At 43.7% G+C, this 144179-nt stretch overlaps 1 protein-coding gene across 2 annotated transcripts; it reads left to right on the top strand.

Moving 5' to 3' along the window:
* Nucleotides 1–82321: 82321 nt before the first annotated feature.
* LOC139540427 (LHFPL tetraspan subfamily member 3 protein-like) lies at nucleotides 82322–142885 on the top strand. 2 transcript variants are annotated; one of them, XM_071344233.1, is made up of 4 exons: nucleotides 82322–82886; nucleotides 131603–131839; nucleotides 142442–142466; nucleotides 142754–142885. In XM_071344233.1, the coding sequence occupies exons 1-3, from the start codon at nucleotides 82454–82456 to the stop codon at nucleotides 142453–142455; spliced, it is 684 nt and encodes a 227-aa protein (XP_071200334.1). In that variant the 5' UTR covers nucleotides 82322–82453; the 3' UTR covers nucleotides 142456–142466; nucleotides 142754–142885. The 2 variants fall into 2 exon arrangements, with proteins under 2 accessions (XP_071200334.1, XP_071200333.1); XM_071344232.1 differs by having other exon boundaries at nucleotides 142439–142466.
* Nucleotides 142886–144179: the final 1294 nt, after the last annotated feature.

Raw genomic sequence — 144179 nt, 5'->3', positions numbered from 1 at the left:
GTGTGTGTGTGTGTGTGTGTGTGTGTGTGTGTGTGTGTGTGTGTGTGTGTGTGTGTGTCAGGAAGGTTAAGATTGTCAAGGTCAGCAGGGAGACATTGGATCATACATGTACCCCTCATTACCCAGTCCAAGTTGAGCTGGTTGGATAGAGGGCAGCAGGGTTAAAATAAAAGTACCACCAAAGCATTAACCTTATGAACAGTACATGAAAGACAGCCAGAGCTAAATCCATGTTGGCCTGTTTTCGGTAAAGAAGCAGAGATAGGATAACTGGTTGGGGTGGCTGTCCACTTGCATTCTGATGTGTGTGTGTGTGTGTGTGTGTGTGTGTGTGTGTGTGTGTGTGTGTGTGTGTGTGTGTGTGTGTGTGTGTGTGTGTGTGTGTGTGTGTGTGTGTGTGTGTGTGTGTGTGTGTGTGTGTGTGTGTGTGTGTGTTTGTGTGAGTGGATCATGGCAGTAGTTTTGGCATGTAAACCCCTCACAGATGGGTGAGCATCCTGTCTGGTCTGTCTGGTCTGAGCTGAGTTGAACAGTAAACCAACAGGATTTAGCTTGTGTCCCAAATGGCACCATATTCCCTATATAGTACATTACTTTTGACCACAGTCCCACTGGCCCTGGTCAAAAGAAATGCACAATATAGGGAATAGGGTGCCATTTGGGACACAATATTCATTTGGGACACAACGATCCATCACACTGAACAAAATGCTGCTGACCAACATCCAAATCGCAATGCATCACATATATTATACTGCTGAGAGAGAGACAGAGGGAGAGGAGAAAGAGAGAGAGAAATAAAGAGACAATGGGAGGGAGGGAGAGCAGGAACTTGTCATCCTACAAGAAACATGGTATAGAGGAGCGAGACCCTGATAGCCCTCTAGGTTACAGAGAGCTGGTAGTCCTATCCACCAAACTACCAGGTGTGAAACAGGGAAGAGACTCAGGCGAAAACCTGAGCCTCCACAATGGCGAAAAAGTCTAACAAATACAGAAATACACAAATGAAAAAGAAGGAACAGCACGTCAGAAATCAGCTCAACGTATTTGAAGAATCCATAGACTCTAACCACTTCAGGGAAAATTGGAACACACAACAACAAAAAACAGTAATCTTTCAAAAACAGAGATGTATGGATAAACCACTTCTCCAATATTTTTGTCTCTATAACAAAGAACAAACCGCAAAAACATATACAGTACCAGTCAAAAGTTTGGACACACCTACTCAAAGGGTTTTTATTTTCTACTATTATCTACATTGCAGAATAATAGTGAAGACATTAAAACTAAGAAAAAACACCTATGGAATCATGTAGTAACCAAAAAAGTAATAAACAAATCAAAATATACAGTATTTACTATTTTAGATTCTTCAAAGTAGCCACCCTTTGCCTTGATGACAGCTTTGCACACTCTTGGCATTCTCTCAGCCAGATTCATGAGGTAGTCACTGGAATGCATTTCAATTAACATGTGTGCCTTGTTAAAAGTTCATTTATTAATGCGTTTGAGCCAATCAGTTGTGTTGTGACAAGGTAGGGGTGTTATACAGAAGATACTGTAACCCAAGTCCATATTATAGCAAGAACAGCTCAAATAAGCAAAGAGAAATGACCATCATTACTTAAAGACATGAAGGTCAGTCAATCCGGAAAATATCAAGAACTTTGAAAGTTTCTTCAAGTGCAGATGCAAAAACCATCAAGCACTATGATGAAACTGGCACGCATGAGGACCACCACAGAAAAGACCCAGAGTTACCTCTGCTCCAGAGGATAAGTTAATTAGAGTTACCAGCACCTTAGATTGCAGCTCAAATAAATGCTTCACAGAGTTCAAGTAACAGACACATCTCTACATCAACTGTTCGGAGGAGACTGTGTAAATCAGGCCTTCATGGTTGAATTGCTGCAACGAAACCACTACTAAAGGACACCAATAATAAGAAGAGACTTGCTTGTGCCAAGAAGCATGAGCAATGGACATTAGACTGGTGGAAATTTGTCCTTTGGTTTGAGATTTTGAGATTTTTGTTTCAAACCACATGTCTTTGTGAGATGCAGAGTACGTGAACCGATGATCTCTGCATGTGTGGTTCCCACCGTGAAGCAGGGAGGATGAGGTGTTATGTTGTGGGGGTGATTTTCTGGTGAAACTGTCAGAGATTTATTTAGAATTCAAGGCACACTTAACCAGCATGGCTACCACAGCATTCTGCAGTGATATGCCATCCCATCTGGTTTGCACTTAGTGGGACTATCATTTGTTTTTCAACAGGACAAAACACACCTCGAGGCTGTGTAAGGGCTATTTGACCAATAAGGAGAGTGATGGTGCTGCATCAGATGACCTGGCCTCCACAATCACCCGACCTCTTGAGATGGTTTGGAATGAGTTGGACCGCAGAGTGAAGAAAAAGGTGGTGGGTTGACAGCTCACACCCTGTTGTAAATCAAGGACAGAAAATGCAGCTCTCTCCCTCTCCTAATTCACTAGAAGAATGTGCCTTTGTTTCACAGACTTTTTCTGCACGAAATGCTAACATGTGCTAAAGCGAATACTGGAACAATATTTTGAACACAGAACATGGGGAATGGTCAAAAGTGACCTAAAAGAACGCTAATGTCATGTTTTGTGATGTCAACAAAAATGATATATAGGAAATACAGTAACTTGAAAAGCATACACACTATATGTGTGAAGTTTCCAAGTTTCCAATTTAAGAGCCATAAGAGATAATAGTTTTACATAACCTTGAACAAGTGACAAGCCACGCCCCTGAGTGAGGTCAGAGAGTGTGTCAGCATGAAGGAACCACCCTTTGGAACAAACGAACGAACATATCAGACCAGAGAGACGTTGAATTGCAGCTCACGTTTAAAACTTGTTTGGGATAGGGGGCAGTATTTTGACGTCCGGTAGAAAAGTGTGCCCAAAGTAAACTGCCTGTTACTGAGGCCCAGAAGCTAGGATATGCATATAATTGGTAGACTTGGATAGGAAACACTCTAAAGTTTCCAAAACTGTTAAAATAATGTCTGTGAGTATATCAGAACTGATTTGGCATGCAAAACCCCGAGGACACACCATCCAGGGGATTATTATTTTTAGGTCATAGTATTTCCCAAATGGTTTCTATTGAAAGCCCTATTTAATAGGAACCTGGTTGCAGTTGCTATGGCTTCCACTAGATGTCAACAGTCTTTAGAAATTGGCTGATGTTTTTCTTTTGAGAAATGAAGAAGTACGGCTGTTCTTTGTTTGTCACTCCAGATGGATTCTACTGGATTCTACTCCAGATGGATTCTACTGTTTGGTGCTTCAAGTTGTTTTTGAACACAGTATATTCCGTGTTAAAGTTTTATCGATTATTTAGGTTTTAGGATACCTTGGGTTGGATTAGGAACATTGTTTGAAATGTTTGGACCAAGTTTACAGGTAACTTATTAGATACTTTGTATCTGTTGGGCGAGTTGGGCGAGTTGTTGGGCGAGTTGGAACCGGTGTATTTCTGAATCAAACGTGCCAAATAAATTGACATTTTGGGGATATAAAGAAGGACATTATCGTACAAAAGGACAAGTTGTGATGTTTCTGGGACATTTTGGAGTGCCAACAGAAGAAGATCTTCAAAGGTAAGGCATTTATTATATTGTTATTTCTGACTTTTGTGTCGCCACCTGCCTGGTTGAAAATGATTTTCATGTGTTTGTATGTGGGGTGCTGTCCTCAGATAATCGCATGGCCTGCTTTCGCGGTAAAACCTTTTTGAAATCTGACACTGCAGCTGGATTAACAAGAAGTGAAGCTATATTTTGATGTATTACACTTATATTTTCGGTTATCTTGAATATTGATATTTCTGTAGTTTGAATTTGGCGCTCTGCAATTTCACTGGATGTTGTCAAATCGATCCCGCTAACGGGATTGGCGCGGGACGGGATCACTAACAGGTTTTAAGACACTAACAGCTTACAGACAGTAGGCAATTAAGGTCACTGTTATAAAAACTTAGGAAACTAAAGAGGCCTTTCTACTGACTCTGAAAAACACCAAAAGAAAGATGCCCAGGGTCCCTGCTCATCTGCGTGAACGTGCCTTAGGCATGCTGCAAGGAGGCATGAGGAATGCAGATGTGGCCAGGGCAATAAATTGCAATGTCCGTACTGTGAGACACCTAAGACAGTGCGTACAGGGAGACAGGACGGACAGCTGATCATCCTTGTAGTGGTAGACCACGTGTAACAACACCTGCACAGGATTGGTACATCCGAACATCACACCGGTGGGACAGGTACAGGATGGCAACAACAACTGCCCGAGTTACACCAGGAACGCACAATCCCTCCATCAGTGCTCAGACTGTCTGCAATAGGCTGAGAGAGGTTGGACTGAGGGCTTGTACGCCTGTTGTAACGCAGGTCCTCACCAGACATCACCGGCAACAACGTTGCCTAGGGGCACAAACCCATGTCTGGTTGCTGGACCAGAGGACTGTCAGTGCTCTTCACTGACGAGTCTCGGTTTTGTCTCACGAGTGGTGATGGTCGGATTCGCGTTTATTGTCGAAGGAATGAGCGTTACACCGAGGCCTGTGCTTGGGATCAATTTGGAGGTAGAGGGTCCGTCATGTTCTGGGGCGGTGTGTCACAGCATCATCGGACTGAGTTTGTTGTCATTGCAGGCAATCTCCATGCTGTGTGTTACAGGGAAGACATCCTCCTCCCTCATGTTCATCCTGACATGACCCTCCAGCATGACAATGCCACCAGCCATACTGCTCGTTCTGTGAGTGATTTCCTGCAAGACAGGAATGTCAGTGTTCTGCCATGGCCAGCGAAGAGCCCGGATCTCAATCCCATTGAGCACGTCAGGGACCTGTTGGATCGGAGGGTGAGGGCTAGGGCCATTCCCCATAGAAATGTCTGGGAACTTGCAGGTGACTTGGTGGCAGAGTGGGGTAACATCTCACAGCAAGAACTTGCAAATCTGGTGCAGTCCATGAGCAGGAGATGCACAGCAGTACCTAATGCAGCTGGTGGCAACACCAGATACTGACTGTTACTTTTGATTTTGACCCCCCGTTTGTGCAGGGACACATTATTCCAATTCTGTTAGTCACATGTCTGTGGAACTTGTTCAGTTTATGTCTCAGTTGATGAATTTTGTTATGTTCATACAAATATTTACACATGTTAAGTTTGCTGAAAATAAACGCAGTTGAGAGTGAGAGGACGTTTCTTTTTTTGCTGAGTTTATGATAAATTTTATTATTATACCTTTATTTCAACAAGGAGCACAGACTGAGACCAAGGTCTCTTTTACAGCTGGGCCCTGCGTATACATGTTTACACATACAGTTTAGGTACAATGATTAAAAAACGAGACATGGCAAACAAAACGATCACAGATAACACAAAAAAAATACTGCAACTGTCAAGGTTTTCAGGGTTAAAGACCAGACTGGCGCGATACAACAAACAGAAAACCAAACAATTCCACACAAATTGGTGTACTGGATGATGGAAAACTAAGAAATATGCAGCTTAAAGTTGATGCACTGAAAGCACCTGCAGACATAAGCCAACTACCCGCTAAAATCACATCATGGTTTTCTCATTTCAATGCACAAGAATTAGAAAAAAAAATACGTGTTTACTCCTTGTTGGTCCAGCACATGAAACCACGTGCATTCATGATGTCATGGCTCGTGTAAATTGGTTCCAGAAACATCCAAATCAATATCATTTCAAGCCACCTGTTGAGGTTTGGGGCAAGGCATTGGAATCAGTATCAGAGGCACAGTTTATTCCAGTTCAAAAAATTATGAAGTGCTGCGCATATTGCCAGTATAAAATGCAGTTTGCCAGGACTAAAGAGACAGTAACAGTGGTACTTTCAAGCAGGGCTGCATTTTAGATATTAGCCTACTAGGTGGTGAAATCAAGGGGCCTAGCATTGTGAAACTGAGAGCAAAGCTGTGTTTATTTGATTTAGTGTATCATACTTTTTATACGTTTTATTATATGTTTTTATGTGGAACTTAAAAAAGGTACATATTGCAGCGTCAAGTTAAGGGTTTAAAGTTTGGGAAAGGCTTAAAACAGAAAGACAAAACAAGATTTCCTAGCACTGGATTAAACACACAACCCTCGGCGCCGGAGCATGGCCTTTACGCCCATCCACCATCCTCGTCCACAGCGTCCTAGCATGCCGGCAGCCTAATTGAAGGTAATAGAGCTCACCGTTGCCCGTAGTGGCCAGTTTTGAAGCCAATTTTAGACTTTCATGGGACCTGGACTTGACTTGACTTCAAACTAGAGGGACCTCCCTGGTCTGTTCCATAGAGACCCAGCCAGGGATAGGGGGATGGAGGTGGTAGGAGACCTTTGACCTTAATCATATGGGTCAGGAGGCCCACACACACAAACACACACACAAAATCCTGCACAACATTCTCCCAGTACTCGGTAGAGACAAAAGCACGATCCCACTGCTATCAGAGGAAAGAGACAGGTGGTAGCATCTTTTTAGTATTCAGTGATTCACCAGCCACCACTGAGCTCAGTGATTAAGAGCTACAGTAGGACAATAGGCCACTCTGTTAGTGTTGACCATGTGACAATAGAGTGGGCCTCACAAACGCACACATCTGTTTTAGCATCATTATGATGGCTATAATGGCTTGTGTTCATAGGGACCTGTCATTACACACACAAACACAAACACACTGAATCCCTCCTCTCACACATTGAACCCTTTACGGGCGCCGACAACACACACACTGCCAGGTGATCCAATAACAGGTCAGGGGTCAGCAGAAAGCCCCATCCCACCACAATGTTGGCTGCAGCGACCACTCTTCCCCATGTGACGCCTCTCCCCCATTTGACCTACTTGTTGTGTGTATGTACTGACATGTATTTGTCACTGATAGATGCACACACGCACTCACACACACTTCATTTGAATATTTTTAAATGTATGTAAATTGTAAAGTCTTTTATCTGTAATGTATTTTTCGGTATGTGTCGAACTCCAGTAAGACTAGCTATCGCCATTGACATCAGCTAATGGGGATCCTAATAAATCACCTTCCCCCCATTCTCCCTCTCACCCCCTCATTCATTCATCCTCCACTTCTTCTCTCAGCTGTCATTCCTCTCTCCATCTCTCTCTAAATGCAAATTTACTGTGTTCACTTTTTGTATGTTCCTCTCACAAATGTATCTGTCAGTAATTCTCCAATAGTCTATATCCACGATCCTACCCAGCTCTATATGTAAAACAATCACCACATCTAATGCACTTACATCAGTGGACCTAAACACTGAGTGTACAGAACATTAGGAACACCTGCTATTTCCATGACATAGACTGACCAGGTGAATCCAGGTGAAAGCTATGATCCCTTATTGATGTCCCTTTTTAAATCCACTTCAAATCAGTGTAGATGAAGGGGAGGAGGCAGGTTAACCTTTCTAGGCCATGCGTTCCGCTAACGGAACCCCTGACAACATTCCGCTGAAAAGGCAGCGCGGGAAATTCAAAAATATATTTTTTAAATATGTAACTTTCACACATTAACAAGTCCAATACATAAAATGAAAGATAAACATCTTGTTAATCTACCTATTGTGTCCAATTTAAAAAATGTTTTACAGCGAAAACACAACATATGATTATGTAAGATCACCGCCAAGTCCAAAAAAACACACAGCCATTTTCCCAGACAAAGATAGCAGTCACAAAAAGCAGAAATAGAGATAGAATTAATCACTAACCTTTGATGATCTTCATCAGATGACACTCATAGGACATCATGTTACACAATACATGTATGTTTTGTTCGATAATGTGCATATTTATATCCAAACATTTTAGTTTACATTGGCGCCATGTTCAGAAATGCCTCCAAAATATCCAGAGAAATTGCAGAGAGCCACATCTAATAACAGAAATACTCATCATACACTTTGATGAAAGATACATGTTTTACATAGAATTAAAGATACACTTGTTCTTAATGCAACCGCTGTGTCAGATTTCAAAAAAACTTTACAGAAAAAGCACACCATGTAATAATCTGAGACGGCGCTCAGATATAAACAACATTTCTCCGCCATGTTGGAGTCAACAGAAATACGAAATTACATCATACATATTCCCTTACCTTTGATGATCTTCATCAGAATGAACTCCCAGGAATCCTAGTTCCACAATAACTTGTTGTTTTGTTCGATAATGTCAATTATTTATGTCCAAGTAGCTACTTTTGCTAGCACGTTTAGTACACATGTCCAAACGCTCGTGCAGATCCAGGCGAACTCGGACGAAAACTTCAAAAAGTTATATTACAGGTCGAATAAACTGGTCAAACTAAGTAGAGAATCAATCTTCAGGATGTTGTTATCATAAATATCCAATAACGTTCCAACTGGAGAATTCCTTTGTGTCTCTAGAAGTAATGGAAAGCAAGACGATATCATTTGGAATGCGCATGACCAGGAACTGGTAATCTGCCAGACCACTGACTGAAACACCTCCCATCCGGTCCCACATCACAGTAGAGGCTTCATTCAACATTCTACAGACTGTTGACATCTACTGGAAGGCGTAGGATGTGCAAACAGATCCATATCTTACTGGGATTTGAATCGGCGATGAGTTGAAAATCGACCAGCCTCAGAATGTCCACTTCCTGTTTGGAGTTTGCCTGCCATATGAGTTCTGTTATACTCACAGATATAATTCAAACAGTTTTAGAAACTTCAGAGTGTTTTCTATCCAATAGTAATAATAATATGCATATTTTAGCATCTGGGACAGAGTAGGAGGCAGTTCACTCTGAGCACACTATTCATCCAAAGTGAAAATGCTGCCCCCTATCCCTAAAAAGTTTTAAAGACGTATTTTTAAGCCTTGAGACAATTGAGACATGGATTGTGTTATGTGTGCCATTCAGAGGGTGAATGGGCACGACAAAAATATTGAAGTGCCTTTGAACAGGGTATGGTAGTAGGTGCCAGGCATACTGTATTGAATGTATCAAGAACTGCAACACTGCTGGAGTTTTCACACTCAACAGTTTCCTTTGTGTATCAAGAATGGTCCACCAACTTGACACAACTGTGGGAAGCATTGGAGTTAGTTTTATTTAACCAGGTAACACACGCCAAGATGGCGTAGCAGTCAGACGTCTTTTCTTTGTCCTGTCATGTCCCTTGTATATATCTTTTTACATCTTTTTCTTCGCATATCTTTTTTTAATATTTTCCAAATCTCAACTTCTAAATACTCTCCTGCAACCCGCCTCACCTAATGTGGCGTGGATCTGCTTTTTTCTAAAGTATTTCTATTTACTTTGGATCTGGAATCCCTCAACTGAAGTTGGCCAGCTAACTACCTACCAGCTATCAGTCAGCAAACCATTGCTAGCGGTCATCAGCTAACCTTTAGCTCGGAAAGCTCTCACCAGTTCGAACAACGTGACTCAAACCAGAGCATAACGGACCAATTTATTTATTTTTTCCCCATATCCCCGGATTCCTACTGCAAACTCTTGAACATTTTCATCTGGATCTTCGCAACTAACTAACCGCAATCCCGGGTGACTACTCCTGGCTAGCGTTTCCATCCCGGAGCAAGCACCAATTAGCCTGAAGCTAGCCCGGCCAGGGCTCCTGTGCTACCACCGAAGCCCACTCCCGGGCTACAATATCCGGACCCCTTCTATTGCAGGTACGGAACCCCGCCGACCCTCTACGACTGGAATACCGACATAATTTACCCGAAGATTCCAACAGGCCCCTCAGGCGCAACGTCCGCTGAAGGCCCATTCTGCTAACCACGGCCTAGTAGCTACCTAGAGCTAATACCTAGAGCTACTGGTCTATCGACGTCACCGCAAGAAGAGGCAAAAACAGACTTACCCCCACCGTGATGTCCCCCAAAGGCTAACTTGCTAGCCCTGGTCTGTTAACTGCTAGCTTGCTTGCCCCAGTCTGCTAACTGCTAGCTTACCTTCCCCGGTCTGCTAACTGCTAGCCTGTCTGCCCCGGTCTGCTAACTGCTAGCCCCGGTCTGCCAACTGCTTGCTTGCTAACCTGGTCTGCTAACTGCTAGCTTGCCAGCCCCGGTCTGCTAACTGCTAGCTTGTTTTAGCCCCGGTCTACTAACTGTTAGCGTGTTAGCATCTGCCTGCTAACTGTCTGAATCGCCGTGTCCCCAGTCAGCCCAACCACTCACTGGACCCATATGTTCACTTGGCTACGCATGCCTCTCTCTAATATCAATATGCCTCATCCATTACTGTCCTGGTTAGTGATTACTGTCTTATTTCACTGTAGAGCCTCTAGCCCTGCTCATTATGCCTTAACCAACTATGTTGTTCCACCTCCTACATATGCGATGACATCACCTGGTTTAAACGTCTCTAGAGACTATATCTCTCTCATCATTACTCAATGCCTAGGTTTACCTCCAATGTACTCACATCCTACCTTACCTTTGTGTATACGCTATGCCTTGAACCTATGCTATCGTACCCAGAAACCTGCTCCTTTTACTCTCTGTTCCGAACGTGCTAGACGGCCAGTTCGTATAGCATTTAGCCGTACCCTTATCCTACTTCTCCTCTGTTCCTCTGGTGATGTGGAGGTTAATCCAGGTCCTTCAGTGACTAGCTCCACTCCCACTCCCAAGGTGCTCTCATTTGTTGACTTCTGTAACCGTAAAAGCCTTGTCTTCATGCATGTTAACATTAGAAGCCTACTCCCTAAGTTTTTTTACTCACTGCTTTAACACACTCTGCCAACCCAGATGTCTTAGCCGTGTCTGAATCCTGGCTTAGGAAAACCACCAAAAACCCTGAAATCGCCATCGCTAACTATAACATTTTCCGCCAAGATAGAACTGCCAAAGGGGGCGGTGTTGCAATCTACTGCAAAGATAGCCTGCAGAGTTCTGTATTACTTTCCAAGTCTGTACCCAAACAATTCGAGCTTCTACTTCTAAAAATTCACCTTTCCAGAAAGAAGTCTGTCACTGTTGCCGCTTGCTATAGACCTCCCTCTGCCCCCAGCTGTGCCCTTGATACCATATGTGAATTGATTGCCCCCCATCTATCTTCTGAGCTCGTGCTAACTAGGGGACCTAAACTGGGACATGCTTAACACCCCGGCCATCCTACAATCTAAGCTTGATGCCCTCAATCTCACACAAATTATCAATGAATTTACCAGGTACAACCCCAAATCCGTAAACACAGGCACCCTCATAGATGTCATCCTAACTAACTCGCCCTCCAAATACACCTCTGCTGTTTTCAATCAAGATCTCAGCAATCACTGCCTCATTGCCTGCATCCGTAATGGGTCTGCGACCAAACCACCACCCCTCATCACTGTCTAACGCTCCCTTAAACACTGCGAGCAGGCCTTTCTAATCGACCTGGCCGGGGTATCCTGGAATGACATTGACCTCATCCCGTCAGTAGATGATGCCTGGCTATTCTTTAAAAGTGCCTTACTCACCATCTTAAATAAGCATGCCCCACTCAAAAAATGTAGAACTAGGAATAGATATAGTCCTTGGTTCACTCCAGACCTGTCTGCCCTTGACCAGCACAAAAACATCCTGTGGCGTTTTAATTAGCATCGAATAGCCCCCGTGATATGCAACTTTTCAGGGAAGTTAGGAACAAATATACACAGGCAGTTAGAAAAGCTAAGGCTAGCTTTTTCAAACAGAAATGTGCATCCTGTAGCACTAATTCCAAAAAGTTATGGGACACTATAAAGTCCATGTAGAATAAGACCACCTCCTCCCAGCTGCCCACTGCTCTGAGGCTAGGAAACACTGTTCCCACCGATAAATCCACTATAATTGAGAATTTCAATAACCATTTCTCTACGGCTGGCCATGCTTTCCACCTGGCTACCCCTACCCCGGTCAACTGCCCGGCACCCTCCACAGCAACACGCCAAAGCCCCCACCATTTCTCCTTCACCCAAATCCAGATAGCCGATGTTCTGAAAGAGCTGCAAAATCTGGACCCATACAAATCAGCCGGGCTAGACAATATGGACCCTCTTTCTAAAATGATCTGCCGAAATTGTTGCAAACCCCTATTACTAGCCTGTTTAACCTCTCTATCGTATCGTCTGAGATTCCCAGATTGGAAAGCTGCCGCGGCCATCCCCTTCTTCAAAGGGGGTGACACTCTAGACGCAAACTGCTACAGAACTATATCTATCCTACCCTGTCTTTCTAAGGTCTTCGAAAGCCAAGTTAACAAACAGATTACCGACCATTTTGAATCCCACCGTACCTTCTCCGCTATGCAATCTGGTTTCAGAGCTGGTCATGGGTGCACCTCAGCCACGCTCAAGGTCCTAAACGACATCATAACCGCCATCGATAAGAGACATTACTGTGCAGCCGTATTCATCGACCTGGCCAAGGCTTTCGACTCTGTCAATCACCACATTCTTATTGGCAGACTCGACAGCCTTGGTTTCTCAAATGATTGCCTCGCCTGGTTTACCAACTACTTCTCTGATAGAGTTCAGTGTGTCATATCGGAGGGCGTGTTTTCCGGACCTCTGGCAGTCTCTATGGGTGTGCCACAGGGTTCAATTCTCGCGCCGACTCTCTTCTCTGTATACATCAATGATGTTGCTCTTGCTGCTGGTGATTCTCTGATCCACCTCTACGCAGACGACACCATTCTGTATACTTCTGGCCCCTCTTTGGACACGGTGTTAACTAACCTCCAGATGAGCTTCAATGCCATACAACTCTTCTTCCGTGGCCTCCAACTGCTCTTAAACGCAAGAAAAACCAAATGCATGCTATTCAATCATGCTGATCCATCCCGGATCCGGGAGCATCCTCATCAAAAAAGCTGACTAGCATAGCCTAGCCTAACGGGACAGGGATATCATATAATATAATTTTCATGAAATCACAAGTCCAATACAGCAAATGAAAGATAAACATCTTGTGAATCCAGCCATCATTTCCGATTTTTAAAATGTTTTACAGCGAAAACACAATATGTATTTCTATTAGCTAACCACAATGGCCAAAGACTCAACCGCATATTTTCACCATGTTTCTACCGCATAGGTAGCTATCACAAAACCGACCAAATAGAGATATAATTAGTCACTAACCAAGAAACAACTTCATCAGATGACAGTCTTATAACATGTTATACAATAAATTTATGTTTTGTTCGAAAATGTGCATATTTGAGGTATAAATCATAGTTTTACATTGCAGCTACCATAAAAAATATCACCAAAGCAGCCAGAATAATTACAGAGAGCAACGTGAAATACCTAAATACTCATCATAAAACCTTTATGAAAAATACATGGTGTACAGCAAATGAAAGATTAACATCTTGTGAATCCAGCCAATATTTCCGATTTTTTAAGTGTTTTACAGCAAAAACACAATATAGCATTATATTAGCTTACCACAATAGCCAAACACACAAACGCATTTATTCACCGATAGATAGCATTCGCGAAAACGAGCAAAAGATATAAAATGTATCACTAACCTTGAACAACTTCATCAGATGACAGTCCTATAACATCAGGTTATACAATACACTTATGTTTTGTTCGAAAATGTGCATATTTAGAGATGCAAACCGTGGTTATACATTGTGAAAATGTAGCAACATTTCCCCAGAATGTCAGGAGCTATTTTGGACACTCACCTAATCTGACCAAAGAACTCATCATAAACTTTACTAAAAAATACATGTTCAATCAATCAATCAATTTTATTTTATATAGCCCTTCGTACATCAGCTAATATCTCGAAGTGCTGTACAGACACCCAGCCTAAAACCCCAAACAGCTAGTAATGCAGGTGTAGAAGCACGGTGGCTAGGAAAAACTCCCTAGAAAGGCCAAAACCTAGGAAGAAACCTAGAGAGGAACCAGGCTATGAGGGGTGGCCAGTCCTCTTCTGGCTGTGCCGGGTGGAGATTATAACAGAACTATGCCAAGATGTTCAAAAATGTTCATAAGTGACAAGCATGGTCAAATAATAATCATGAATAATTTTCAGTTGGCTTTTCATAGCCGATCATCAAGAGTTGAAAAACAACAATGTTGTACAGCAAATGAAAGATACACTGGTTCTTAATGCAACCGCCGTGTTAGATTTAAAAAAATAACTTTACCATAACAAACAGCTTGCGTTATTGCGAGACAGCGCCCGCCAAAACGGCGGAGAATAGAAATAACATTTTCCATAGAAATACGAAATAACATCATAAATTGTTCTTACTTTTGCTGAGCTTCCATCAGAATCTTGTACAAGGAGTCCTTGGTCCAGAATAAATCGTTGTTTGGTTTTAGAATGTCCTTTTCTCCTGTCGAATTAGCAACCTTAGCTAGCCATGTGGCGCGAACATGCCCATCTTCTCTTGACGCAAAGAACGGAACATTCCAAAAGTCCCAATAAACGTTGAATAAACTGATACAACTCGGTTGAAAAAAACTACTTTATGATGTTATTATCACATGTATCAAATAAAATCAGAGCCGGAGATATCCGCCGTGTATACCGAACGCTTATCAGAAGACAATGTCGACGTACTTCGCGCGCCAGAAAAGACAAAGAAATTTCCAGACCTGTCACTCCAAAAGCTCTTGTTCGGCCTCAGATCAAGCTAGACACCCCATTCCACCTTCCACTGCCTGTTGACATCTAGTGGAAGGCGTATGAAGTGCATGCATATCGATAAATATAAGGCAATTGAATAGGCAGGCCATTGAATAGGCAGGCCCTGGAACAGAGCATCGTTTTCAGATTTTTCACTTCCTGTATGGAAGTTTGCTGCAAAATGAGTTCTGTTTTACTCACAGATATAATTCAAACAGTTTTAGAAACTTGAGAGTGTTTTCTATCCAATAGTAATAATAATATGCATATTGTATGATCTAGAATAGAGTACGAGGCAGTTTAATTTGGGCAGGATTTTTTCCAAAGTGAAAACAGCGCCCCCCTATTGACAAGAAGTTAATAGTCTGATAGCCTTGAGATAGAAGCTGTTTTTCAGTCTCTCGGTCCCTGTTTTGATGCACCTGTACTGACCTCGCCTTCTGGATGATAGCGGGGTGAACAGGCAGTGGCTCGGGTGGTTGTTGTCCTTGATGATCTTTATGGCCTTCCTGTGACATCGGGTGGTGTAGGTGTCCTGGAGGGCAGGTAGTTTGCCCCCGGTGATGCATTGTGCAGACCTCACTACCCTCTGGAGAGCCTTACGGTTGTGGGTGGAGCAGTTGCCGTACCAGGCGATGAAACAGCTCGACAGGATGCTCTCGATTGTGCATCTGTAAAAGTTTGTGAGTGTTTTGGTGACAAGTCAAATTTCTTCAGCCTCCTGAGGTTGAAGAGGCGCTGCTGCGCCTTCTTCACCACGCTGTCTGTGTGGGTGGACCAATTCAGTTTGTCCGTGATGTGTACGCCGAGGAACTTAAAACGTACTACCCTCTCCACTACTGTTCCGTCAAAGTGGATAAGGGGGTGCTCCCTCTGCTGCTTCCTGAAGTCCACGATCATCTCCTTTGTTTTGTTGACGTTGAGTGTGAGGTTATTTTCCTGACACCACACTCCGAGGGCCCTCACCTCCTCTCTGTAGGCCGTCTCGTCATTGTTGGTAATCAAGCCTACCACTGTAGTGTCGTCTGCAATCTTGATGATTGAGTTGGAGGCGTGCATGGCCACGCAGTCATGGGTGAACAGGGAGTACATGAGAGGGCTCAGAACGCACCCTTGTGGGGCCCCAGTGTTGAGGATCAGCGGGGTGGAGATGTTGTTACCTACCCTCACCACCTGGGGGTGGCCCGTCAGGAAGTCCAGTACCCAGTTGCACAGGGCGGGGTCGAGACCCAGGGTCTCGAGCTTGATGACGAGTTTGGAGGGTACTATGGTGGTAAATGCTGAGCTGTAGTCAGTGAACAGCATTCTCACATAGGTATTCCTCTTGTCCAGATGGGTTAGGGCAGTGTGCAGTGTGGTTGCGATTAGGTCGTCTGTTGACCGATTGGGGCAGTAAGCAAATTGGAGTGGGTTTAGGGTGTCAGGTAGGATGGAGGTGATATGGTCCTCGACTAGTCTCTCAAAGCACTTCATGATGACGGAAGTGAGTGCTACGGGGCAGTAGTCATTTAGCTCAGTTACCTTAGCTTTCTTGGGAACAGGAACAATGGTGGCCCTCTTGAAGCATGTGGGAACAGCAGACTGGGATAAGGATTGATTGAATATGTCCGTAAACACACCAGCCAGCTGGTCTGCGCATGCTCTGAGGACGCGGCTGGGGATGCCGTCTGGGCCTGCAGCCTTGCGAGGGTTAACACGTTTAAATGTTTTACTCATGTTGGCTGCAGTGAAGGAGAGTCCGCAGGTTTTGGTAGCGAGCCGTGTCAGTGGCACTGTATTGTCCTCAAAGCGAGCAAAGAAGTTATTTAGTCTGTCTGGGAACAAGACATCCTGGTTCGCGACGGGGCTGGTTTCCTTTTTGTAATCCGTGATTGACTGTAGACCCTGCCACATACCTCTTGTGTCTGAGCCGTTGAATTGCAACTCTACTTTGTCTCTATACTGACGCTTAGCTTGTTTGATTGCCTTGCGGAGGGAATAGCTACACTGTTTGTATCCGGTCATGTTCCTGGTCACCTTGCCCTGGTTAAAAGCAGTGGTTCGCGCTTTCAGTTTTCCACGAATGCTGCCATCAATCCACGGTTTCTGGTTTCAGAATGTTTTAATAGTTGCTGTGGGTACGACATCGCCGATGCACTTGCTAATAATCTCGCTCACCGAATCAGTGTATTCGTCAATGTTGTTGTTTGACGCAATGCGGAACATATCCCAATCCACGTGATCGAAGCAATCTTGAAGCGTGGAATCAGATTGGTCGGACCAGCGTTGAACAGACCTGAGCGCGTGAGCTTGCTGTTTTAGTCTTTGTCTATAGTGTCATGACGTTGGCCTGGGGGTAGGTTTATGACAGTCATAAATACCTCTCCCCCCCTTTTTCCTCTCTCTACCCTACTGATGTGACATTTGAAAATCCTTTAGTTAACATAGAGATTCTGGGAACCTCAGAAGGTGGGGGGAAATGAACTATATTCTGGTAATCCGACCAATTGAACGTATGCGGTGGTACTTAAAAAATATGATGTCAGTTTGGTTGTCATCTGAGACATTCTGATCAATGATAGAATGACAAACTCTACAGTGGAAAGTCTGCACATTGTAGTTATCGGAGTCACATGGAATTGTTGTTCAATTTAAATGTTTGAATACAAAATTATTGGTGAAGAGATGAAATGTACTTTTAGCTTCCAAATGAGAGATTTGGGCTTTCATAAGGTTAGGGCTCTGCTCAATCAGTGACCCGCCCCTCTGAAGAAACATGGGTTATAAAACTTTTCAAACACACCCCTCTCCCTCCACTATATAAAGCCTTGACGACAATATAATCTCCGGTTCCAAGTACGTGAGGTCTGCAGCCTTTTGCGTTAAAAGGACTAACATGTCAACTACAGAACTAAGCCATCCTCAGCATGAGCTTTGGTTGCGAATGGTATGAACTTTGAACTCTTATTCACTACAGAAGTGATACCTCCTAGCCGTTGAGTTAGCAACAGCAGCTGCAAACGTGGGCTAGGAAAGAAGAGACAGAGTATCCCGTCTACCACACAACGACGTTACTACAACGTATTCAATTTACCACCAGAGACATTCTTCAAAGGACAAAGGACTCGGTTGGGCAACACGGCCTTCCATCTACCACCAACCTACCGAAGCGCAGCTCAGAGTAAATATTTATTGCATTTTCCTTTTCCAAATGGGCGGTAATTTAGAATGCATAAGATACTGTATTTACGATAGAGACATCACTTCTCCCTTTGTCTTCAGTCTTCCCGCTCTTTCACTCAAACCCAGCCCCCTTTTCTTTTGTGTAACCAGCTTTCATATCTGTCCGTCCGCCAGGGACGTTTTCCTTGATGACGTAATTTGTAATCAAGGTATGATTCATTCTGTGTATTTGTAATTCTGTGTGATTAGTTAGGTATTTAGTAAATAAATAATTAAACCCAATTTTGTATTGCTGATTCAACTTGTTAGCCAGGGTTCGTGAAGATAACCAAGAATTTACAACTTTCAGAGGAGACTGTATTAAGGTGACGATTAATATTGACTGCTATTGATGTAAAATATTACTAGGTCTTTAAGAGTTTATTCGGAAGATAACAGCTCTATAAATATTATTTCGTGGTGCCCCGACTCTAGTTAATTACATTTACATGATTAGCTCAATCAGGTAATATTAATTACGGATAAACTATTTTATAGAATAGCATGTCATATCACTTAATCCGGCATAGCCAAAGACGCAACAATAGGCAGGGAGCAACAAAATGGAGTCGTGGTCAGCTTTTCCGAAAGGAGGGCGGGGGAGGGCCTTATATGCGTCGCGGAAGTTAGAATAACAATGATCCAGGGTTTTACCAGCCCTGGTAGTACAATCAATATGCTGATAGAATTTAGGGAGTCTTGTTTTCAGATTAACCTTGTTAAACTCCCCAGCTACAATGAATGCAGCCTCAGGATATGTGGTTTCCAGTTTACATTACCCACCATTGTGACCTGTACGCTCTCGTTGGTTGGCCCTCGCTACATACTCGTCGCCAAACCCACTGGCTACAGGTTATCTACAAGTCTCTGCTTGGTAAAGCCCCGCCTTATGTCAGCTCACTTGTCACCATAGCAGCACCCACTCATAGCACGCGCTCCAGCAGGTATATCTCACTGGTCACCCCAAAGCCAATTCCTCCTTTGGTCATCTTTCCTTCCAGTTCTCTGCTGCCAATGACTGAAACGAACTGCAAAAATCTCTGAAGCTGGAGACTCATATCTCCCTCACTAGCTTTAAGCACCAGCTGTCAGAGCAGCTCACAGATCACTGCACCTGTACATAGCCCATCTGTAAACAGCCCATATATCTACTTACCTCATCCCCATACTGTATTTATTTATTTACCTTGCTCCTTTGCACCCCAGTATCTCTACTTGTACATTCATCTTCTGCACATCTACCATTCCAGTGATTTAATTGCTATATTGTAATTACTTCGCCACCATGGCCTATTTATTGCCTTAACTTACCTCATTTGCACTCACTGTAAATATACTTTTTGTTTTCTTTTGTTCCACTGTATAATTGACTGTATGTTTTGTTTATTCCATGTGTAACTGTGTTGTTGTATGTGTCGAATTGCTATACTTTATCTTGGCCAGCTCGTAGTTACAAATGAGAACTTGTTCTCAACTAGCCTACCTGGTTAAATAAAGGTGAAATATATATATATATATATATAGCCCCCACACCAGGGTTAACACCCCTACTCTTACAATAAGTGCCATGGGATCTTTAATGACCACAGAGAGTCAGGACACCCGTTTAACGTCCCATCCAAAAGACAGCACCCTACACAGGGCAATGTCCCCAATCACTGCCCTGGGGTGTTGGGATATTTTTAACTCCAGAGGAAACAGTGCCTCATACTGGCCCTCCAACACCACTTCCAGCAGCATCTGGTCTCCCATCCAGGGACTACCCAGGTCCAACCCTGCTTAGCTTCAGAGGCAAGCCAGCAGTGGGATGCACGGTGGAATGCTGCTAACTAGTGTTGTATGCTGCTGGAGTCAACATGGGCCGGCATCCCTGTGGAATTCTTTCGACACCTTGTACAGTCCATGCCCGACGAATTGAAGCTGTTCTGAGGGCAAAAAGAGGTGCAACTCAATACTAAGGTGTTCCTAATGTTTGGTACACTCAGTGTGTATCTCCTTAGACATCTGTCCAACTTTTCACCATCTTATTGTATCCACGCCTTTTCTTGTCTCGTTGTTGCTGTTCTAGTCTTGCTTTTTCAAACTCATGGGTTTACCCAACCATGTGGTAAGAAACTATTGCAGATGCGTTGCAAGAGACTGCTGGTGTTCTGTAAAATCCATGTTTTTTCTTGTCCCATTGCTGCTGGTGTTCCAACTGATTTTATTCTCTGTTTATACAATGATTATACTCAATCACTGTCATTTCTCTGAGCTTTCTCTGCTATGCTCTCCCTGTCTTACATTCTCAATTTCTCCAACTCTCTTTTACATGCTTTCTCTTACTTACTCACACTGTCTCTCTATCCGTCTTTATTTATCTCTCTCTCTCTCACACACAGCTCTCCCCCTGAGGGAAGCAGCTTCAGCCTCTCAGCTCAGTAGACCTGAGTAGAGAAAATCTATATCTCCCGCTGTGACATGGCTTTGTGTGTTTTTACACCACTGTGAAAGTCGATTCTTGTGTACCAGTGTGCAACTGTGTCACTAAGCTAACATATTTGTGTCTGTGTACCACCATGCACATTCTGCTATATTACACTTACATCTTCTACGGTACTATGTTTATGGATATTAGGATTTATTCATGGTTTATTTCCTTGTTGATTTGTGTCGTAATTACTGTAATTACTGTAATTACTGTCGTAATTACTGTTGAGTACTTCCGGGTTGGAGCGAGCGGTCGCACTTCGCACTTTGGTCCGCAGTCTACACTGCTATCTGCCATCTGCCCAGCAGCTAGCCAGCTAGCAAACGTCCACCGTCTACCGAATAGCAGCACTTTGGTCCGCAGGTAGTATAACTTTTCATTACATTTCATTACATTTCATTATAGTACAACGGTTTAATTTGTCTAATCTTAGCAATTTCTTCTTAGCTAGCTACATAGCCGTCTTTGTATCAAAGATAATTGCGTAATTATCGTATTTCGTCGTCCTAACGCAGTCTACACTGCTATCTGCCATCTGCCCAGCAGCTAGCCAGCTAGCAAACATCCACCGTCTACCGAATAGCAGCACTGTAGCAACTATTACACCCAACTGAACGACTTGATTAGTGTAGTGTTAGCTAGCTACATAGTTGTCTTTGCTGTCTTCGTATCCAAGATAATTGTGTAGTTTAGAGTGTGTAGTTTTAGAGTGATTATCTTAATTTACCGAGGCTAGCTAGCCAGCTATCTGTCGTCCTTAACGTAGGAGACACTGCTAGCTAGCCAACAGCTAGCCAACGTCTACCGAATAGAACTTCTGCACTCAACAACCCGGTCGCATTCCGCTTCGCTCCACAGGTAGTATCACATTTTCATTTCATTTCATTACAGTACAACGGTTTGATTTGTTTGATCGTAGCTAGCTACATAGCTAGCTACATAGCCGTCTTTGTATCAAAGATAATTGTGTAGTCTAGAGCGATTTTCTAGGTTAGCTAGCCAGCTATTGTCGTTCTCTTAACGCAACGTAACGTAATCAACACTGCTAGCTAGCCAGCTAGCCCCCGAATAGCAGCACTGTAGATACTATTACACTCAACGGAACGACTTGATTAGTGTAGTGTCAACAACGCAGCCACTGCCAGCTAGCCTACAAAGTCAACAACTGCCAGCTAGCCTACAAAGTCAACAACGCAGCCACTGCCAGCTAGCCTACTTCAGCAGTACTGTATCATCTTAATCATTTTAGTCAATAAGATTCTTGCTACGTAAGCTTAACTTTCTGAACATTCGAGACGCGTAGTCCACTTGCCACTCCAATCTCCTTTGCATTAGCGTAGTCTCTTCTGTAGCCTGTCAACTATGTGTCTGTCTATCCCTGTTCTCTCCTCTCTGCACAGACCATACAAACGCTCCACACCGCGTGGCATCGGCCACCCTAATCTGGTGGTCCCAGCGCGCACGACCCACGTGGAGTTCCAGGTCTCCGGTAGCCTCTGGAACTGCCGATCTGCGGCCAACAAGGCAGAGTTCATCTCAGCCTATGCCTCCCTCCAGTCCCTCGACTTCCTGGCACTGACGGAAACATGGATCACCACAGATAACACTGCTACTCCTACTGCTCTCTCTTCGTCCGCCCACGTGTTCTCGCACACCCCGAGAGCTTCTGGTCAGCGGGGTGGTGGCACCGGGATCCTCATCTCTCCCAAGTGGTCATTCTCTCTTTCTCCCCTTACCCATCTGTCTATCGCCTCCTTTGAATTCCATGCTGTCACAGTTACCAGCCCTTTCAAGCTTAACATCCTTACCATTTATCGCCCTCCAGGTTCCCTCGGAGAGTTCATCAATGAGCTCGATGCCTTGATTAGCTCCTTTCCTGAGGACGGCTCACCTCTCACAGTTCTGGGCGACTTTAACCTCCCCACGTCTACCTTTGACTCATTCCTCTCTGCCTCCTTCTTTCCACTCCTCTCCTCTTTTGACCTCACCCTCTCACCTTCCCCCCCTACTCACAAGGCAGGCAATACGCTCGACCTCATCTTTACTAGATGCTGTTCTTCCACTAACCTCACTGCAACTCCCCTCCAAGTCTCCGACCACTACCTTGTATCCTTTTCCCTCTCGCTCTCATCCAACACTTCCCACACTGCCCCTACTCGGATGGTATCGCGCCGTCCCAACCTTCGCTCTCTCTCCCCCGCTACCCTCTCCTCTTCCATCCTATCATCTCTTCCCTCTGCTCAAACCTTCTCCAACCTATCTCCTGATTCTGCCTCCTCAACCCTCCTCTCCTCCCTTTCTGCATCCTTTGACTCTCTATGTCCCCTATCCTCCAGGCCGGCTCGGTCCTCCCCTCCCGCTCCGTGGCTCGACGACTCATTGCGAGCTCACAGAACAGGGCTCCGGGCAGCCGAGCGGAAATGGAGGAAAACTCGCCTCCCTGCGGACCTGGCATCCTTTCACTCCCTCCTCTCTACATTTTCCTCTTCTGTCTCTGCTGCTAAAGCCACTTTCTACCACTCTAAATTCCAAGCATCTGCCTCTAACCCCAGAAAGCTCTTTGCCACCTTCTCCTCCCTCCTGAATCCTCCTCCCCCTCCCCCCCCTCCTCCCCCTCCCCCCCCCTCCTCCCTCTCTGCAGATGACTTCGTCAACCATTTTGAAAAGAAGGTCGACGACATCCGATCCTCGTTTGCTAAGTCAAACGACACCGCCTGTTTCTGCTCACACTGCCCCACCCTGTGCTCTGACCTCTTTCTCCCCTCTCTCTCCAGATGAAATCTCGCGTCTTGTGACGGCCGGCCGCCCAACAACCTGCCCGCTTGACCCTATCCCCTCCTCTCTTCTCCAGACCATTTCCGGAGACCTTCTCCCTTACCTCACCTCGCTCATCAACTCATCCCTGACCGCTGGCTACGTCCCTTCCGTCTTCAAGAGAGCGAGAGTTGCACCCATTCTGAAAAAACCTACACTCGATCCCTCCGATGTCAACAACTACAGACCAGTATCCCTTCTTTCTTTTCTCTCCAAAACTCTTGAACGTGCCGTCCTTGGCCAGCTCTCCCGCTATCTCTCTCAGAATGACCTTCTTGATCCAAATCAGTCAGGTTTCAAGACTAGTCATTCAACTGAGACTGCTCTTCTCTGTATCACGGAGGCGCTCCGCACTGCTAAAGCTAACTCTCTCTCCTCTGCTCTCATCCTTCTAGACCTATCGGCTGCCTTCGATACTGTGAACCATCAGATCCTCCTCTCCACCCTCTCCGAGTTGGGCATCTCCGGCGCGGCCCACGCTTGGATTGCGTCCTACCTGACAGGTCGCTCCTACCAGGTGGCGTGGCGAGAATCTGTCTCCTCACCACGTGCTCTCACCACTGGTGTCCCCCAGGGCTCTGTTCTAGGCCCTCTCCTATTCTCGCTATACACCAAGTCACTTGGCTCTGTCATAACCTCACATGGTCTCTCCTATCATTGCTATGCAGACGACACACAACTAATCTTCTCCTTTCCCCCTTCTGATGACCAGGTGGCGAATCGCATCTCTGCATGTCTGGCAGACATATCAGTGTGGATGACGGATCACCACCTCAAGCTGAACCTCGGCAAGACGGAGCTGCTCTTCCTCCCGGGGAAGGACTGCCCGTTCCATGATCTCGCCATCACGGTTGACAACTCCATTGTGTCCTCCTCCCAGAGCGCTAAGAACCTTGGCGTGATCCTGGACAACACCCTGTCGTTCTCAACCAACATCAAGGCGGTGGCCCGTTCCTGTAGGTTCATGCTCTACAACATCCGCAGAGTACGACCCTGCCTCACACAGGAAGCGGCGCAGGTCCTAATCCAGGCACTTGTCATCTCCCGTCTGGATTACTGCAACTCGCTGTTGGCTGGGCTCCCTGCCTGTGCCATTAAACCCCTACAACTCATCCAGAACGCCGCAGCCCGTCTGGTGTTCAACCTTCCCAAGTTCTCTCACGTCACCCCGCTCCTCCGCTCTCTCCACTGGCTTCCAGTTGAAGCTCGCATCCGCTACAAGACCATGGTGCTTGCCTACGGAGCTGTGAGGGGAACGGCACCTCAGTACCTCCAGGCTCTGATCAGGCCCTACACCCAAACAAGGGCACTGCGTTCATCCACCTCTGGCCTGCTCGCCTCCCTACCACTGAGGAAGTACAGTTCCCGCTCAGCCCAGTCAAAACTGTTCGCTGCTCTGGCCCCCCAATGGTGGAACAAACTCCCTCACGACGCCAGGACAGCGGAGTCAATCACCACCTTCCGGAGACACCTGAAACCCCACCTCTTTAAGGAATACCTAGGATAGGATAAAGTAATCCTTCTCACTCCCCCCCCCCCTTAAAAGATTTAGATGCACTATTGTAAAGTGGCCGTTCCACTGGATGTCATAAGGTGAATGCACCAATTTGTAAGTCGCTCTGGATAAGAGCGTCTGCTAAATGACTTAAATGTAAATGTAATCTCTCCCTGACCTGCTGAATACACCAGGCCAAAAACACCTCTGTGACGTCAATATGAGATGGCTAATAGCTTGTTAAATTGCCTGGTGGAAATGCTGGTGAGATGGAGGGATGAGAGGGTCGTAGAGGAAGGGTCTGACTGCTCTCTCTCTCTCTCGACCATGAACCCGCTGTTAGATCAGATGGTCTTCTCTTCCAGCCTCCTCTAATTGGAATTTCTGTCTAATTGCATGAAAAGTTTCCCCACTGCCCCAACAATATTAAGTTCTCTCTCCCTCTCTCCCTCTCTCCCAGATCAGTGTGTGTATCAGGTTAATTACTGACGAGCTCGTTACTCATGTCTAATTACAATGCTCGATGATTGGCTGATCAGCTGGAGCTGTGAGCTGTGTGCTCTGTCTGTGTATAGGCTCCAACTGGAATGTCTATTTATGGTGATTGGAATTCTACTCATGCTCCTCTGTCTCTGTTCCTGCTTATGTTGTTGTATTTCATTTCAGTTTACTTGACTTTTCTGCTCATCCCCTACATCTTTTCTACCGTTAGCCTTCATAGATGATATGTAGATTTCATGAAGGAAAATCATTCAAGTCATACAAATCTTTTACCTTGGGAAAGGGAATATCAAAGTACTAATGCACACATGCATATAGCTGAATCGACGCACTAGCTACGGTTCCTCTGGCAGGCGGGTACAACACAGAGAGCTATCCTAACTCACACTATAGGGAGAAGCAGCAGTATGTGTGTGGGATTTGGTGATTAGCAGACATTCGTTATTAACGACTTGCCTAATTAAACTCATTTACTGGCTGTTCTGATCCACAGTGACCTTGGTTCTACATGTGCGCGTGTATGTGTATTTTTCTGGCGACCAGAAGTCCTCACACGGAAAATTCGGACAAGTGGGGACATTTCACGGATCCCCAAAAGGAAAAAGTACATTTTTGGCTTAGGAGTTAGGGTTAGGAGTTAGGGTTAGGGGTTAGGGTTAGGGAAAATATATATATATATATTTTTTAATCAGTTATTTGGTCTCCGCAAGGATAGTAAAACATACATGTGTTTGTAATGTTTGTGCCTGGTCAGCGGAGAGTGTGTCTAGGGGTGCTTTTACAGGAGCAGAATGGAGTATCAGTTCATGTTTGGCCAAACCAGTTTGCTGTTGCACACTGATGGGATAAGACATACACACACACACACACTGCAAGCACGATGCAATTACAGTAAAACTCCAACAGCCAATGGAGGTAGCTACTAAAATATATGCACACTGGAATCTCAACCCCTCATCTCTTCATCTTTTTCATCTTTCTCTTCATCTCTCTCTCTCTCTCTTCGTCTCTCTCTCTCTCTCTGTATCTCACTCGCTCGACTCTTTTCCCCCCCCACTTCTCTCTCTCCTCGTACAGCAGCGGTGAGAGAAGTACTAAATCTGGTGCACTCGTGCAGGACAAGTAGTAAATGCGGGCGGAGAGGTGGATGAGCGAAGGAGGAGGGTGGGAGCGAGGTGTTGCTTGTTGATGTGATGGATCAATGAGGCATGAGCTTGTGTGTGTGTGTGTCTCTGTGTGGGTGGTATACTATATCCTTCCTATGCAGCCCACTTCCCACCTCCTTCAACTGGGATCTCATGGCTGTCATCCCAGCTCGCTGGAGCCCTCTTAAACCCGTTCTCGCTTTGCTTCTGTATTTTGTCTTTCTTGACTGTTTCCCCAATCATAGGTTATCTTATTATCAGGCAGGGCTGTCTAGTCTGCCATGCCTCCGAAAGAGTCTGTTCCACTGGCTACTAGATGGGTGGAAGGCCTAACTAACCCACATACTGGCTTCCCAGACAAAGATTAAGCACAGTCAGGGAATAAAAAGCATGCTGTATATTTTCTCCTGTGCTTGGGGTCTATTGACTTGTTAGTTGTGCTGGTTAGCAAAGAGCAGGGAGATAACTTAATCTGTCTGGGAAACCAACCCTTAGTATCTGTGCTAGGACACATCCCCAGGATATAGTCTAATAACATAGACTCCTGTATAGACTACTAAGACAGTCTAGGAATGCATTCCAAATGACACCCTATTCCCTACATAGCCCTATGGGCCTTGGTCAAACATAGTGCACTATATAGGGAATAGGGTGCCATTTGCGACGTAGTTGACCCTGTAACATGCCAGGTTTCATAGGCACAGCCTCAGCCTGAGAGAACACTGATAAACAGGAGTCTATGAACCCCCCCCCACCCCCCCAGGGCCTCCCTCTGTCTACAGCTCTGAGCTTATGCCAACCAGCTATCACCATGCCCTCCATGCCCCTTTTCATGTTCACTCCGGAGCACTGGGCTGGGTTCAGGAGGGCTTAGCCTAACTCCATTACCCTGGTCCCAGATCTGTTTGTGGCATTTTGTCAACTCCTATGGTTTAGCATTGACCAAAAGAGTTGGAAAGACAGTACAAACAGATCTGAGACCAGGCTAAATAAATCTGAGCATTTTAAGCAGCGAGAGAGACGAGCAGAACTGTCAAGTTTGCTTCCTATTCAGGCCAAGACAGAGCAGAGCGGTACACAGGTTCAGTGAAGGGCCATGTACTGTATACAGAGACCACTACAGTGTCACTGTTACAACAACCCAATTTGCACAGTGATGCAAATCCACAGCCATATTCTGAGGATGAATCCTGACAAGGACAAAAATGCTTCCCAACCCCTTCAACCGGGGCTGAGGGAATGGCCCCTTAACAACCAGAATAAATTATACAGAGAGAGAGAGAGAGAGAGAGAGAGAGTGGTGCTGGTGTTGAGCTACGTTACACCCCCCTTCCTCCACCTCTCCCTTTTCCTCCCCTTCTCTCCATTCAGTTAAGTGATAATGCAGAGACGAAATATTGGCACGGTGTAGTTAGGCTCAAGACAAAGTCGAGCAAACTATGCTAATATATCCTTCAAACACAGGCTTCGAGGCCAACCAACATGTTCAAATAATGATTCACATAAAATGTTTTTTAAATTAATTTATTCATACTATTTCATCCTTCCACAAGATATAGTCCCGACACAAATCTAAGGTTGCTTCCCAAGCCGGCTGGTTGTTCAGTCTTTTTGTTCTGTATCTATGTGTCACGATCGTCTTCTTGAGAGAGATTGGACCAAGGCGCAGCGTGTGCAAAATACATCTTCTTTTATTAAAGAAGAGAGAAAAAACCAAGAAACGAACAACTATACACAAACTAACAAAATAACAAACTGACGACCGTGAAGCTATACATATAAATAGTGCTGACACAAACACTACAAGACATAGACAATTACCCACAAATGCATGATGCCCATGGCTGCCTTAAATATGGCTCCCAATCAGAGACAAATGAAAGACATCTGTCTCTGATTGAGAACCACTCAGGCAACCATAGACATACCTAGAAACATTCATTCAACCATAGACATACCTAGAAACATTCACTCAATACAAACCCATACACTAAACCCAACACCCCCTTTACCATATAACCACCCAAAACACAAACATTCCCCATGTCACACCCTGACCTAACTAAAATAATAAAGAAAACAAAGAATACTAAGGCCAGGGCGTGACACTATGGACTCGAACCAGTCATTTGTTCGAAATGTTCCATTGCCATACTGGCTGGCAATGTTCTTATCCCTTGCTTGCTAGGCAGCTGAGTAAGAGGACAAGTACATTAGAGTGTCTAGTTTGAGAAACAGACACCTCACAAGTCCTCAACTGGCAGCTTCATTAAATAGTTCCCGCAAAACACCAGTCTCAACGTCAACAGTGAAGAGGCGACTCTGGGATGCTGGCCTTCTATGCAGAGTTGCAAAGAAAAAGCCATATCTCAGACTGGCCAATAAATAAAAAAATGTAAGATGGGAAAAAGAACACAGACACTGGACAGAGAAGGCCAGCATCCCGGAGTCCTCTTCACTGTTGATATTGAGACTGGTGTTTTGTGGGTACTATTTAATGAAGCTGCCAGTTGAGGACTTGTGTGTCTGTTTCTGTTTCTCAAACTAGACACTCTAATGTACATGTCCTTTTGTTCAGTTGTGCACCGGGGCCTCCCACTCCTCTTTCTATTCTGGTTAGAGACAGTTTGCGCTGTTCTGTGAATGGATTAGTACACAGCGTTGTACGAGATCTTCAGTTTCTTGGCAATTTCTCTCATGGAATAGCCTTCATTTCTCAGAACAAGAATAGACTGATGAGTTTCAGAAGAAAGAGCTTTGTTTCTGGCCATTTTGAGCCTGTAATCGAACCCACATATGCTGATGCTCCAGATATTCAACTAGTCTAAAGAAGGCCAGTTTTATTGCTTCTTTAATCAGGATGACAGTTTTCAGCTGGGCTAACATAATTAGAAAATGATTTTCTAATGATCAATTAGCCTTTTAAAATGATAAACTTGGATTAGCTAACACAACGTGCCATTTGAACACAGGAGAGATGGTTGCTGATAATGGGCCTCTTTACGCCTATGTAGATATTCCATAAAAAATCTACTGTTTCCAGCTACAATAGTCATTTACAACATTAACAATGTCTACACTGTATTTCTGAAAATGATATGATAATTATAGCGACTGCCGTGAGAATAGCTATTGCATGGAATCTGTCTCCTGCTCTCCTATTGCCTTCACGGTTCACTGATAGATCTAGGACTGAAACTTTCAGATTCTCCCTACCTGTCTCCCAACTCATTCCCGGTTTTCTAGCCACCAACATCTCCAATGACATCCTATGTTCTGCTACAGTCGGTACCTGTGGATAATACTTCCCTGTGCTCAGGGTAGGTACACATCGCTCATCCCAAGGCCGATCTACACCCCACTCATTTGTGAACACCCTCATTACAGTGTAAACGTTGGGTCCCAACGGTTGATAAGCAGCCACCTGCTTATCTGACACTTTCCGTTTACTGTCACTCGGTCCCAATCTTCTGGGAGATATGTCAAGTGTTCGCTGGCTGTTAGGAATGGGTGAGAGATTAATGCCGTTGGAAGAGTATCCAACCTAACCAAACTCTGAGTCGCATGTTTCTTAATCACACTCTGCAGGAGATGTGACACTATTAGTACAGCAAACTTCCTTTATGGTGATGTGGCCTGTATACAGGGATCTGTGGCTATTCTTTCAAGCGTTGTACCTTCTTTGACGAACCCCTCATTGAAAGTTGACAATAGTGCCTGAAATGACAACACTATTTCTGCTACTCCCACCATGATCTGGGTATGTGTGATGTTCAATTTTACTTCATATTAGTCGCTATATTATGTACAGCTAGCTGTTATTCCTCTCCTACGAGCTATCCTTTGTATATACACTCCACTATACATAGAGGAGTGGTATCGTTCCCCAGACACTCTAATACCCACTTCCTTAATTTATGAGCCACACACATCTCCGACCCAGTCGCATTTTATTCTGCTCTCCCAATTCCCTGTAACATTAACGCCTTCGTTTTTGGTACTCCATAGAATACACTGATATCGACCCTGCTAGATTGATCAACTAACACCCTTATGCAAACATTTCTGTCTCTATGTACTTTGCCTCCGGCCACAAATACATTTTCACATAAATCGTTCCATCTAACCCATAACACGTTAGTCACTACAGCTAGTCCACCTACAGTATATAGTTATAAAATAATACTAATACATGCTCAAGTCAATTAGTCAATTTCCAACAATCCCTTCTCTGGAACAATGATTACGGTCATGTTCCACGACACCTAGAAAACAGACTTGAACAAGGAAGAGAGAAAATACATGTTTAATAATTTCACACCACCCTTGATGAGAATGAGATTGGGGCAAGAACCGTCAATCCGTTCTGTTCTATGCCAATGGGATGCTAGTTTCCATCCTCGGCTGTCAAAGCAAGACACAGACGTTGAGCCTTGTACGTAATGAATTGTACTGTGCCATCCAGAAAGCCACATGCGCTTTAACATTAGGATTCTGATGACATGGTAAAACTAAACCCCTTCTATCAATGTCCCCATCATGTTCAGCCCAAGCTGTCGTCTACTGGGTTCTCTAATAACCTCCCTCTCGGAGGACACTAAAATATAAGGTGTCCCGGGAGGCAACCCTCCATAGACTCAATAGCTTCGAGCAGTCCACCCTCCCCTCACGTTATCAGCTGTCATTGATTGTCTCTGATTGGGAGCCATATTTAAGGCAGCCATAGGCATTGGGCTGTTGTGGGTAATTGTCTATGTTTAACGTTTGTAGCGTGTGTATGCACTTACGTTTGTAGCTTCACGGTCGTTTGTTGTTTTGTAAAAGTGTTCGTTTTTTTCGTGTTTCGTCTTCTCTAAATAAAAGGAGATGTATTTCTCTCACGCTGCGCCTTGGTCCACTCTTCCTCATCAAGACGATCGTGACACTATCTCTATTTGGGGGTTTTGTGCAAGCTACCTGTGCTGTGAAAGAAATGTCTGTGCTTTTTTGTATTTGGTGGTGAGCTAACATAAATATACGTGGTGTTTTCGCTGTAAAACATTAAAAACATTGGACATGTTGGCTGGATTCACAAGATGTTTATCTTTCATTTGCTGTATTGGACTTGTTAATGTGTGAAAGTTAAATATTTCTAAAAAATATTTTTTGAATTTCGCGCGCTGCCTTTTCAGTGGAATGTGGGGGGGGTTCCGCTTGCGGAACCCGGGGGCTGGACAGGTTAATGACAGATTGGTATCTCAATTCAACCCATTCTGTCTGATCCATTTTCCCACCAGTGCACCAGCAACACGAAAGAAGTTTGTATGTGATCTCTCTCCGTGCTCACCCCACATGCATCGCCTCAGGACTCATGCCGCATCCCTGCTGCTCGTACACAGGTTGCTGGCTCGGACTCAGGTCTCAGTAGAAGTGGTGCAGGACAGGGCCTTGGTGAATACTATTTTCGCCATTTCTTCAGCCGGTTGGGGGGTGAAGCTCACACTGCTCTTGTCGTATTATTCCTTCCATGCATATAGATACCATTGGTAGTCACCGTAACTTCGAGAGAGGACCGACCAAAACTAGAGTTTAGGGCATTTCTGAATCAGAAAATCCAAAGAACTATTCACCCTATGACAAATTATTACCTTCCCAATTTTCATAATACAAAATTCCGAAGACAAATGTCAAAAAGCATACCAGCACACTGTTGAAACCATTTTCCAAATTGACTTTTACTCCCTTATCATACTAGCAACCTCACAGCAGAGTTACAGGGCAAGGGAGTTTGAGAGCTAACACTTAGGGAGGAATCCCAACCATACATCAGACCCAATCTTGTGAGATTTGTATCGAAACAAAGACAAAAATAAGAAAAACCAACCAACAACAAAACACCCTCCACACTATTATACTTAAATCTCACCCAATGTCGCTATCCTTTATATTGAGGTCGATGAGGCTTGACCAGCAAGTCAGGACAAAGGTCATTCAACACCATTAAACATGTTCTTTCCCTGTAATTCAGAAACAATTTAAAAACATTTCAAACATTTCCATCATTCGGCGTACCCGGTCTACAACCAAATGAAAACACCCCACACAATTAATCAAACACGATATTAACACCATTAACAAATATTCATAACCGGTGGGTTTGTATGCATGTGTGGTAAAACATAGGGCAAAAACACACACATGGCCAAGCCTTACTTATCTTGGAGCTCCCTTTACTGCCGGATCCGGAAACCTTTCTACTTTATAGAACTGCAGAATTTCATTAACTGCTCTCCCAAGACATCAGTCTCGGGAAACATTTCAAAGAGAGAGATAAGGACACCCCATCCTCTTCTGGAAGAGAAAGTGTACATTTCATTAGTATTCACTATGCTACATCTTAATCAGCAACAAAAAAGTTTTAATTACAAACAAAACATGATAATGATAAAGTCCACTGTCCTCCCTCCAATGATCAATTGTTTGTTTTAATCCATCCCAATCTTTTATGTATCCTTTATGTAGCCTGTACTGCCCTTAGACATGGCGGCATTTACTCCCGGATTTACTCCCGTATATGACTGGTCTCTCTTTTCCACGTCATTTTACGTAACCACCGTACTACCATGTTCATGTCCATGTTCATGAACAACATTTTTAAGGTCATTTTAGGTTTGGTAATCCCAATGCTGTCGCTTGACATAAAAGCTTTTTCAAAACTCTACTAACAATATTCACTCCACTCAATTTTCTCGTGACCCCTCCTCCCTTTCGTCAATTCTCAAAATGTATTTCAGATTAATTTATTAATTTATTTCAGAATTGTTATACATTTTGTTACGTTACAGCCTTCTAAAATGTATTAAATCGTTTTTTTCTCCTCATCAATCTACACACAATACCTCATAGTGACAAAGCAAAAAACAGGTTTTTAGAAACGCTTGGAAATGTATTAAAAAGATAAACTGAAATATCACATTTACAGAAGTATTCAAACCTTTTACTCAGTACTTTGTTGAAACACCTTTGGCAGCGATTACAGCCTTGAGTGTTCTTGGGTATGACGTTACAAGCTTGGCACACCTGTATTTGGGCAGTGTCTCCCATTCTTCTCTGCATATCCTCTCAAGCTCTGTCAGGTTGGATGGGGAGCGTCACCGCACAGCTATTTTCAGGTCTCTCCAGAGATGTTTGATCAGGTTCAAGTCCAGGCTCTGGCTGAGCCACTCAAGGACATTTAGAAACTTGTCCCAAAGCCAGTCCAGCATTGTCTTGGCTGTGTACTTAGGGTCGTTGTCCTGTTGGAAGGTGAACCTTCACCCCAGTCTGAGTGCTCTGGAGCAAGTTTTCATCAAGGATCTCTGTACTTTGCTCCATTCAATTTATCCTCAATCCTGACAAGTCTCCCAGTAACTGCCGCTGAAAAACATCCCCACAGCATGATGCTGCAACCACCATACTTCCCCGTAGGGATGGTGCCAGGTTTCCTACCAGATGTAACGCTTAGCATTCAGGCCAAAGATTTCAATCTTGGTTTCATCAGATCAGAAAATCTTATTTCTCATGGTCTGACAGTCTTTAGGTGCCTTTTGGCAAACTCAATGTGGGCTGTCATGTGCCTATTACTGAGGAGAGGCTTCCGTCTGGCCACACCATTTAAGGCCTGATTGGTGAAGTGCTGCAAAGATGGTTGTCCTTCTGGAAGGTTCTCCAATCTCCACACCGCTCTGCCATGTTTTTGGTCACCTCCCTGAGCAAGGCCCTTGTCCTACAATTCTCAGTTATGCCGGGCGGCCAGCTCTAAGAAGAGTCTTGGTGTTTCCAAACTTCTTCCATTTAAAAATGATGTAGGTCACTCTGCTCTTGGGGACCTTAAATGCTGCACAAGTTATTTGGTACTCTTCCCAAGATCTGTGCCTCGACACAATACTGTCTCGGAGCTCTACGGACAATTCCTTTGACCTCATGGCTTGGTTTTTGCACTGACATACTATGTCAACTGTGTGACCTTATATAGACCGGTGTGTGCCTTTCCAAATCATGTCCAATCAATTGAATTTACCACAGGTGGAATCCAATCAAGTTGTATAAACATCAAGGATGATCAATGGAAACAGGATGCACCTAAGCTCAATTTCGAGTCTCATACCAAAGGGTCTGAATACTTATGTAAATGTCTTTTTTTAACATATATTAGCAAAAAAATCCAAACCTGTTTTTGCTTTATCATTGGATATTGTGTGTAGATTGATAAGGAAAATGTTTTATTTAATCAATTTTTGAATAAGGCTGTAACATAAAAAAAAAAAAGCTATTCGGAAAAAGTCAAGAGGTCTGAATACTTTCCAAATGCACTGCATATCCATAAAAACTATGCAAGCTGATTCATGATTTCGACTGGCTGAAAAACGCTGCCTGTCTGTCTCGTCCCAAATCCTGACAGGTTCATTACTATGGGACAGCTGGAGATTGAACAATGTTGCAAATGTCGGAGACACAGACAGCAAGGTTTATACAAATCTCCGCAGTTGAAAACTAAATGTTAGTCTAAAAGAAATGCAAGATAATGTCTAGATGCTTTTTATAGTGGTGATCAAGTTCAAAATTTGCCTGGTTGGGCTGATGAGACAGTAGATTGCTCAGTCAGATGTGTTACGCTGAGTAGAACAGGAGAACCCAAAAGCAGACTCTGACGAGGAGACTGGGAGGAAATAGCCAATGTATTTATTGAAAGACAGGGGGAGATGGAGTGCAGGTTAGGGGAAGCTCGGGTGGGTTCCTGGAAACCAGGTGCGGAGGCTGAGGCCAGAGCGAGAGAGGTTGAGACAGAGTAAGCAGGTCCGGAGGGGAATCCAAGGGAGTAGTAGAGTGGGGAATCCAGAACTGTAGCGGAGAGGAAAACAGCATCAGGCAAGGAAAATAGGCACAACAGGATCTGAATAGTAACAAAAGGCTAGAAACGTAGACTGACTGAGCAGAGATTACAATCTGGCAGCGTGGAAGTGGCAGGGCTGAGCATTTGTAGAGGTATTGATTATGGAACATGTTGCAGCTGGTGGGGGCTGCTCTGACTCGAGCACACCTGTCTCCGCCCACAAACAGAGAGACAGAGAGAGAGAGATAGACAGAGACAGAGAGAGAGAACTGGGGGAGTGGTGGCAGATCAAGGAGACACAAGATGAGCAATAGAGGGCGTTCCAGGAGCCGATGTGACAAGATGGAACAGAGTAAATAGGCATTTTAACGTCATAGACTTAGCTGGTGGTAACTTGTGGCATAGACACTGTTGTATAATGACCAATAGATGAGGGGCACAGAAATAAAGTTTCACAGGAGGTCACTTCCACACATGGACACACACGCCATTAGGGTTGATAGACACTGTGGGACGTGCCTCTCTCTCATCCCTGTTTTCCACACCATTTCCCCCACACCCATCCGGTAGGAGGGTGTGGGGGAGGGGGCTTGTGGGTGTGCAAAAAGGTGGGAGGGCATCGGACGAGTGTGGGGGAGGGAGCAAAGGGGGTTAAGTCATGTCACTCTCGGGACAAGGTGTGCGATCATTAACACATTAATGACTTTCATGACACATTTGGGACGGTTTAATCGTTTAGTGGTGGTGTGAGTAGAGGCCCACTCTGCTCTGTCTCAAATGGCACACTATTCTCTACATAGGGACCCTGGTCAAAAGTACTGCACTACATAGGGAATAGGTTGCCATTTGGGACTCAGACATACACCATATGCTCGATGCTCAGGGATGAGAACCATCTCCAGCCTCAATGAGCGACGAGGTCATCGGGTCACGCTCTTAAAGAAAAATTCCACCCAAAACCAATCATTCCTTTAATTTACAGTGTTAAAAAACACGAATATATGAGAATATGTTTTGTGAAGAAATTTTACATTTTGGTGTCATAATAATGTTGGTGGTGGTAACAAAAAAAAAAAAAATTGTGGAAATCTGTTGCAGCTCAAGTCAACTACAAAATCCACAATGCAATGCTCCCTCTTTGGTTTGGCTAGCAAACATAGTTACACACAATAATACCAAAGACAATATCAGCATGTAACATAGATAGCTGTAAAACTGCCTAAACAAACTGCACTAACTATCAATTTATTAGTCTACAATCGCACCATTTTCAACCTGCAGATGGATGTGCCTCACAGAGCGGTGTCTAACATTCGCAACTGCAGATATACTTTTGTGCTCTCCTTCAAGGAGTGAATTGGAGTCTATTGGGCGCAAGCTCAAAAACCCAACATTAGGAATTGGTCGACAGTCTGCTGGGTGGGACATCATACGTTCCTTCATTATTGGATTCCTATCTCCTTTCTATAATATCTCTGGCAACGGCACCATGCAATGCACCCTGGACTAAAGAGGCAGACAAATTGGAAAAATGTGTTAGACCCTCCATTAAATTACACATTTCTCAAGGTAGGAATATCGCAAAAATATGATCAATGGCTCATTCGAGAGAATGTGTCCTCCTGAGTTAAAACATTGGCCAGTATTAAAATCGGACATTATAGACGTTTTTGCAATTTAAAAGTCATATTCCTATTCATTTCCAGGTTAGTGAGAGCGACTTTGTCAGAGTGCTACGTCATGCCTGCTTGATTGCCAATAACTCAGATACACAATGAAATGACCCAGGGAATAGACAGATGCACAAAAACAATATAACATTCAAAATGGGTGAACCTTTCCTTTAACGACCTCATCTAAACCCCAGTGGGGAAGAAAAAAAAACTATTCCTTATAAGGAATTCATTCCGGTAGAAATTGAGGCCAAATGGTGTTTGAATGAAAACAGAGGAGGGTAACCTTTGTTGGATATGGTTATGAATTGTTAGGATAGCTTCCTGTTGTAATGTAGAGGTATTTCACTATCACTATATCTCTCTCTGATTCATTAGCTTGGACAAATTATGTTTCTCCTTCTCTTCCTCCTCATTTGAACCTCCTGCTAACTTATGACTACGGATGTTACCATCTTGTTGTTGTAATATAGAGTTATTTCACTACTATCATCTCTCCTCTCTCTCTCTCTGTTTCATTAGCTCTGGCTCTAGCTAGATCTGTTTCCTCCTCCTTATATCATTATGAATGTATACCCTCCTGTTGTTGTAGTAGCCTACTGTATTTTACTTTCTCTCTTTCTCTCGGTTTCATTAGCTCAAGCTCTGGCTAGCTGGTACTGTTTCCTCCTCCTCGTAACCTTGTGTTCCTCGCCGTCTCTCGAAAGCTCTCTAGCAGGCTGTTAGTACTATATCTGTCCAGCGCTGCAGGCCATACGTTCTGCATATTGCAGCTGCAACACATCATATGAAGCAGACATATGAAACACCTGCTTGATACTGTTACTATTGCAGCCGTTTTAGAGTTCATTCTCAACCAGCAATGGTCTTATTTAAGACTGATGAACAGCCACCAGACATTTGACTCGTTTCATGAAACTAGGCATATGTCGCAGGTCACTACTTCACAGGAGAGCCATTTGAACGTAAACTTTAAAAAAACAGAAATAACTTCTGGAACATGTGAACTTTCATGTGCCTTAATAACAAATTTGTATGCCATCTGTAAACACAAATAAAATTGTAAATTACGAGCCTAGTTTAGCCACAGAAAAAGTCTGGCAACCTTCCCGCTAGCCATGATTGGCTGAGATAATGAGTGGGCTGGACATGCCGAGAGAGGAGTTGGAATTGGTCTGCCATATAGCACGCTTCTGTCTTTTTGAGCTGGTCAGTATGTCGCGTCCATCCATGATGTATACGGGTAAGATAGTGGTGGAAAAAGTAGCCAATTGTCATACTTCAGTAAAAGTAAATAAACCTTAATAGAAAATGACTCAAGTAAAAGTCAACCAGTGAAAACCTTCTTGAGTAAAAGTCTAAAAGTATTTGGTTTTAAATATACTTAACGTAAATGTAATTGCTAAAAAAATACTTACATTTAAGTATCAAAAGTAAAAGTAAATGTAGAAATCCTTTCAAATGTCTTATATTATTAGGCAAACCAAACGGCACCATTTTCCTGTTTTTTATTTATTTACCGATAGCCAGGGGGCATGCCCCAACACTCACACTGTTTACTGAGTGTAACAGATCAGAGGCAGTAAGGATGACCAGGGATGTTCTCTTGTTAAGTGTGTGAAATAGACAATTTTCCTGTCCTGCTAAACATTCAAAATGTAACGAGTACTTTGTGTGTCAGGGAAATTGTGTGGAGTAAAAAGTACAATATTTTCTTTAGGAATGTAGTGAAGTAAAAGTACAAGTTGCCAAAAATATTAATAGTAAAGTACAGATACCCCCCCCCCAAAAACTACATAAGTAGTAGTTTCAAGTATTTTTACTTAAGTACTTTACACCACTGCAGAAAGTCATTTTCATTTCAAGTGTACTGTTAGCTAGCTTGCCAATGCTGGCTGGCTTGCTAACGTTACATGTATAATATTATTAATTTATCTCAGATCCATTTGCTTTACTGATTATAGCCTAATACTAGCTAGCTAACATTGAACCGGGCTGGGTAGCTATCTGTAGAATCATGTTGTAACATCATGAGTGGGGATTATGGTTAATTGTTTACCTAGCAAAAGACTCCACTATGCAAGTAACCATTTCAATAGACTGTCACAGCGACAACTGTCGATAGACGTAGCTGGTCAATTCGCTCTGGCTATCTACTCGGAGTGAACTGACAAATTTACGAATGCTCAACACCCATTGAATATGGCCAGTGTCAGTAAACGTTGGCAAGAAAACAGTAAATTGTTGCCATCAGCACAGTTGCAATCACCAACGCTGTGGATAACATAAAAACAGCCTAACCAGCTCTGCTAGGGCGAGTTATTGGGTCAGTGATCCGTTCTTTCATTTGTGTCTGGAAGTAACTAGCAAGCTAGCCAACGTTAGTCAGTTAGCTTTGGTGCTTGGTGTTCTGTTAGGACAGAAAGCTTGGATCAATCCTTAAATAGATGGGTGGGGCTAAAGCTTAAGAGGGTGTGAACGATGTTGAATGGTGTGGACAAAGTAAGGGCTCTCCAGTAGTAGTACCAAAAGATTCAACGACAATTTTCTCAAAGTGAGTTTACAAGTTTATCAACTTCCAAAGCAGAATTACTTTCCCACTGTTCCTCAAATGCAGTGTATGATATACAATTTTGTAGCTCTGTGTCTCTGCTTTTATCCTATGTAAAAAACACTATTTCAAATTTTGCTACATAAGGCCAAATCAAGGCGGTCGGTGAAAGTTTGGAACCATTTCAACTATGTTCCTGTGCTGGAAAGTCAATGCTGATTGATTGAATTTTGGGACAGAGGCATGTAAATGTTTTTAGTACCGAAAATTGAGCTGATAAGCCAGCACTAACTTTTTGAAGGCCCTGACAGGTTTCATATTTTGACTAGTTTGTGTCCCAGTGACAGTTTTTACAAACTATGTCAATGCAACAGGTCAAAATTACAATTATTACCAGAGAGGGTGTAAAGGTTTTCTTCCTGGGGTGAAGGAGAGGACCAAAATGCAGCGTAGCCAGTGCTCAACATGTTTAATTATAAGAACAAGTGAACACTACAAACAACTTACAAAATAACAAACGTGCAAAACCGATACAGACCTATCTGGTGCAGAACACAAACACAGAGACAGGTAACAACCACCCACAACGAACACAGTGAAACAACCTACCTAAATATGACTCTTAATTAGAGGAACGCAAAACACCTGCCTCTAATTAAGAGCCATACCAGGCAACCCTAAACCAACATAGAAACACACAACATAGAATGCCCACCCAAAACTCACGCCCTGACCATCACACACATACAAAACAACAGAAAACAGGTCAGGAACGTGACAGAACCCCCCCCTCAAGGTGCGAACGCCAGGCGCACCAGCACAAAGTCCAGGGGAGGGTCTGGGTGGGCATCTGACCACGGTGGTGGCTCAGGCTCCGGACGCTGTCCCCACACCACCATAGTCACTCCCCGCTTCTGTATCCCCCTCCCAATGACCACCCTCCAACTAAAACCACCTAAATGAAGGGGCAGCACCGGGATAAGGGGCAGCACCGGGATAAGGGGCAGCACCGGGATAAGGGGCGGCAGGTCCTGGCTGAGGAACTCTGGCAGGTCCTGGCTGAGGGACTCTGGCAGGTCCTGGCTGAGGGACTCTGGCAGGTCCTGGCTGAGGGACTCTGGCAGGTCCTGGCTGAGGGACTCTGGCAGGTCCTGGCTGAGGGACTCTGGCAGGTCCTGGCTGAGGGACTCTGGCAGGTCCGGGCTGAGGGACTCTGGCAGGTCCGGGCTGAGGGACTCTGGCAGGTCCGGGCTGAGGGACTCTGGCAGGTCCGGGCTGAGGGACTCTGGCAGGTCCGGGCTGAGGGACTCTGGCAGGTCCGGTCTGGCGGAAGGCTCTGGCTGATCCGGTCTGGCGGAAGGCTCTGGCTGATCCGGTCTGGCGGAAGGCTCTGGCTGATCCGGTCTGGCGGAAGGCTCTGGCTGATCCGGTCTGGCGGAAGGCTCTGGCTGATCCGGTCTGGCGGAAGGCTCTGGCTGATCCGGTCTGGCGGAAGGCTCTAGCGGCTCCTGTCTGGCGGACGGCTCTAGCGGCTCCTGTCTGGCGGACGGCTCTGTAGGCTCATGGCAGACGGGCGGCTTTGCAGGCTCATGGCAGACGGGCGGCTTTGCAGGCTCATGGCAGACGGACAGTTCAGACGGCGTAGGGCAGACGGGCAGTTCAGACGCCGCTGGGCAGACGGGCAGTTCAGGCGCCGCTGGGCATACGGGCAGTTCAGGCGCCGCTGGGCAGACGGGCAGTTCAGGCGCCGCTGGGCAGACGGCAGACTCTGGCCGGCTGAGACGCACTGTAGGCCTGGTGCGTGGTACCGGAACTGGAGGTACCGGGCTAAGGACACGCACCTTCAGGCTAGTGCGGGGAACAACAACAGGGCACACTGGACTCTCGTGGCGCACTCTAGGCCTGGTGCGTGGTACCGGAACTGGAGGTACCGGGCTGAGGGCACGCACCTCAGGGCGAGTGCGGGGAGAAGGAACAGTGCGTACAGGGCTCTGGAGACGCACAGGAGGCTTGGTGCGTGGTGCCGGAACTGGAGGCACTGGGCTGGAGACACGCACCATAGGGAGAGTGCGTGGAGGAGGAACAGGGCTCTGGAGATGCACTGGAAGCCTGGTGCGTGGTGTAGGCACTGGTGGTACTGAGCTGGGGTGGGAAGGTGGCGCCGGATATACCGGACCGTGAAGGAGGACACGTGCTCTTGAGCACCGAGCCTCCCCAACCTTACCAGGTTGAATGGTCCCCGTAGCCCTGCCAGTGCGGCGAGGTGGAATAGCCCGCACTGGGCTATGCAGGCGAACCGGGGACACCACCTGTAAGGCTGGTGCCATGTACGCCGGCCCGAGGAGACGTACTGGAGACCAGATACGTTGGGCCGGCTTCATGGCACTCGGCTCGATGCCCAACCTAGCCCTCCCAGTGCGGCACGGTGGAATAGCCCGCACTGGGCTAAGCACGCGTACTGGGGACACCGTGCGCTTTACCGCATAACACGGTGTCTGACCAGTACGACGCTCTCTCACTCCACGGCAAGCCCGGGGAGTTGGCTCAGGTATCCAACCCGGCTTCGCCACACTCCCCTTTAGCCCCCCCCCAAGAAATTTTTGGGTGAGCCTCTCGGGCTTCCAGCCTCTCTTACGTGCTGCCTCCTCAATCCACCGCTCCTGGGCTGTGGCTGCCTCCTTCACCTCCCGAGAGCGGCGATTCTCTCCAACCCTTCCCCAGGGTCCTTTTCCGTCCATGATCTCCCAAGACCATTCCTCCTGTGTCCAGTAGTCCTGTGTACTGGGCCGCTGCTGCTCCCCGTTGCTACGCTGCTTGGTCCTGGTTTGGTGGGTGGTTCTGTAAAGGTTTTCTTCCTGGGGTGAAGGAGAGGACCAAAATGCAGCGTAGCCAGTGCTCAACATGTTTAATTATAAGAACAAGTGAACACTACAAACAACTTACAAAATAACAAACGTGCAAAACCGATACAGACCTATCTGGTGCAGAACACAAACACAGAGACAGGTAACAACCACCCACAACGAACACAGTGAAACAACCTACCTAAATATGACTCTTAATTAGAGGAACGCAAAACACCTGCCTCTAATTAAGAGCCATACCAGGCAACCCTAAACCAACATAGAAACACACAACATAGAATGCCCACCCAAAACTCACGCCCTGACCATCACACACATACAAAACAACAGAAAACAGGTCAGGAACGTGACAGAGGGGCTCTGGTATTGTTTACTTTAGAAGGTGCCTATTCAGCTTGACGGGACACTATCATGTGATGTGTCTGAAGTATAATTCTGTATATGCATGGCTTTATCAAGACTTCCTGCTCAAGATACCGTAAACTCGATTAAGATTAAAGATTTTAAAATAATGTAGAACTGATTAAGATGTTTGCTTTCTTTCTTCCAGGACTCATGCAATGTTACCCCATCAAGTTTTGTTTTATGTTAGCCAATGGTTCTGTGTCACTCCCTTTGAGGGGCTCCCTGAGCCAGGTGCCTTGGGACAGCAGTTATTGAGACTGTACTGTGCAGTGTAAAGGTGCCTGGATCCAACTGTTGAGGGAGCTCCAAAATGAAGTGAGGCATGGCCATTTTATTTGTTTTTACCTGTTGTAAATATTTGTTAGCTGATTTATTGTGTGGGGTTTTATTTTTGTTTTAGTGGGTTATTCACAGGTTAGAAAGGATGTATTAAAGGGCACAAAAATGACATTTTCTGAAGTATCTATTGTCAGAGTTTTGGTTGCACTCATGTCAATTCTCTTGATAAGAAATGTACTGAAAACCCAATGTAAACCTGATACACAAAATGTTTGAAATATCTTTAAATAATGTCTGATGTACAGGGAAATAAATAACTCACGTTAAATGACCTCAGACCTCTGTTCTGACTTTGTGGTGAGGCCTGATCCCCCACACTAGAAAGACTAGAGACATTGGGTGAGATTTAAATGGGCTATTTAGACACTAATCATTTCGAAGAAGTTTAAAATTTAGCAATAGTCCTATGTGTGCTTCGGACCATGAGAAGGAAAGAGAGAGTGCTGCCCCTGAATGAGTGGCACCTGTCTCTAGTCTATTTTACCATTACCTTATGGGAGACAATTAAGTTAAGATGGAGTCATCAAGGGTTGTAATTCTAATTGTATTTGTTATTTAGATTTAAAAGGCAGTGTTTTTTTGGGGGGGGGGGGTGGATAACCAGTCCCCTGGGGCCCTTAGGTAAATATGCATATATATTTTTTGTTGACATACATGCCTATATAAGAAAGAAATATATGTTGGTAATGGATGACAGTTTTCCCCACATCGAGTGATATGTGCATTGCTGTTGTTTTGATTTATTGTCTTAGTTTTTGTCTTGATTCAATAACAAATCTCACCAGATTGGGTCTGCTGGATGGACGGGATTTCTCCCTAAGGATAAGCCCGCTGACTCCCTGACCTGTTACACCGCAGTGAGATCGCTAAGATGATAAGAGAGTATAAGCCATTTTTGGGGGAATTTTTTTTTCAAATGTGTGTTGTTATTCTCTTTGACATTTGTCTTAGACATCTGTAATAAGAATATTGGTAGTAGTAATATTTTGTTATACAGTAAATTGTTTGAATTTCCTGAATCAGAAAGGCTCTAAACTAAACTGTTGTTCTGATCTGTCCTCTCTCGAGGTTATGGCGAAGGTCACCACAGATGGTATTTAGATGCATGGAAGGGATAATCTGGCTGAGAACATTGTGAACCTCACCCCCTCTAACCAGCTGAAGTAATGGTGACAATGGTGTTTAGTATGGTCTCTTACCACTTCTACCGTGAGACCTGAGCCCGAGCCAGCAACCTGTACACAACATCCAGTTAAAGCTATAAACTACCTTCTCTCATGCCTTTTCTCTCAGGAGTGCAACATGAGTCCACGTGGAGTGAGCATGGAGAGACATCCCGTCTAAACTTCTCTCATGCTGCTGGTGTACTGGTAGGAAAATGGACAAGACATAAATGGACAGTGGCGGCTCAGGGGAGAGAAATCGGTACATTATTTAATGCCATCCACTTTGAACATGTGCCATTGGGAGGACGAACTGAAACGCCAGAAGAATGAGTTCCAGGAGGGAGGGGGGTGGTCAACCGTGCCCATAATTCATTTAGGCTTATCCAAAATTGTTTATTTGGGGTAACATGTTGATTGTGGAGGTCGCAACACTGCGAAACGTATAGAACTTTAGACTAGAAATGCATTGAGATACCGAACTGTCATTAACATGCCACTCACACCAAAAGCTCCAGCTGAAATGTCATTGCCAGAATCCACCAATGAAATTGTGTAATGAAGCATATGTGTAACTTTATGAAGTGAAGATCTTAAGCACAACATTCTGATGGAAGATCATCAAAAGTAGGACCCATTTTATGATGCTATTTCATATATCTGTCGAACATGTTGTACTAGTAGTTTGCGCCCAGATTTTGGGCACTCTCTCGCTATAACTAAGCTGGATGTCGTAATGAAGTTATTTTTAGAATTCTAACACGGCGATTGCATTAAGAACTAGTGTATCTATCATTTCCTATACAACATGTATTTTTTAGTAACGTTTATGAATAGTTATTTGGTCAGAATAGTTGAGTGTCATAAAAATATCTGCACGATCGCTAACTTTTGCTGCTGGTAAATGGCTTGTGTTTCTGGCTATTGTGGTAAGCTAATATAATGCTATATTGTGTTTTCGCTGTAAAACACTTAATGAAATTGGAAATATTGGCTGGAATTACAAGATGCCTGTCTTTCATTTGCTGTACACCATGTATTTTTCAGAAATGTTTTATGATGAGTATTTAGGTATTTCACGTTGGTGTCTGTAATTACTCTGGCTGCTTCGGTGCTATTTCTGACGGTAGCTGTGATGGTAGCTGCAATGTAAAACTATGATTTATACCTCAAATATGCAAATTTTTCGAACAAAACATAGATTTATTGTATAACATGTTATAAGACTGTCATCTGATGAAGTTGTTTCTTGGTTAGTTTGGTTGGTTCTTGGTTAGTTAGGTTGGCTTTGTGCATGCTACCTGTGCTGTGAAAAATGTCTGTCCTTTTTTGTATTTGGTGGTGAGCTAACATAAATATACGTGGTGTTTTCGCTGTAAAACATTTAAAAAATCGGACATGTTGGCTGGATTCACAAGATGTTTATCTTTCATTTGCTGTATTGGACTTGTTAATGTGTGAAAGTAAAATATTTCTAAAAAATATATTTTGAATTTCGCGCCCTGCACTTGAATGGGCTGTTGTCATATTGTGCCCGGCTTCGGGCTTGCAGCCCAAAGAAGTTAAGCCAAGGTTTTACTAGAAGGATTGTACAACACAGAATAAAGGGTTTGAAATTATGAAGTGTCTGGTTTTATGTGTTGATTTCCCTTACTTTAATAGGAGTATAGAACATTTTGATAGTAGGTATAATCTAATGCTTATCTTAAAATGTAATGATTATTATTACACAAGTTATAAGAGGATGGAATGTACTGGAAAATGCCATCCTGTGAAGAAACAACCTTGACATTTTTTATCTTGTCTTAGTGTCATAAATAATCTGTGGTTCCTACCTGTGCTTGGTAAAGATTTTGAGGGAGGAGCGACATTACCTCCTCCTTAGGACCATCTGGCAGAATGCCCAGAATGTGTTCTATAAGTTAAGATAGGAGACGGTGCCATACACATGCCGGAACCAACCCTATGAACTACGAGTATGTTTGGAACCAGTATATAAGAGAACTAATGGGACTGCCCCGAGGAAGCGTGTACTTGGTGCATTGAGTTGGTTGGAGCCTCTCCAGTGTGCTGATAATAAAGAACGATCCATGACATTCCAAATACCAGCTATCGCCTAGAAGTATGGTGCATTGTTCTGTTATTTTCTGGGGCTTGCGGGTGCGTTTGCTTTGTTGCCTGGTGTCCGATGTCCCAATCGATTTTATTTTGTGTCCTCCAAGGGTTCGTGACATAAATCTGTCTTTAAAACTACATAGTGTCCCTCTTGTTTTATTATCACACTGCCCACTGGGCACAGATGTCAGTTCAACACCTAGTTTTGATTTACGTTTCGCTGAGTTGTCCATTAAAGTGAATTCGACATGAAATCAACCAAACATTTCACCATGTCATTGGATTTAGGCTACAAGTTGAGAGAAAAAAAGACAAAGATTCAACGTCAAAATGGAACAGACTATTGCAGAACTGTAATCTGTCAACTGAAAGCAAACCTTGATGAATCCCTCTGACTGTCAGTCCCAACCAAGGTCTTCTACATGATTCTTGGAGCATAGAGCAGTAGGCTCCTCAATATCCTGTCCCTGTCATTATCCCTGTCCTCCACCCCAACACAACACACTCTTGCTGATAGATGGCTGAACGAGGTATTTAGGCCAAGGCTAACAGGACTGGCTGAGCAGAGATGACTTTAGCGCAAAACAAGGCTAACCTAACCATGGATACGTACTTCAAGTTCAGGTTCCTAGTTTATTTTGCATATGCACATTGAAAATCTTCCTTACCCATAGCCCTTCCCTGTCCCGTTCCCACCTTACTGACGACTCCTACCTGTCTCCCGCACTGATTGATGGATAGCTAGTAGTGGTATACAGGCAATGGGCTGGCTAAGCAGACATGCTATAAAACAGCTGCAACCTTACACCATAAAATAGACAGGATAATAATTACTATATAAAACCACAACAGGAACATACCTTTCTGGTCCTGGTCCTACACATTATATAGTAGCTCAACACTAAGAATGTATGCCCTTGGGTTTAACACGCATACCACAATGTACTTAATCATACACGGCAATACAATGCACTATCACATACACATATATAAACATACTACCATATTATGCAAGCGATTTAATATAATATTCAAGTTCTTTAACAACCACATACAGTAGGGGAGATGTAATATAGCAACATGCCTATAGACTACCTGTATAAGTGGAAGTCCACCTGCTACTGTATAAATACGCAAACTGAATATGATTGAAAATACAAATACATTTATTCATACTTCATACCTACTGACACAGATTCTTAGACAAACATACACAACATAATCCCTAACACTTCCAGTAGGAATTATGCTATAGGCACATGCCATTAAATCATATATACTTTATATTAATCAATGTGTAATGTGAGAATTTATGAGATAATAGCAGGTAGGGCCAATCTGCAGAACCAAACAGCTAAATGAGAGCTATAAATATAGATGCCTTGCCACAGGCTGTATGGAGAGCTATATACAACCCCCTGAGGGCTGAGAGAGAGACGCTCTCCACTCATTCCCCTGAGAAAGACACACACATGTATGGAGTAGAGAATAAATGCATGCACGTGCAAGCAAGACATACACAGAAGCAGTCACGCATGCATGCACGCACAGTGCCACGCATGCACACGCACGGAGAAGAGAACACAAGCACATATATGGAGAAGAGCACAATAACACATATATGTAGAAGAGCACAATAACACATATATGGAGAAGAGCACACTAATACATATATGGAGAAGAGAACACTAATACATATATGGAGAAGAGCACACTAACACATATATGGAGAATAGCACATTTTTATTACCGCTAGCAAAACCAAATGCATGCTTTTCAATTGTTCGCTGCCCGCACCCGCCCGCCCGACTAGCATCACTACTCTGGACGGTTCTGACGTAGAATACGTGGACATCTACAAATACCTAGGTGTCTGGCTAGACTGTAAAATCTCCTTCCAGACTCATATCAAACATCTCCAATCAAAAATCAAATCTATAATCGGCTTTCTATTTCGCAACAAAGCCTCCTTCACTCACGCCGCCAAACTTACCCTAGTAAAACTGACTATCCTACCGATCCTCGACTTCGGCGATGTCATCTACAAAATAGCTTCCAATACTCTACTCAGCTAATTGGATGTAGTCTATCACAGTGCCATTCGTTTTGTTACCAATGCGCCTTATACCACCCACCACTGCGACCTGTATGCTCTAGTTGGCTGGCCCTCGCTACATATTCGTCGCCAGACCCACTGGCTCCAGGTCATTGATAAGTCTATGCTAGGTAAAGCTCCGCATTATCTCAGCTCACTGGTCACGATAACAACACCCACCCGTAGCACGCGCTCCAGCAGGTATATCTCACTGGTTATCCCCAAAGCCTACACCTCCTTTGGCCGCCTTTCCTTCCAGTTCTCTGCTGCCAATGACTGGAACGAATTGCAACAATCGCTGAAGCTGGAGACTTATATTTGCCTTACTAACTTTAAACATCAGTTATCTGAGCAGCTAACCAATCGATGCAGCTGTACATAGTCCATCTGTAAATAGCCCACCCAATCTACCTACCTCATCCCCATATTGTTTTTATTTACTTTGCTGCTCTTTTGCACACCAGTATCACTACTTACACACCATCATCTGCTCATCATAATCTGCTCATCTATCACTCCAGTGTTAATCTGCTAAATTGTAATTACTTTGCTACTATGGACTATTTATTGTCTTACCTCCTGTGCTATTTGCACACACTGTATATAGACTTTCTTTTTTTTCTATTGTATTATTGACTGTACGCTTGTTGATTCCATGTGTAACTGTGTTGTTGTTTCTGTCGCACTGCTTTGCTTTATCTTGGCCAGGTCACAGTTGTAAATGAGAACTTGTTCTCAACTAGCTTACCTGGTTAAATAAAGGTGATTTCTTTTTTAAGCACACTAACACATATATGGAGAAGAGCACACTAACACATATATCGAGAAGAGGACACTAACACATATATCGAGAAGAGCACACTAACACATATATGGAGAAGAGCACACTAACACATATATGGAGAAGAACATACTAATACATATATGGAGAAGAGCACACTAACACATATATGGAGAAGAACACACTAATACATATATGGAGAAGAGCACACTAACACATATATGGTGAAGAGCACACTAATACATATATGGAGAAGAGAACACTAACACATATATGGAGAAGAGCACACTAACACATATATCGAGAAGAGCACACTAACACATATATGGAGAAGAACACACTAATACATATATGGAGAAGAGCACACTAATACATATATGGAGAAGAACACACTAATACATATATGGAGAAGAACACACTAACACATATATGGAGAAGAACACACTAACACATATATGGAGAAGAGCACACAAACACATATATGGAGAAGAACACACTAACACATATACGGAGAAGAGCACACTAATACATATATGGAGAAGAGCACACTAACACATATATGGAGAAGTACACACTAATACATATATGGAGAAGAGCACACAAACACATATATGGAGAAGAACATACTAATACATATATGGAGAAGAGCACACTAACACATACTGTATATGGAGAAGAACACACTAATACATATATGGAGAAGAGAACACTAACACATATATGGAGAAGAGCACACTAACACATATATCGAGAAGAGCACACTAACACATATATGGAGAAGAACACACTAATACATATATGGAGAAGAGCACACTAATACATATATGGAGAAGAACACACTAATACATATATGGAGAAGAACACACTAACACATATATGGAGAAGAACACACTAACACATATATGGAGAAGAGCACACAAACACATATATGGAGAAGAACACACTAACACATATACGGAGAAGAGCACACTAATACATATATGGAGAAGAGCACACTAACACATATATGGAGAAGTACACACTAATACATATATGGAGAAGAGCACACAAACACATATATGGAGAAGTACACACTAATACATATATGGAGAAGAGCACACAAACACATATATGGAGAAGTACACACTAATACATATATGGAGAAGAGCACACAAACACATATATGGAGAAGAACAGACTAATACATATATGGAGAAGAGCACACTAATACATATATGGAGAAGAGCACACTAACACATATATGGAGAAGAGAACACTAATACATATATGGAGAAGAGCACACTAATACATATATGGAGAAGAGCACACAAACACATATATGGAGAAGAACACACTAATACATATATGGAGAAGAGCACACTAATACATATAAGGAGAAGAACACACTAATACATATATGGAGAAGTACACACTAATACATATATGGTGAAGAGCACACTAATACATACATGGAGAAGAGAACACTAATACATACATGGAGAAGAGCACACTAATACATATATGGAGAAGAGCACACTAATACATATGGAGAAGAGCACACAAACACATACATGGAGAAGAGAACACTAATACATATATGGTGAAGAGCACACTAACACATATATGGAGAAGAGAACACTAATACATATATGGAGAAGAACACACAAACACATACATGGAGAAGAGCACACTAATATATATATGGAGAAGAGCACACTGTCATGACTGGTCTGTTCGGGTCAGATTACCGTGGACCATAATCCTACAGAGACATCTCTCACACCCACCACCTGGGGAGAGACCGAGAGGTATGGAGTTGGAGGGGTTTTATGACACCTCACGCCCATTGTAAATCTTAAGGCAGCAGACAAAATCCGTTTGTTCTCTCAGTATGGAGGAATGGAATGTATGATGGGCCTATGGAGAATCTACCTCTGAACAGTAACATCCAATAAATGGACTTTGGGATAATATGTATTGTTTGCCAAAATGGTAGTAATGACGATAGATGGAATATGAAAATGAATGTCGTTTTTGTTATGTTATTAAAAGTTAAATGAAGACGTTATAACGAAACATTGTAACTTGAAGAGTTTTCCCAAGATGTACCTGATGTTTGCATATTACACGTTTTGTGGGAAATGTCCAGATCAAAGAGAATGTTTTTGTAAAAATGAAATGTGAAGTTTGTTGTCTAAATTGGATCTGAGTCAAATCCAGACCTTGCCTCGTAACTAGTTACGCCCAGAGAACTGGCACTATTGGTGGAAACGCCCATTTCTGACCCGAGGGTATAAAACATGTGAGTTAAGAATTAACATTATGACTAGGGACCATGAGCTGCAGCCAACGTCCAATTAGTTGTAACCCCAAAACACAACATGAGGTTGAAGACAAAGGAACCTTTTAACAATCTATGCTACGGATGAGTAACTGTGTCTAAGAGGACGAATTCAAGCAGGACCACCCGGTTACCACTCTCCAAGGAATCGTGTTTCTACACTGCTTTCATTCCCACGCTGGAACCATCTACACAGCTGTTTAGCCGTCCTCAGAAGACCCATCTTTCAGAAGAAGGGCGAGGAAATAGACCACTAAGAGAAAGGACACTGACATCGTGAGGAGAAACAGAGTTACATCCGGTAACCGAAGACGGGCCGTCATCAGAGAAAGCGAACCCGGTCCACGAATAGACACCCCATCGGAGACCTTCGACATGTAATTATGTCATTATATTCTGACCCATAGGAGCGGCAGTTCTGAGCAAGGTTAGGGCTAAACTAAGCATAGTTTACAAATTTACCCAAGTGTGCTTTTCTCTTGTGCACTCTTTTGCTCTCCTTTGAAATCCCCATTTTGTGTAACACATGTCATATTGTGTTGGCCTGCTAGGGACTAAATGATAATCAATAGCCTAGACTGTGTGTTTGTGTATGTATATCTTATGTTATCATTTTAGCTTATTAGTAAATGAACAATCAACTCAATTGCTGTGGTACAAACTCGGGTTTGTGCAGATTCCCGGATTATGCGACATTCAGGATGAGACTATAGAGGAAAATAATTAATTAGCTACTGCTGTAAAATCGATATTCTGATATTCTTTGAGTTTATTTGGGAAATAGAAACTCAATAAAAAAACTAACTTTCCCATGGTGCCCCAGGTTACTGAGTTAATAAATACCTGATTCATTTAAACACGTAATTATAAACAGTTAATCATTAGATGAGCAGCAGTCGTTACATTAATCAAGGCAACATCACGACAACAAACACTTTGTTTTTGTCGGATAACCACTCCAAACAGCCTACCCAACCGTTCGAAGGCGTCCGCATGGTCCTAAAGCACAACGTTGCCTCGTTTTGTATCACATTCCAACGACACAATAGGGGGAGACACAAATGCAATTTCAGTGAATGTTGAGCCACTGCCAAAAACTGTATTTTGGTATTTGTTTTATTAGTCCATTGTTGACATAGTCCCAAAATGTTTAGTTTGTCACCAATCAAGTTTCCAAGATGGATAACTTTCAAAACACAGATATCATCCCAGTATGATGCGTTTTGCATCATATCATGCTGCATTTCGCGTCATATGACGCAAAATACATCATATGGAATGATATCTGTATTGTGACATTTTTTTGGAAAGACTGTACAGTTAAAGTCAGAAGTTTACATACACTTAGGTTGGAGTCATTAAAGCTTGTTTTTCAATCACCACACATTTCTTGTTAACAAACTATAGTTTTGGCAAGTCGGTTAGGACATCTACTTTGTGCATGACAAGTAATTTTTCCAACAATTGTTTACAGACAGATTATTTCACTAATTCACTGAATCACAATTCCAGTGGGTCAGAAGTTTACATACACAAAGTTGACTGTGCCTTTAAACAGCTTGGAAAATTCCAGAAAATTATGTCATGACGTTAGAAGCTTCTGATAAGCTAATTGACATAATTTGAGTCAATTGGAGGTGTACCTGTGGATGTATTTCAAGGCCTACCTTCAAACTCAGTGCCTCTTTGCTTGACATCATGAAAAATCGAAATAAATCAGCCAAGACCTCAGAAAAAAAATTGTAGACCTCCACAAGTCTGGTTCATCCTTGGGAGCAATATCCAAATGCCTGAAGGTACCACGTTCATCTGTACAAACAATAGTACGCAAGTATAAACACCATGGGACCATGCAGCCGTCATACCGCTAAGGAAGGAGACACTTTCTGTCTCCTAGAGATGAACGTACTTTGGTGCGAAAAGTGCAAATCAATCCCAGAACAACAGCAAAGGACCTTGTGAAGACGCTGGAGGAAACAGGTACAAAAGTATCTATATCCACAGTAAAACACAGTCCTATATTTACATTTACATTACATTTAAGTCATTTAGCAGACGCTCTTATCCAGAGCGACTTACAAATTGGTGCATTCACCTTATGATATCCAGTGGAACAACCACTTTACAATAGTGCATCTAACTCTTTTAAGGGGGGGGGGGGGGTTAGAAGGATTACTTTATCCTATCCTAGGTATTCCTTAAAGAGGTGGGGTTTCAGGTGTCTCCGGAAGGTGGTGATTGACTCCGCTGACCTGGCGTCGTGAGGGAGTTTGTTCCACCATTGGGGTGCCAGAGCAGCGAACAGTTTTGACTGGGCTGAGCGGGAACTGTACTTCCTCAGAGGTAGGGAGGCGAGCAGGCCAGAGGTGGATGAACGCAGTGCCCTTGTTTGGGTGTAGGGCCTGATCAGAGCCTGAAGGTACGGAGGTGCCGTTCCCCTCACAGCTCCGTAGGCAAGCACCATGGTCTTGTAACGGATGCGAGCTTCAACTGGAAGCCAGTGGAGAGAGCGGAGGAGCGGGGTGACGTGAGAGAACTTGGGAAAGTTGAACACCAGACGGGCTGCGGCATTCTGGATGAGTTGTAGGGGTTTAATGGCACAGGCAGGGAGCCCAGCCAACAGCGAGTTGCAGTAATCCAGACGGGAGATGACAAGTGCCTGGATTAGGGCCTGCGCCGCTTCCTGCGTGAGGCAGGGTCGTACTCTGCGAATGTTGTAGAGCATGAACCTACAGGAACGGGTCACCGCCTTGATGTTAGTTGAGAACGACAGGGTGTTGTCCAGGATCACGCCAAGGTTCTTAGCACTCTGGGAGGAGGACACAATGGAGTTGTCAACCGTGATGGCGAGATCATGGAACGGGCAGTCCTTCCCCGGGAGGAAGAGCAGCTCCGTCTTGCCGAGGTTCAGCTTGAGGTGGTGATCCGTCATCCACACTGATATGTCTGCCAGACATGCAGAGATGCGATTCACCACCTGGTTATCAGAGGGGGGAAAGGAGAAGATTAATTGTGTGTCGTCTGCATAGCAATGATAGGAGAGACCATGTGAGGATATGACAGAGCCAAGTGACTTGGTGTATAGCGAGAATAGGAGAGGGCCTAGAACAGAGCCCTGGGGGACACCAGTGGTGAGAGCACGTGGTGCGGAGACAGATTCTCGCCACGCCACCTGGTAGGAGCGACCTGTCAGGTAGGACGCAATCCAAGCGTGGGCCGCGCCGGAGATGCCCAGCTCGGAGAGGGTGGAGAGGAGGATCTGATGGTTCACAGTATCAAAGGCAGCCGATAGGTCTAGAAGGATGAGAGCAGAGGAGAGAGAGTTAGCTTTAGCAGTGCGGAGCGCCTCCGTGACACAGAGAAGAGCAGTCTCAGTTGAATGACTAGTCTTGAAACCTGACTGATTTGGATCAAGAAGGTCATTCTGAGAGAGATAGCAGGAGAGCTGGCCAAGGACGGCACGTTCAAGAGTTTTGGAGAGAAAAGAAAGAAGGGATACTGGTCTGTAGTTGTTGACATCGGAGGGATCGAGTGTAGGTTTTTTCAGAAGGGGTGCAACTCTCGCTCTCTTGAAGACGGAAGGGACGTAGCCAGCGGTCAAGGATGAGTTGATGAGCGAGGTGAGGTAAGGGAGAAGGTCTCCGGAAATGGTCTGGAGAAGAGAGGAGGGGATAGGGTCAAGCGGGCAGGTTGTTGGGCGGCCGGCCGTCACAAGACGCGAGATTTCATCTGGAGAGAGAGGGGAGAAAGAGGTCAAAGCTATAGCTATATCGACATAACCTGAAAGGCCGCTCACCAAGGAAGAAGCCACTGCTCCAAAACTGCCATAAAAAAGCCAGACTACGGTTTGCAATTGCACATGGAGACAAAGATCGTACTTTTTGGAGAAATGTCCTCTGGTCTGATGAAACAAAAATAGAACTGTTTGGCCATAATGACCATTGTTATGTTTGGAGGAGAAAAGGGGGAGGCTTGCAAGCCGAAGAACACCATCCCAACCGTGAAGCACGGGGTGACAGCATCATGTTGTGAGGGTGCTTTGCTGCAGGAGGGACTGGTGCACTTCACAAAATAGATGGCATCATGAGGTAGGAAAATTATGTGGATATATTGAAGCAACATCTCAAGACATCAGTCAGGAATTTAAAGCTTGGTTGCAAATAGGTCTTCCTAATGGACAATGACCCCAAGCAAACTTCCAAAGTTGTGGCAAAATGGCTTAAGGACAATGAAGTCAAGGTATCGGAGTGGCCATCAAAAAGACCTGACCTCAATCCTATAGAAAATGTGTGGGCAGAACTGAAAAAGCGTGTGCGAGCAAGGAGGCATAGAAACCTGACTCAGTTACACCAGCTCTGTCAGGAGGAATGGGCCAAAGTTCACCCAACTTATTGTGGGAAGCTTGTGGAAGGCTACCCGAAACGTTTAACCCAAGTTAAACAATTTAAAGGCAATGCTACCAAATACTAATTGAGTGTATGTAAACCTCTGACCCACTGGGAATGTGATGAAAGAAATAAAAGCTGAAATAAATCATTCTCTCTGCTATTATTCTGACGTTTCAAATTCTTAAAATAAAGTGGTGATCCTAACTGACCTAAAAAGGGATTTATTACTTGGATTAAATGTCAGGAATTGTGAAAAACTGAGTGTCACGCCCTGACCTTAGTTATCTTTGTTTTCTTTATTATTTTGGTTAGGTCAGGGTGTGACGAGGGTGGTATGTGTGATTTTGTCTTGTCTATGAGATGTTACATGTCTGCCATCGTTATACTTAGCTTCACGTTCGTTTTGTTATTTTGTATTATTTTGTTAAGTGTTCTTCGTTTCATTAAAGAAGATGTATTCACATCACGCTGCGCTTTGTTCTTCTCACTACGACGATCGTGACACTGAGTTTAAATGTAATTGGCTAAGGTGTATGTAAACTTCCGACTTCAACTTTAAATCTGATAGCCTTTGGTTTTTAATGTAAAGACAGCATAATAGTATTATTATTTGTGTTGAAGTAGAAAGCAATGGGTCAGAGGAATCGTACATAACCCATAAAGTAAAATGCTGCATCCATTTATGGCCGGCTATGTAAACTATGATTTATCCTGCAATAGATATCTTTCAATTGGTAATATACGTTTTTGTCTTCTTCTAATGGAAAAGTAATCTAAAAGTAACTGAAAGTAACTGATAAACATTTTGGACAGGTAACTATTAGCTGTAACGGATAACATTTAGAAAGTAAGCTACCCAACCTCAAATAGTGCAATACACATGATCAAAAATATGAACAAATGAGATATAAAAGTAGTAAAAATAAAAGCAGACGCTCTCGCTCTAGTGCTCTCTCTACACACATATAGACACACTTTTTCAGCATGAGTAACTCAGCGCCTCATTACCCTCCTTGTATGCAAAGCTATGTGAAAAAAATCTGACAGAATACAATATTTGGCAGGCAGGCAGACAGTAGCTAGCGTGTGTGTGTATGTGTGTGTGTCTGTGTGTGTGTGTGTGAGTGTGGCAGGTGTGTTCAGCGGGGGTGTTGTGTGGAAATGACGGTAGGCTCTCTGCTGTGACTGAGTACTGAGTTCGAACAAGTTTGCCTGATGCATAACAAACTAACCCACACCAGCCAGGAGAGGAGGCAATGCATGTACACCAGATAGCTTTGGAATTCAAATATTTCCAGGTATTCAGTGAATATGATTATCCAGCTTCCTTCGCTTCAGCTAAAGCTAAGACAGGCTGTGTTGTCTTCCATCAACATTCACCAATCAACCTATCCCTCACCTCTGTCCTCTCACTCTACCTTTTCTTTTTCTCAGTCACACTTTATTTGAAGGTGGTATACATGTGGCATTCATAGCACACTTCTCTCCCAAAAAGTTATTCTCAGTAAGGTGTCATTTCTCCTTTTTTCTTCTTCTGTTTCTGCTCTAGCCCTCTCTCTCAGAGTTGGTCAATGATAACACTGAAAATATGCTGTTTTACCCATTAGCCCGACCTGTCCGTCAATTTCCATCCTCCTTTGTCTATCACCCATCCCCCATCTCCTCTTTCCCTTCCATCTCTGAGGTCACGGTGTTTCGGTCTTTCTCCTCACATCGTGGGACTTTGAGTGTTGTGTCCTGCAAAAAGACTACTAGTTGGTACAGTCACAGAATGACTGATGATACATATTTAACGCGTGGTATTAAAAATGAAAGGATCCGTTCTCCTTCTTTATTCTGAGACCCAGGGGAAAAAAACAAGCTTCAATAATGGATGAGAGAAAGGTTCGCTAAGAAAAGCCAGGGCCATGAGATTGAGCTAAGGGAGAGAGAGTGGAAATGAGGGATGGAGTGAGAGAGGGAAGAGGGATGGAGGGAGAGAGGGATGATGGATGGAGAGAGTGGAAAGGAGGGATGGAGAGAGAGATTGGAAAGGAGGGATGAGCAGGGAAGGAGGGAGAGAGAGGAAAGGAGGGATGGAGGGAGAGAGGGAGGAGGGGTGGAGGGAGAGAGTGGAAAAGGGGGATGGAGGCAGAAAGGAGGGATGAGGGAGAGAGTGGAAAGAAGGGATGGCGCTTGGATGGAGGGAGACAGTGGAAAGGAGGGATGTAGGGAGAGAGGGATGGAGCAGGAATGGAGGGAGAGAGGGAGGATATCAAGACACAAGGCGAGACCCAGATGCAGACCCAGGAGGCAGACGGTTGGAGTCTTATAATGTTTATTAATCCAAAAAGGGGTAGGCAAGGGAATGGTCATGTAGAGGCAAAAGGAAAATAAGCGACACCTGGAGGGGGTGGAGAAAATCAAAGGGACAGGTGAAACAGATCAGGGCGTGACAGAGGAGGCATGGAGCAGGGATGAGAGGTGGGAGAGAGTAGTATCTTTCCAACTTAATTGAGGAAAATAAGAACAATCCAAAATAAATTTTTGATACTGGCGCAAAGCTAACTAAAAAGCTGCATTCCCCAAGAGAGGATGGCTTTCACTTCAGCAGTGATAAATTCATGAACTTCTTTGACGAAAAGATCATGATCATTAGAAAGCAAATTACGAACTCCTCTTTACATCTGTGTATTCTTCCAAAGCTCAGTTGTCCTGAGTCTGCACAACACTAGCAGGACCTAGGATCAAGGGAGACACTCAGGCTTTTTAATACTATATCTCTTGACACATTGATGAAAATAATCATGGCCTCTAAACCTTCAAGCTGCATACTGGACCCTATTCCAGCTCAACTACTGAAAGAGCTGCTTCCTGTCCTTGGCCCTCCTATGTTGAACATAATAAACGGCTCTCTATCCACCGGATGTGTACCAAACTCACTAAAAGTGGCAGAAATAAAGCCTCTCTTGAAAAAGCCAAACCTTGACCAAGAAAATATAAAAATCTATCGGCCTATATCGAATCTCCCATTCCTCTCAAACATTTTAGAAAGAGCTGTTGCGCAGCAACTCACCTCCTTCCTAGAGACAAACAATGTATACAAAACTTTTCAGTCTGGTTTTAGACCCCATCATAGCACTGAGACTGCACTTGTGAAGGTGGTAAATGACCTTTTAATGGCATCAGACCGAGGCTCTGCATCTGTCCTCGTGCTCCTAGACCTTAGTGCTGCTTTTGATACCATCGATCACCACATTCTTTTGGAGAGATTGGAAACCCAAATTGGTCTACACGGACAGGTTATGGCCTGGTTTAGATCTTATCTGTTGGAAAGATATCAGTTTGTCTCTGTGGATGCTTTGTCCTCTGACAAATCAACTGTACATTTTGGTGTTCCTCAACGCTCCGTTTTTATATACACTGCTCAAAAAAATAAAGGGAACACTAAAATAACACATCCTAGATCTGAATGAATGAAATATTCTTATCAAAAACTTTTTTCTTTACATAGTTGAATGTGCTGACAACAAAATCACACAAAAATGATCAATGGAAATCAAATGTATCAACCCATGGAGGTCTGGATTTGGAGTCACACTCAAAATTAAAGTGGAAAACCACACTACAGGCTGATCCAACTTTGATGTAATGTCCTTAAAACAAGTCAAAATGAGGCTAGGTAGTGTGTGTGGCCTCCACGTGCCTGTATGACCTCCCTACAACGCCTGGGCATGCTCCTGCTGAGGTGGCGGATGGTCTCCTGAGGGATCTCCTCCCAGACCTGGACTAAAGTATCCCCCAACTCCTGGACAGTCTGTCGTGCAACGTGGCGTTGGTGGATGGAGCGAGACATGATGTCCCAGATGTGCTCAATTGGATTCAGGTCTGGGGAACGGGCGGGCCAGTCCATAGCATCAATGCCTTCCTCTTGCAGGAACTGCTGACACACTCCAGCCACATGAGGTCTAGCATTGTCTTGCATTAGGAGGAACCCAGAGCCAACCGCACCAGCATATGGTCTCACAAGGGGTCTGAGGATCTCATCTCGGTACCTAATGGCAGTCAGGCTACCTCTGGCGAGCACATGGAGGGCTGTGCAGCCCCCCAAAGAAATGCCACCCCACACCATGACTGACCAACCGCCAAACCGGTCATGCTGGAGGATGTTGGAGGCAGCAGAACGTTCTCCACGGCGTCTCCAGACTCTGTCACGTCTGTCACATGTGCTCAGTGTGAACCTGCTTTCATCTGTGAAGAGCACAGGGCGCCAGTGGCGAATTTGCCAATCTTGGTGTTCTCTGGCAAATGCCAAACGTCCGGCACGGTGTTGGGCTGTAAGCACAACCCCCACCTGTGGACGTCGGGCCCTCATACCACCCTCATGGAGTCTGTTTCTGACCGTTTGAGCAGATACATGCACATTTGTGGCCTGCTGAAGGTCATTTTGCAGGGCTCTGGCAGTGCTCCACCTGCTCCTCCTTGCACAAAGGAGCGGTCCTGCTGCTGGGTTGTTGCCCTCCTACGGCCTCCTCCACGTCTCCTGATGTACTGGCCTGTCTCCTGGTAGCGCCTCCATGCTCTGGACACTACGCTGACAGACACAGCAAACCTTCTTGGCACAGCTCGCATTGATGTGCCATCCTGGATGAGCTGCACTACCTGAGCCACTTGTGTGGGTTGTAGACTCCGTCTCATGCTACCACTAGAGTGAAAGCACCGCCAGCATTCAAAAGTGACCAAAACATCAGCCAGGAAGCATAGGAACTGAGAAGTGGTCTGTGGTCACCACCTGCAGAACCACTCCTTTATTGGGGGTGTCTTGCTAATTGCCTATAATTTTCCACCTCTATTCCATTTGCACAACAGCATGTGAAATTTATTGTCAATCAGTGTTGCTTCCTAAGTGGACAGTTTGATTTCACAGAAGTGTGATTGACTTGGAGTTACATTGTGTTGTTTAAGTGTTCCCTTTATTTTTTTGAGCAGTGTATATATATTTTATATATAAACAATATTGTTTTCACTATATATTTTACCTCTTCGTGATGTCATTCGGAAACATTATGTTAACTTTCACTGCTATGTGGACGACACATAGCTGTACATTTCAATAAAACATGGTGAAGTCTAAAAATTGCCCTCCCTGGAAGCCTGTGTTTCAGACATAAGGAAGTGGATGGCTGAAAACGTTCTACTTTTAAACTCGGACAAAACAGAGATGCTTGTTCTAGGTCCCAAGAAACAAAGAGATCTTCTGTTAAATCTGACAATTAATCTTGATGGTTGTAAAGTCGTCTCAAATAAAACTGTGAAGGACCTCGGCGTTACTCTTGACCCTGATCTCTCTTTTGACTAACATATCAAGACTGTTTCAAGGACAGCTTTTTTCCATCTACGTAACATTGCAAAAATCAGACATTTTCTGTCCAAAAATGATGCAGAAAAATGTATCCATGCATTTGTTACTTCTAGGTTAGACTACTGCAATGCTGTACTTTCCGGCTACCCGGATAAAGCACTAAATAAACTTCAGTTAGTGCTAAATACGGCTGCTAGAATCCTGACTAGAACCAAGAAATTTGATCATATTACTCCAGTGCTAGCTTCCCTACACTGGCTTCCTGTTAAGGCAAGGGCTGATTTCAAGGTTTTACTGTTAACCTATAAAGCGTTACATGGGCTTGCTCCTACCTATCTTTCCGAGTTGGTCCTGCCGTACATACCTACACGTACGCTACGGTCACAAGACGCAGGCCTCCTAATTGTCCCTAGAATTTCTAAGCAAACAGCTGGAGGCAGGGCTTTCTCCTATAGATCTCCATTTTTATGGAACGGTCTGCCTACCCATGTGAGAGACGCAGACTCGGTCTCAACCTTTAAGTCTTTACTGAAGACTTATCTCTTCAGTAGGTCATATGATTGAGTGTAGTCTGGCCCAGGAGTGTGAAGGTGAACGGAAAGGCTCTGGAGCAACGAACCACCCTTGCTGTCTCTGCCTGGCCGGTTCTCCTCTCTCCACTGGGATTCTCTGCCTCTAACCCTATTACAGGGGCTGAGTCACTGGTTTACTGGTGCTCTTTCATGCCGTCCCTAGGAGGGGTGCGTCACTTGAGTGGGTTGAGTTACTGACGTGATCTTCCTGTCTGGGTTGGCGCCCCCCCTTGGTTTGTGCTGTGGTGGAGATCTTTGTGGGCTATACTCGGCCTTGTCTCAGGATTGTAAGTTGGTGGTTGAAGATATCCCTCTAGTGGTGCGGGGGCTGTGCTTTGGCAAAGTGGGTGGGGTTATATCCTTCCTGTTTGGCCCTGTCCGGGGGTATCATCAGATGGGGCCACAGTGTCTCCCGACCCCTCCTGTCTCAGCCTCCAGTATTTATGCTGCAATAGTTTATGTGTCTTGGGGCTAGGGTCAATCTGTTATAGCTGGAGTATTTCTCCTGTCTTATCCGGTGTCCTGTGTGAATTTAAGAATGCTCTTTCCAGTTCTCTCTCTCTTCTTCTTCTCTCTCTCTCTCTCTCTCTGTCTCTCTTTCTTTCTTTCTTTCTCTCTCTCTCGGAGGACCTGAGCCCTAGGACCATGCCGCAGGTCTACCTGGCCTGATGACTCCTTGCTGTCCCCAGTCCACCTGGTCGTGCTGCTGCTCCAGTTTCAACTGTTCTGCCTGCGGCTATGGAGCCCTGACCTGTTCACCTGATGTGCTACCTGTCCCAGACCTACTGTTTTCCACTCTCTAGAGACAGCCGGAGCGGTAGAGATACTCTGAATGATCGGCTATGAAAAGCCAACTGACCTTTACTCTTGAGGTGCTGACCTGTTGCACCTTCTACAACCACTGTGATTATTATTATCTGACCCTGCAGGTCATCTATGAACATTTGAACATCTTTGCCATGATCCGTTTTAATCTGCACCCGGCACAGCCAGAAGAGGACTGGCCACCCCTCATAGCCTGGTTCCTAGGTTTCTGCCTTACTAGGGAGTTTTTCCTAGCCACCGTGCTTCTACACCTGCATTGATTGCTGTTTGGGGTTTTAGGCTGGGTTTCTGTACAGCACTTTGTGACATCAGGAGGGATAGAGGCAGAGAGTGGAAAGGAGGGATGGAGCAGGGATGGAGGCAAAGAGTGGAAAGGAGGGAGAGAGTGGAAGAGGGATGGAGCAGGGATGAGGCAGAGAGTTTAAAGGAGGGATGGATGTAGAGAGTGGAAAGGAGGGATAGAGCAGGGATGGAGGCAGAGAGTGGACAGGACGGATGAGGGAGAGAGTGGAAGGAGGGATGGAGCAGGGATGGAGAGAGAGTGGAAAGAAGGGATGGAGCAGGGTTGGAGGGAGAGAGTGAAAAGGAGGGATGGAGGTAGAGAGTGGAAATGAGGGATGGAGCAGGGATGGAGAGAGAGTGGAAAGAAGGGATGGAGCAGGGATGGAGGCAGAGAGTGTAAAGGAGGGATGGAGGTAGAGAGTGGAAAGGAGGGATGGAGCAGGGTTGGAGGGAGAGAGTGAAAAGGAGGGATGGAGGTAGAGAGTGGAAATGAGGGATGGAGCAGGGATGGAGAGAGAGTGTAAAGGAGGGATGGAGGTAGAGAGTGGAAAGGAGGGATGGAGCAGGGTTGGAGGGAGAGAGTGAAAAGGAGGGATGGAGGTAGAGAGTGGAAATGAGGGATGGAGCAGGGATGGAGAGAGAGTGGAAAGAAGGGATGGAGCAGGGATGGAGGCAGAGAGTGTAAAGGAGGGATCAAGCAGGGATGGCGGTAGAGAGTGGAAAGAAGGGATGGAGCAGGGATGGAGGCAGAGAGTGGAAAGCAGGGATTAAGCAGGGATGGAGGTAGAGAGTGGAAAGAAGGGATAGAGCAGGGATGGAGGTAGAGAGTGGAAAGGAGTGATGGAGAAGAGAGTGGAAAGGAGGGGTGGAGCATGGATGGAGAGAGAGAGTAGAAAGAAGGGATGAAGCAGGGATGTAGGGAGAGAGTGGAAAGGAGGGATGAAGGAAGAGAGTGGAAAGGAGGGACAGAGGGACGGAGGCAGAGGTAAGGCCTTCCCACACTGTACAGTCGTGGTAAAAAGTTTTGAGAATGACACAAATATTAATTTCCACAAAGTTTGCTGCTTCAGTGTCTTTAGATATTTTTGTCACATGTTACTATGGAATTCTGAAGTATAACTACAAGCATTCCATAAGTGTCAAAGGCTTTTATTGACAATTACATGAAGTTGATGCAAAGAGTCAACATTTGCAGTGCTGACCCTTCTTTTTCAAGACCTCTGCAATCTGACCTGGCATGCTGTCAATTAACTTCTGGGCCACATCCTGACTGATGGCAGCCCATTCTTGCATAATCAATGCTTGGAGTTTGTCAGAATTTGTGGGGTTTTGTTTGTCCACCCGCTTCTCGAGGATTGACCACAAGTTCTCAATGGGATTAAGGTCTGGGGAGTTTCCTGGCCATGGACCCAAAATATTGATGTTTTGTTCCCCGAGCCACTTAGTTATCACTTTTGCCTTATGGCAAGGTGCTCCATCATGCTGGAAAAGGCATTGTTCGTCACCAAACTGTTCCTGGATGGTTGGGAGAAGTTGCTCTCTAAGGATGTGTTTGTACCATTCTTTATTCATGGCTGTGTTCTTAGGCAAGATTGTGAGTGAGCCCTCTCCCTTGGCTGAGAAGCAACCCCACACCTGAATGGTCTCAGGATGCTTTACTGTTGGCATGACACAGGACTGATGGTAGCGCTCACCTTGTCTTTTCCGGACAAGCTTTTTTCCAGGTGCCCCAAACAATCGGAACGGGGATTCATCAGAGAAAATGACTTTACCCCAGTCCTCAGCAGTCCAATCCCTGTACCTTTAGCAGAATATCAGTCTGTCCCTGATGTTTTTCCTGGAGAGAAGTGGCTTCTTTGCTGCTCTTCTTGACACCAGGCCATCCTCCAAAAGTCTTTGCCTCACTGTGCGTGCAGCTGCACTCACACCTGTATGCTGCCATTCCTGAGCAAGCTCTGTACTGGTGGTGCCCCGATCCCGCAGCTGAATCAACTTTTGGAGACGGTCCTGGCGCTTGCTGGACTTTCTTGGGCGCACTGAAGCCTTCTTCACAACAATTGAACCACTCTCCTTGAAGTTCTTGATGATCCGATAAATGGTTGATTTAGGTGCAATCTTACTGGCAGCAATATCCTTGCCTGTGAAGCCCTTTTTGTGCAAAGCAATGATGACAGCACGTGTTTCTTTTCAGTTAACCATGATTGACAGAGGAAGAACAATGATTCCAAGGACTTTGCAATTTATTGCAATTAATCTTTATAGCATTCTGGAGTACAGTGATCCCTCGCCACTTCGCGGTTCACTTATCGCGGATTCGCTATTTCGCGGATTTTCATAATGCATTTTTTTTTTTTTTTTGGTGCATTGTGCTCTGCATTCTGATTCGCTAAAAACTCACTCCCGCTTCTTGTATCAAAACATGCTACGAATTGTGCTATCATTTTGTCGTCTCGTGCAGTTATGTGTACGTACATAAAACAGCTTGGCAAATTTACATTAAGTTGGCCAAATTATCTTGTAATTTCGAACATCTCCTAAACCCATAATGTCGACGAAACGGCCTACACGTGAGTCACTGTATTTGTATACATGTAATAGTTGCTAATTGTAAAAAAAAAAAAAGTTTTCTATTTCGCGGATTTCACTTATCGCGGGTCATTTTCGGAACGTAACCCCCGCGATAAACGAGGGATTACTGTATATGCAAATTGCCATCATACAAACTGAGGCAGCAGACTTTGTGAAAATTAATATTTGTGTCATTCTCAAAACTTTTGGCCACTACTGTACATCGGATCCAGTCTTTTACGATTTTTACAGGTCACACTGTGCGATGTTACCAAATTTTCAACCTGGCCAAATTGTACAATTTGCTTCAGTTTGCGTCAGCCGAAGTAGGCTACTGTAACGATCGTCGTATAGAGGAGAAGGAGAAGACCAAGGTGCAGCGTGATAAGTATTCATAATTCCTTTTAATGAATACGAATACTAGAACAAAACAACAAAAACGATAAACGAACAGTTCTGCAAGGTGACATACACTAAACAGAAAACAACCACCCACCAACACAGGTGGGAACAGGCTACCTAAGTATGATTCTCAATCAGAGACAACAATAGACAGCTGCCTCTGATTGAGAACCATACCAGGCCAAACACACAGAAATACAAAACAAGGACAACATAGAACACCAGACATAGAATGCCCACCCAAACTCACACCCTGACCAACCAAAATAGAGGCAAAAAAGGATCTCTACGGTCAGGGCGTGACAGCTACGTCAACTGCAGAGGTGGATTTGATCTACTCATGTGCCAGCCCCAGCAGCACAGTGCCAAAGCCTCCCGGGTTCGAAAAACTGAAAGTATGCATCTTAGAAATAGTTTTCACATAGAAATTGTGTATGTCTGAGCTAAGAATCAAAGCGGCTTACAAAAAACAACATGGTCGCTGAGGGAGAAAGTTCATTTTTGTGCATTTATCAAGGCTGCCTGATTTAACGATTTGTCATGTAAACAAGATTATTAGGGACATTCTTCTTCTTGAAAAGCAGTTACAGATTTAAATCAAATATTATCAACTGCTATTACATTCAACTATTATACTAATCTGACTAAACACAACAATCATATTATTATGTGCATTATCAGTGTTATTGGTCAGTCCCCAGGATCGGCTTGACACTAGACGATAAAGGCTTGACACTTCTGACAGGGCCAGAACTTTGTTGGAGCCTACAACCGCACATAGTGGTACTTAAATCAGCAGACCTAGACCCTGTCTCACTGAACCAGCCAAGACGTAGTGGTACTGAATCAGCAGACCTAGACCCTGTCACACTGAACCAGCCATGACGTAATGGTACTGAATCAGCAGACCAAGACCCTGTCACACTGAACGAGCCAAGACGTAGTGGTACTGAATCAGCAGACCTAGACCCTGTCACACTGAACGAGCCAAGACGTAGTGGTACTGAATCAGCAGACATAGACACTGTCACACTGAACAAGCCAAGACGTGGTGGTACTGAATCAGCAGACCTAGACCCTGTCACACTGATAGAGCCAACATGTCTGAAAATCGTTTACAAACTAAGAATTTGCCCGCGATGTGGACATTTTCTCTGGGACAGCAAAATCGTGGCATAAGGTGGTATGTAGAGAGGGGAATGTGTTGAGGTTTGGGGTAGGCAGGTTAGTGCTAGTTTACCAGATTTACTACTGACTGACCAACCCCGAAAGCCATTTCACATGATTTGATTTCCGTGGCTGGCACAGCTTGACTGACTAACACACACTCATATCAGCCCACCGACATCCCATTTACTCTCCCTCGTTCTCTCTCGCTCTTACACACAAACACACACACAGACACACACACACCGCCCATCCCCATTTGCTACACATGGCCAACTCACTGCATCACTATCCCAATAGCTCTTGAATGAGCACATAGCCTATATTAATCACAATCATATTACATTTGAAAGGGATGCTCCTGCACCATCTGTTTGGCTGGGTTTCTTCAAGGGCAACCTCAGATTCACAATCACTGTCACTGAATTTTTTTGAACTCACTGGAATTTAAAAAATGAAAAGCGCATTCGCTTACTGTTGTGTAAGTAAGCATTTCACTGTTAGTCTACACCTGTTGTTTACAAATCATGTGTCAAACAACATTTGATTTGATATGTAGGATGCTTGGCAAATGAGAAAGCAAGGCAAATCAGTACATTGTAACATACTGTATTATTCAATTCATAACCATTATCGTTCTGTGGGTGCATGCACAGAATAAATAGCTTCACGTACTGTGTGTGTGTGTGTGTGTGTGTGCGGGTGTGTGTGTGTGTGAAATGTCTGTTTGTCCTATATACAATGGATAATAAAGTAATCTTCTTTTTATAAGGCCTATTTCATCAAGAGGGAGTTATTAAAACATGCATGTTTAATAGTAAAAATAATATACTGTAAGGATGTACAGTACCAGTCAAAGGTTTGCACACACCTACTCATTCCAGGTTTGTGATTTCTTTTTACTATTTTCTACTTTGTAGAATCATAGTGAAGTCATCAAAACTATGAAATAACACATATGGAATCCTGTAGTAACCCACATTTTTTTCAACATATAAAAATAGATTGTATATTTGAGATTCTTGAAAGTAGCCACCCTTCGCCTTGATGACAGCTTTGCACACTCTTTGAATTCTCTCAACCAGCTTCATGAGGTAGTCACCTGGAATGCATTTAATTTAAAAGGTGTGCCTTGTTAAAAGTTCACGTGTGGAATTTCTTTCCTTAATGCATTTGAGCCAATCAGTTGCGTTGTGACAATGTAGTGGTTGTATTTGGTAAAATACCAAGTCCATGTTATGTCAAGGACAGCTCAAATTAGCAAAGAGAAACGACAGTCCATCATTACTTTAAGACACGAAGGTCAGTCAATACAGAACATTTCAATAACTTTGAACGTTTCTCCAAGAGCAGTCGCAAAAACCATCAAGCTCTATGATGAAACTGGCTCTCATGAGGACCGCGACAGGAAAGGAAGACTCAGAGTTAACTCTGCTGCAGAGGATAAGCTCATTAGAGTTAACTGAACCTCAGATTGCAGCCCAAATAAATGCTTCACAGAGTTCAAGTAACAGACACATCTCTACATGAACTGTTCATACAAGACTGTGAATCAGGCCTTCATGATCGAATTGCTGCAAAGAAACCACTACTTTTACAATTGTATTTTACCTTTATTTAACCAGGTAGGCCAGTTGAGAACAAGTTCTCATTTACAACTACAACCTGGCCAAGATAAAGCATAGCAGTGCGACACAAACAAATAGGGTTACACAGAGTTACACATGGAATAAACAAACGTACAGTCAATAACACGATAAAAAAACTCTATATACAGTGTGTTGCAATGAAGTAAGATTAGGGAGGTAAGGCAATACATAGGCCATAGTGGCGAAATAATTAAAATGTAGCAATTAAACACTGGAGTGATAGATGTGCAGAAGATGAATGTGCAAGTAGAGATACTGGGGTGCAAAGGAGAAAAAATATATTCGTATATATAAATTAGAGGTCGACCGATTATGATTTTTCAACACCGATACCGATACCGATTATTGGAGGACCAAAAAAGCCGATACCGATTAATCGGCCGATTTTTTTTATTTTTTATTTATTTGTAATAATGACAATTACAACAATACTGAATGAACACTTATTTTAACTTAATATAATACATCAATAAAATCAATTTAGCCTCAAATAAATAATGAAACATGTTCAATTTGGTTTAAATAATGCAAAAACAAAGTGCTGGAGAAGAAAGTAAAAGTGCAATATGAGCCATGTAAGAAAGCTAACGTTTAAGTTCTTTGCTCAGAACATGAGAACATATGAATGCTGGTGGTTCCTTTTAACATGAGTCTTCAATATTCCCAGGTAAGAAGTTTTAGGTTGTAGTTATTATAGGAATTATAGGACTATTTCCCTCTATACCATTTGTATTTCATTAACCTTTGACTATTGGATGTTCTTATAGGCACTTTAGTATTGCCAGTGTAACAGTATAGCTTCCGTCCCTCTCCTCGCTCCTCCCTGGGCTCGAACCAGGAACACAACGACAACAGCCACCCTCGAAGCAGCGTTACCCATGCAGAGCAAGGGGAACAACCACTCCAAGGCTCAGAGCGAGTGACGTTCGAAACGCTATTAGCGCGCGCTAACTAGCTAGCCATTTCACTTCGGTTACACGAGCCTCATCTCGGGAGTTGATAGGCTTGAAGTCATAAACAGCGCAATGCTTGACGCACAACGAAGAGCTGCTGGCAAAACGCACTAAAGTCCTGTTTGAATGAATGTTTGCGCGCCTGCTTCTGCCTACCACCGTTCAGTCAGATACTTAGATACTTGTATGCTTGTATGCTCAGTCAGATTATATGCAACGCAGGACACGCTAGATAATAACTAGTAATATCATCAACCATGTGTGGTTAACTAGTGATTATGATTGATTGATTGTTTTTTATAAGATACATTTAATGCTAGCTAGCAACTTACCTTGGCTTACTGCATTCGCGTAACAGGCAGTCAGTCTCCTTGTGGAGTGCAGGTCGTTATTGCGTTGGACTAGTTAACTGTAAGGTTGCAAGATTGGGTCCCCCGAGCTGACAATGTGAAAATCTGTCATTCTTCCCCTGAACGAGGCAGTTAACCCGTTCCTAGGCCATCATTGAAAATAAGAATGTGTTCTTAACTTGACTTTCCTAGTTAAATAAAGATTAAATATCGGTGTCCAAAAATACCAATTTTCGATTGTTATGAAAACTTGAAATCGGCCCTAATTAGTCGGCCATTCCGATTAATCGGTCGACCTCTAATATAAATATGGGGATGAGGTAGTTGGGTGGGCTATTTACAGATGTGCGATTTACTAAAGGACACCAATATTAAGAAGAGACTTGCTTGGGCCAAAAAACACGAGCAATGGACATTAGACCAGTGGAAATCTGTGCTTTGGTCTGATGTGTCCAAATTTTAGATTTTTGGTTCCAACCGGTGTGTCTTTGGGAGATGCAGAGTAGGTGAATGAATGATCTCTGCATGTGTTGTTCCCACCTTGAAGTATGGAGGAGGAGGTGTGATTGTGTGGGGGTGCTTTGCTGATGACACTGTCAATGATTTATTTAGAATTCAAGGCACACTTAACAGTAATGGCTACCACAGCATTCTGCAGTGATACGCCATCCAATCTTGTCTGAGCTCAGGGGGACTATCATTTGTTTTTCAACAGGACAATGACCTAAAACACACCTCCAGGCTGTGTAAGGGCTATTTGACCAAGAAGAGTGATGGAGTGCTGCATCAGATGACCTGGCCTCCACAATCACCCGACCTCAACCCAATTGAGATGGTTTGGGATGAGTTGGACTGCAGAGTGAAGGAAACGCAGCCAACAAGTGCTCAGCATATGTGGGAACTCCTTCAAGACTGTTGGAAAAGCATTTCTTAATGAAGCTGGTGGAGAGAATGTCAAGAGTGTGCAAAGCTGTCGTCAAGGCAAAGGGTGGCTACTTTGATGAATCTCAAATATATTTTGATTTGTTTAACACTTGTTTCGTTACTCAGTTCGACTCCTACAGTAGGACTCGGTTCGACTCCTGCAGCAGCAGAGCAGCCCAGCCAAAGTAAGCAGGCAAGGGCATTCTGCCATCTAGTGGCACAAAAATTACTTTCAACCCTATACTCAGCACACATTTTGCTCACATCACTAGCCTTCTACCTTTTACTAAGAAATATATCAATATATGAGTCATCAACTATAACATGGTTATGCCATACCTATGCTAAATGGTTGTCTGATGTTACAAGCCCAGTACACATACCACCAATAAAAGAAAGAGTGAGATGTAAAAGTATGTTTGGCCTCAAGCTTTGACTGGCTCTGTCAAATAAGATGAATATTACAACTGATATTTTCCTGGCTATCACTGAGCTGGCTCTCGCTCTGCGAATATAGACTGAGTGAGCCCTCACTAACCTTCATAAATGACAGCCAGCGCTTTCGGGTTTAAAAACTCAAAAAGTATGTCAGTGTGAATTGAAGGGGCCTACAGTATGCTAATACTGCAACTGATAAAACTAGGACAAGTAAGAAAGAGGTATTCGCCATAGACCAACAACAGCCCCAAAATCCCTGGTTTGCTCTAAGGCAGAACATGCTGCACAAACAGTGAGAAACACAGACACGCACACTCATGCGCACACACACACACACACACACACACACACACACACACACACACACACACACACACACACACACACACACACACAGACAGACAGACAGACAGACAGACAGACAGACAGACAGACAGACAGACAGACAGACAGACAGACAGACAGACAGACAGACAGACAGAGACAGACAGACAGACAGACAGACAGACAGACAGACAGACAGACAGACAGACAGACAGACACACACACACACACACACACACACACACACAGACACGCACTCAAACTATGCAAGAAGCCTCATTTGCACACCACCATGTATTATCAGTCTAATTGGAGTATTACTAACATAGCGACAGTAGTAAACATGGAATGTCAGAGATAACCAGAGAGGTTGAGAGAGGCTGAGGAGACAGAGATAGAAGCCCCCACGTACCAACAGGGAAGACACAGACAGTAGTAACAGGCCTGGAGAGGAGACAGAGACAGAAGCCCCCACTTCCCAACAGGGAAGACACAGACAGTAGTAACAGGCCTGGAGAGGAGACAGAGGGAGAAGCCCCCACTCCCAACAGGGAAGACACAGACAGTAGTAACAGGCCTGGAGAGGAGACAGAGACAGAAGCCCCCACTTCCCAACAGGGAAGACACAGACAGTAGTAACAGGCCTGGAGAGGAGACAGAGACAGAAGCCCCCACTTCCCAACAGGGAAGACACAGACAGTAGTAACAGGCCTGGAGAGGAGACAGACAGAAGCCCCCACTTCCCAACAGGGAAGACAGACAGTAGTAACAGGCCTGGAGAGGACACAGAGGGAGAAGCCCCCACTTCCCAACAGGGAAGACACAGATAGTAGTAACAGGCCTGGAGAGGAGACAGACAGAAGCCCCCACTTCCCAACAGGGAAGACACAGACAGTAGTAACAGGCCTGGAGAGGAGACAGAGGGAGAAGCCCCCACTTCCCAACAGGGAAGACACAGACAGTAGTAACAGGCCTGGAGAGGAGACAGAGGGAGAAGCCCCCACTCCCAACAGGGAAGACACAGACAGTAGTAACAGGCCTGGAGAGGAGACAGACAGAAGCCCCCACTTCCCAACAGGGAAGACACAGACAGTAGTAACAGGCCTGGAGAGGAGACAGAGACAGAAGCCCCCACTTCCCAACAGGGAAGACACAGACAGTAGTAACAGGCCTGGAGAGGAGAGAGACAGAAGCCCCCACTTCCCAACAGGGAAGACACAGATAGTAGTAACAGGCCTGGAGAGGACACAGAGACAGAAGCCCCCACTTCCCAACAGGGAAGACACAGACAGTAGTAACAGGCCTGGAGAGGAGACAGAGACAGAAGCCCCCACTTCCCAACAGGGAAGACACAGACAGTAGTAACAGGCCTGGAGAGGAGACAGAGACAGAAGCCCCCACTTCCCAACAGGGAAGACACAGACAGTAGTAACAGGCCTGGAGAGGACACAGAGACAGAAGCCCCCACTTCCCAACAGGGAAGACACAGACAGTAGTAACAGGCCTGGAGAGGAGACAGAGACAGAAGCCCCCACTTCCCAACAGGGAAGACACAGACAGTAGTAACAGGCCTGGAGAGGAGACAGAGACAGAAGCCCCCACTTCCCAACAGGGAAGACACAGATAGTAGTAACAGGCCTCGGGAGGACACAGAGTAGACATACGCTTCAACACAGGCTGGGACATGACACCATGATCCTCTAACAGAGCTTCCGATAGGCCTTGATATAACTCCACAACTACTATAGGGCATAATGAGATGACTCGTAACCTGATATGGGAACCTATAGTACTAGGGTTGCAATAAAAAAATGTAACTTTCCCACACTTCTCAAGTTTTCCGGAAATCCCAGTTGGAGGGGAAGGGATTTCCTGCATGTTCTCTCTTGATGCTCTGAATCTTCCAAACGGGATTTCTGAAAAATATGGGAATCTGGAGACATTTTGCAACCCTTTCTTGCCTCTGTTGGCCAGCTTTTAGCAGACGGTCATCGTGACAGAACTATTCTAAAATTCTATCATAGATCTATAAGCATTGAGGACTTAGTTGCAACTGACTTACAATAAACCCAGTGGGTACACATTGGTTGAGTCAACGTTGTTTCCATGTAATTTCAATGAAATCATGTTGAACCAACGTAGAATAGATGTTGATTTGGAATCTGTGCCCAGTGGGAAGGCAGACTATTGACACACATCGATCTCACAGGCTCTTTTGACCAAACAAAGCAGACTAGACAATTCCACAAAGACATGTCCCAAACTCCTATAGATACTGTAGCTCTCATAGCTCTTCACAAATGCCTGAGAAAGATTCCAGATTGACACACTCCAACAGTCAGCACAGTATCCATCCAACAGATTTTCATTGTGTTGATTTTGCCCCCTCTTCTGCTTTGGCTATTTTATCTTTTGCTTACCGCCGGGTTTATTATCCTCGAGTCGGGAGCGCACCACAACACACACACACACACACAATACACCAAACTTTTGGCAGCATCTCTGTATGATCCCCCAGTAACAGATGAAAGGAACCAGAGGGGGGAAACGCCAAAATGAACGACGGGGCTTAAGGAAATATGAAAACACTAGCTAATTACAATGAAATTACATAAGGATAAGAGGGAATGACAGTGACAGCCAAGGAAAGTGCCAGAGCCAGTATTGTCATGGTAAACAGTGTGTGAGAGAGTGGTTGTGGGTAGCAGTAGGGGTAGAGCATCTACAATAGAGCAGACACACACATACTGACACGAATGCGAGCGCACACACACACAAACACAGAGAGAGACAAGTATGCACACACACACACACACAGAAAGAACGGTTAGTTGTGGGACACAGTAGAGGTTACCTCGACAATAGGCCAGCTTGTTTTCAACAACAACAAGCCCGGAATGTCACTCACAACCCAACGTGTCAGTCTGTAGAACTCTTGAGTCTCTGGGGGGACAAACCATTTAGCATCAACAATAATAATACCAGTCTCCTGTGTACCAAATACACTATTAGAAAAAAGGGTTCCAGAAGGGATCTTCGGCTGTCCCCATAGGAGAACCCTTTTTGGTTTCAGGTAGAACCTTTTTGGGTTCCATGTAGAACCCTTTGTAGAAATTGTTTTACATTGAACTCAAAAGGGTTCTACCTGGAACCAAAACGGTTCTACCTGGAACCAAAAAGGGTTCTTCAAAGGGTTATCCTATAGGGACAGCCGAAGAACCATTTTAGGTTCTAGATTTTTCTTGGTGTAGACTATTATTTGCTGTGCATTCTCTTGAAAAACAAAAATACTCTATCACTTGAAAAACTTTATCCGCCTTCTAGGCTCCATTCTCTCAGTTGTTGTTGATCACTCGTACTAAACAACATCTTTTAAATGTTTATTCACTGGACACACAGTATCAAAATAACTTACTGTCCATCTAGTATTTGAAACCAATGTCTTCTGTTTCATACGTAGTCTCTTGAAGCGTGTGGGCAAAATGCTAATCAACAAATTACCAAACCTAGAGAGTTTAATGACCATCACAGAGCTCTAAGAAGACAGGAATATTAGAACAATTCTTAGAACATTATTTAGAATACAGAGCTCACCAACAACATCACCATCAACGAACAGGGACCAGTACCAGCAAACATAAGATAAGAGACACGTTCAGCAACAAGAAACCATCCATCTCCATTCACAACAATACACACACACACACACACACAGAGAGAAAACAAACCTCCCCACGACCTCCCCATTATCTCTTTCCACCCAGGCATTCTCTCTCTGGCACTGTCTCCTACACACACACACACACACACACATACACAGACACACACTGATTGTGTTCAGCAATACAGTACACTGCTACTGTGTTTTCAGTCAACCGTAGTGGATGTTTACTGGCTATCTTTCATCCCTAAATTAGTTGAGGCAGCTGCCCCCAAATCTCTCTCATCCTCTCCCAGCTATTCTTTCCCACCAACTCTCACAGGCACCATCTCTGTCCACTTTTTCTCTTTAATTCCTCCCCTCTCGTTCCTGTCTGTTTCCCGCGTCATCCCCGTCTCCAAAACCTGGGTTCAAATAGTATTTAGAATTTGGAAGGCCAGATGGGCGACATTGGTTTGCACTTTTGGAACCAGTTCATTGGTTCCATTGCTGCAGGCAAGCTCAAACAATCACAGCTTAAGTATTTAAAATATTTTAAATACTATTTGAACCCATGTATGCCTTCTGCATCCTTTGGTCCATTGGTCTGGCCCTGTCTGGGCCTAATGCCTGCGTCTCTGTCTGATTATGCCCCTTTCCTTCAAATTCCTTAAACCCTGTGTTGGCCAACCCTGCTCCTAGTCTTAGTAAGCTGCAGTGGGAAAATCACAGAATAGCTGAATCAAGCCAGTGTCTTCAAGCCAAAACAACAGAGTATTACTGACACAGTGGCTCTCTCTAGGACCAGACATGCTGGCAACAGAAACATGGTTTACAGGTCTTTGTAGACCATGCCTATCTGTTTGAACATATTGCCATTGTACATTAAACTATGGCCACTGACTACATTAAAGTGCTACACCTAAGATGTGCTGTTTTGCCTTTTTCTGAGCTGTGGTCCTCTGTAGGCAGAGCATGGTGCCTGCAATGTCAGAATAGTGAGTTTTATTCCCTAGATCAACCATACATAAAATGTATGCATGAATGCTGTACGTTGCTTTGGATAAGAAACATTTGTTAAATATGATATATTAACACTTCTGTGTTAGTTAACTGTGGATGAAAATGTGTCAGTGTCCAAATAATAATCGAATGACCCGGGGATGTTCTCTATCTATTGGATCCAGATAAGCATGATAAGATGACATGTCTTTCACTGGCCCTTACTCTAGAAGCCTAAAATTCACATCTGGACCTCGAAGCCAGTTCCACAGATTCCCCCCCCCCAATTCTACCCTCTAAGAAGCTGTGGAGGACAGCTCATAATAATGTCTGGAAGGGTGCGAATGAAATGGCATCAAACACATGGAAACACATGAAGGTGTCAGCAACCTCCTGTCCTAAGCTGGTACTGATTTAGACCATGGACACCAGGTGGGTGCAATTAATTATCAAGTAGAACAGAAATACAGCAGTACTCCCAGACCTTGTAGAGAAAGATTTGAATATCCCTGCTCTAAAAATTCTCCAACATTGAGATACTCTATCTACGGCTCTGTCTAGTGTGAGTTTGTATTGACCCCTGCTGTTCAACTAGAATACTGCATTTTGTCAATGGAGGCTTTATAACAAGAGCAACAAGACCATCTACAGGCTGGATTAATAGGTGCATAATTTCCGGCAGGCAGGCAGACAGACAGACAGACTTGTTACTTCCCTTATGCACTACGCTTTTCCGGGTGCTTACTACACCACAGGTCAATATACTCTACCAGTCTAACAGTTCATTTCCACATAACTCGTTGCGGGCAATGAAACAGAGCCTCATTAATTTTCAATGCAGGGAAGTGAAGTGGGCCGGGGGATCATTGGGTGATAGGCGTACGGGCAGGGGTGTGTGAACAGGGCAGGACCAAAGTTGGGGAAAGCTGAACTTCAGGCAAATAAATAAAAGCGATGTCCATATCTTCCAAGAATAACATGCTGACCAGACCGCCCAAGTTGAGTGCACATATATGTTATTCAATCATCTCATCCAAACTGCTCGCTGGCGTCTGCGTAGCCAGGCGCCAAAACAGAACTTGACGCGCTGCAAGTCCCGCCTCTCCCATCTACTCATTGTTTTTTTACAAGCATATACCCACATGGGTGATTGAAAGATGAACAAGGTCCACACTCCAGTCCCATTGGTGGCAGTAATACACCTTAAACTTGGTTGCCAACCGCCATTTAAAATCCACAGAAGAAGAAGAACAAACGAGGAGATACCAATCGAAGAAAACCAAACAAAAACAAATAAGGTTATCCCCTTCATCAGCGGAACAATTGCCGTGGGTACAGAGCACATGATTCTGTGTGACCTAAAATTGGTCAAAACTTCACAAAGATCCAGAAACATAAAAAGGGACCATATGCACCTCAGGTAGAATAGCGACCCATGTTCATCTCCCAGGACAAAACAGCAAGCTAGCTAAATGTCCATGAAAGCGTCATGTGTGTTTCGACCTGTCCTCAAATTAATATAGTTGGTTCACAGTTGACCTTGGTATCCCAACCTGTGTGTCATGCGCCAATTTTCTATATAAATCCACAAGAACATAGAGGAAAGGAATAACATAGAGGAATAGAAGAACATAGAGGAATAGAAGAACATAGAGGAATAGAAGAACATAAAGGAATAGAAGAACTTAGATGAATAGAAGAACCTAGAGGAATAGAAGAACATAGAGGAATAGAAGAACATCGATGAATAGAAGAACATAGAGGAATAGAAGAACATAGAGGAATAGAATAACACAGAGGAATAGAGGAACATAGAGGAATAGAAGAACATAGAGGAATAGAAGAGCATAGAGGAATATAAGAACTTAGAGGAATAGAAGAACATAGAGGAATAGAAGAACTTAGATGAATAGAAGAACATAGAGGAATAGAAGAACATATAGGAATAGAAGAACATAGAGGTATGGAAGAACTTAGAGGAATAGAAGAACATAGAGGAATAGAAGAACTTAGAGGAATAGAAGAACATAGATGAATAGAAGAACATATAGGTATAGAAGAACATAGAGGAATAGAAGAACATAGGGGAATAGAAGAACATAGAGGAATAGAAGAACTTAGAGGAATAGAAGAACATAGAGGAATAGAAGAACTTAGAGGAATAGAAGAACATAGAGGAATATAAGAACGTAGAGGAATAGAAGAACATAGAGGAATAGAAGAACATAGAGGAATAGAAGAACTTAGAGGAATAGAAGAACATTAAGGAATAGAAGAACTTAGAAGAATAGAAGAACATAGAGGAATAGAAGAACATAGAGGAATAGAAGAACATAGATGAATAGAAGATCATAGATGAATAGAAGAACATAGAGCTATAGAAGAAGATAGAGGAATAGAAGAACATAGAGGAATTTAAGAACTTAGAGGAATAGAAGATCTTAGAGGAATAGAAGAACATAGAGGAATAGAAGAACATAGAGGAATAGCTGATTGGCAGTAGAGAGGCCAGGTGCATCATTGCACATGAAAGAACAGAACAGTTATTTCATTCCATTTGGATCAGTAGTGGGTCTAATGATGACAGTTTATAAGGTCTAGAACGGCCCAATAGCAGGGCAGTCTGGCTGTATTTTTACGTGTGATACTGAGATGCGCTGTCTGTTGTGGATCGTCATTCTCCCAAGTTATATAATAATGTGGCCACATAGTGACTTTTTCCACATTTTGTTACGTTACAGCCTTATTTTAAAATAGTTTTTTTTTTTTACTATAACCCCAGCAATCCACACACAATATTCCACAATGACGAAGCAAAAACAGGTTTTTATAAATGTTTGTACATTTATTACAAATAAAAAACGGAATTGAGCTCAGATGCATATTGTTTCAATTGATCATCCTTGAGATGTTTCTACAACTTGATTGGAGTCCATCTGTGGTAAATTCCATTGATTGGACATGATTTGGAAAGACACACGTCTATATGAGGACCCACAGTTGACAGTACATGTCAGAGCAAAAATTAAGCCATGAGGTCGAAGTAATTGTTCGTAGAGCTTCCGAGACAGGATTGTGTCGAGGCACAGATCTTGGTCCCCAAGAACACAGTGGCCTACACCTACATCATTCTTAAATGGAAGAAGTTTGGAACCACCAAGTCTCTTCCTAGAGCTGGCTGCCCGGCCAAACTGAGCAATCCGTGTAGAAGGGCCTTGGTCAGGGAGTTGACCAAGAACCCGATGGTAACTCTGACAGAGCTCCAGAGTTCCTCTGTGGAGTTGGGAGAACCTTCCATAAGGATAACCATCTTTGTAGCACTCCACTAATCAGGCCTTTATGGTAGGGTGGCAAGACGGAAGCCACTTCTCAGTAAAAGGCACAGACAGCCCGCTTGGAGTTTGCCAAGAGGGACCTAAAGGACCCTCAGACCATAAGAAACAGAAACAAGATTTTCTGGTCTGATGAAACCAAGATTGAACTCTTTAGACTGAATGCCAAGCGTCACATCTGGAGGAAACCTAGCACCATCCCTACGGTGAAGCATGGTGGTGGCAGCATCATGCTGTGGGGATGTTTTTCAGCGGCAGGGACTGGGAGACTAGTCAGGATCGAGGTAAAGATGAAAGGAGCAAAATACAGAGAGATCCTTGATGAAAACCTGCTCCAGAGTGCTCAGGACCTTAGACTGGGGTGAAGGTTCACCTTCCAAATGGACAATGACCCTAAGCACACAGCCAAGACAATGCAGGAGGGGCTTCGGGACAGGTCTCTGAACGTCCTTGAGTGTTCCATCCAGAGCCCGGACTTGAACCCGATCTAACATATCTGGAGAGACCTGAAAATAGCTGTGCAGTGACGCTCCCCATCCAACCTGACAGAGTTTGAGAGGATCTGCAGAGAATAATGGGAGAAACTCCCCAAATACAGGTGTGCCAAGCTTGTAGCGTCATACCCAAGAAGAATCGAGGCTGTAATGGCTGCCAAAAGTGCTTCAACAAAGTACTGAGTAAAGGGTCTGAATACTTATTGAAATGTAATTTTTCATTTTTTTTGATTTTTTATAAATGTGCCAACATTTATAAAAACCTGCTTTGATTTGTCATTATGGGGTATTTTATACATTTTAGAATAAGTGTAACGTAAAAAAATGTGGAAAAAGTCGAAGGTTCTGAATACTTTCCGAAGGCACTGTAGGGCTATGTGCTCAGCAGGCCCAGTTCATCAGGAAACCTTAACACGCAGTCTGCCTCCTCTCTATTCCTCACACACCTAGAACCTAACACTTCAATATAGCCTAAATACTTGTCATTTAACTTTTTAAATGTTTTATATTTTGTGTGGCGTAAACACAACCAGTCAAAGTTTTAATCTGATTAGGGTACCTGTGCATGTTGGTCCACTCCACTCTGATATTATTCCAGCATCCAAACTGTGCCCCCTGCCACTGATGAATGGAAAGAGACATCTGTTACAAAACAACAAATAGTTGAATGACCTTAAGAAGTTGTCTGGCCAAGCCTCTGATACTGAGCACAAAGTAGGGAGGGATATATTTTCTGTTTGTTGAGATTGACATCCTGTTTTTGATTGTGGTGTTGAAAACGCAAACCATGACGTTGAAGCGCCCAAAGTCGGTATGCAGGATAAATGCTCACTAACAGGGATGTAAACAAATTTGTGCACAACATTTGAGATAAATAAGCTTTTTGTGCATATAGAACATTTCTGGGATCTTTTATTTCAGCTCTTGAAACATGGGACCAACACTTTACATGTTGCGTTTATATATTTTTTCAGTATACAAGACATATTGCCCCCCTGTTATGAGCACAGCAGCAGCGGTGGCGATCAGTTCTGCACCGCAGGTAGTCTACCATTTTGGAAAGAGACCGGGGGAGGCGCGCCGCGTGCACTAACCAAACCGGGCCAGTGCAACTGAATCTGTCTGTGAGGGACAATTTCCCCCAGACCGAGCCGCGTGAGCAAAACGGTTCCACGATTATTGTATAGGCTCCATTTCGACGAACGAACGGCTCGGATCATCTGATTGCAGTGATTTAGGAGGGATTGTCATCCGGATGCTGTTCCGTAGCCTAGCCTACAGAGGGTAGCCTACCAGAGCCAGAGTGGGTTGTGATGCATCAGTGTGTTTGACGGCTTTTCACGTAGGCTATATGTATCTTTGAAGATAGTGCTGAGAATGTAACAGCTCATGGGACAGACAAACACAGAGTTGTTATAGATTGAGAGAACGGAACACCGTCAGCGCTGACACGGTGAGGGTATTGAATCGTGTCTCTCTCTTTTCTCTCATCCTCCTCATCCTTCTTCCGGCATCACTGACGGAGGCTGCTGATGCTGCCGTAGCTCGTGAAAAAAATCTCTGTAGCAACTACCTGGACTGGGCTGTGCGTTATCTATATCCCGCTAGATGCTGTGAATTATCCCGCGGGATTGTGATTTGGGCTATACAAGAAGGAAGGCATCATAGTCATTACGTTTCGTTTGCTCCGGTTTGACTCCGTCGCTGTCGTCATCATTGCTTAGGAAAGAGCCATAGGCTATTGCAAAAACTGCTGTTCTATTAGCTATTGGAAGGCCTTATTATTTGATATTGATTTGAATCTTAAAATTAGTAAAGTGTTATGGGTAATATCCGAATAACAATCTGATATTTGCTGTGTTTTTCAAGGAGGTATTCCGGAGACATACAAGTGACATGTGCCAGAAGCGATGTCTGACAAACGGTTAGACGGCCATACATAGCCTATGAGAAAGGTGGAAGGGAATTATTTCTCATATAGGCTAGTTCAGGAGTCGCCACATTCTCAGAGTTATCATTTAGGCTAAATAAAAGCGCAATCTTGCAGATTAGCTTTTGGCTATTCAGTTTATGCGCCAGCATCGGGGTGCGACGTCATGAGTTGAATATGCTTGCCAGATGTTGCCTTTGATGTGATTCATTCAGTTGCATGGGTACATAGGCTACTTTGGGTTGCATTTATTCAGCAAACATATCTACTGACTCCTCCATTGCTCAACTAATTAATTAGTCAGTGCCCCCCTTTGCTCATAGACCTACTTTAATAGGCTTACCTACTTCATAAGAATACCGGGACTGGGATACAACACAAACTGTGCTACAATGATACCCGGATCCGCTGCGTCGATGCTCCCATCGATGTCTTCTGAAGACATTAAACTATACCAGCATAACTATGTCCGGAACTCCAATGCCATCGGACTCCTGTGGGCCATCTTCACCATCCTGTTTGCCATCTTGAACGTGGTGATCTTCAGCCAGCCCTATTGGATCGGGGACGGCGTGGACACCCCACAGGCCGGCTATTTCGGCCTCTTCCACTTCTGCACCGGCGATGGGATCCAGAGGGAGCTCGACTGCACAGGGACCTTCACCGAGTTCGCTCAGATCCCTTCCACCGCGTTCAAGGCCGCGTCGTTCTTCGTCGGGATGTCAATGATGCTGGTGATAGCTTGCATTGCTTCTTTCACTCTCTTCTTCCTGTTCTCCACCACCACCGTCTATAAGATCTGCGGCTGGATGCAGGGGGCCTCGGGTAAGTCAGTGAGTGCCGCTAGGTCAGCTTGTTTTTTGAGTAATGTCTTGGAAGTAGTCCTAAACCTTCCACCTGCAATGTTTGTGTATAGCGTTTTAGGTTAGCTATATGCCTACAAATGAACTGAATATGATGTATTGTTAGCTTATCTGGCCTGGTTAAGTGATCAAAAGTTAACACATATGCCTATTATATCAGTGTCTTCCTATGCATGGAGCTAATCAAGTGTTAGGATTTCAGCTTTCATGTTAAGAAATAGACTAATGCGGACTGCCTGTACACTGACACATTTTTGGCCCTACATTGTAACAATTCCAATGAATTAGGAAATAGCCCTATGTCTATCCATCTCGTATGTTTTCTGGTTAGGAGGGTATTCGGTCCTGCCGACTGTATGGTGGTAGGCAGGTGGTGCTGAACAAACAGCAATGCTGTTTTAATCCTGTCTGAAAAGAGTGCTGAGAACAGATATGTGATGTGGCACTGTCCATTGTGCTGAAAGGAGAGCTATGTAGATTGGTTAGGTATTGCGATTGGCGCTGTCCATGGTGCTGAAGGGACCTGTAGGGGTTGTAATGCTGTACTTACGTCGGTTGACTCTGACCATGGTGCTGAATGGACAGCCATGTATACTGGACAAAAATATAAACGCAAAATGTATAGTGTTGGTCCCATGTTTCGTGAGCTGAAAAGAAAGTTCCCAGAATTTTTCCATACGCACAAAAAGCTTATTTCTTTACAATTTTGTGCACACATTTGTTTACATCCCTGTTAGTGAGCATTTATCCTTTGTCAAGATAATCCATCCACCGGAGGAGTGGCATATCAAGAAGCTGATTAAACAGCATGATCATTACATAGGTGCACCTTGTGCTGGTGACAATAAAAATGCCACTCTAAAATGTGCAGTTTTGTCACACAACACCATGCCACAGGTGTCTCAAGTTTTGAGGGAGCCTACAATTGGCATGCTGACTGCAGAAATGTCCACCAGAGCTGTTGCCAGAGAATTTAATTTTCATTTCTCTACCATAAGCCACCTACAATGTTGTTTTAGAGAATTTGGCAGTACATTCAACCAGCCTCACAACTGCAGACCACGTGTAACCACACCAGCCCAGGAACATCTGGCTTCTTCACCTGCAGGATCGTCTGAGACCAGTCAACCGGACAGCTGATGAAACTGAGGAGTATTTATCTCTGTAATGAAGCCCTTTTGTGGTGAAAACTCATTCTGATTGGCTGGGCCTGGCTCCCAAGTTGGTGGGTCTATACCCTCTCATGCCCACCCATGGCTGCGCCCCTGCCCAGTCATGTGAAATCCATAGATTAGGGCCTGGTGAATTTATTTCAATTGACTGATTTCCTTATATGAACTGTAACTCAGTAAAGTCGTTGAAATCATTTTAATTATTGCATGTTGCGTTTATATTTTTGTTCAGTATTGGTTGGTTAGCGGGTGGTTCTGCAGGGAGAAATAGACTGGTTAGAGCTGTCTTTGGTGCTGAATGGACAGCTATATGGGTTGCACCTGCAGTCATGTTGTTGTCACAGGTGCATGCAGTTCAGAATACACTGAGTATACAAAATGTTAAGTATACCTGCTTTTTCCATGACATGGACTGACCAGGTGAATCCAGGTGAAAGCTATGATCCCTTATTGATGTCACTTGTTAAATCCACTTCAATTAGTCTAGATGAAGGGGAGGAGACAGGTTAAAGAAGGATTTTTAAGGCTTGAGACAATTGAGACATGGATTGTGTACGGGTGCCATGCAGAGGGTGAATGGGCAAGACAAAACATTTAAGTGCCTTTGAACGGGGTATCGTAGTAGGTGCCAGGTGCATCAGTTTGAGTCAAGAACTGCATGGCTGCTGGGTTTCCTGGGCTCTGGTCAAAAGTAGTACACTATATAAGAATTAGGGTAACATTTGGGACTCAACCTTAGATGTGATTGAACACCATCAACATACAGTATATTTACTTAGTGTTTTTATGCTAATGTGAGATAATGCTAATGTGAAATAATGTTTTAGAACCTTCTAGTTCAAATTTTGTCAAATTCCTGGAATCTTCTTTCCTTCCTCTCCAAGCAATCTAAACATGTAAATAAGCATTGCATCAAATGGTTCCTACTATCTCTCTCTCTGACCACACACACACACTGAACACACACCCAAACACAAACACAATCCGAATGAGAAGGTGATTTTTTGGAAGGAATCCAGGTCTATAATGTGTTATCTTGGTCTGAATAAAGGCAGCAATAAGCCACAGTCTTAATGAGGGCACCACTGTGCTCGTGGTGCTGCAGTTAGAGAGATGAAAGAGACGAGGGAAACAAGCAGCCCTTTCAAACCAACAGCAGTGTGTGTGTGTGTGTGTGTGTGTGTGTGTGTGTGTGTGTGTGTGTGTGTGTGTGTGTGTGTGTGTGTGTGTGTGTGTGTGTGTGTGTGTGTGTGTGTGTGTGTGTGTGTGCGTAACTTCCATTACTTTTTGTTTCGCTCAAGGTTAGGTTAGGGAAGGCGTCTGCATCTATCTGACGTGGCTTGGCTAGGGCAGTGGTGCACAGGTGGTTCACTTAACTTGCATTCCTGATGTGACCCTTACCATAATGTTATGTTTTCTAGCCTCAAGATTAGAGAGTAATACAAATCAGTACAAGTCAATATAGGACACAACTGTTGGAAGCATTGGAGTCACTTTCAACACCTTGTAGAGTCCTTGTAGATGTAGAATTAAGGCTGTTCTGCTGGCAAAAGGGAGAGGGGGGGAGGGGGGGCTGCAACTCAATATTAGGAAGGTGTTCCTAATGTTTGGTATACTCCGTGTGTGTGAGTGTGTCAGTTAAGTGTGTGAGTGAGCATATATCTATATCTCTGGATCTCGGAGGTGCACTTCTCTCTCTCTCTTGGTTTAAATCCTGGGGAAAGAGCTGTGAAAAGGCTTCATGCAAAACCAAGGAAATAGGTTGCAGCGTTAATGAAAGAGTAAAGACCACCAGGAGACAGAGGATGAGAAGTAGGGTAGAGATTCTATTATAGCTACCCAAAATGTCTACCATCCATGTGTGTAGTGCACTCCATGCGTTTCCTCTTTTTCGGTCCCACTCGCCACTACTCCCTTCCAAGGACTAGTCTTGAAAAGCCAACCCTAGGCAACTAGGGTCTGGTTTAAATGACAGACTCTTTTGGTATAGAGGAACTACATCACTGCCTACGTCGCTACCTTGAATAAAATGCTAAATAGTAGCTAGCAAGATGGACATCATGGAGGTTCTTTTTAATGAGTGCATTTCGTAAGTGGCTAGTTTGCATCAACTGCCTTGACTAAAACTACTGCAAAGGTTTTGCCTGCAAACTTTGGTTTCGAATCGCAACGTTCTGGCATGTCTGCCTCGTGATTTGTTGGGAGAGTTATCTGTCCCACCCCGGAACACGTTTTTTCCCCTCATCGAAGTTGTCAAAAGAGTCCGTAATTGAAACTGTTGCCTAGGGTTGCGTTTTCCAGACTGTTCCCTACCCACTCTGGCTATGTTGGCTAGCTAAGTCCATGCGCAGAAACACGTCATCCAATCTAACGGTCGTCTCGGCGCCGAACTGTGCATACGCAAGCCGTCGATTGAAAGACACTTCTTCGATATAAAGTTGTTTTTGGCTAAAATAAAAACGTTTCAGTTTGTCACTTTCACTATTTTCAGCTACTTAAGACATTGGCTCAAATCTAGGTTGTGCATTTCGATTTCGAGAAAATTAAAAACTAAGGAAGAATCTTTCACTTCTCTCATTGACTTATCAAACCCCAAACCCCAGCCTGGTCTATTTGATCTGTTTCTCAAGTGTTTCCGGAAGTATTGCGATGTTGCGCCTCTGGGTTTAGAAACTCTGTGCTTTCTCCCTCTTTCTATCCCTCATTCTTTCTATCCCTCTCGCTCTCTGTCCTCTCTCCTCCCTCGCTTCCTCTATCATCAGATCCTGCAGCTCTCCTCCTTGCAGTCTGTACATTATGTGCTCCCTCTCTCCTTTTCCCTCTCTATCCTTGCTCTCTCCCTCTTATCCTGGAGATCTCCACATGGTGCACCAATTAACAGTGAAAAGCTTAACAAAGCTGTCAGTGCAGGCAGTGCCCTTAGAGGCAACCAGAGCGTGAGGTCAGTAATAATCGCTCCTCTACAAATTATGTTGTCATGTTGTGTACATTTTTATATCCTTCCCTCTGTAGTTCCGGCTGTTGTTTTTCAGCCAGAACGTTGGGAATAAGCTGTTGTTCCTGTAGTGAGAAACTAGCACATTGAAAATGACTCATTGGAGTGAACTAAGACATTGCCTAGACTTAGAGAATGTGTGAACTGGCATCTTTGACATCTATCAATCTATCAATGTCACGCTGGTATAAAGGATTTGGAGACAGGCGCAGGAATACACAATAGGGGTTTTTAATACACCCAAAACAAATACTGGTGAACAGAATGAGTATCAGTACTGGGGGGATCCGTGACAATCAAGACTGAGGGAGGATGGATCTATCAAGGCTTTCAATGGCCACATTTTGGGGATGACCAAATGCAAGAGAGTTTTGCAAAAATAACAAATGTACATGTTTTCTTTGTAAGATTACAAAACAATAACTTTTTCATTGCATGTTTGTCATATTGGTCTTCACATTTGTACTAACTTCTGTGGTAACTTTTAGACAAATACACTTACAGCTTATGATACAAAAGGTGTAAAATAAATGCAAGTCTTATGTCCAGGGTGAATACATTTTTATTCATGTATATCAGACACACCACACCCCTTACAAAAAAGATTGCAGTTTTGAAACTGCAGTAAAGGTGTAGTAAATATAGTTGACTGTGGAATTTTGGATGCAGTAATTGTAACTGCAGTAATGCTGGATTGTACTGCAGTTGTATTGCACTTTGACTGCAATCCTTTTCGTAAGGGACAGGTGTGTCGACTAAAATATATACAGTACCAGTCAAAGGTTTGGACACACCTACTTATTCAAAGGTTTTTCTTATGTTTTACAATTTTCTACATTGTAGAATAATAGTAAAAACATCAAAACTGTGAAATAACACATATGGAATCATGTAGTAACCAGAAAAGTGTTAAACAAATCAAAATATATTTTAGATTTTAGATTCTTCAAAGTAGCCACCCTTTGCCTTGATGACAGCTTTGCACACTTTAGGCATTCTCTCAACCAACTTCACCTGGAATGTTTTTCCAACAGTCTGAAGGAGTTTCCACATATGTTGAGCGCTTGTTGGCTTCTTTTCCTTCACTCTGCGGTCCGAACTCGTCCCAAACCATCTCAATTGGGTTGAGTTCGGGTGATTGTGGAGGCCAGGTCATCTTATGCAGGACTCCATCACTCTCCTTCTTGGTCAAATAGCCTTTATACAGCCTGGAGGTGTATTGGGTCATTGTCATGTTGAAAAACAAATAATAGCCCCACTAAGCCCAAACCAGATGGGATGGTGTATCGCTGCAGAATGCTGTGGTAGCCATGCTGGTTAAGTGTGCCTTGAATTCTAAATAAATCATTGACAGTGTCACCAGCAAAGTACCCCCACACCATCACACCTCCTCCTCCATGCTTCATGGCGGGAAATACACCTGCGGAAATCATCTGTTCACCGATTCTGCGTCTCACAAAGACATGGCGGTTGGAACCAAAAATCTCAAATTTGGACTCATCATTGCTCTTTTTTCTTGGCCTAAGCTAATATCTTATTATTATTGGTGTCCTTTGGTAGTGGTTTCTTTGCAGCAATTCAACCATGTCATGATGTTTGCCCTGTTGGTGAGGTTTATGCCCCCCATAAATACCTTTCCCCCTTTTATCTCTCTACTCTACAGATTGGACTCTTAGAAAGCCCTTTGTTAACATGGAGAGAGTCTGGTAACATCAAAAGGTTGGGGGACGGACCATATTTCGGTAATCCAACCAGTTGAAAATATCCGTTTGTACTTAAAGAATATGATGTCAGATCAGTTGTCGTCTGAGACATTATTACTGATGATAGGATGACATAAACTGTATCTTGGAAAGTCTACACATTCTAGTTATCAGATTCACATGGAATTGTTGTGCAATTTAGATGTTTAAAATATGAAACTATGTGAAAAGATTAAATGTAATTTTAGCTTCTCAATGAGAGAATTGTTTTCATAAGTGAACTATGCTCACTCAGTGGCCCCGCCCATGTGAACAGACATTGGTTGTGAACTATGAAACACGCCCTTCTCTCCACCACTACAAAAGCCCAAAGTCAACCTGGTGTTCCTGATGACGTGAGGACTGCTATCCATATGTTTAAAAGGGCTAATATCAACTACAGAACTAAGCCAACCTCAGCGTGAGCTATGATTGCGAATGGTTGAACGACTACAACCTAACAAAATTAACATTGTGTTCCCGGTGACATGAGGACTGATGTCCATATGTTTAGAAGGGCGAATTTCAACGTGGAGGTGACGATCGACACGCTGGAAGGATGAATTTCGACCATACCAGCAAGAATATAACATGAGCATATAGTATGGCAACTTGGTATGAACTTTGAACTCTTATTCACTAAAGAAGTGATACATCCTAGACGTCGAACTAGCAGCAGCAGCTGCAGCTGTAAACGTGGGCTAGGAAAGGACGGACAACCTCCTCAGAAAGACAAGGTACTACAACGTATCCGTTCTACCACATGACGACGGTACTACAACGTATCCGTTCTACCACATATTCTTCAAAGGACAAGGGAGATCTCTGCTGGGCAACCCAGCCTTCCATCTACGACCAATCTATCGAAGCGCAGCTCAAAGTAAATATTTCTTGCATTTTCCTTTTCCAAATGGGCGGTTATTTAGAATGCATAAGACTCTGTATTTACGATAGCATAGCTTCATGAGGTCCGATAGAAACCCATTCCTTTTGTTCCTCAGTCTTCCCGCGGCATTCATTCAAACCCAACCTCCTTTCTTTGTGTAACCAGCCGTCATATCGGTTCCGTCCACCAGGGACGTTTCCTTGTATGACATAATTAGTAATCAATGTATGATCCATCCTGTGTATATGTAATTCTGTGTGATTATTTAGGAAATAAATAATTAAACCAAATGTTGTATTGCTGATTCAACTTGTTAGCCAGGGTTCTTGAAGATTACCAATAATTTTATGACGTTCAGACTGAATAAGGTGACGTTTAATAATTGACTGCTTTTGATGTAAAAGATTACCAGGTCTTTAAGAGTTTATTCGGAAGACAACAACTCTATAAACATTCTTCCGTGGTGCCCCGACTTCCTAGTAATTACATTTACATGATTAGTTTAAATCAGGTAATATTAATTACAGAGAAATTATTTTATAAAATAGCATGTCATATCACTTAATCCGGCATAGCAAAGACACGGCAACCATGAAGGCCTTATTCACACAGTCTCCTCTGAGCAGTTGAGATGTGTCTGTTATTTTAACTCTGTGAAGCATTTATTTGGGATGCAATTTCTGAGGCTGGTAACTCTAATGAACTTGTCCTCTGCAGCAGAGGTAACTCTGGGTCTTCCTTTCCTGTGGTGATTCTCTTGAGAGCCAGTTTCATCATAGCACTTGATGGTTTTTGTGACTGCACTCGAAGAAACTTTCAAAGTTCTTGACATTTTCCGGATCGACTGACCTTCATGTTTTAAAGAAATGATGCTGTCATTTCTATTTGCTTATTTGAGAAGTTTTTGCCATAATATGGACTTGGTCTTTTACCAAATAAGGCTATCTTCTGTATACCCCCCTACCTTCTATTTTTATTGCCAAATTTAACTTGCAACATGACCTTTAAATGAGACACAACCACATGGCTGTCTGGCTCACGCACACACACACACACACACACACACACACACACACACACACACACACACACACACACACACACACACACACACACACACACACACACACACACACACACACACACACACACACACACACCCATGCACACACACATACCCTGCTTGCTTAAGTTTAATTGCACACCTAGGGACTTACTGTAGTGTTTGTTCCTATTAGTGCTTTGGAGTGTGTGTGTTTGCATGTGCATCAAAGCCAACATTTTAGCTTTTGTATGTAATTCAATGAGGAACTTGGGCAGTAAATGTAATGTTCCATGTCATTACATATGAGCCTCAGAAGAACCACTTCAAGCTGGCATTGGGGAGAGGGGAGGAATATAAACTCTACCATCACATCGTGAAGTGTTAAAGAGAAAAAATAAATGAGTGGTGAGAAATTAAGGATAAAAAAGAAAGAAAAGACCGACAGACAGACAATGCATGAAAATATGAGGTTGAGAATATGATGATTCTCTCACTTTCTCTATATCTCGCTCTGCCTCTCTCTCCTTACTCCTCTCTCTCTCTCTCTCTCTCTCTCTCTCTCTCTCTCTCTCTGTGGCTCTTATTCTCACAGTCCATTAGCTTCACTGAGAGGATGTTACTGAAAGGAGCATTAAAGACTAGTTAATTGGAGAGATGGATTGCTGCAGGAGAGAGAGAGAGATAATGAGGGAGAGAGCGAGCTCTGAGTGAAAGAGAGAGCTTGCACCATTACAACTGAAGACCTGTCCTTGTTAATACAGATGTGGTCAGTGTTTGTGGAAGTTAGATAGCTGAAATTGGATTAGGGAAGTTTTTTGCAATACAAAATGTGTGTGCACATGCACGTGTGCATGCATTCCTGCATTGGAGTGTGTGAGTGTTCCAAAGAGCAGATCTGTAACGGTGTTCCTCCTCCTCTTCGGATGAAGAGGAGGAGCAGGGATTGAACCAATATGCAGCTTTGCGATTTGACATGATATTTATTAAACAAAACAGAAAATACGACGAACACTTGAATAATTACATTTACATTTTACATTTAAGTCATTTAGCAGACGCTCTTATCCAGAGCGACTTACAAATTGGTGCATTCACCTTATGATATCCAGTGGAACAACCACTTTACAATAGTGCATCTAACTCTTTTAAGGGGGGGGGGGTTAGAAGGATTACTTTATCCTATCCTAGGTATTCCTTAAAGAGGTGGGGTTTCAGGTGTCTCCGGAAGGTGGTGATTGACTCCGCTGACCTGGCGTCGTGAGGGAGTTTGTTCCACCATTGGGGTGCCAGAGCAGCGAACAGATTACAAATTACAAAACAACAAACGACGTAGACAGACCTGGACGTAAGAACTTACATGTAACGAAGAACGAACGAACAAGTACTGACTACAAACAAAACGAACGAACGAACGATACAGTCCCGTATGGTGCAACATCGACACAGACACAGGAGACAACCACCCACGACAAACAATGTGACAACACCTACCTTAATATGATTCTCAATCAGAGGAGATGAAAACCACCTGCCTCTAATTGAGAACCATATTAGGTACCCATTAACCAACATAGAAACAGAAAACATAGACTGCCCACCCAAACTCACGTCCTGACCAACTAACACATACAAAAACTAACAGAAAACAGGTCAGGAACGTGACATAACCCCCCCCCCCCTTAAGGTGCGAACTCCGGGCGCACCAGCACAAAGTCTAGGGGAGGGTCAGGGTGGGCATCTGACCACGGTGGTGGCTCAGGCTCTGGGCGAGGTCCCCACCATAGTCAATCCCAGCTTACTTCTCCCCCTCAGAATGACCACCCTCTTATTCCACCCACCTAATATAAGAGGCAACACAAAAATAAGGGACAGCTCCGGGACAAGATAGCTCAGGACAGAGAGGTAGGTCAGGATAGAGAGGTAGCTCAAGATAGAGAGGTAGCTCAGGATAGAGAGGTAGCTCAGGATAGAGGGAAAACTCCGGACTGAAGGGCAGCTCCGGACAGAGAGACAGCTCTGGACTGAGGGGCAGTTCTGGATACATGGCAGCTCTGGACGCTCATGACTAGCTGACGGCTCTGGACGCTCATGGCTGGCTGACGGCTCTGGACGCTCATGGCTGGCTGACGGCTCTGGACGCTCATGGCTGGCTGACGGCTCTGGACGCTCATGGCTGGCTGACGGCTCTGGCTGCTCATGGCTGGCTGACGGCTCTAGACGCTCATGGCTGGCTGACGGCTCTGGACGCTCATGGCTCACTGGCGGCTCTAGCAGATCCTGTCTGGTTGGCGGCTCTGGCAGATCCTGTCTGGTTGGCGGCTCTGGCAGATCCTGTCTGGTTGGCGGCTCTGGCAGATCCTGTCTGGTTGGCGGCTCTGGCAGATCCTGTCTGGTTGGCGGCTCTGGCAGATCCTGTCTGACGAATGGCTCTAGCGGCTCCTGACTGACTATCGGCTCTGACGGCTCGGGACAGACGGGCGGCTCTAATGGCTCGGGACAGACGGATGGCTCAGACGGCACTGGGCAGACGGATGGCTCAGACGGCACTGGGCAGACGGATGGCTCAGATGGCGCTGGGGAGACGGATGGCTCAGATGGCGCTGGGGAGACGGATGGCTCAGATGGCGCTGGGGAGACGGATGGCTCAGATGGCGCTGGGGAGACGGATGGCTCAGATGGCGCTGGGGAGACGGATGGCTCAGATGGCGCTGGGGAGACGGATGGCTCTGGCCGGATAAGGCGCACTGTAGACCTGATGCGTGATGCCGGAACTGGAGGCACCGGGCTAAGGACACGCACCTTCATGCTAGTGCGGGGAGCAGGGACAGGGCACACTGGACTCTCAAAGCGTACTATTTGCCTGGTGCGTGGTACCGGCACTGGTGGCACCGGGCTGAGGGCACGCACATCAGGACGAGTATGGGGAGAAGGAACAGTGTGTACAGGGCTCTGGAGACGCACAGGTGGCTTAGTGCGTGGTGCCGGAACTGGAGGCACTGGGCTGGAGACACGCACCATAGGAAGAGTGCGTGGAGGAGGAACAGGGCTCTGAAAACGCACTGGAAGCCTGGTGCGTGGTGTAGGCACTGGTGGTACTGGGCTGGGGCGGGGAGGTAGCGCCGGAAATACCGGACCGTGCAGGCGTACTGGCTCCCTTGAGCATTGAGCCTGCCCAACCTTACCTGGTTGAATGCTCCCCGTCGCCCGACCAGTGCGGGGAGGTGGAATAACCCGCACCGGGCTATGTAGGCGAACCGGGGACACCATGCGTAAGGCTGGTGCCATGTAAGCCGGCCCAAGGAGACGTACTGGTGGCCAGATATGTAGAGCCGGCTTCATGGCACTTGGCTCAATGCTCAATCTAGCCCTACCAGTGCGGGGAGGTGGAATAACCCGCACCGGGCTATGCACACGTACAGGAGACACCGTGCGCTCTACTGCGTAACACGGTGTCTGCCCGTACTCCCGCTCTCCACGGTTAGCCTGGGAAGTGGGCGCAGGTCTCCTACCTGCCCTCGGCCCACTACCTCTTAGCCCCCCCAAGAAATTTTTGGGGTTTCTTCTCTGGCTTCCTTGCTAGCCGCGTACCTTCATAGCTTCGGTTCCTTTCTCCGGTAGCCTCTGCTCTCCTCAATGCCTCCAGCTGTTCCCATGGGAGGCGATCCCTTCCAGCCCGGATCTCCTCCCATGTGTAGCAACCCTTTCCGTTTAATACGTCCTCCCAAGTCCACGAGTCCTGATTACTCGGCCGCTGCGCGAACTTACGCTGCTTGGTTCTGTTGTGGTGGGTGGTTCTGTAACGGTGTTCCTCCTCCTCTTCGGATGAAGAGGAGGAGCAGGGATTGAACCAATATGCAGCTTTGCGATTTGACATGATATTTATTAAACAAAACAGAAAATACGACGAACACTTGAATAATTACAAAACAACAAACGACGTAGACAGACCTGGACGTAAGAACTTACATGTAACGAAGAACGAACGAACAAGTACTGACTACAAACAAAACGAACGAACGAACGAACGATACAGTCCCGTATGGTGCAACATCGACACAGACACAGGAGACAACCACCCACGACAAACAATGTGACAACACCTACCTTAATATGATTCTCAATCAGAGGAGATGAAAACCACCTGCCTCTAATTGAGAACCATATTAGGTACCCATTAACCAACATAGAAACAGAAAACATAGACTGCCCACCCAAACTCACATCCTGACCAACTAACACATACAAAAACTAACAGAAAACAGGTCAGGAACGTGACAGATCCCTGCATTGTAAAACGTTTCTGTAATTTCAACAGTAAAACACTGTAGAACAGTAAAATAGAGTACATGTGTTTTACAACATTAATACTGTAGGTTGCACTGCATTATGGGTAAAATGCTGAAAAATACTGTTATTAACTGTAATTGGAAGCCTCCTGTAAAAATGTCTCTAACATACTGTATTTCTTTAAAGTAATAGCTTATGCCTACTGTAGATTCAAATGATCAGTTATTATTACCTCATGCTGTCTGTTGAGATGAATGTCAGACTATTTTAGTAAATCTTCTTGAAGCAGCTGTGAAGTGGAAGACTATTTTTAGCAGCTGCTGGGTAGGTACCTTGACTTGTTTATAATTATCTTTATTGCTAGCCAATGTTGAATTTATTTTCTTAGCTAACCTAACTAGCTAGCTAGCTAGCTCAAGTTGACACAAGTTGACACAAGCCATTTCAGTCTGTTCTGTTCTTGCTGTACAACCTAGAAAAATATCACCTAGATAATAATTGACAGGTATGTTTTCACCAATACTACAGACAAATTGGCTTGATTCTAGCAGTCCAAAAGATATGACCAGTACTCTTTTCACTACTTTAAAACATTACAACATCCCTGTCAATTTACAGCAGGGATGTTGTAATGTGTTTTTACAGTAAGGAAAATAGTACTGTCAAATATATTACTGCATCTCTGCTGTAAAGCCAATTGACAGTATTATACTGGCAACTCACGTGCCAATATAATGCTGTAAATTTACAGCGAAAAGTTAGTTGACTAGCTGACTCTGGATCAGTGGAGTGAGTCATCCTCAGCAGTTCCTCTGAGAGAGACAACCTCCTGTTAAACGTAATATCAAAATGTAGATGTACGTCTATTACGAGCGGTCCATGAACAATACATAGTAATGCTTATATTGCCAGAAAGAGTAAAACCTCACCTTTCTCGATAAAAATAGTCATGCATTGCTGAGCACTAGTCACTTTTGAGGACACAAGATCGAGTACACAGTACAGATATGAGAAAAAATATCAAATAAAGAAATGATATTCCACAAACGTGGGGGAATAGGGTTTGAAATGATTGAAATGCTTTCTGAATATATTAACAATCAAATTCTAAACAACTTACTATCGTATTTCACCTTTCTTATACTGTCAATGTATAAGAACTTCAGCTTAAAGCACAAGGGGATTTTGCCCCTCTGACTAGCAGGAAAAGGTAATCTTGTTTCCATTCGACAAAATTCTGTTGTATTTTTTCATGTTGAGACCTCTAAAATCCATCTGAGATATAACAGAAAGATGGGTTTGTGCTTGCTGCAATCGCTCGGGTCTTCCGTTTCATATGTCGTATTGAAAGCGGGACTGGGAGGTTCACAACCAGGGGAAATCGGTTCTTTGTCTAGCTAGGGCAGAAAATGCGACATGTCGCTCCCTATGCAAATTAGGTGTCAGATTTTCACATACTGCGTCTCAGATAAGAGTGGAAAGCGGCATGCGAAGCGGGCCCAAAGCTATCACGGAGTGCACAGCAATTGATGTTGCGCCGTTCACAGAGCGCTCTGTGCGACCATAAAAATGTTGGTCGGAACCGTTCCAGAACCGCTGAAAGTGAATGGAGACTTTCCTGAGTAGATGACTTCACACCCCCAGTGGGATAGATGTATTTAATGTAGATAGTGAAACAACAGGGGAGTGTTGTGTACTGTCTACATTACTTTCTTGTGTCTACTGTCTACAGACAGCTAGACACTAATGGAGTTTCAGTGCCGTGAAGTGTTAGTTAACCATGATACACAGGAGAGAAAGGAAAGGGGGGTAAGAGACAGAGACAGAGACAGAGAAAGAGAAGGGGGTAATGCAATATAGATAGTACTAGAGAGAGGGAGGTGTAGAGAGATAGTGCTCCAGAGATCATTTCTATATCATCTTATCGAGTTGATGATGTGGCCGCGGCAGTGGTAGGTGGTAGGTGGTAGGTGGTAGGTGGTAGGTGGTAGGTGCGTGTGCGTGCGTGCGTGCGTGCGTGCGTGCGTGCGTGCGTGCGTATATATGAATATGAATGTGCAGATGGTAGTGTTGTGCCTCCAGTAGATTTGATTCGAAAAGGGTTTAGGGTTCAGGACAGACAGTTTCAGGCAGCGCTAGCCGAGCTAAGAAGGAACTCCCGCTGAGAATACAGATTGCTTGTGCATTTTCCCAAACCTCTCCTCCTTTCCTCTCCTCCTCATCTCTCATCTTACTCAGTGCTTCAATCTCCTACTTGAGCAGGGGCATTGTGTGTTTTAGATGTGGGCTGACTGGGCTCTGTATGGTGAATCTATGGCTCAGACGTATGTTACATACAGTAGATATGCAACAACTAAAGCGTTCTACAGATGTCAGATCTTAATTTGATCACTTTTGTCACTAAAATGTTTCCGGTGCATCAGGAAGAATGTAGAATGGCGCCGGAGGGGATGGTTGATGTTTTACGTGCTCCTAACCAACTGTGATCATTTTGTTTTTCCGCGTTGTTTGTAACTTATTTTTTAAACTCATTTTGTACATAATGTTGCTGCTTCTGTCTCTTATGACCGAAAATAACCTCTGCCGATTACCCACCTCAAACTGGAAGAAGGATTTTTATTTAAGGACTCAGACGCGAAGGATATACTGCTTCCTCCAGAATGGGCCCAAATCTCCATCATTTGCATGAAGAAAAGACGGAGAAAAAGGGGGCGGAGGTCGGACTGCCTTTAGCGAGTGAATAAACTCCCACTGCCATCCGTTCTATTGGCCAACGTGTAATCATTGGAGAATAAAATGGATGACCTATGATCAAGATTATACTACCAACGGGACATTAAAAACTGTAATATCTTATGTTTCACCGACTCGTGGCTGAACGACGACGTGGATAATATAGAGCTGGCGGGATTTTCCATGCACCGGCAGGACAGAGAAGCTACGTCTGGTAAGACGAGGGGCGGGGGTGTGTATCTATTTGTCAGTAACAGCTGGTGGGCGATGTCTAATATTAAAGAAGTCTCGAGGTATTTGTATTTATTATGGATCCCATTAGCTGCTGCAAAAGCAGCAGGCATTTGAAGTCATCCTTGTTGTGGATTGAAAGCCGGTATTGTGTGGCTTTAATATTTCATTTCGTAAAACTGTCTATGCATTTTAACCTATCCAAAGACAAATTTGTTAAACTGAGATTCGAACCCATGACGACTCTGGCATAATTATGTGTGTGGCTGTAACCGCTGGACCAGACAGGCATTGATGCAACCAATAATGGATTCTTCCTATTGCTTGCCTTGAACATATAATAAAACTATTCATTTAAAAAAGAAAAATACCACTACCTGCAGTCTAAGGTACAGTACAATGTAGGTAACTACAGTACTTGTATACAAATCTCTTTGTGGATCTCTACCTCCCTCGCTCTCTGTATCGCTCTCTCCCTCTCTCCCTCGCTCTCACTACCCCCTTCTCTTCCCCCCCTCGCTCAAGCACAGATGATTAGCTTTAAAAACCACTTCTGCATTAATACCTTACTGTACTGCTTTTTAATTAAGAAACAAGCCAGTTGAACACCATTTAATTAGGGTGCTAGGAGGCATAGGGGAACCACAAACACATGCACACATGCACTTCACACACACACAAACACATGCACACATGACAAATACGCGCACACACGCACTTCACTCTCTAGTTTGATGGCGTCAAACACCCAAACTAGGGGTTGGAACCGGTTCAGGGATCCGAACCAAAAAAACGGATCAAAAAACAGAACCGGGCACGAAAGGGATCTCTAGTGAACAGAACCATTCTTTTTAAAGCATGGGAACAGTGTCAGTGTCAGACAGTGTCTGTCTGCCAGCTAATTGTCTAGGTTAGTTAAGTATGCTATAGTTATCACATTTCACATTGGATTCATTAACAACAAAAAGGTAAGACGTGTTTTGAATTCTGGTGCCACTGCTCACACGAGTTTGTTAGCTAGCTCTGGTCCAGGACATTCAGCTCGCCTCGGCATTGAGCCAACTCTCGGACATTCAAAGTTCCTCCATACAGTATTTACCGCTCCTCCGTAGTTAGGTACAGTGGGGAGAACAAGTATTTGATACACTGCCGATTTTGCAGGTTTTCCTACTTACAAAGCATGTAGAGGTCTGTAATTTTTATCATAGGTACACTTCAACTGTGAGAGACGGAATCTAAAACAAAAATCCAGAAAATCACATTGTATGATTTTTAAATAATTAATTTGCATTTTATTGCATGACATAAGTATTTGAAAACCTACCAACCAGTAAGAATTCCGGCTCTCACAGACCTGTTAGTTTTTCTTTAAGAAGCCCTCCTGTTCTCCACTCATTACCTGTATTAACTGCACCTGTTTGAACTCGTTACCTGTATAAAAGACACCTGTCCACACACTCAATCAAACAGATTCCAACCTCTCCACAATGGCCAAGACCAGAGAGCTGTGTAAGGACATCAGGGATAAAATTGTAGACCTGCACAAGGCTGGGATGGGCTACAGGACAATAGGCAAGCAGCTTGGTGAGAAGGAAACAACTGTTGGCGCAATTATTCGAAAATGGAAGAAGTTCAAGATGACGGTCAATCACCCTCGGTCTGGGGCTCCATGCAAGATTTCACCTCGTGGGGCATCAATGATCATGAGGAAGGTGAGGGATCAGCCCAGAACTACACGGCAGGACCTGGTCAATGACCTGAAGAGAGCTGGGACCACAGTCTCAAAGAAAACCATTAGTAACACACTACGCCGTCATGGATTAAAATCCTGCAGCGCACGCAAGGTCCCCCTGCTTAAGCCAGTGCATGTCCAGGCCTGTCTGAAGTTTGCCAATGACCATCTGGATGATCCAGAGGAGGAATGGGAGAAGGTCATGTGGTCTGATGAGACAAAAATAGAGCTTTTTGGTCTAACTCCACTCGCCGTGTTTGGAGGAAGAAGAAGTATGAGTACAACCCCAAGAACACCATCCCAACCGTGAAGCATGGAGGTGGAAACATCATTCTTTGGGGATGCTTTTCTGCAAAGGGGACAGGACGACTGCACCGTATTGAGGGGAGGATGGATGGGGCCATGTATCGCGAGATCTTGGCCAACAACCTCCTTCCCTCAGTAAGAGCATTGAAGATAGGTCGTGGCTGGGTCTTCCAGCATGACAACGACACGAAACACACAGCCATGGCAACTAAGGAGTGGCTCCGTAAGAAGCATCTCAAGGTCCTGGAGTGGCCTAGCCAGTCTCCAGACCTGAACCCAATAGAAAATCTTTGGAGGGAGCTGAAAGTCCGTATTGCCCAGCGACAGCCCCGAAACCTGAAGGATCTGGAGAAGATCTGTAGGGAGGAGTGGGCCAAAATCCCTGCTGCAGTGTGTGCAAACCTAGTCAAGAACTACAGGAAACGTATGATCTCTGTAATTGCAAACAAAGGTTTCTGTACCAAATATTAAGTTCTGCTTTTCTGATGTATCAAATACTTATGTCATGCAATAAAATGCAAATTAATTACTTAAAAATCATACAATGTGATTTTCTGGATTTTTGTTTTAGATTCCGTCTCTCATAGTTGAAGTGTACCTATGATAAAAATTACAGAACTCTACATGCTTTGTAAGTAGGAAAACCTGCAAAATCGGCAGTGTATCAAATACTTGTTCTCCCCACTGTATCTAGCTACCATATAATGATGGAATTCAGTGAAGTAATGATAGGCCTACTAATATCCTAAACACATTATAATGCACATCATATTATGATGCCAAGCCTCCTCCATATCCATCCCTCTCTCTTGCTCTTTCCCCACCCGTAGCATTTCTTCACATCTTGCGCCCTACACTTGTCTGCTCAGCAAGCATGTAAACAAATAGCTTGGCCGGCCCATAGAAAGCTGCCCTATCTGCACTGATTGGTGGAGTAATTTAATGATCTGAATATAAAACAATGTCGATTTCACAAGTAAAAAAAATTTACAGGAAGGAACGATATAAAGAATATGGTTAGGGACTGTGAAAGTCACAATGTTTGTGGAATTCAAACCAAACCGATCAATGCTGATGAATGAATACATTGTTTGTGTATATCGGTGGGATCCACCAGGTTGAATAAGAGCAAGACGTCCCAAATGACATGCCATGTCATCCTGCCTGACTCCTTCAGTGTCCCAGAGTTCCCCGCTGGGTGTGGACTATAGATTTCCTATCGGAGCTATGATCTCTATGATCTGAGAGTGGGAGGGACAGACACACACACACACACACACACACACACACACACACACACACACACACACACACACACACACACACACACACACACACACACACACACACACACACACACACACACACACACACACACACACACACACACACACTGCTGATGATTTCTTCCAGAGATGAGGTGAGACAACAAGGACACTGTGACCCATTAAAACTCACCGCACTGTAGTGACAGCAGCCGCATGTGGGTGTGTGCGCGTGTGCATGAGTGTGTGTGCTTGTCTGTGAGTGAGTGTTTGTGTGCATTCGTGACTTTTTGCATAGTACTGGAAAGATTCTCTATGTCAGTATGGGGTCAGAAGGTTTATTTTCCAGTTCATTTTTGTTTTGTTCTAATGGTAGAACTGATTAGCATAGTATATATAGTTGCTTGGTAGGGCATGCATGTACCATTCATTTACTCTGTTACATTAAATATCATGTTTAAATGTGTTGGACGTGCACTAACAATACAATTGTCCAATGCTGATTATCCTGCCTATTTGCTTGATCATAAAATAAAAACAATTGACAAAAAAAAAAAAGAGGTCAGAATGACCAGTACAATACAATATACATGATTTATTTAGGGCAACGGTCGGTCTTTTGTCTTTTTCTATTTCCATGGTTTCATAATGCATGGCTCCAAAGTGTTTTCCACATAATTAGTCAAGTCAATGACCTCTTTTAGCAGGCGGTACCAAGCCCCCAAAGGCCCTTAGCCCTAATCCTGGCCTGCGTTCACATTGACACTGTTTGGTCGGTGAATCACTGACTGAAAGATATAGCCCTCAGATCCAGTCATGGCCTCTTCCCAATGTCCAGCTCTCCATCCTTTTGATCCTCGCTGAAGCATGGTAGCCCTGCCGGCCTGGCCAATTCCCATCCTCTAATGAGGTATACGGGGTCGGGGCTTGGGACGCATCTGGACCAGTTATATAAGAGAGAAAGAGAGAAAGAGAGCGAGCGAGCTCTGCAGCCCCACTTCCAGCTGCCTGCTCTCTGCTTCCTGCTCTACTCTGCATACTGCAGTTAACACTGCCTTCTGCACTCTTCCCCATCCCTCCATCACCCACCTCTGCTAGCTAGCTACAAACTGCAGTTATCACCGACTGCACTACTCTCTCCCATCCATCTATCTACCATCCCTTCATCCCTCCATCACCCAGCTTTACTAGTTACAACCTTTGCTGCCGGCTCTGCACACTGCAGTTAACACGGACTGCGCTGACTGCACTTCTCCCCCATCCCTCAATCCCTCTATCCCCCCAACAAAAACCTCTTCTGCAACCTGTGCTCCCTGCTCTGCTCAGCACACAGCTCCTGTTACCACTGACTGCAGTCCTCCATTCATCCCTCCGTCTCCCATCTTTGCTAGCTACAACCTGGAGCATTGCGTGTAGACAAATAGACAAGCCCCAATTAAGAATAATGGATTTACAACATTCTTCTAAAACAGAGTGACGTAGAGTTCAAGTCGGAAGTTGAAAAAAACTTAGGTTGGAGTCATTAAAACTCGTTTTTCAACCACTCCACACATTTCTTGTTAACAAACTATTGTTTTGGCAAGTCGGTTAGGACATCTACTTTGTGCATGACACAAGTCATTTTTACAACAATTGTTTACAGACAGATTATTCACTGTAATTCACTTATAATTCACTGTATCACATTTCCAGTGGGTCAGAAGTTTACATACACTATGTTGACTGTGCCTTTAAACAGCTTGGAAAATTCCAGAAAATTATGTCATGGCTTTAGAAGCTTCTGATAGGCTAATTGACATCATTTTAGTCAATTGAAAGGTGTACCTGTGGATGTATTTCAAGGCCTACCTTCAAACTCAGTGCCTCTTTGCTTGACAGCATGGGAAAATCCAACAAAATCAGCCAAGACCTCAGAAAAAGATTGTAGACCTCCACAAGTCTGGTTCATCCTTGGGAGCAATTTCCAAATGCCTGAAGGTACCATGTTCATCTGTACAAACAATAGTACGCAAGTATAAACACCATGGAACCACGCAGCCGTCATACCGCTCAGGATGGAGACACGTTCTGTCGCCTAGAGATGAACGTACTTTGGTGCGAAAAGTGCAAATCAATCCCAGAACAACAGCAAAGGACCTTGTGAAGATGTTGGAGGAAACAGGTACAAAGTATCTATATCCACAGTAAAACCAGTCCTATATCGACATAACCTGAAAGGCCGCTCAGCAAGGAAGAAGCCACTGCTCCAAAACCACCATAAAAAAGTCAGACTACGGTTTGCAACTGCACATGGGGACAAAGATCGTACTTTTTGGAGAAATGTCCTTTGGTCTGATGAAACATAAATAGAACTGTTGGCCATAATGATCATCTTTATGTTTCGAGGAAAAGGGGGGGGGGGGCTTGCAAGCCGAAGAACACCTTCCCAACCGTGAAACACGGGGTGGCAGCATCATGGTGTGGGGGTGCTTTGCTGCAGGAGGGACTGGTGTACTTCACAAAATAGATGGCATCATGAGGTGGGAAATTATGTGGATATATTTGGAAATTATGTGGAAGCAACATCTCAAGACATCAGTCAGGAAGTTAAAGCTTGGTCGCAAATGGGTTTTCCAAATGGACAATGACCCCAATCACTTCCAAAGTTGTGGCAAAATGGCTTAAGGACAACAAAGTCAAGGTATTGGAGTGGCCATCACAAAGCCCTGACCTCAATCCTATAGAAAATGTGTGGGCAGAACTGAAAAAGTGTGTGCGAGCAAGGAGGCCTACGAACCTGACTCAGTTACACCAGCTCTGTCAGGAGGAATGGGGCCAAAATTCACCTAACTTATTGTGGGAAGCTTAAGGAAGGCTACCCGAAACGTTTGACCCAAGTTAAACAATTTAAAGGCAATGCTACCAAATACTAATTGAGTGAATGTAAACTTCTGACCCACTGGGAATGTGATGAAAGAAATCAAAGCTGAAATAAATCATTCTCTTTACTATTATTCTGACATTTCCCATTCTTAAAATGAAGTGGTGATCCTAACTGACCTAAGACAGGGATTTTTTACTTGGATTAAATGTCAGGAATTGTGAAAAACAGAGTTTAAATGTATTTGGCTAAGGTGTATGTAAACTTCCTACTTCAACTGTATCTTCAATGGTTCTCTTGCCGCTACTTTCTATATAAATAATTGTACCTATATAAAATAACACCTATATATAAAATAACACCCCGTGCAGAACCTGGGATTTAGCTTAGTCTGACTGGGGATCTACTGATTGTCAAGAGTGAGTGAGCAGATGGAGCTGGTTCTGCTCTCACAGGTTGGAGTCCATTTTAGGACATTCTCATCTGGCCTCATAGTATGTGTATGTGATCCCTGCAGGAATTAATCCTATGACCTTGGCACTGCTGGAGCCATACCCTTGCCAACTGAACCACACATCATCCATTTTCTCTATGTGATCCCTTGAGGGAATTGAACCCACAACTTTGGCATTGCTGGTAGAGCCACACTCTTACCAGCATGCACTTACCAACTGATCCACACAGCCAAAAGCTACCAGCTCCCACTACTTCCACACAGTCTGGGCATGCAGCGTGGTGCCTCCAGGGAGTGACTCATCCAGTCATCCAGTTATCCTCTACAGCCAGAGTCCCTATGCCTGGAGGTCCTAGACTGGTCAGACCATGCCAGACAACGGGGACACACAGGGACACACAGTGTCTGTAGGGCAGGGCATCTTCTAGAGTCTGGAGGGCAAAGGCCCGGGGGAGAGGTCATAGTTTCCATGCCAGGTAGCCAACTGGATCCTACCTAATAAACCACACTAGGGAACAAACTCTTGTTCTTTTTGATTCATTGTGCTTTGGCCACATTTGGGTCAGCATTACACCTGTGGCCCTTGTGGCTTTGGGAGAATAACATTTGTAACACTGTCTGGCTACAAAGATAAATATTCATAACAATACAAATCCCCACAGGGATAAAATCTGTCTCCCCCAAAATAATATAGCAAGTTCTGTTCAGAGTAATACGTTTACCTTTAGTTTTTTTTTACCTGAAATGCCATCCTGACTTCCTCATGGCATTTCAGACACAAGTTAATATTCATGTTTCTAGGGAGACTGTCTGTTAAGTAAACATGCAAACGTATTTATCGGCACAAAGAGCATGTGTCACTGCAAGATGTAACAAATGATGTTAGCACAGAGATAGCTGTGCTCCAGAAAGGACAGTGGAAGCTGTGCAGGTACATAGAGTCATTGAATATTGGTCACTTTAATAATGTTTATTGTTCTGAAATTGTTTCTGTAACTTAGATACAAATAAGATTAGCATTCCTGCAGCATTATTCTGTAGAGATTTTATTTGATCTTTTTTTATATATACATGCTGTATTCTCGACATAAAGTAGGTCCTATTTAACTACTGCGGTATATACTTATATATCGTCCATACGCCAAGTTAATATTCACCTAATAATAAGGAATTCCCCTTGACCACGCCCACAAATTGGGGAAAACAAACATTCTTTCCCATTGGCCCCCAGTGTAAAAGAGCCAACTTTGGCGTAAATAACAAAACATGCCGAAACGCTGCTGTGTTGTTCAATGTACATGTAAACAGGTAAAAAATCTCGACCTATGGTTCGCAATGATCCCACGTAGGGAAATGGAGCCTGCGAGAAGAGCCCTGTGGCTTCAGGCTATTCGGCATGGGAGAGTGGGGAATTGTGGGGGACATTGCTCGTTTTGATATTTCTTAATTTCTTGTTTCGCTTTTTTGTATTTTTTGTATCTTTGTATTCTATTGTTAGACATTTACTGCACTGCATGAGCTAGAAACACAAGCATGTCACTTCACCTGCTTTAACATCTGCTAATCTGTGTACGCAACAAATAAACTTTGGTATGATCATAATCCCATTTCATGGCTACTTACTGTAGATGTGCTACTGCAGATGATGCAGAGATGAGAAGAACACAGCTACTGAGCCCTGCAGAGAGATGCTCACACACACGCACGGACGCAGGCAAGCAGGCAGGCATGAACACATGCACGCACGCATAGTCATACGCATATGCAAGCACACGCACCAGTAGAGGCTCCTCAGAGGAGGAAGGGGAGGACCATCCTCATCGAATTTCATAACAATTTAAATAGTGAAACATTTAAAAAGTTACCCTGTAAATTCACATATCACCAAGTAATTGATTGAAACACACTGTTTTGCAATGAAGGTCTACAGTAGCCTCAACATTACTCTGTAGGGTAGAATCATGGTGTAGCCGGAGGACAGCTAGCTTCCGTCCTCCTCAAATCAAATCAAATGTTATTGGTCACATACACATGGTTAGCAGATGTTAATGCGAGTGTAGCGAAATGCGTGTGCTTCTAGTTCGACAGTGCAGTAATATCTAACAAGTAATCTAACAATTCCCAAACAACTACCTAATACACACAAATCTACAGGGGTGAATGAGAATATGTATATGTAAGTATATGGATGAGCGATGGCCGAGCGGCATAAGGAAGGTGCAATAGATGGTATAAAATACAGTATATACATGTGATATGAGTAATGTAAGATATGTAAACATAATTAAAGTGCCATTGTTTAAAGTGGCATTGTTTAAAGTGACTAGTGATCCTTTTAGGACTGGGGTTCCCCTCGCCAACAGGCAATGAAATTGCAGGGCGCCAAATACAAATCAACAGAAATATCATAAATAAAATTTCTCAAACATACAAGTATTAGGCACCATCTTAAAGATAAAATTCTCGTTAATCCAGCCACAGTGTCTGATTTCAAAAATGCTTTACAGCGAAAGCTCCACAAACAATTATGTTAGGTCACCACCAAGTCACAGAAAAACCCTGCCATTTTTCCCGCCAAAGAGAGGAGTCACAAAAAGCACAAATAGAGATAAAATTAATCACTAACCTTTGATGATCTTCCTCAGATGACACTCATAGGACTTCATGTTACACAATACATGTATGTTTTGTTCGATAAAGTGCATATTTATATCCCAAAATCTAATTTTACATTGGTGTGTTATGTTCAGTAGTTCAAAAACATGCTATGGTTTTGCAGAGAGCCACATGAATTCACAGAAATACTCATTATAAATGTTGATGAAAATTCAAGTGTTATGCATGGAACTTTAGATACACTTCTCCTTAACTTCTTGCAACTATAGGGGGTGCTGTTCCGCATTAGCATATTTGTGTCTCCAAATTAAACTGCCTCGTGCTAAATTCTTGATCGTACAATATGCATATTATTGTTATTATTGGATAGAAAACAGTCTATAGTTTCTATAGGAGTTGAAATTTTGTCTCTGAGTGGTACAGAACAATTTTTACAGCACTTTTCATGACAGGGTTCAGATTTCAGAAATTTTTACCTCTGATCTGGGGTCTGTTTATAAGGCCACAGTGAATGCTATGAAGAAACCGACACTGCCTACGTCTTCCTCTGGGTGTCTGTACGTCATCACGTTTTCAATGAAATCGATGGGACGTTCACAGCCATTATAAATGACCAAAATGTACAGAGACCGCCCTTTCTCAACGTGCGCCTCAAGCGTGAAGGCCATCGGACCTGCCTCGTTCCAAATCGTTTTCTAACCAGCTATATTTCTCCGGTCATGTTTTCAGTCGTTATAGTTGTTAAAAACATCATAATGTAGTTAATTTTAACCGTTTTATATCAATTTATATCCGTTTAGTGCGATTCTGAGGAATTTATTTGTCGTGCACTTTCTAGCTTTGGGAACGTTTCGCGGTCTCGGTCGTTGTTAGTGGACATTTCGAAGGACAGAGGACATCTATCGACCAAAAGACGTTTATAACATAGAAAGGATACATTGCCCAAGAATATGATGGAAGATCAGCTCAAAGTAAGCAATATTTAATATGATAAACCGTGTTTCTGTCGAAATATTTTAAACGCATACATCGCCATTTTGTTTGGTATAGCTTCACTTGGCCAACCCTGTATTGAAAAGTAAGGATAATTTTAAAAATGTAAATCAGCGGTTGCATTAAGAACTAATTTGTCTTTCGATTCCTGTCAACCCTGTATTTTTTAGTCAAGTATATGATTAGCTTTTAATTAAACTAGATCACTCTGATAGATGACGTCAGACATATTGAGGCTTGATTTCCTAGTATTTTTATTGTGTAACCACGGTTTTGTATGGCTAAATATGCACCTTTTCGAACAAACTGTATATGTATGTTGTAAAATGATGTTACAGGAGTGTCATCGGAAGAATTCTGAGAAGGTTAGTGAAAAAATTAATATCTTTTGGCGGTGATTACGTTATAGCGCTCTTTGGCTGGAATCGATGCTCTGGTAACGTTTTCACATGTAGTATGCTAACTTATCGATTTATTGTGTTTTCGCTGTAAAACGCTTAGAAAATCTGAAATATTGTCTGGAATCACAAGATCTGGGTCTTTCCATTGCTATGCTTTGTCTATTCTTATGAAATGTTTTATGATGAGTAAATTGGTCATACACGTTGCTCTATCTAGTAATTCTAGTCGATTTGCGATGGTCGGTGCAATTGTAAACTGTGATTTCTACCTGAAATATGCACTTTTTTCTAACAAAAACTATCCTATACCATGAATATGTTATCAGACTGTCATCTGAAGAGGTTTTTTCTTGGTTAGTGGATATCAATATCTTAGTTGAGCCGAATTGGTGATAGCACCTGAAGGAGTAAGAAACTGATGGAGTTAGAATAGTGGTGTATTTTGCTAACGTGTTTAGCTAATAGATTTACATATTTTGTCTTCCCTGTAAAACATTTTAAAAATCTGAAATGGTGGCTTTATTCACAAGATCTGTATCTTTCATCTGGTGTCTTGGACTTGTGATTTAATGATATTTAGATGCTACTATCTACTTCTGAAGCTATGCTATCTATGCTAATCAGTGTGTGGGGGGTGGGGGGTGATCCCGGATACGGGGTTGAGGTTCGGTAAAGGTTAATGCAACCGCTGTGTCAGATTTCAAAAAAACTTTACGGAAAAAGCATCATCTGAGAACGGCGCTCAGAGTCCAAACCAGCCAAAATAAATATCCGCCATGTTGCGCAGTCAACATTAGTCATAATAGCATTATAAATATTCACTTACCTTTGATGATCTTCATCAGAATGCACTCCCAGGAATCGCAGTTCCACAATAAATGTTTGTTTTGTTCGATAATGTCCATCATTTATGTCCATTTATGTCAAAATAGCTTCTTTTGTTAGGGCGTTTGGTAAACAAATCAAAAAGCGCGTTCAGGTCCAGTCCGACGAAAAGTTCAAAAAGTTATATTACAGGTCGAAGAAACTTGTCAAACTAAGTATAGAATCAATCTTTAGGATGTTTTTATCATAAATGTTCAATAATGTTCCAACCGGAGAATTCCATTGTCTGTAGAAAAGCAATGGAACGAGAGCTACCTCTCATGTGAAATGCGCATGACTGAGAACGAGGCTGCAGGCAGAACCCTTAGTCAAACAGCTCCCATCCGGCCCCCCTTTACATGAAAAGCCTGAAACAACGTTCTAAAGATGGTTGACATCTAGTGGAAGCATTAGGAAGTGCAACATAACCCATATCCCACTGTGAATTCGATAGGGGCTGAGTTCAAAAACTACAAACCTCAGATTTCCCACTTCCTGTTTGGATTTTTTCTCAGGTTTTTGCCTGTCATATGAGTTCTGTTATACTCACAGACATCATTCAAACAGTTTTAGAAACTTCAGAGTGTTTTCTATCCAATACTAATAATAATATGCATATTTTAGCATCTGGGACTGAGTAGGAGGCAGTTCACTCTGGGCACGCTATTCATCCAAAAGTGAAAATGCTGCCCCCTATCCCAAAGAAGTTAAAGTGTCCAGTGATTTGGTCTCAATGTAGGCGGCATCCTCTCTGAGTTAGTGATTGCTGTTTAGCAGTCTGATGGCCTTGAGATAGAATCTGTTTTTCAATATCTCGGTCCCAGCTTTGATGCATCTGTACTGACCTCGCCATCTGGATGATAGTGGTTTTAACAGGCAATGTCCTTGATGATCTTTTTGGCCTTCCTGTGACATCAGGTGCTGTAGGTGTCATGGAGGGCAGGTAATTTGCCCCCGGTGATGCTCTGTGCAGACCGCACCACCCTCTGGAGAACCTTGCGATTGGGGCAGTGCAGTTGCCGTACCAGGCTGTGATATAGCCCGACAGGATGCTCTCAATTGTGCATCTGTTAAAGTTTGTCAGGCTTTTGGTTGACAAGCCAAATTTCTTCAGTCTCCTGAGGTTGAAGAGGCGCTGTTGCTGTCACCACGCTGTCTGTGTGGGTGGACCATTTCAGTTTGTCTGTGATGTGTACGCCCAGGAACTTAAAACTTTCCACCTTCTCCACTGCTGTCCCTTCGATGTGGAGGGGGGTGCTCCCTCTGCTGTTTAATGAAATTCACAATAATTTCCTTAGTTTTTTTGATGTTGAGTGAGAAGTTATTTTCCTGACACCACACTCTGAGTGCCCTCACCTCCTCCCTGTAGGCTGTCATGTCGTTGTTGGTGATCAAGCCCACTACTGTTGTGTCGTCTGCAATCTTGATGATTGAGTGATTGGGGAGGCTTGCATGGCCACGCATTCGTGGGTGAACAAGGAGTACAGGAGAGGCCTTAGCACACACCATTGTAGGGCCCCAGTGATGAGGGTCAGCGAAGTGGAGATTTTGTTTCCTACCTTCACCACATGGGGGTGACCCATCAGAAAGTCCAGGACCCAGTTGCACAGGGCGGGATTGAGACCCAGGGCCTCCAGCGTGATGATGAGCTTGGCGGGTACTATGGTGTTGAATGCTGAGCTGTAGTCAATGAACAGCATTCTTACATTGGTATTCATTTTGTCCAGATGGGATAGGGCAGTGTGCAGTGTGATGGCGATTGCTTCATCTGTGGACCTGTTGGGGCGGTATGCAAAGTGGGTTGAGCGTGGCCGGTAAGGTGGCGGTGATATAATCCTTGGCCAGCCTCTCAAAGCACTTCATGATGACAGAAGTGAGTGCTGCGGGGCTATAGTCATTTAGTTCAGGTATCTTTGCCTTCTTGAGTACAGGAGCAATGGTAGCCATCTTGAAGCATGTAGGTACAACAGACTGGGATAGGGAGCGATTGAATATGTCCGTAAACATACCAGCCAGTTGGTCTGCACATGCACTAAGGACGCGGCTAGGGATGCCGTCCAGCATCCCTGCGAGGGTTAATACGTTTAAATGTTTTACTCACGTCAGCCACGGAGAAGGAGAGGGAGGGGGGGGCGCAGTCCTTGTAGCGAGCCGCGACTCCACCTTGTCCCTGTACCGGCATTTCACTTGTTTGATTGCCTTGCGGAGGGAATAACTACGCTGTTTATATTCAGCCATATTTCCAGACCTCTTTCCATGGTTAAATGCGGTGGGTCGTGCATTCAGTTTTGTGCGAATGCCGCCATCCATCCACGGTTCTGTTTAGGGTAGGTTTTAATTGTCACAGTGGGTACAACATCTCCAATGCACTTCTTTATAAACGCACTCACCGAGTCAGCGTATAGGTCAATGTTGTTCTCTGAGGCTGACCGGAACAGTCCACGTTATCAAAACAATCTTGAAGCGTGACTTCCGATTGGTCAGACCAGCGTTGACTGGTTCTCGTCACTGGTACATCCTGTTTGAGTTTCTGCCTATAAGACGGCACGAGCAAGATGGCGTCATGGTTGGATTTGCTGAAGGGAGGGCGGGGGAGGGCTTTGTATGCATTGCGGAAATTAGAGTAGCAGTGGTCAAGAGTATTAGCCCTGCGTGTCGTGCAATCAATATGCTGATAGAATTTAGGTAGCCTTGTTCTCAAATTTGTTAAAATCCCCAGCTACAATAAATGCAGGCTCCGGATATATAGTTTCCAGTTTACATAGAGTACAGGGAAGTCCCTTAAGGGCCATCTTGGTGTTGGCTTGAGGGGGAATGTACACAGCTGTGACTATAACTGATGAGAATTCTCTTGGTAGGTAAAATGGTCGGAATTTGATTGTAAGGAATTCTAGGTCAGTTGAGTGGAAGGATCTGAGTTCCTGTATGTTGTTATGAATACACCATGAGTCGTTAATCATGAAGCATACACTCCCGCCCTTCCTCTTCCCAGAGAGGTGTTTATCTCTGTCGGCGCGATGGATGGAGAAGCCCGGCAGCTGAACATATCCCGAGAGAGCCATGTTACAATCTCTGAGGTCTCTCTGGAAGGCAACACTTGCCCGAATTTCATCTACCTTGCTGTCGAGGTACTGGACATTAGCTATTAGTATACTCATGAGCCATGTGCACGTGTACGGAGCCTGACCAGGAGGCCGCTCCGTCTGTCCCTTCTGCGGCGCCATTATTTTGGGTTGGTTACTGGAATTAGATCCATTGTCCTGGGTAGTGGTCCGAACAGAGGATCCACTTCGGGAAAGTCGTATTTCTGGTCGTAATGTTGGTAAGTTGCCGTTGCTCTTATATCCAATAGTTCTTACCAGCTGTATGTAATAAGATTTCCTGGGGTAACAATATAAGAAATAATACATAAAAAAAACGAAATACTGCATAGTTTCCCAAGAACTCAGAGCGATGCGACCACCTCTGTCGGCAACATTTTGGGTACATTGACTTTAATACAAAACATAGGAGGCTAATGGTTCTCACCCCCTTCCTTAGTCTTACGCAGTAATTATGACAACTTCCTAATTAGGACATTCTCCAACCTATCAGAGCTCTTTCAGCATGAACTGACATGTTCTGCTCTCATAATGTGTACGAAGTACAAAGCTTGGCAGACAGCTAACATCACAATAAAGTCCCAGGAGGCAGGAGTACCGTTTGGAATCTTTATTGAAGCAATTTGTCAAATATGTATTAGAAAATGTTCAGCATACATTCACACATACAGTTGAAGTCGGAAGTTTACATACACCTTAGTCAAATACATTTAAACTCAGTTTTTCACAATTCCTGACATTTAATCCTCTTAAAAATTCCCCGTCTTAGGTCAGTTAGGATCACCACTTCATTTTAAGAATGTGAAATGTCAGCATAATAGTAGAGAGAATGATTTATTTTATTTCTTCACATTCCCAGTGGGTCAGAAGTTTACATACACTCAAATAGTATTTGGTCGCATTGCCTTTACATTGTTTAACTTGGGTCAAATGTTTTGGGTAGCCTTCCACAAGCTTCCCACAATAAGTTGGGTGAATTTTGGCCCATTCCTCCTGGCAGAGCTGGTGTAACTGAGTCAGGTTTGTAGGCCTCCTTGCTTGCACACGCTTTTTCAGTTCCGCCCACACATTTTCTATAGGATTGAGGTCAGAGCTTTGTGACGGCCACTTCAATACCTTGACTTTGTTGTCCTTAAGCCATTTTGCCACAGATTTGGAAGTAAGCTTAGCGTCATTGTCCATTTGGAAGACCCATTTGCCACCAAGCTTTAACTTCCTGACTGAGGTCTTGAGATGTTACTTCAATATATCCACATAATTTCACCCCCTCATGATGCCATCTATTTTGTGAAGTACACCAGTCCTTCCTGCAGCAAAGCACCCCCACAACATGATGCTGCCACCCCCGTGATTCACGGTTGGGATGGTGTTCTTCAGCTTGCAAGCATCCCCGTTTTTCCTCCTAACATAACGATGGTCATTATGGCCAACAGTTCTATTTATGTTTCATCAGACCAGAGGACATTTCTCCAAAAAGTACAATCTTTGTCCCCATGTGCAGTTGCAAACCGTAGTCTGGCTTTTTTATGGTGGTTTTGGGGCAGTGGCTTCTTCCTTGCTTAGCGACCTTTCAGGTTATGTCGATATAGGACTGGTTTTACTGTGGATATAGATACTTTTGTACCTGTTTCTTCCAGCATCTTCACAAGGTCCTTTGCTGTTGTTCTGGGATTGATTTGCACTTTTCGCACCAAAGTACGTTCATCTCTAGGAGACAGAACGCGTCTCCATCCTGAGCTGTAATGACGGCTGCGTGGTCCCATGGTGTTTATACTTGCGTACTATTGTTTGTACAGATGAACGTGGTACCTTCAGGCATTTGGAAATTGCTCCCAAGAATGAACCAGACTTGTGGAGGTCTACAATTTATTTTCTAGGTCTTGGCTGATTTCTTTTGATTTTCCCATGCTGTCAAGCAAAGAGGCATTGAGTTTGAAGGTAGGCCTTGAAATACATCCACTGGTACACATCCAATTGACTCAAATTATGTCAATTAGCCTATCAGAAGCTTCTAAAGCAATTTCCAAGCTGTTTCAAGGCACAGTCAACTTAGTGTATGGAAACTTCTGACCAACTGGAAATGTAATACTGTGAATTATAAGTGAAATAATCTGTCTGTAAAAAATTGTTGAAAAAATTACTTGATTCATGCACAAAGTAGATGTCCTAACCGACTTGCCAAAACTATAGTTTGTTAAATCTCTAGGATATGGCCAATAGCCAGGGAAAATGTAGAGCGGCAAATAAAATAAAAATGATATAAAATCAAACTTTCATTAAATCACACATGTAAGATACCAAATTAAAGCTACACTCGTTGTGAATCCAGCCACCATGTCAGATTTCCATGTCAGAATAAGATGTTATTATCTGATGATAGCACAACAGTAAACAAAGAGAGTGTAGCATATTTCAACACTGCAGGCACGACACAAAACGCAGAAATAAAATATAAATCATGCCTTACCTTTGACGAGATTATTTTGTTGGCACTCCAATATGTCCCATAAACATCACAAATGGTCCTTTTGTTCGATTAATTCCGTCCATATATATCCAAATTGTCCATTTATTTGGCGCGGTTGATCCAGAAAAAAAACAGCTTCCAATTTGTGCAAAGTCAATACAAAATATCTCAAAAATTACCTCTAAACTTTGCCAAAACATTTCAAACTACTTTTGTAATACAACTTAAGGTGTTTGTAAACGTTAATAATCGATCAAATTGAAGACGGGTCTATCTGTTTTCAATACAGGAGATCAACAAACTAACGCTACTTTTCTAGTCTTGCGCAACTCTCAAACAGTCCACATGACGTTACACTGTTTCCAGGTGGCCTCACTTCTTCATTGCACAAAGGAATAACCTCAACCTATTTCCAAAGAGTGGTGACATCCAGTGGAAGCGGTAGGAACTGAAAACAGGGTGATTAGAAATCCAGTATTCCAATGAAATCTCATTGAACAGACAGTGACTTTAAAAATTTATTATGGTTAGTCCTCGGGGTTTTGCCTGCTACATAAGTTCTGTTATACTTACAGACATGATTCAAACAGTTTTAGAACCTTCAGAGTGTTTTCTATCCTATCTACTAATAATATGCATATCTTATATTCTGGGGATGAGTAGAAGGAAGTTGAAATTGGGCACGCTATTTATCCAATAGTGAATTTGCTGCCCCCTATCCTAGAGAAGTGTTAACAAGACATTTATGGAGTGGTTGAAAAATGAGTTTTAATGACTCCAACCTAAGTGTATGTAAACTTCAGACTTCAACTGTAAATGCATGCACATAAAGAATAGCCTGACTCCAGTGGTGACCCGTCATTCAGTGCAGGTGGGGCAGAGATAATAATTGAGTTAATAAAGCCATGTACATACATCGTCTCTTTTTGTTTAATGGAGTAAGGCAGCTCCAAAATGCAGGTGTTTCAGCCTAGCTCAGTGCTTTCTGTGGTGATGGGGCAAGCCAGCAGAAAATACAGAGCGTTGCGCCATGATTGGCTCAGTGTTCTGTTACTCATGGGGACACTATGTCACCGCCAAGTCTAAGGGTAGACCTTGAAAATTCTAGCCCCTTGGGTCCTGCCATAGAGTTACATTAGAAGTGCCCATCCAAGAATGCTCAAGGTCATTGGCCACAGATAAAATGACATCAAATCACATTATATATATAGTGGCTTTGATTGGACTGATCGTGTCAACATCATACTTTCAAAATCTTAGCTCATGAATCAAGTCGACAATCTACTGGCAAATCCTTTTTATCCTTGTCATATGAAGAGAAATAATGTAGAGAAATTATAGATAAAACGTATCGGTGCTCATGGAACATTGGACATAAACATTACACAACAAGCAAATTCAACAATGAGTGGTTTGGAAGGAATCAGTGACAGTGGCTGTGTGGGCCCAAATCTAGGATTAAGGGACTCTTTTCCAAGTTTAAAATGATAAACATTCAACAATGGCCATGCTGTCAATGAAGCATGATTTGTGCTTAACTCTGAACTGAAAAAACTTGACTTCAGTGAGTTCAAGACATCTGGGAAGTCGGGAATAAACGAGCTCCGAATGGGAAAATACGTTTTGAACGGTCATCCAACTCAGAATTGTAAATCTGGCCTCTTTCTAGAGCTACGACCTGAAGATCCATAACGTCATCATGATTCAACCTTGTTTTTTCCCGAGTTCCCAGTTGTTTTGAAAGCATAAATCCAGAGAATGCCAGACTTTTATGACAAAACTTGCCCACAAAGGACTCCCGCGCCACCTTCCTGTTCAAGTGAGCAGAGCACAACAAGGTGAGTCCAAAAATGTATTGTATGCTGCAGCATTAATTATGTAATATGCCAGGGAGATATGTATACTATAGCTAAAAAAGTAATTCTAGTGTATGTTGTGTAGTAAGATGTTAGTAGCCCATGTGCCTCACCCTAATAATTTGGTATATTTACCCCTCTGCCAGGGAGATATGTATACTATAGCTAAAAAAGTAATTATAGTGTATGTTGTGTAGTAAGATGTTAGTAGCCCATGTGCCTCACCCTAATAATTTGGTCTATTTACCCCTCTTAATTTTTCCTACAGTTCTGACTTGGTGGTGCACATGTAGCCTATAACCTGTTTTAGAGAAATGTAATCATCAAATATTGTAAGAGCTTTCATTGTCTGCTTATATGGCCTCTTTATTTGTCCTATGGTTCTGACTTGGTGTACAGGGAGAAACACTGTAAGAACGGCCCATGTTCTAAATTCTGTCGCTGTACATTTCAAAAGTGCTGAACAAATAGTTATATTGACTATGTCTGTCGTCGCTCGCTCATTAATGTCTTAATTGAAATTACGGATTGCCTCTTATCCGTTTGTCGTTCCCTTATGCAATAGTTTATACATCTCAATTGTTATTAGAAAGCACATTTGTGTAAGCAAGTCAGCCATATCAGCTATGTTTTTTTTAAAGGCAGTAAATGAGGCTGAATTGACTGTTTCACTGCCAGACAAGGCTCAGCTGATTGCCAGGTGTAACAGTGGTAAGCTGTTGGGACTGCTGCTGGGACAGCTTTATGTAGGCCCTAACAGTTTGTGGGCACTGTTTGCACCAGCATCAGTACTCAATTTGCACACTAGATGGCAGTGGTGAGATATGTAAGCATTGACGCGTGAGAGGTTGTGGTATATGGGCAATATACCATGTCTAAGAGCTGTTCTTATGACGGGACGCAACGCGGAGTGCCTGGATACAGCACTTGCCGTGCTATATTGGCCATATACCACAAACCCCCGAGGTGCCTTATTGCTATTATAAACTGCTTACCAATGTATTAGAACAGTAAAAAGTCATTTTTTGTCATACCCACGGTATACGGTCCGATATGCCACTGCTTTCATCCAATCAGCATTCATGGCTCGAACCTCCCGGTATATCAAGACCAATATAATAATATATATACAGACAGATCTACAGCTATCAGAATAATTCCAATTATATTCTCTGTGTTATTCTGCTTGCAATGTAACATGATGAGCTATTGGGCTGATTTGTTTTAGTGTATTTGTATCACAAAATGATTCCATTCACCGGAGTTCACTGGTTAACAACCAGAAAATGACTACAGATGCGGTCAAATATATTGGCACCCTTGGATGATTCACCGTTTCTTTAAAAGAATGTTGAAAGAACTATTGTTTCCATTTATTTGATTTACAACTGCGCAGGACTTAAAAAATAAATAATCCGGAATTGAGGTTTTTCACTTCAAAGTAAAAAATGGTCTGGACTAAATTATAAAAAATGTAAATTATTTGGTTGGAGGCAATTCTCATTTAATGTGTAATTTATCTCACCAGTGGTAAATTGCAGGTGCTTAAAGGGGTAAAACTAGCCATTCAACGAGTTTTGAAAGGATGTTGGTAGGATAGTTCGAGACTTCCGTGACCTGACAGTTTTTTGTTTTTGTACCGGTACTCCTTGTATAGCCTTGTTATTGTTATTTTAATGTGTTACTATTTCCTTTTTAATTGCTCATCTTTTCTTACTTTTTTAACTCTGCATTGTTGAGAAAGTGCTCGTAAGTAAGAATCTCACGGTAAAGTCTACACAAGTCGTATTCGGCGCATGCGACAAATAAAATGAGATTCTATCTATCCCCATCTGTTGCTCTGCCTTGCTTTCAAACATCCCCCGCCTCTCTTCCTCCCTGGTTTTCCTCCCTTCCCTTCCCATCTCTCTCTCTCTCTCTCTCTCTCTCTCTCTCTCTCTCTCTCTCTCTCTCTCTCTCTCTCTCTCTCTCTCTCTCTCTCTCTCTCTCTCTCTCTCTCTCTCTCTCTCTCTCTCTCTCTCTCTCTCTCTCTCTCTCTCTCTCTCTCTCCATCCGTCTCTCTGTCTCTCATCTCCTCTCTATCTCAACCTCGCTCTCTCCCTACTTCCCTCTCTAGTAAGAGAGGGAGGGCCCCTTCTTCTCATTTCAAACCACAACAATCTCTGGATCACTTACACAAGATCCTGTTAGCCATCTGAGTTTTTCCATTCCAGGGCTGTGTCCGAAAACACTACTAGCCAAATTCTTGGCTCCTCCATTCCTCTCAATGCACATTGGAGGAGAAGATTTGCGCTTTGAAAGGACTTGAGTAAACAAGGGATAATGTACGGATTTGGCTGGTAACATTTTCAGACACAGCCCTGTTTTCCAATCCCAAGATCCCAGTGTTTCCAGCTGGGTGCCTGAGAATAGCCTCTTTGGGCCGAAGGGCTCCGGGCTTGAGGCTGAGGCATATGGCAGCCAGAGTCATGATGACGTGTGTGTGTGCATGTGCATTTGCATGTGTGTGACATGCGTAGTGGTACTGTACCATCCAGGGAACATGCTGTGAGCTCTCTCTCACTCTTCCCTTTCCTTTCTCTCTCTTTCTCTTTTTTGTCCTCTCTAGCACTCTTTCGAATTGCTCATTTTATTTTCTCTACGCTCTTTCTCTTTCCCTCTCCTTCCCTTTCTCTTTCTCTCTCTCTCTCGCGCTCTCTCTCTCTCTCTTTCTCTTGCTCTGGAGGGAACGGGACAGAGAGAAAAGGGCAAAGCTAACGGAGGAGAAAATGCCATCAGTTAACATCTTCTTTGATAGACAGCTGCATGCAGTCAGGTGGTGATGATGCTGTTGCTATGACTATGATTATGATTGCATAATTCATCCATCCCAGAATATTACTCAGTAAATGAAGGGTCAGTCTTCACATTCAGATGTACTTACAGTAATGAAATGCTTGAACAAATAAACACTGATGTCAACTGTACTACAGAATTGTATGTTTTAGCTAGTGATATATGATTTACTTAATTTCTAATGTCAGACTTTCATTTAGAAATAAGAGATTTGGTTTAGTGTTCTGAGATTATTTATATATCTACTACAATAAGCAGTGTTGTTTAGAATCCCCAATTCCCTATAATTTCTGCGCAAAGCAACTTGAAGCAGTGGGATTGGGATTGAGAGAGAAAACCCTGGTTGTCACATCATTATGAATGATTCGGGAGACAGGCGCAGGAATGCGTAATAGTTTTTTTTATTACACCCAAATTACGGCGTGCCGTGTAAAGGCACGGGGACAAAGACCAAACAAACACTATACAAAACACAAGGTAGAAACACAAACAAAAGAGCAAGGAGTACCTAGAATAAATAACACAAGCGCACAATGATTAACACACAGAAAGAGACCTGTAATTATCTGCACAATCCACAATGGCACGAAAGCCAAAACACACAGCACAGGTATTCACACGCACCAACGGACAATAAGCGACATGACACTGGTAAACCAAGGACACACTTATACAATTACTAATCACTGGGAATAGGGGCCAGTTGTGCATAATGAAAGTTCCGGAGGGATCCGTGACACTGGTTGAAATGATGCAATATATACAGTATAACCAGATTACAACCAGTTGTCAACTCTGTCACTTCCTACAGTGTGTACCCCACAGTTAAACCCTCTATCCCAAAATCTGGACTGACATGCTAACCAGACCAGACACGTCGCGTGCACGAGCTTCGCAAAATAAATGTAGAAATCCATGTTATTCAATTATTGCACCCACACTGCTCGCGCGCCAACGAGCGTCTGCGTTGCCCAGGGCTAAAATAGAAGTCATTCCTATTTCTGACGCAGATCGCGCTGCAAGTCCTGCCTCTCCCATCTCCTCATTGGTTTATAGAAGCAGGTACCCACGTGCCATCTCCTCATTGGTTATACCCACGTGGGTGATTGAAAGACGAACTGTTTTGCTGGTCGTCATGGTAATACTATGAAAGTTTAGATGCCAATCACCATATAAGTTCAAAGATGAAAAAGCCTGGAAGGAGGAGAGATGACTAGAAACGATTCGGTTGACCGTTTTATGTCTGGATTAATTGTCGGAGTAGAGGATCTTGTGCATTTCAGGTAAAATAACAACTCAATGTTTATATCCCAGGACAAATTAGCTAACAACAGCAAGCTAGCTAAATAGGACAAATTAGCTAGCATGTGCAAGCTAGCTAGCTATATTGCCATACATGTTTAATGCTTTTCGACCTGTCCCCAAATTAATGTATTTGGTTCAGAGTTTGTTTTGATATTTTAATCTGCAAGTCGTGATCAGCTTTGGTGTAGGGGGACAAAATAAATGTATGCACGATGGCGCACGCGCGCAGCCGGTTTGGGTTAAGTATTAGTGATTGTGATTAAGCCTTGGTTTTGTTATCAAATCAAATGTTATTTGTCACATGCGCCGAATACAACAGGTAGACCTTACAGTGAAATGCTTACTTAAAAAACCCTAACCAACAATGCAGTTAAACACTTTTTTTAAATAATTAAAATAACAATGGAAATATAACAAATAATTAAGGAGCAACAATAAAATTACAGTAGCGAGGCTATAAACAAGGGGTTCCAGTACAGAGGGTTCGGTTACAGAGTCAATGTGCGGGGCACTGGTTAGTCGAGGTAATTGAGGTAATATGTGCATGTGGGTAGCGGTAAAGTGACTATACATGGAGTAGCAGCATAAAAATGGGGGGTGGGGTGTGGGCAATGCAAATAGTCCTGGTAGCCATTTGATTAACTGTTCAAGAGTCTTATGGCTTGGGGGTAGAAGCTGTTAAGAAGCCTTTTTGACCGAGACTTTGCGCTCCGGTACCACTTGCCGTGTGGTAGCAGAGAGAATTGTCTATGACTAGGGTGGCTGGAGTCCCTGGCAATTTTTTGGACCTTCCTCTGACATCGCCTGTTATAGAGGTCCTGATGGCAGGAAGCTTGGCCCCAGTGATTTACTGGGCCGTACACATTACCCTCTGTAGTTCCTTGTGGTCGGAGGCCATAGAGTTGCCATACCAGGCGTTGATGCAACCAGTCAGGATGCTCTCGATGGTGCAGCTGAAGATCTTTTGAGGATCTGTGGACCCATGCCAAATCTTTTCAGTCTCCAGAGGGGGAATAGGCGTTGTCATGCACTCTTCACGACTGTCTTAGTGTGTTTGGACCATGATAGTTTGTTGTTGATGTGGACACCAAGGAACTTGACGCTCTCACCCTGCTCCACTACACTACAGCCCCATCGGTCCTTCTTTTTCTGTAGTCCACAATCATCTCCTTTGTCTTGATCACATTATGTTATGTAACACAGTTAAAAGGCAGATTGGTGCTGTGCCGCTGCGAGAGTGTTAGAATGGGGCTGCTGTCTGCTGCACGTCTCCACACATACACTGTAATAACACATGCACAAACACAAGCACACAAGCACACACGCACACATACACACTTTAGCGACAGGCAGATTGGTTCCGTGCTGCTGTTTGAATGTTAGAATGGAGCTACTGTGTGCTGACTGTCTCAGGTGCTGCATTGTATAGCTGTAGATTATAGTGTTCCTGGGTTGATACAATGTGTGTGTGTGTGTGTGCGTGTGTGTGTGTGTGTGTGTGTGTGTGTGTGTGTGTGTGTGTGTGTGTGTGTGTGTGTGTGTGTGTGTGTGTGTGTGTGTGTGTGTGTGTGTGTGTGTGTGTGTGTGTGTGTGTGTGTGCTTGTACATGCGTGTGTGTGTGTTGTTACAGTGTGTTTGACATGTGTACCCCATCTGTTCCTGTTATGACATGGTGTCTCAAGAGACAGGAGATGGGAAGTGTGTGTGTGTGTGTGTGTGTGTGTGTGTGTGTGTGTGTGTGTGTGTGTGTGTGTGTGTGTGTGTGTGTGTGTGTGTGTGTGTGTGTGTGTGTGTGTGTGAAAGTAAAGTGGGAAAGTAAATCAGTTTCGCCCCCTGGTGGTTTTAAACTGCCTTTTTTAACCAGAAAATGCTGTGTTCACCATTGTTTCTACTGCAGTGCAATCGCTTGATCTCTCTCTCTATCTCTCCATTTTCACACCTGTACCAGTAGCACTCTAGCTGTGTGTACCTTTCCCCCTCTCGCCATTGGCACAATGTAAAATTAATATATGTGACAAGACAAAGCCAAACCCAATGAGAGGACACCCCAGAGCTTTTCTCTGAAATAAATACATTCATGATACTGGAGATTTAAGCCATACATTTACTTACGCCATTGGAGTAAATTGATGACATCATCATTTAAAAAAATCATAATCTTTGTCAAAATAGCCTATGACCTTGAGTATTATCTCATTCAATCTGACGAATGCTGGTATTACTAACGCATGATTGTATTTTAAATACTGTTTCACAAACCCTTTAGGCCAAGTGACATCTCCTATTCTCCTCTCTAGCACACCCAGCAACGTGGACAGCCCAGTGCATAGTCTGCTTCCCTACTTTTCAGCACAATGGACAGCTCCTCTCTCTTAACAGCTCTCTTTTCACTTTGTCCCGCACGGTTCCAGCAACTAGGGCATAACCAGACTGGTGCAGTACAGCTCGGTTTGGCTTTGCTCAGCTCAGTAGTGTGAAAAGGGTACAAAGTCAGTCCCTTTTCAGCTAGTCTCGTTCCCTTCATCAAATCCCTGATGTGGCCACTCTGCACTTATGCAGCCATCCCACTGATAGCATTAGATAGAACTGAACTCTCTCCTTCCATCCCAGGCTGATAACAGTCAGTAGAGCCACCTGAGCTTTTGACAGTCAGAGCCAGAGGGACTGGAAGGAGAGGAGAAGAGAGGAAAGGAAAGATCTAGGAGAAACTCTGTTCTATACGTTACTTGTTCTTTCACTCACTTCTGGGTCCTGTCCACGTTTACGAGAAGGTACAGGCATGAGCTCGCCAGGAAAAAACTAATCCAATGGAGTGGTGGTTTCAGTAGCAAACGGTGACTCAGCTCGAATACTACAGGAGGAGATCTCCTCTCTGTTGAGCAAGACGGCAATCTCGTTACTTCCTGGTTCCCAAAAAGGAGATATCTGAGAAAGTTGACGTTTCATATGTTTACGCAAAAGGTGCCGCCTCGCTCCATTCTTCAAGGCGATTGTTTCACCACAGTCGATCTACAAGATGCCTATTTTCACATAAGCATTTTTCCCAGCACAAACAATATTTCTCATGGTTGCCTTCCAGGACACGACCTAAGAATATCTTGTTGTCCCATTCAAACTATTTCTAGCCCCAAGAACATTCAGTAAATCTGTGGAAGCGGCTCTGAACATAGAATATCTGGGTATCAGAATAAATGACATTTCAGAAGGGCGAGTCACATAATTCTGCCTGTTCCAATTAGGGCATACAGTCAAACTATGGACTCCGTATACTAGGGTTGATGGCCTCCGCCATATCAGTCGGCCCACTGGGATTATTGATAATGAGAGATTTCCAATGCTGCGTTTCTGCCCAACACTTGTGTCCCCGTCTTCACCTCGAACAGTGGGTAAGGGTATCCTCGTCCTGCATTGCTGCTCTCAGCCACTGGAGGGACCCCTCGACATTCGCCAATAGTCTGCGTAGCCATTTGACTAGATGTTCAGGAGTCTTATGGCTTGGGGCTTGAAACTGTTTAGAAGCCTCTTGGACCTAGACTTGACGCTCCGGTTGCCGTGTGGTAGCAGAGAGAACAGTCTATGACTAGGGTGGCTGGAGTCTTTGACAATTTTTAGGGCCTTCCTCTGACACCGCCTGGTATAGAGGTCCTGGATGTCTGGAAGCTTGGCCCCAGTTATGTACTGAGCCGTTCGCACTACCCTCTGTAGCGCCTTGCGGTCGGAGGCCGAGCAGTTGCCATACCAGGCAGTGATGCAACCAGTCAGGATGCTCTCGATGGTGCAGCTGTAGAACCTTTTGAGGATCTGAGGAACAAATCGTTTCAATCTCCTGAGGGGGAATAGGTTTTGTCGTGCCCGCTTCATGACTGTCATGGTGTGCTTGGACCATGATAGTTTGTTGGTGATGTGGACACCAAGGAACATCAAGCTCTCAAACTGTTCCACTGCAGCCCCGTCGATGAGAATGGGGGCGTGCTCGGTCCTCTTTTTCTTGTAGTCCACAATCATCTCCTTTGTCTTGATCACAATGAGGGAGAGGTTGTTGTCCTGGCACCACACGGCCAGGTCTCTGACCTCCTCCCTATAGGTTGTCTTGTTGTTGTCAGTGATCAGGCCTACCACTGTTTTGTCATCATCACATTTAATGATGGTGTTGGTGTCGTGCCTGGCAGTGCAGTCATGAGTGAACAGGCAGTACAGGAGGGGGCTGAGCACGCACCCCTGAGGGGCCCCTGTGTTGAGGATCAGCTTGGCGGATGTATTGTTACCTACCCTTACCATGTGGGGGCGGCCTGTCAGGAAGTCCAGGATCCAGTTGCAGAGTGAGGTGTTTAGTCTCATGGTCCTTAGCTTATTGATGAGCTTTGAGGGCGCTATGGTGTTGAACGCTGCACTGTAGTCAATGAATAGCATGTTCCTAGGTGTTCCTTCTGTCCAGGTGGGAAATGGAAGTGTGGAGTGGAATAGAGACTGCATCATCTGTTGGGGCGTTATGCAAATTAGAGTCGGTCTAGGGTTTCTGGGATGATTGTGTTGATGTGAGCCATGACCAGCCTTTCAAAGCACTTCCTGGCTACAGACGTGAGTGCTACGTGTCGGTAGTCATTTAGGCAGGTTACCTTAGTGTTCTTGGGCACAGGCACTATGGTGGTCTGTTTAAAACATGTTGGTATTATAGACTCGGACAGGGAGAGGTTGAAAATGTCAGTAAAGACAGCTGCTAGTTGGTCAGCGCAATCTCGCAGTACACGTCTTGGTAATCCGTTTGGCCCTGCGGCCTTGTGAATGTTGACCTGTCTAAAGGTCTTACTCACATCGGCTGTGGAGAGCGTGATCACACAGTCTTCTGGTACAGCTGGTGCTCTCATGCATGTTTCAATGTTATTTGCCTTGAAGCGAGCATAGAAGTAGTTTAGCTCGTCCAGTGGCCTCGTGTCACTGGGCAGCTCTCGGCTGTGCTTCCCTTTGTAGCCTGCAATGGTTTGCAGGCCCTGCCACATCCAACGAGCGTCAGAGCCGTTGTAGTACAACTCGATCTTAGTCCTGTATTGATGCTTTGCCTGTTTGATGGTTCGTCATAGCGGGATTTCTTATAAGCTTCCGGGTTTGAGTCCTGCTCCTTGAAAGCGGCAGCTCTAGCCTTTAGATCAGTGCGGATGCTGCCTGTAAATCCATGGTTTCTGGTTGGGGTATTGTCACGGCTCCTCCTCTGCCTTGCAGGGGCGGTTCCTCCTGCAGGCAGAGGAGGGTCGTTAGTGATTGGAGTCACGTGGGCTCTAAGTATTTAAACTGTCACTAATCACTTCTCTCGCTCTCTCTCGCTCTGCTCCTCCAGGTATGATCATGTTTTGTTTGTTCCTTTGTAGTTTTGCATAGTTTTCACTCAGTCATATTCTCAAACACATATTCACACATCCATGCACTTTACATACACCTTACATTATGATACTTCCACACCTCATTCCTTTTTCTTAGTTAAAGTTAATAGTTTTGTTTATAATAAAGAACACTTTTAATTGGCCTATACCTGTTGTTCGTGTCCCCTCATTTTTGTCACAGGCTATGAGCCGGCTTGTGACAGTATGTACGTGCAGTCACTGTGGGGACGACGTCATCGATCCACTTATTGATGAAGCCAATGACAGATGTGGTGAACTCCTCAATGCCATTGGAGGAGTCCCGGAACATATTCCAGTCTGTGCTAGAAAAACAGTCCTGTAGCTTAGCATCTGCTTCACCTGAAAACTTTTTTATTGATCTAGTCACTGGTGCTTCCTGCTTTAGTTTTTGCTTGTAAGGAGGAATCAGCAGGATAGAATTATGGTCAGATTTGCCAAATGAAGGGTGAGGGAGAGCTTTGTATACATCTCTGTGTGTGGAGTATAGGTGGACCAGAGTTCCTTTCCCTCTGGTTGCACATTTAACATAACAGAAATTAGGTGAAACTGATTAAGTTTCCCTGCATTAAAGTCCCCGGCTACTAGGAGCGCCACCTCTGGGAGAGCGTTTTCTTGTTTGCTTATGGCGGAATACAGCTCATTCAATGCTATCTTGGTGCCAGCCTCTGACTGTGGTGGTATGTAAACAGCTACAAAGAATATAGATGAGAACTCTTTCGGTTGGTAATGTGGTCTGCAGGTTATCATGAGAAACTACCTCAGGCGAGCAATGGCTCGAGACTTCCTTAGATATCTTGCACCAGCTGTTGTTTACAAAAATACATAGACCGCCGCCCCTTGTCTTACCAGACGCCGCTGTTCTATCCTGCCTGTTCATCGTATAACCAGCCAGCAGTATGTTGATATCGTCGTCGTTCAGCCACGACTCCGTGAAGCATAAGATGTTGCAGTTTTTAATGTCGTGTTGGTAGTTCAATCTTCCCAATAACTTGTCAATTTTATTGTCCAAAGATTGCATGTTTGCGAGCAGAATTGAGGGGAGTGGGGGTATATTTGATCGCCTCCTACTCCTCAGAAGGCAACCCGCCCTCCGGCCTCTCTTTCTCCGCCTCCTCTTCACGCAGATCACTGAGGTCAGGGCCTGTTTCCAAGGGAGCCGTATATCCTCCGCCTCGGGCTTGTCAGAGTCGTGAAAGAAGAAAAATAATTCTGCCAGGCCGTGGTGAGTAATCGCAGTCCTGATGTCAATAAGTTATTTTTGGTCATAAGAGACGGTAGCGGCAACATTATGTACAAAAATAGTAAAAAAATAAGTTACAATCAACGCAGATAAACAAACAAAAACACACAATCGTTGGGGGCACATAAAACTTCTGCCGCCATTTTACCTTGATGAGGTTCTACCGACTGGACGTCTCTGCGCCTCTCGTTAGCGCATACAGTGCTTGTTGTCGGGACTTCTGAGGATTGATCCTGTCTAGACTGGACTTCAGAGAGTATATGAACGCTATATCCCCAGAAGTAAAAGACTGAACGGGTAATTGAAATAGAACTTAGGGTTACTTAACATAACCCCGGTTCTATGATATTAAGAGTGAGGTCTCTTCACGCTTTGTGTAAGAAAGACGAACGTGTACTTACAAGTGAAGATCAGAGCGGACTACGGCGCCTTATATGGGAAGTGGAGTGGTCCACTATTGGCCGTTGCGCCTGTCTGTCTACGACAGACGTTGTGTGATTGGATCTTCCATTCCATCATGAGTGAACTCGCTCATAATATCATAGAACCGGGTTATGTTAAGTTATTTTTGATATGCAGTTAGACTGCAGCTAGCAGCAGCATACAGCTCTGCTCTTTCCTTCTCATTATTTTCTTTCACTCTCTGTCTGTTGCTCTCCTCTCTCTCTCTCTCTCTTTCTATCACTATCCTCTCTCTCTAACACACTGCATGCCGCTATCCTCTCTCTCTCTGTCTGTCGCTATCCTCTCTCTCTCTCTCTCTCTCTCTCTATCTCTGTCTATCACTATCCTTTCTCTCTCTCTGACTGGCCTTATCCTTTCTCTCAAACACAAACACTCTCTCTCCTTCCTCTACTTCTCTCTCCTCTCTCTCCCTCCTGATGTCTTTCAGGAATATTAAAGACTGCAGCTGTACTGTGCTCGTGAAGCAAAGTAGCTCAGTTGTAGTTCCTTTCCCTCTTCTGTAGAACCAAAACCATTGTGAGAGGAAGGAGAGGATGAAAGGAGGTCAAAGTACTAAAGGAAATATTTAGGGAAAGGGAGGAGATGAGAGTATGAGAGTCCAAATTCACATACACATCCTCATTTACACTGTATCATGAAGACAACACACCTACACACCCACACACACCCACACACCCAGCCAGACACACACACAAACACCCATATACAGACACAAACACACACACACAAACAGTGTCAAGGGATGTGAGGGAAGTTGTGGGGGTGAGGAAGTGGAGGAACATGTTGTATTATTAATGTTGAAATGCATTCTGGGTAACTGTGCAGTCAGCTCCTTTTCCACCTTCTTCTTCTACTGCCACAGCATCAACTCACAGACACACACTCTAACGCATGCACACATGCACGCACACACACAAACTCTCACACACACACAAACACACACTCTCAAGCACGTGCACACACACATACACCTCATCCAAGTTGAAGATCAGGGAGATTCTTCCCCTTGGGCGAAAACCAAACCGTGATCAAGAAGTAGCTGCTTAATATTGAAGATGGAGAGGCGAAGGCGTGAAAGTCAAATTCAAAGCAGCACATTTGTGCATGGTCTGTGTCTCTCTTCAGTGTGTGTGTGTGTACTATGCATGGAGTTTCTGAGAGGGGGTATGAATATGTCATGTAGCAGAACAAGACTAACTAACAGGCTAGCTCAGCCCGGACTGTCAGTTCACTGACCATCACACATATAGAAGATAGCAGGGAAAGACTTGGAGGAATGATTTCATACCATCAACCTCCTGTTACTCTTAGCTTCTGGCAAAACTTTTCAGCCGTGTTGCTGTTGTGCAACTGACTAGGTATCCACTTTCCCCCTGCGAGCTTGCAGATATAAACGCTTGTGGTTCCCAGGAGAGCAGAGGTCTGGAGAAGGGATCGATAGATGAATGCATTAACTTCTTTGGGACTGGGGGGCAGTATTGAGTAGCTTGGATAAAAAGGTGCCCAGAGTAAACTGCCTGCTACTCAGTCCTAAAAGCTAGAATATGCATATAATTAGTAGATTTGGACAGAAAACACACTGAAGTTTCTAAAACTGTTTGAATGATGTCTGTGAGTATAACAGAACTCATATGGCAGGCAAAAACCTGAGAAAAAATCCAACCAGGAAGTGGGAAATCTGAGGTTTGTAGTTTTTCAAGTCATTGCCTATACAGTGTCTATGGGGTCATGTTGCACTTCCTACGGCTTTCACTAGATGTCAACAGTCTTTAGAACCTTGTTTGATGCTTCTACTGTGAAGGAGGGGGAAATGAGAGCTGATTTAGTCAGGGTTCTGGCAGAGTGCCACGAGCTCAGTCTCGCGCGCTCCCGTGAAAGTTAGTTGTGTTCCATTGCATTTCTACAGACAAAGGAATTCTCCGGTTGAAACATTATTGAAGATTTATGATAAAACATCCTAAGGATTGATTCTATACTTCGTTTGACATGTTTCTACGAACTGTAATTTGACTTTTCGTCTGAACTTTCGCCTGGACTTGCCCGCGCCTCCTGAGTTTGGATTTGTGTACTAAACGCGCGAACTGGGATTCCTGGGAGTGCATTTTGATGAAGATCATCAAAGGTAAGTGAATATTTATAATGCTATTTCTGACTTCTGTTGACTCCACAACATGGCGGGTATCTGTATGGCTTGTTTTTGTATCTGAGCGCCGTACTCAGATTATTGCATGGTGTGCTTTTTCCGAAACGTTTAAAAAAAATCTGACACAGTGTTGCATTAAGGAGAAGTTTGTCACGCCCTGACCTTAGAGAGCCTTTTTATGTCTCTAGTTGGTTTGGTCAGGGTATGATTTGGGGTGGGCATTCTATGTTTTGTTTTCTATGTTTCTTTAAATCTATGTTTTGGCCGGGTATGGTTCTCAATCAGGGACAACTGTCTATCGTTGTCTCTGATTGGGGATCATACTTAGGTAGCCCTTTTTAACCTCCTTTCAGTGTGGGTAGTTACATTTGTTAGTGGCACTTTGCCCTGTAAGCTTCACGGTTGTTTTTTTGTTTTTTGTTTTGTTGGCGACAATTTAAATAAAAAGCGAAATGTACGCTCACGACGCTGCACCTTGGTCCACTTCTTTTGACGGCCGTGACAAAGTTAATCTATAATCCCATGCATAACAATTGTATCTTTTATCAATGTTTATTATGAGTATTTCTGTAAATTGATGTGGCTCTCTGCAAAATTACCGGATGTTTTGGAGGCAAAACATTACTGAACATAACGCGCCAATGTAAACTAAGATCTTTGGATATAAATATGAACTTTATCGAACAAAACATACATGTATTGTGTAACATGATGTCCTATGAGTGTCATCTGATGAAGATCATCAAAGGTTAGTAATTAATTTTATCTATATTTCTGCTTTTTGTGACTCCTCTCTTTGGCTGGAAAAATGGCTGTGTTTTTTGTGTGACTAGGTGCTGACCTAACATAATCGTTTGGTGTGCTTTCGTCGTAAAGCCTTTTTGAATTCGGACACTGTGGCTGGATTTACAACAAGTTTATCTTTAAAATGGTGTAAAATACTTGTATGTCTGAGGAATTTTAATTATGTGATTTCTGTTGTTTTGAATTTGGCGCCTTGCAATTTCACTGGCTGTTGTTGAGGTGGGACGCTAGCGTCTCGAATATCCCAGAGAGGTTAATAGCAAACAGGGAGAAAGAAGCCTGCTAGGTGATGATAGAAGGGCAAAGACTTAACGCACTGGAAATAATATTTGTTTTTGCTCTATCATTCTCTCTCTGTATCTCTCTCTCTCCTAACCCTCCTTATCCCACTACTTTCATTCGCTATACCCCTACTCTTTCTCTTCCTCTTCCTCTCCTCCCACCTCTCATCCCCTCACTCCTCCTCCTCCTCTCCTCCCTCCAGGTGTGTGTCTGGTGATGGGCTGTATAATCTACCCTGATGGCTGGGACAGTGATGAGGTGCGGAGGATGTGCGGTGAGCAGACAGACAAGTACTCCCTGGGAGCATGCTCCATGCGTTGGGCTTACATCCTGGCTATCATGGGGGTCCTGAATGCCCTCATGCTCTCCTTCCTGGCCTTCGTACTGGGCAACAGGCAGGACGGACTCATGACCGAGGAACTGCTGGCCGAGAGCAAGGGTAATACTGGAGAATAGTCAATGCAGTCCATTAGGACCCATACACACTATTGCTCCACCATACCTTTATTTGGCTAGTTACTTGACAATGTCTTGATCAAAAGTGGTAGGGAACTAACCAAATAAAGGTATGGTGGAGCAATAGCAGCAAATGATGTGCTGTGCGGTTCCTATAAGGAGCGTAGAAGACACTATGAATACACTGCAAGCAAGCAGCACACAAACAGCACACAGAGACACACACACACACATAAACTGTTGTGACGTGACTATCATTAATCTGATGACTGTTATTTATTTCATCAACTAACTATGTTTAATTGATACTCGATTAAATGAATCATGTAACAATTAACTCATTAGGAATTTGGGGCACCAAGGGAAAAGTTGTTTAATGAGTTACCGTTTCCCGAATTAACTAAAGAATATATGGATATCATTACAGTCACGAATTAATCATTTCCTCATATCAGTCTCGTTCTGAACGTCGTAGACTTTGTAAATCTGCACAAACCCGGGTCTCACTGATCATTCCATACCACACATTGATTTGATAATTTATTTACTAACACTAAATGATAACATAGGATACACACACACACAGTATAGGTTATTGATTGTAAACTTAACACGACGACAACAAGTCCCTAGTAGTCTAACGCAATATGATACTTGTTACACAAGATGGAGAGTTAAAAAGAGAGAGAAAGAGAGGGAGAGAAAGAGAAGCAACACTTGGATACATTTGGGAACTATGCTCACAGTAACCCTAATACCTTGCCCCGAACTGCCGCTCTTTTGGGCAAGAAGTAATGCATGTATTTACGTGTTGAAGATCCTCATCGGGTATCTCTGTTGGGCCCAGGCCTTCGTGGGCAGGGTTCCACTTGGTGAGGAGGGTTCAATTGGGCCTTCTTATTTCGGATGGCCTTCTCCTTTGTTCTCTGGTGTAAGTCTCTGATTGTCCACAAGAGGTCACAATGTCCATCTTGTCTGTTTACTTGCACTCGTTCTGAAAGAGTAGTCTCCTGAGGATGGCTAATCAGCCGTGTCGATGATCCCAGAGTGGTGATGAAAGCAGTGTAGGAATCAATGATTTGAAGAGAATAACTGGATGGTCCTACTTAAAATCACCTTCTTAGATACAGTACAGCTACTCAACCATAGCATTGATTGTTAAGAGGTTATTTTGTCTTCTTCAACATCATGTTGCATTCCGGGGTCGTGACTATCGTAGACCTCGCTGCAGCTGTGGTCCGTTTTAGTTTGTTAATTCTTAACTCAATCTCGTTATACCCTCGGGTAAAACGGGGGCGTTTTCGTCATTCACACACGCTCTCTGAGCTCCTTGGGGAGTGGCTAGTTATGAGGCAAGGTATCAGAATTACTATGATCTCGTTACAAAACTAAAATCACAAAACTATTATTTTTATCCTTGATATTTTCTACACAACGTAAAGAATGTAAAACTAATAAACACAGTGTAAAATCTCTTGAAGTTCCAATGTTTTCGTTATAACTTGTTTATAATAATTTTAATGATATCGCAAAATAGACATACATTTTCCATATTCCATTCGAATGTTGAAATATAATGTCCCAGTGTCCATTGTTTGATGTTGAAGTTTTGTTCTGTAACACAAAGAGACATTACATTCGCCCACATTAGACCCCAAAAGGAATCATCGGCTGCCTGAAGTTTGCGATCGACGTGAGGTGTCATAAAAACCCCTCACCCCCCCCCCCCCCCCCCCTATTGACGCTAATCCACCGTAACCTGATCCTTGGATCCTCACAGGAGAGTCATGACAACACACACTCATGTGCGGATGCATGCTAAAACACACACATATATGAGAGTACACTCTTAGAAATAAAATGGGGTAAGTTAGAACCATGTACAGTGCCTTCAGAAAGTATTCACACCCCTTTTCTTTTCCCACATTTTGTTGAGAATTTAAAGTGGATTACATTAAGATTTTGTGTCACTTATCTACATACAATACACCATAATGTCAAAGTGCACATTTCTGGCCTCCCGGGTGGCGCAGTGGTCTAGGGCACTGCATCGCAGTGCTAGCTGCGCCACCAGAGTCTCTGGGTTCGCGCCCAGGCTCTGTCGCAACCGGCCGCGACCGGGAGGTCCGTGGGGCGACGCACAATTGGGCTAGCGTTGTCCGGGTTAGGGAGGAGTTGGCCGGTAGGGATATCCTTGTCTCATCGCGCTCCAGCGACTCCTGTGGCGGGCCGGGTGCAGTGCGCGCTAACCAAGGGGGCCAGGTGCACGGTGTTTCCTCCGACACATTGGTGCGGCTGACCTCCGGGTTGGAGGCGCGCTGTGTTAAGAAGCAGTGCGGCTTGGTTGGGTTGTGCTTCGGAGGACGCATGGCTTTCGACCTTCGTCTCTCCCGAGCCCGTACGGGAGTTGTAGCGATGAGACAAGATAGTAATTACTAGCGATTGGATACCACGAAAATTGGGGAGAAAAGGGGATAAAATTTTAGAACATTTTAGAAATGAATTAAAATGAAAAGCTGAAATGTCTTTAGGCAATAAGTTTTCAACGACTTTGTTATGGCAAGCCTAAATAAGTTCAGGAGTGAGTCCATGCATAATAAGTTGCACGGACTCATTCCGTGTTCAATAATAGTGGTTCATGTGATTTTTGAATGACTACGCCATCTCTAGAACCCCACACATACCTGTAAGGTCCCTCAGTCGAGTAGTGAATTTCAAGCATAGATTCAACCACAAAGACTAGGGAGGATTTTTCAATGTTTCGCAAAGAAGGATACCGATTGGTAGATTTGTCAAATAAAAAAAAACAGATGCTGCGTTTCCCTTTGAGCATGGTGAAGTTATTCATTAGGCTTTGGATGGTGTGTCAATACACCCAGTCACTACAAAGATTCAGGCTTCCTTCCTAACTCAATACTAACCTAAATGACAGAGTGAAAAGAAAGACGCTTGTACAGAATACAATTATTCCAAAACACGTATCCTCTTTGCAACAAAGCAATTAAACATGAACATGTTTTTGAAGACCCCTCTGGCAAGAATGCAGTGTTTTTTGTTGTTGATTTGAACATGATATCCCAGAAACCCCAGCTCTCATTGTTATTCGCAGCTGGGATGAAGTAGCATCAACATCCGCTCTGAGACTTTGTGGCTGTGTTATCTAGTGACAACCAAAAAAAGTCGGGAAATTTGTGCGATAACAGTTACGGACAAGATTGAAGATAACTCAATTCCATTTGAGCAACAATGTCTTCAGGAAAGGTATATATATATTTATACATGTTGTAATATTTACGTTGTCAGCCAGAAAGGTAGATAATGTGAGACAAAGGAAGGGAGAGAGAGAGAGAGAGAGAGAGAGAGAGACACAGCTGCGTGTGAGCTCTAACATTTTTCAACATGTTTTTTTTACCAAAAAATTGATTTGAAGTTAGATAAACTTGGATTTTACGACAGGGACATATACAGGATACTACCCTCCACAGCATAACCTTCACTCCAGATCAAAACTCCAAACCTACAACCTCATTTTGGACAAAATTACCTGGAAGGATTACTACTACCAAGGATTCCTTTTTTCAAGTTATACAGAGGGTGTTCTGGCAAACAAACAGCAGAGACCTGAGGACAACATCCAATCTGGAACTGAGACAGACCAGATACAACTTCAGTTAGCACTGAGGTGTGAAGTGAGAGGTGTTGAAGCCTTTGAGCCCAACAAATGGCAGGAGTCTCACAGGTTACCCCACCCAAATCCAGAGGCCTTCGAAGCCCTCTCCCACTGTTCAGAGACCACCCACTGACATTTTATACAAGAAATCTGCCTCCAGAAATAAAAGCTTCTCCGAAGTGGGTGTGACAACTACCCCCGTTGCCTGCTGCACTGCTGCTTGGATTCCAACTGGCAATCTGTTCACCGTCTGCCCTGGCTTGTCTCCCCCTGTTTGGTACAGGTACCCCCACCACACTCCCCCTTCTCTCTGGAGCTTTCGCTCGCCTCCAGGACACAGTCACTGTTCGGGCAAGTGACTCTGAACTTACAGTGGCTAGCCCCATGTCGTTATATATTTTTCCTTGTGCATTTTGCTATTTGCCTTATGACTCCTGCATGCATTGCTGACTATGAACTTTTTTATTTACCCAACTTGTGGGACAGACTATGTTTGTTCCCACACTCAGGACTCTGACTCTCTATTGGTTACACTGACTTTTGGCCTCCCATCCTATTCTAACCACCTCTCGCTGGCTTTGTATTCATGTTACCTGATGAAATTGCTGTACAGTAGCATCATGTTGCCATCTAATGAACATTCAAATGTCATAAATCAACCCTGTCCTCTGCAGTGCTCTCCCTGTCCTCTGCAGTGCCTTGATTGTATTACTGTTGATGATATCTGGAAATGTGCATGTACACCCTGGCCCATCTACTGTTGCTAGCCCCAATTCTGATATCTGCTTCACTGATTTCTGCTTTTGTAAAAGCCTGGGTTTTCTGCACGTTAACACTAGAAGCTTATTACCTAAAATTGATCAATTGAAAGTGTGGGTTCACAGCTCCAATCCAGATATGTTGGTCATTACTGAGACGTGGTTAAGGAAGAGTGTTTTGGATACTGATGCTAAACTTTCTGGTTATAACCTTTTTTGGCAAGACAGATCTTCCAAAGGTCAGAGAGTGGCAATCTTTACCAAGGATCACCTTCAGTGCTTGGTTGTCTCCACCAAGTCTGTCCCCAAACAATTTGATTTACTGGTTTTAAGCAATACACTTTAAAATAGCTCTACGTTGACTGTTGCTGGGTGTTATCGTCCTCCATCAGCACCGGCCTTTACCCTACCTGCCCTAAGCTCTCTCCTGGCCCCTTGCACTAAGTCTGAATATGTCCTGATAGGTGACTTAAACTGGGACATGCTTAAACTTGACCCCCCCAGAAAATCTGGGTCAGATGGTTTAGACCCTTTCTTCTTTAAGGTTGCTGCCCCTATCATCACCAAGCCTATCTCTGACCTTTTTAATCTGTCTCTCCTCTCTGGGGAGGTTCCCATTGCTTGGAAGGCAGCCACGGTGCGTCCTTTGTTTAAAGGGTGAGATCAAGCTGATCTTATGTTATAGGCCTATTTCTATTTTGCCCTGTATATCAAACGTGTTGGAAAAACGGACTGTCTTTCTTGATGTCTATAGTATTCTCTCTGGTATGCAATCTGGTTTCCGCTCAGGTGTCCCTGCAAATTTAAAGGTCCTCAATGTCGTCACCATTGCCCTTGATTCTAAGCAATGTTGTGCTGCTATTTTTATTGACTTGGCCAAAGCTTTTGATATGGTAGACCACTTCATTATGTGGGCCGGCTAAGGAGTATTGGTGTCTCTGAGGGGTCTTTGGCCTGGTTTGCTAACTACCTTTCTCAAAGAGTGCAGTGTATAAAGTCAGAAAATCTGCCGTTTCAGACACTGCCTGTCACCAAGGGAGTACCCCAAGGCTCGATCCTAGGCCCCACGTTCTTCTCAATTTACATCAAAAACATAGCTCAGGCATTAGGAAGCTCTCTCATCCATTTATATGCAGATGATACAGTCTTATACTCAGCTGGCCCCTCCTCGGATTATGTCTTAAACGCTCTACAACAAAGCTTTCTTAGTGTCCAACAAGCTTTCTCTGCCCTTAACCTTGTTCTGAACACCTCCAAAACAAAAGGTCATGTGGCTTGGTAAGAAGAATCCCCCTCGCCCTACAGGTGTGATAACTACCTCTGAGGCTTTAGAGCTTGAGGTAGTCACCTCATACAAGTACTTGGGAGTATGGCTAGACTGTACACTGTCCTTCTCTCAGCACATATCAAAGCTGCAGGCTAAAGTTAAATCTAGACTTGGTTTCCTCTATTGTATTTGCTCCTCTTTCACTCCAGCTGCCAAAATAACCCTGATTCAGATGACCATCAGTACCCATGCTAGATTACGGAGACGTAATTTATAGATCGGCAGGTAAGGGTGCTCTCGAGCGGCTAGATGTTCTTTACTATTCGGCCATCAGATTTGCCACCAATGCTCCTTATAGGACACATCACTACACTCTAAACTCTTCTGTAAACTGGTCATCTGGCCACTGGTTGATGGTTATTTATAAAACCCCCTTTGGCCTCACTCCACCCTATCTGACATATCTACTAGAGCTCTCATCCTCCACATACAACACCCATTCTGCCAGTCACATTCTGTTTAAGGTCCCCAAAGCACACACATCCCTGGGTCGCTTGTCTTCTCAGTTCACTGCAGCTAGCGACTGGAACGAGCTGCAAAAAACACTCAACCTGGACAGTTTTATCTCTTCATTCAATGACTCAATCATGGAGACTCTTATTGACTGTTGTAGCCGCTTTGCGTGATATATTGTTGTCTCTACCTTCTTGCCCTTTGTGCTGTTGTCTGTGCCTAATAATGCTTGTACCCTGCTACCATGTTGTGCTGCTGCCATGTTGTGTTGCTACCATGTTGTTGTCATGTTGTGTTGCTACCATGCTGTGTTGTCATGTGTTGCTGATAGGCTATGTTGTTGTCTGAGGTCTCTATTTGTGTAGTGTTGTGTTTGTCTCTCTTGTCGTGATGTGTGTTTTGTCCTTTATTTATTTATTTGTATTTTTAATCCCAGCCCCCATCCTCGCAGGAGGCCTTTTCTTTTGCCTTTTGGTAGGCTGTCCTTGTAAATAAGAATTTACAAGGACAGCCTTAAGGACAGCCTTTTTTGCCCTCTTGACTAAGGCAGCTCCAAAATGGAGGTGTTTCAGCCTAGCTTAGGGCTTTTTGTGGTGGTGGGGGAGCCAGTGGAAAATATGGAGCATATGGCTTGGTAATGTTCTCTAGTTGCGCCGTGATTGGCTCTGTGTTCTGTCACTCATGGGGACACTACATCACCGCAGAATTTACGGGGAGAGCTTTAAAATTCAAGCCCCTTTGGTGCTGCCATAGAGTTACATTAGAAGTGCTCATCCAAGAGGCTCAAGGTCATTGGGCACAGATAAAATGATGTCAAATCACGTTATATCTACAGTAGCTTTGATTGGACTGATCAACATCATACTTTCAAAATCTTAGCTAGCAAGCTAGCAGTCATCATCATGAATCAAGTCGACAATCTACTGGAAAATCCTTTTCAATCCTTGTCATATGAAGAGAAATATTGAAGAGAAATTATAGATAAAACGAATTGGTGCTCATCGGCCATTTGTCATGAACATTATACAAAAAGTTGGAAATCGTAAATTTAACAATGAGTGGTTTGGAAGGAATCAGTGGCTAACTGCAAGCATTGCAAAGCAATCACTAGTCTGCTATTCAGTAGAGTAAGTGCGTGGTCCAAGTCTGGGTTTAAGGGTCTCTTTTCCAAGCTTAAAAGCATAAACATTCAACATTGGCCATGCTGTCAATCTGGAAAATCTCAGACTTCAGTGAGTTCAAAACAACTGGGAATTGGCTCCGACTGGGAAAATACGTTTTGAGCGGTCATCCAACTCGGAACTCCAAGTTGGAACTCGGGCCTCTCTCTAGAGCTCCGAACTGAAGATCACTGACGTCATGATTCAACCTTGTTTTTATCCGAGTACCCAGTTGTCTTGAAAGCACCATGTATCCAGAGAATGCCAGACTTTGGTCCCTTTTCCCCGCATAACTTAGCCTACCGTTCTGACTTGGTGGTGCACATGTAGCCTATAACCTGTTTTAGAGAAATGTCATCAGTGAATATTGTAAGACCTTACATTGTCTGCTTATATGCCCCCTTTATTTATCCTACGGTTCTGACTTGGTGTTCAGGGAGAATACTGTAAGAACGGCCCATGTTCTGAATTCTGTCGCTGTACATTTCAAAAGTGCTGAACAAATAGTTATTGACTACGTACGTCCTAACTCGCTCATTAATGTCTTAATCGAAATTACAGATTGCCTCTAATCCGATCATCGTCCCCGTATGTCATAGTTTGTACATCTCAATTGTCTGTAGAAACCACATTTGTTTAAGCAAGTCAGCCATATCAGCTATGTTTTAGCTAGTTAGCTTGCACTTGCTAGCAAATGTGTCCTATTTAGCTAGCTTGTTGTAGCTAGCTAACTTGTCCTGGGATATAAACATTAGGTTGTTATTTTACCTGAAATGCACAAGGTCCTCTACTCCGACAATTAATCCACACATAAAACGGTCAACCGAATCGTTTCTAGTCATCTCTCCTCCTTCCTAGTCATCTCTCCTCCTTCCAGGCTTTATCATCTTTGAACTTATATGGTGATTGGCATCTACACTTTCATAGTTTGACTACACCAACCCGCAACACAGTTTGTCTTTCAATCACCCACATGGGTATAACCAATGAGGAGATGGCACGTGGGTACCTGCTTCTATAAACCAATGAGGAGATGGGAGAGGCAGGACGTGCAGCGCGATCTGCGTCAGAAATAGGAATGACTTCTATTTTAGCCTTTGGCAACGCAGACGCTCGTTGACACGCGCGAGCAGTGTGGGTGCAATTTTTTACACCGCAAGCGGTGTAGTCAGGGTATTAGTGGAGCTTTTGAACATTAAAAAAATACAAAGAGTTACATATTGCAGCTTTAAGTACTACTGCAAAAAATGTGGCAACTAAATTTACTTTTTGTCCTGAATACAAAGCGTTATGTTGTGGCCAAATCCAACTCAACACATCACTGATTACCACTGTTCATATTTTCCAGCATCATGTTATGGGTGTGTTTGTCATCGACAAGGACTAGGGAGTTTTTTTTAGGATAAAAATAAAAATTATGCAGCTATAAACATAAACAAATCCTAGAGGAAAACCTGATTCAGTCTGCTTTGCAACAGATGCTGGGAGACAAATTCACCTTTCAGCAGGACAATAACCGAAACACAAGGTCAAATCTACACTGGAGTTTCTCACCTAGACGACATTGAATGTTCCTGAGTGGCCGACTTACAGTTTTGACTTAAATTGGCCTGATAATCAAATGGCTCTCTAGCAATGATCAACAATCAAGTTGACGGAGTTTGAATATTTTTTTTAAGAAGAAACAAAGTGTAGTATGCGTTTCAATGAGACTTCTGCAATTTCTCTCACACACACACACACACACACACACGCACGCACACACACACGCACACACTCACTCACTCACCAATCAGGCCTTTATGGTAGAGTGGCCATACAGAAGCCACTCCTCAGTAAAAGGCACATGACAGCCCGCTTGGAGTTTGTCAACAGGCACCTAAAGGATTCTCAGTAAAAAAAGCGTCATGTCTGAAGGAAACCTGGCACCATCCCTACGGTGAAGCATGGGGATGGCAGCATCATGCTGTGGGTATGTTTTTCAGCGGCAGGGAATGGGAGACTAGTCCAGAGTGGTCAGGACCTCAGACTGGGGCTGAGGTTCACCTTCCAACAGGACAATGATCCTAAGCACACACCCAAGACAATGCAGGAGCGGCTTTGGGAAAAGTCTCTGAATGTCCTTGAGTGGTCCAGCCAGAGCCCGGACTTGAACCCGATCGAACATCTCTGGAGAGACCTGAAAATAGCTGTGCAGCGACGCTCCCCATCCAAACTGACAGAGCTTGAAAGGATCTGCAGAGAAGAATGGGCGATGACAAACACACCCATAACATGATGCTGGAATACCCATGAACAGTGGTAATCAGTGATGTGTTGAGTTGGATTTGGCCACAACATAACGCTTTGTATACCCAAGGTGCTACCCAAGTGCCTACCCAAGTGCCAAGCTTGTAGTGTCATACCCAAAGAAGACTCAAGGCTGTATTCGCTGCCGAAGGTGCTTCAACAAAGTACTGAGTAAAGGGTCTGAATACTTATGTAAATGTAATATTTAAGTTTTTTTTTTAAGTATAAATTTGATGAGGCAAAAATTGATGGGATTGATGAGGCAAAAAAAAACAATTTAATCGATTTTAGAATAAGGCTGTAACGTAACAAAATGTGGAAAAAGTCAAGGGGTCTGAATACTTCCCGAATGCACTGTAAGTACTGTATATGTAAAATGATTAAGGGAATACCAGATACATGCACAAATATTCCCTTGTAGGTACAGTTTTAAACATTTTCACATCTTCCTATCGTTTTACATTTATCAGATTACCCACTCCTAATGTTGAAATTTAAACACTGAGGTAACCACTAATGCTCAGGCACTATTTAACAGAAAAACATTTACTATAAAAAGCTTATTCAGAACGCTTCTATGTAGAACTGTTCTTGCCTCCCAAATAATCGGCAACAATGCTTTCTTCCAAAAGGGGTTCTTCAGATGAAAATGGTTCTTGATAGAACTCTATTCTTACGCAAACAACCCCGTTGGGAAATGGGATCACTGTGTAGGTTTTAATGGAACCAGACAACCGATTGAGTGAGTGAGAGAGAGAGAGGTTAATTGCAGAAGTATCATTGGCATACTACACTCATGTGACACACAATGCTGGTTGTTATAGATACTACACACACCACTGATCAGTGTATTTTTGCTAAAACAATCTCTATTTTTCTCTCTCCCCCACTGGCTCTATACCTCTCCCCTTCTCTTCTCGCACAGAAGCTGGGAATGCCTAAAACATCCATAGGTAAGTGATCCAAAATACAGAACTGCCCTCACTGACAAACTACATTTTGGCTCCCAAAAATGTATCTATGATTTCAATTAGCAGTGGGGGCCACTTTGCATAAAACTATCATGTCCTATTTTTAATTGAATATGATTCCAACAGGCTTGATTGGCATGGACATGTAATATGTGTCCTCACTGTGCTATTATGGGACTACAGAGGAAATGGGTCGTAAATTGAAATGTCTGTGCATAAACAATTTGATTTATCACACCCTAACCATGTCCCCCCCCCCCCCCCCCCAGGTGTGTTTCCTAGTGTGTGTGTTCACCGTTCATCACTCTCCAGCTTTTTAACCATCACCCCCAGAAGAGGACAGCACACAATGGCTGTGGGAGAGAGAAGAAAAGAGAGAGGGGGAGAAAGGAGGGAAGAGGAGGAGAAATGGATAGCTATGGAACTAGACGCCTCCACTCCATTCACACTTGCACGTTCACACTGTAATATTCCACCCCTCACCCTCTAGTTTATAATATATACTGTATCTGCCAATGATATGTACATACGTGTGTCTTTGTTGTCCGTCCTGCTCATAGTCCTAGCCCTATCGAGCGTCTCTACCCCACACTACTCCCTTATCACTGAGCCCGTAGAACCCCAGCAGAGACTGACAACCCTTACACAACCGACAATCAACCAAGACAGGGACAGAGATTTTGACTGACCAACTGAAGACGTATGGATTATCTGCAAGAATATGGATGGGTTGTACTAGGTTGAAGTATTATACTGATACAAATACACAAATACGGTAGTACAGTTCACACATACATAAATGCACGTGGGTGAGCAAATACACACACACACACACACACACATACTCATGTAAAGTCACACGTGAATACATATCCTTAGACTTTAACCTTGTAATAAATCCATACGCTAACACGTTGAGCAACAGTAGATATTGTATATTAGTGTACCATGCCATCTCCTGAGTATGTGTTTATGTTTTAGTTGTGAAAAGAAGGAAATGTCCTATTCTCATCTAATATTGGGTGTAAATTTACGATATCTCAACATAATGTGTGAACTCTTACAAACAAAACCTATCCCTCCTCCTCATTCTCCCCCTCTTCCTCAATAGCCGTCTTTACTAGAGCACTGTTGTCTAACGTGAGTGGCTACGGTTACTGTATATAGATAATTCATTCTAGTTTTACAAAGTTGGGGCTGAAATATATGTATAAATACTAAAATATAAAAGAAGCACTGTTGTTGGAATTCAGTTTGTTACTCCATTTCAAGCGTACGTCGTCGATGCCCAGCTCAGCTCGTTTTGCACACTACTTGCATTTGAGGAGAATCTCTATGTTTTTGTAGTTTGTGGTATGGTATATTCTTATTCACTGTGATGGGGGAGGTATATGATTGTATGTCTGCTCCATATCTTGTAGCTGTTGGGTGAATGCGTGTTTGTATGAGTGTGAATGTAGGGGGATGGGGGTGGTTTGGTTCTTCTATCCTTGTGGGGCTCTAAAATCCCTAAAAGTCTCCATGATAGTAAAATAAGGAAAATTGTCCACCGGGGGGACTTCCCATGTCCCCATGAGAACAAAGGCTATGTTAGGTTTAAGGTTAGGGTTATATTTAGTGTTAGCGGTTAGGAGTTAGGTTTTGGGTTAAGGAAAATATGATTTGTAATGGAAATCAGTTTTAGGTCCCCACGAG

The sequence above is a fragment of the Salvelinus alpinus genome, chromosome 15, assembly GCF_045679555.1.
Source record: "Salvelinus alpinus chromosome 15, SLU_Salpinus.1, whole genome shotgun sequence".
NCBI classification, from domain to species: domain Eukaryota; kingdom Metazoa; phylum Chordata; class Actinopteri; order Salmoniformes; family Salmonidae; genus Salvelinus; species Salvelinus alpinus.
This window is presented reverse-complemented; position numbering and strand designations above follow the sequence as displayed.

Bases quoted from the DNA above. Each gene is read 5' to 3' on its own strand.
- LOC139540427 (XM_071344232.1), top strand. From the start codon at position 82,454: ATGATACCCGGATCCGCTGCGTCGATGCTCCCATCGATGTCTTCTGAA. The intron at 82,887-131,602 runs GTAAGTCAGTGA...TCCTCCCTCCAG, and splicing joins CTGGATGCAGGGGGCCTCGG to GTGTGTGTCTGGTGATGGGC.